Below are 144,179 nucleotides of genomic sequence, written 5' to 3' on the forward strand. Positions count from 1 at the left end.
GATTACAGGTGTGAGCCACGGCGCTTAGCTGTTCTTTCCTAAAGGACGGGTACCATATCCTTTTAATCTGTTTGATAAGGTACCCATGCCTATCCAAATAATGAAATGGTTCGGTTGTTATTAAAGCATGCCCAGTATTTGGGCAAAACCAGATTCTAATAAATTAAACTGTCACCTAATACCCATGGCTTGATGGGAAGCCATGAGGAACAAGGGTAAAGTGATAAAACTGGCAAGTGGATCAAGGAATAAAAGCCAAGAGAATTCTGAGACCAGAGGGCAAGAAACATCTAGTCAGGATTCAAGGACAGAACTGAAGTTCAAATAGAAAAAGGATGTTGCCTCAAGGATCAGGAACTGAGCTGTCTATCAGAGCCCCTAGTATGTGGTGATCAAACAAGGGGCAGTTAGAGATTAAAGACTGGATTAAGGAAGAGAAACCAAGACCTAGAAAGATTCTAGGTGTTCACAATAATTAAATGAAAACAAGACAGACCATGTGGCTTTAAATTTCCTAGCATAGTATGTTCCAGGATTCCCAGTACAGAAAGAATCTCTGGAAATTAAGGCGAGAAGATAATGCGACTCTTAAGTTCCTGTACTATGTAGAATGTTTCCCAGAGAAATAATATCTGAGAAATCAGGCAGAGTTATCTGGCCAGGGGGTACATCAAGTTCTTCAGTTCCCTCAAAACAACTGAACCACATAAAATTTGTCTTAAAAGGAAGCATCCAAGCAGCTAAAACAAACTTTCAACAGAGATTCAGTTTAACAAACAGATCCTGTACTGTGGCTTTAGGAACTAGGCCATTGACTACCTAAAAACCCCAGCTTGCCCACTTGAAGTTAACCTCTAGAAACATTAGTGATCTGTGAAGCTTTCACCATTAAAACAATGCTTTATCATGCAAATCATACTTGTTCTTCTCTTTGCTCTCCAGTTATGAATTTTCTACCTTTTTGCATTTGATTATTTCCAAGGGTTTTTTTTTTTTTTTTTTTTTTTTTTTACATACTCTTCAGCAATGCAAATCTGTGCCCCCTACTCCCTTAAGTCCTTCTTGGTAAATAATGTTAACCTTCCAATAGGAAGAAGCAGAGTACATTATCAGTTAAGCACCAGTTATCCAGACTTCTTACAAAGAAAGCTATGGAGCTACCTTATACATTTGAAATTCCTTAAAGACCCTGGCTTTCTATTAAAATGTACTTTTATATATCCTATCTGTGAAGAATTCACTGAAGCATGAATCACCTTATAATGAGAAGCTAAAAATGTATCAAAATGCACATAAGTATAGGTAATCTATATCAAACATGCTACGTCTTCCAAATCTAGAGCATACACTGGTATAAACTGTATTACAACCCAGCTAAGTTTGAAATCTTGTTTCAAAACATTGCTCAGTATTAAGTCTCAGTAGACAAATAATAGGACCACATGAGAAATTGTTTGACAGGTGGCTGAGAAAACCTTAACTTCCAAAGGCTCAAAGTGGTCCTCCAGAGACTGTTACACTCCCTTAAGTATTTACTTTAGGGAAGGACACTATTAAGGGACACTTTTGAATATAAAGACAGGTGAACTCACAAAGTATAGGCAGATACATGCTTGATTTTATCTTCTAATCTATAAATAATGCATTAGAATAAAAATGTAATGAATTCATACACCTTTCAAAAAGAAAAACTGATGAAGAAGCAGCAATAAAGTTATAAATGATAATGATCACATGAAATAATTTAGATGAATCTTGTCTGTCTGAAAGAGACAGGGACTCAGCAAGTGGTCAAAAGGAAGCACAACGTGCTTTTAACTTTGTATGAAAAATAATGTTCAGTTCTATATTGCCAAACATCATTCTCTTTTTGCTATATAAATCTTCTAGTTCTAATTATTGACCAAATGCTTTACTGAAACTCCTCTTCTGGCCTTTGTTTTGGGATCTGTCACTTTTGTTGCTACCTCCTGGTTGCTGTCCTCTCGGGCCTCTATTGCCTTCCCGCTGTCCTCTGAATCTTCTGTTTCCGTCCCGCTGTTCCCTGAAGCCTCGACTGCCTTGCCTCTAACCCCTGAAGCCTCCATATCCTTCCCGTGGTCCTTCTAGCTCTAGTTGCTCTGTGGCCACAGAAAGCTGCCAGCGTGGTGAATCATGCCATTTTTCCTGTATTTCTGTTGCTGATGCGGTGGATACATCAAAGCAAACACCCAGCTTTCCTTTGAGAAAAACCATTCCCTTCACTTTGGAATCAATCTCCTCGACCAGCTGCTCTTTTAAGTTCTTTCCAAGCATAACTAATATTTAGCATTTCAATTGAGCACCACAAGATCATGGTCACAAAACCCACATTTGAGTTGATCAAGGAGCGCTGGTCTACGGACATGGCACCTGAAATATGGGCCAGTGTTGCTGCCAGAGCTTCCACAGCTCCCTTCTCCTCTATCAGCTTCTCAGCTGATTGCTTAAAGTGACTAATGGCAGTGGGAGGCATGGAATCCGAAAGCCTGATGGCATCTTTGCTGGAAACTTTTATTTCTGTTGCAGAAGGAACACCTATTCTTTTGAACTTAATTCCCACTTTTTGCTCCACTTATACTAATTGATATTCTTCCTTGTGCTGATAAAAGCAGATGCACACCCCCGTCCTTCCAGCTCTGCCCGTCCACCCAGATCGATGAATGTAGGACTCAACATCCTTTGGTGGAGAGCTTTGTATAACCAAATGAACCTCAGGGATGTCTAACCCACGTGCAACGACATCAGTTGCTACCAAAACTCCAAAACTACCATTTCTAACACCTTTCAGGGTGATTTCCCTTTGCTTCTGTGGAATGTCTCCATGCAATGACTGGGCATCCTGCTTTATAGCCGAATTCTGGGACAGCTCCTGGGCTTCTTTCTTGGTTTCACGAAAGATGATAGTGCGTCCTTGATGACCACTATATACTCGGATGACCCAATAATTGCTGCCCTCTGAGTCCAGTGGCACTTAATAGCCAGATGCTCTATAGTTTTTGCCATTTTCTGAGTCTTTTTACCGATCAGGTCCACCTGTTCATATGTAGATTTCATGTATTTCTTGGCAATATTAAATACCCAATGAAGGCAAGTTTCAGAAAAAAAGCAATGTTTGGGGATTGTCTTCAGAATCTTTCTTGTATGCCACACTTAAAATCTCTTCCACTTGATCAGCAAATCCCATATCCAACATCTGGTCAACTTCATCCAGGACAACATGCTTAAGTTTGGTGAGATCTAGTTTGACATTCTGTATGCGGTCTTTGATAGGACCTGGTGTCCCAACCAGGATATCAATCCCATTCCCCATGCATTCGAATTGACCTCCGTAGGGAGTTCCACCATAAAAACAAGCCACTTCAAAAAAAAAAAAAAAAAAAAAGGGCCGGGCGCGGTGGCTCAAGCCTGTAATCCCAGCACTTTGGGAGGCCGAGAGGGGCGGATCACAAGGTCAGGAGATCGAGACCATCCTGGCTAACACAGTGAAACCCCGTCTCTACTAAAAATACAAAAAAAACTTAGCCGGGCGAGGCGGCGGGCGCCTGTAGTCCCAGCTACTCGGGAGGCTGAGGCAGGAGAATGGCGTGAACCCGGGAGGCGGAGCTTGCAGTGAGCTGAGATCCGGCCACTGCACTCCAGCCTGGGTGACAGAGCGAGACTCCGTCTCAAAAAAAAAAAAAAAAAAACAAGCCACTGACAGCCTTTTTGTGATGTCACTGAAGTCTTTGCTTACTTGATTTGCCAACTCTCTTGTAGGTGCAAGAACCAGTACCCGAGGGGGACGGCCTCTCTTCCTGTCTTGCAGTTCCCCATGAAGTTTCTCAATCAAAGGGATGGCAAAGGACAATGTTTTCCCAGTTCCTCTCCATGCCTGTGCAATTAAGTCCTTCCTGCTGTAAACATGATGGAATGTCTTTGCCTGTATAGAAAATAGGAAGGTCAGTCCTCAGCCTTTGAGAAGCTTAATAGTTTCTTCAGATATGGGACAATTAGAGAAAGTGCCTTCTTTTTGTTTCACAGGTATTTCCTGCTCTGTCTCACTGTTACTTTCTTCATTGGCAGCTTTATTGGGGTCACAGTCAGGTTCAGAATGAAGAAATCCATTCTTCAGTTTGGGGCTTTTCTCTCCAGTTTCTCCATTTATTTCCTTTTCTTTCTTCATCTTCTTGGGCTTAGGAGCATCTGTTTCTTCCTCAGAAGGCTCCTCATTTTTTATCACTTTTTTGGTTTTAGAAGAAACTGCTTTCTTTTCAATAGGCTCCTTTTTCTTTCTCAAACTTTTGGTTTTAGGAGAAATGTCATCTTGAGATGGCTCCTCTTTCTTTTTTGCCTTTTTGGATTTAGGATAATTCATGTCAATTTCAGAAGGCTCTGTTTTCTTTTTAACTTGTTTAGCTTTGGGGGAAACAGTTTCTTCCTCTTCCGCTGTCTCTTCAGTCTTACTAGATTTTGACTTCTCTTTTTTCTTTCTTTTCAGTTTGCTTTCATAATGTCTCCACTTTTTTCATTGTGGTGTCTGATTCCAAACCAGCATTACTATGGAGTCTTCCCAGCATCTTCAGTGCAGGCTGCCCAGGCCGACCGGTCTTCTCCACGTTGATGTTTAAGAAGCACCGATCTAGGGAATTTGAACAGTTATCTTTAGGTTGTGGCTACTATGGAGTGAATCTGATGAACACTTGTCTGGTAGGGAGAGTTAAATTCATTTTTTGTCTTTGATGCTTCCAATTAGAAATGTAAATATATCTTCATTATGGAAAAATTGGAAAGTGCCGAAGAGTATAAAGAAACAGCAGAATCGTTATTGACAATAATCTCACCACCTAGAGATACCACTGCTAACATTCTGAAACATTTCCTCCTATTTTTATTGCTTCCTTACTTTTACCATAGATAAAGCCAAAATTCTTAATATGCTTAAACTTTATATACTGATACAATTTTATTAGTTAATTTGTATTACCTCACAGTTTTGTGTGGTTAAAACCCAGGAAAATATGTGTATTTATGAATTTTATAATTTTGCAATATTATTCCTTTGTAACAACTAAGATTATAGAATCAACTAACACCTTAATTTTAGGCCAGATGATCATGGCTGCAGTTTCAGTCTGATAAAAGCATATTTACTCTTCAGTATGCTTAATTTATAGCTTAATTTTCTTAGAAGTAGTGTATCTTGTCTTTACTCTGTTATCAGATTTTATATTTTTTAGTTTCTAAGAAAAGTTCAAACTTTAAAATTTCTTTTTTTTTGGTAGTCTGTATTAAACAAAAAGAATACTTTCTACCTATGCAACCAAGTTGACATTACTATTACATATCACAGGGAAAGTGATACAAATTGGGGTATTGTAAGACTGGTTACTGCTAAACTTGACCCCAAAGGTAATTATAGTTTCTTTTTAATTAGCTCCAATGATTTAAAAATTAATTTAAAATATAGCAATTCTCAGCTAGAATCTTCACTTTTGGTATATCTGTGTGATATAACTTTAGGCATACATTTTGAAAAATCAAACGGGCAGTTTTACTCCTTCTACCTATAGTAAGTATCCGGATACCATGCAATGTGAGGAAGAACTGATAGGTCTGGAAGAGAATAGACTTATTGAGGGTATCCTAACTCTCTTCATTTAGCTGCTGTCATATGACACAGGGGTTAGATTTAGATTTGTGTTTCTTCAGAGGACAGATCTAATATCAGTGGAATCTATTAGGAAGGTATCAGCTGAGTCTGCTAATGATTAGAGCCTTCTAGCAGTTGACAAGCAACCTCAAGAATTAGTGAGTACTTTATCCCTGGACGTACGTAGGAAGAGCCTGGATGAGCCAGCTCTTAGAGATAACACAATTAGGCATTCAGCATAGTACCTATTAAGCAAGGAATTGTAAAGGGCAATTCTGCATTGGGTATGAGATCGAGATCAGACAGGTGGCCTTTAACATTCCAATTCTAGGATTCTTTAAACTGTAAGATAAGATTATTACTCCTTTTTTTTTTTTTTTTTTTTTTTTTAACAGAGCCTCCCTATTTTGCCCAGACTGGAGTGCAGTGGCATGATCTTGGCTCACTGCAACCTCCGCCTCCCAGGTTCAAGTGATTCTCCTGCCTCAGCCTCCCGAGTAGCTGGGACTTTAGGCGCAAGCCACCACGCCCAGCTACTTTTTGTATTTTTAGTAGAGATGGGGTTTTACCACATTGGCCAGGCTGGTCTCGATCTCCTGATCTCAAATAATCTGCCTGCCTTGGCACCCAAAGTGCTGGGATTACAGGTGTGAGCCACCACGCCTGGCCCCATTCTTCAATTAAGAAAGGTAAAGAGGGGACTATATCACACAATGTATAAAATCATGATCCACTGTGGGCAAGGTATTACAAAACCTGAAATATTAGAATGGAGAAAATTATCCCTTGAAACTTAGGTGAAGTGGATTAATATATTAAATGAGGCAGGTATGTTTTCTTTTCTTTTTTTTGTTTTTTTTTGAGACAGAGTCTTGCACTGTTGCCCAGGCTGGAGTGCAGTGGCGTGATCTTGGCTCACTGCAACCTCCGCCTCCCAGGTTCAAGTGATTCTCCTGCCTCAGCCTCCCGAGTAGCTGGGACTACAGGCACGCACCACCACGCCCAGCTAATTTTTGTATTTTTAGTAGAGACGGGGTTTCACAATGTTGGCCAGGATGGTCTCGAGCTCTTGACTTCGTGATCCGTCCACCTTGGCCTCCCAAAGTGCTGGGATTACAGGCGTGAGCACTGGTGCCCGGCCAGGTGTTTTTTTTTTTTTTTTTTTTAACACAGAACAAGGACTTAGGAAGTCTGGAGTTTAGTCTCATCTCTGCCGGTTCCATTTTGGAAAGCAATCCTGAATTTATTTTATTTATTTATTAATTTTTTTGAGGCGGAGTCTTCACTCTGTCGCCCAGGCTGGAGTGCAGTGGCACCATCTCGGCTCACTGCAAGCTCCGCCTCCCGGGTTCGCGCCATTCTCCTGCCTCAGCCTCCCGAGTAGCTGGGACTACAGGCGCCCGCCACCGCGCCCGGCTAATTTTTTGTATTTTAGTAGAGACGGGGTTTCACCGTGTTAGCCAGGATGGTCTCGATCTCCTGACCTCGTGATCCGCCCGCCTCGGCCTCCCAAAGTGCAGGGATTACAGGCGTGAGCCACCGCGCCCGGCCGCAATCCTGAATTTATAAAAGTGAATTCACCTTCATTGTTTTTAGGCTATTTTACTTTAGCCAAAGTTGTTCCATATTATAACAGCTGATGGACAAAGGGAAAGAACAGTTAGAGAATGTATTGTGTGGATTTTTTTTTTTTTTTTTTTTTGAGATGGAGTCTTGCTCTGTTGCCCAGGCTGGTGTGTAGTGTCATGATCTTGGCTCACTGTAACCTCTGCCTCCCATGTTCAAGCGATTCTCCTGCCTCAGCCTCCCGAGTAGCTGGGATTACAGGCGCTTGCCAACAAGCCTGGCCAATTTTTGTATTTTTAGTAGTGACGGGGACGGGATTTTGCCATATTGGCCAGGCTGGTCTTGAACTCCTGAACTCAGATGACCCACCTGCCTCAGCCTCCCAAAGTGCTGGGTTTACAGGTGTGAGCCACTGTGCCCAGCCTGTGTGGATCTTTATAGACTTAATTTTCTCATCTGCAAAATGAGAAGACTGAATTAGGAGTTTTTAATGTGGAACCTGATGCATCAACTCCTGGGAATTTTTATTTGTGTAGTTTCCTGAGGAAAAGAGTCCATAAATTTCATTACATAAACAGTCCCATAATAGTTAAGAACACTGGTACTTTCCAACTCCTTTTTTATGTCATAGTTTTTTTTTCCTTTTTTTCTCAGTAAAACTTAAAAAAATTGTATACATTTAAGGTTTACAATTTGATGTTTTGATATACATACACATAGTGAAATTATTACTAGTCAAGCCAATTAACTTATCCATCTTCTCACATGGTTACCCTTTTTTTTTTTCTGTGATGAGAGCACCTAAAATCTATTCTCATAGCAAATTTTCAGTATAGAGTATAATATTATTAACTATAATCCTCATGCTGTATATTATATCTCTAGACTTATTCTCCCTACATAACTTCAAGTTGGTACCTTTTGACCTACATCTCCCCATTTCCTTTCCCTCCCCATCCCTGATAACCACTGTTTTACTCTGTTTCTATGTATTAATTTTGTAAAGATTCCATAGATTAGTGAGGTTATGCAGTATTTTCTTTCTGTGGCTGGCTTATTTCACTTAACAATGTCCTCTAGGGTTCAAGTGATTCTCCTGCCTTCATCTTTATTGTTGCTAATGACACTATCTCTTTCTTTTTTAAAACATTTAAAAGGCTAAATAGTATTTCATTTTCTGTGTGTACATGTGTGTATTTGTGTGTACCACAATTGCTTTATCCATTTATCCCTCAATGGACACTTAGGTTGTTTTCATATCTTAGTTATATTCATAATAGCTATTGGTTTCCAGATATATATCTGGAAGTGAGATTGCTGGATTATATGGTAGCTTGATTTTTTAACTTTTTGAAGAATTTACATGCTGTTTTCCATAATGGTTGTACTGACTTACATTTCCACCAACAGCGCACAAGGGATCCCTTTTCTCCACACCCTCGCCAACACTGGTTATCTCTTGGCTTTTTTTTTTTTTTTTGAGACAGAGTCTCACTCTTTCCCCCAGGCTGCAGTGCAGTGGCACAATCTTGGCTTACTGCAACCTCCGCCTCCTGGGTTCAAGCGATTCTCCTGCCTCAGCCTCCCGAGTAACTGGGATTACAGGCGCATGCCACCACACCTGGCTAATTTTTTTGTATTTTTGGTAAAAATGGGGTTTCACGATGTTGGCCAAGCTAGTCTTGAACTCCTGACTTGAAGTGATCCACCCGCCTCGGCCTCCCAAAATGCTGGGATTACAGGCATGAGCCACCGCACCCGGCCTACCTTTTGATTTTTAATAACAGCCATTCTAATAGGTGTGAGGTGATATCTCATTGTAGTTTTGATTTGCATTTCCCTGATGATTAGAGATATCCAATTCTGTCTGATTTTAGTAAAAGGATTTTCTTTCTTTTTTTTTTTTTTTGACGGAGTTTCGCTCTTTTTGCCCAGGCTGGAGTGTAATAGCGCGATCTCAGCTCACTGCAACCTCTACCTCCCGGGTTCAAGCAATTCTCCTGCCTCAGTCTCCCAAGTAGCTGGGATTACAGGCATGCGCCACCACGCCTGGCTGATTTTGTATTTTTTAGTAGAGACAGGGGTTTTCCATGTTGGCCAGGCTGGTTTTGAACTCCCGACCTCAGGTGATCTGCCTGCCTTGACCTCCCAAAGTTGCTGGGATTACAGGCGTGAGTGACCACGCTCGGCTGGAAATTCTTTTAAAATTAGTGGCTGTGTTAAAATTTTTGAAGCTTGGCTGGGTGCGGTGGCTAACGCCTGTAATCCCAGCACTTTGGGAGACTGAGGTGGGTGGATCACGAGGTTAAGAGATTGAGACCACCCCGGCCAGCATGGTGAAACCCCGTCTCTACTAAAAACACAAAAAGTAGCTGGGCATGGTGACGTGCACCTGTAGTCCCAGCTACTCGGGAGGCTGAGGCAGGAGAATCGCTTGAACATGGGAGGCGGAGGTTGCAGTGAACTGAGATCAAGTCACTGCACTCCAGCTTGGGCCACAGAGCGAGACTCCGTCTCAAAAAAACAAAAAAACAAAAAACAAAAAAAACAAAAACAATTGAAGCTTATTTTTATCTCCGCAAGGTGTTGCCAATGAGAAATAAAAGAGGAATTAAAAGGTTTAGAGTATATTTATAAATAACAGGAGTCAACATAGCTTCTAAGAGATGTCAAGAAATACCTTACCAATGTCAAGGACAATCATTCATGCTTTTTTGTTTATGTCACTTCCCATATTTGGAAACAGAATTTTAGGGTGATGAACTGTGAGGTCTGACTCAGGCTGCTTGCTCATATTTGAAGGGATTTGATTAAAAAGGTAGTAAACAAAGTGATCGTACAGGAAGCTAATCTCACCAGCTATGTGAAAATCAAACTTAATGCTTCGTAGTCACATCTCATACTCTCAGCCTCAGAGGAAAAAAGCCAAGAAAATAATCTTCTACAGTTGTATTTATTCTACACTGCCTACAGAAATAGTTTACGTGTACATACAATCAAACTTTTATATAATTGCTGTAAAGGTCATTTATGTAGGCCACCCGAGGGCAAGGACTGTGTTATAATTTATCTTTTTCAGAATTAAACAAGCTGCCCAAGGCCATGGAAGTGAGTTAGACTTAGCTGTTTGCTAGGTCTACAGTTTGTGTTTTATTTTAGGCACTGTGGCTGGCTAATAATTTCCCTGACTTTAACCATAGTTAATCATCTCTTTTTCTTCTCTTTCTTTCTTTCTTTTTTTGTTTTTTTTAAGAGACAGGGTCTCACTCTGTCACCCAGGATGGAGTGCAGTGGTGCCATCATAGCTCACTGTAGCCTTGAACTCCTGGGCTCAAGTGATCCTCCCCACCTCAGCCTCCTGAGTAGCAGGGACTACAGGCATGCACCTCCGTGTCTGGCTGTATTTTTATTTTTATTTGTAGAGATGGGGTCTCGCTACATTGCCCAGGCTGGTCTTGAACTCCTGGCCTCAGCTGATCTTTCCACCTCGGCCTCCCAAAGTGTGGGGATTACAAGTGTGAGCCACTACACCTGGACTCTTATTCTTAAAATACTTGCTTCATTTGAGTTTTAGGTTACCAAGCTTTCCTGGTTTCCTGTCTCACTGATCACTTCTTAATCTCCTCCTCATTTTTGTAAACTCCTAATGTGGGAGAGCCCTTAGACTCAGTCTTTGAACTTTTTATCTTCTTTAGTTATACTCATACTTTGGTAGTCTTACCTGTCTCATGGTGTTACCATGATGACTGTTAGATCTCTAGACTTGTATATTTAGCTGTCTATTTGACATGTCTACTTGTTTTTTTTTGTTTTTGTTTTTGTTGTTTTTTTTTTTTTTAGATGGAGTCTCGCTCTGTTGCCCAGGCTGGAGTGCAGTGGCGCGATCTCTGCTCATTGCAATCTCTGCCTCCCGGGCTCAAGTAATTCTCCTGCCTCAGTCTCAAGCGATTCTCCTGCCTCAACCTCCTGAGTAGCTTAGGATTATAGGCCATGCACCACCATACCCGACTAATTTTTGTATTCTTAGGAGAGACGGGGTTTCATCATGTTGGCTAGGCTGGTTCTGAACTCCTGACCTCAAATGATCTGCCAGCCTTGGCCTCTCAAAGTGTTGGGATTACAGGCCTGAGCCACCATGCCTGGCCAGGACATGACCACTTGGATGTGCTTCCCCTGGTGTTTTTCCCATCTCAGTAAGTGGCAACTCCATCTTTCCAGTTGCTCAAGCCCCAAATCATGGCATCACCCTTGATTCCTCTTTTTCATTCTTCACTCATACCCCCTATTCAGTCCAATCCTTTGACAGACCATGTGGCTCTCTCCCTTCGAAGTATTTCAGAATCCACCACTTCTCAACTCCTCTACCACTATCATCTGGTCCAAGATATCATTTTACCTCACTTGGATTATTGCAAAAACCTAGCTAGTCTCCCTGCTGCTACCCTTGTCTTCTAGGGGTCTGTTCTCAATACAGTATTCAGAGCATTCCTTTGGAAATGTCAGCTCATTTCAATCCTCTGCTCAGAACCTTCCATTGACTTCACATCTTACTTAGAGTAAAAGCCAAAGTTCTGAAACTGGCCTATAAAGCCTTATGCAGTCCATATATAAGACTAGAGGTTTATAGTAAAATAGTGCTTCTACTTTGGTGAGAGTTCTTAACACAATCTTTGCTGCATAATCTTTCTCATATCAAATGCAGATATTTTCTGTACTGGGTTCAAGGCCTGTACTTACACAGTAAACCATAATGTGGATTATCATGCAGTAATTTAATTGTTCTCTTTAGTCTTATATTTTGATCTGTAGCCTTAAGAATCATTATTTTTTTTTCATGGCTATAAAGCTAAAGAGAATTAAAAACAAACAATAAAAAACAAAAAAAAATCATAAGTTTAAAAATTTATAGTTGTTTTAAAATGTGTTCTGGGCCGGGCACTGTGGCTTACGCCCGTAATCCCAGCACTTTGGGAGGCCGAGGCGGGCGGATCACCTGAGGTCAGGAGTTCCAGACCAGCCTGGCCAACATGGTGAAACCCCATCTCTACTAAAAATACAAAAATTAGTCAGGCGTGGTGGCGGACGCCTGTAATCCCAGCTACTCGGGAGGCTGAGACACGGGAATTGCTTGAACCTGGGAGGCGGAGGTTGCAGTGAGCCGAGATCATGCCACTGCACTCCAGCCTGGGTGAAAGAGTGAGACTCCATCTCAAAATAAGAGACTCTGTCTTAAAATAAAATAAAACAATAAAAAAAATAAAGTTTTTTGGCTTTAAATATAATTTATTCATTCTAGAAACACTTATACGGGCATATTATGTACCAGGCACTCGGGTTACAAAAACGAATAGAAAGAGCTGCACATCAGTAATTTTCCCAACGGTGAGTGAATGGTTTTATTATGCATACACATGTATAGACAATTCCATAAGGATTGCCTATTATTCATTACACAGAAGCCAGGGCATAAATTGTATGCTGAGTAAGTAAATCAAAAGGGAAGCATCACTGTTTCTCCTTTTGATTTTTCTCCTATGTTTCCTTTATTCCTTTTTACATTTTGAGTAGTAAAAGAGTCTCCACATCCCTGACTGGCGTTTGCTAGCTGTATCACTCCTCTCTGATTTCAGACTTCTTTAGTTTGTTTCCATCTTCTGTTTTTAATAGTTTTTTTTTCAGACAAAAAGGTCATGTAGATGATATTTTCAGTATCTTTCATTTCTAAGCATGCTGCTTTATACACAGTAGGCCCTCAAATCTCTGGGTGCTTATAAATATGATTTTTGCTTCATCTAATTCTCTAGCCATGCAGTTAAGGTTACAGGATGTGTTACTTAGTATATTAAAAAAGAATGATATGAAATATGAAAAACAAAGCCATTTGCTGACAGAAGGTTTTTTTTTTTTTTTTTTTTCTCTTTCTACCTTTAGACACAGGGAAAGTTCCTAAGTTTTGAATTTGGGGTAGTATATTGAGTCTCATTTGAGTGTTGAGGACATTTGGATACAAAAGAATTTTAAATCATAAAGAGTTTTAAATGTAGAATATAATGGAAAGCCTATTTTTTTGGCCTATTACATGCCTGAATAGCCATGAATTGGAAATTTTACAATGTCAGTTTCATATAAAAATTCTCTTCCCTTCTCTTTTTTCTTTTATTAGCTATAAGCATTCAGATGAAAACCCTGTCACGTGTAATGGACCCCCTGTGGAAATTCCTGGAGAACATACGGATAAGTTGAATGTGACTTACACTTATTCTGTGAGATTGAAGTAAGTACTTCATGCCATCATCTTAATTTTTTTCCAAAGCAAGTATATAAATATCATGTACATAATATTAAATAGTACGTTTTTCTTAATTTAAAGTTGTATAACACAGCTAAGAACCCAAGAAAGCACGTAAATTCTTTCTGTTCCAACAATTTAATGGACAGTCATTACAGGAATTACTGTGTTAAATCTACTACATTTCAGATACTGTGCCAGCTACTTTACTTTCTCTTACTTCATATTAAAAGTTTGAAGTTTGAAAGAGGTACATGGGGAACAAGAGAACATCTTCTGGGTTTGGCACGCTGGCTGGCTGCTCAAGTGGGACCTTAAAGGAAGAATATCACATGGAAGAGACACAGTGTAGCATAAAGAATGCAGACAATGGCAGACTGACCTGTGATTCAAATTGCACCTTTGCCACTTACTAGCTGTGTGAGCTTAGGTAAGTCACATGATGTCTGAGTCTTGATTTCTTCTCATGTCATTTACTTCTCATTTTCAGAATATGTAAAGCCCTTAGCATGGTACCTGACACAGAGTAGGTTCCCAATACATGGCATTCACCATTGTTTGTATGTCTTGACTTTTTTCTTTCACAAATAATTTTTCTTTTTACAAAGATTGTGTGTAGTTTTGGTTAAAAAAAAAAGATATAGATAGATATACTATAAACATTAGAAATAGATATATATACTATAAACATTCTAGTGAATATTCTGTGATGGCTGTGTTTCACAATGGCTTTTTGTTAACCAGTTGTCTCCTGTTATATTTATTTTGCTTGGTATTTTATTTTTATTTCTTATTTTTGAGACAAAGTCTTGCTCTGTCACCCAGGCTGGAGTGCAGTGGTGAGATCTCAGCTCACTGCAACCTCCGCCTCCGTTCAAGCAATCCTGCCTCAGCCTCCCAAGTAGCTGGGATTACAGGTGTGCACCACCATGCCTGGCTAAGTTTTGTATTTTTGGTAGAGACAGGGTTTCACCAAGTTGGCCAGGCTGGTCTCGAACTCCTGACCTCAGGTGATCCACTCACTTCGGCCTCCCAAAGTGCTGGGATTACAGGCATGAGCCACTGCGCCTGGCCAGAAGTGACATATTAAAAGATGATATTCATGACACTCTAGTGCTTTACTTGCCCCCGGACCAGATGTTTGTGTTCGTGTGTCAGGCACTCTTAGCCCTGGACTGTATTAGTGGTGCTTCACCAAAGGACTGATTTTAGGCTGTTCTTTTAATAGGGAAAACCTTTTATGACTATGTAGATCTACGTATTTCCATTTTTAGTCTTTTTAAGACTGTGTATCGTGTATATATATGTATGCGTATATATATGTATGTGTGTATATGTGTGTGTGTGTGTGTGTGTGTGTGTGTATATATATATTTTTTTGAGACCAAGTCTCACTCTGTTGCCCAGGCTGGAGTGCAATGGCACAATCTCGGCTCACTGCAACCTTCCGGGTTCAATGATTCTCCTGCCTCAGCTTCCCAAGTAGCTGAGATTACATGCATCTGCCACCACACCCGGCTAATTTTTGTATTTCTTTTAGTAGAAATGGGGTTTCACCATGCTGGCCAGGCTGGTCTCGAACCCCTGACCTCAGGCGATCCGCACGCCTCGGCCTCCCAAAGTGCTGGGATTACAGGCGTGAGCCACTGTGCCCAGCTGTATATCATATTTTTGATTCAGCTTTTGTTATACTCAGTTTCATCTAAGGCTTATTTTTTATAGCTTCAGATATTCTTTCCTGAGACCAAATCCTAATCACCGTATTTGGGGCTAGGTCTCAAATCTCGAACATTTACAAATTATGCTTGGTTTGTGTCATTTCTGTAGATGGCCTGACAGCCATTATAAAATGATTCTTCCTAATCTCCTTCTGAAAGCAATTCCACATTAGGAATACCTCGCTTTTGTCCCTATGTATCACCTTTAGTGGTTATCTCCATTTTATAAATGAGGCTACTGAAGCCCAGCAAGCTAAAGTAATTTTCTCAGGATCACAGCTAGCAGGTGGTGCAAGTGATATTCAAACCTAGGTCTGTCTGGCCCCCAAACTCATAGTTTTTCTACTATACCATTCTGGCTTTCTATCTTGAGGGTCTATTATATTTTCTGCCTACAGAGTCACTGTAAAGAAAATGAGAACCATTTATGTTAGAAATGTGTGTGTGTGCCTTGAATCATTTAGCTAGAGGTCAGGATTACTTGATCCTACATCCTGCAGTTTACCCAAAGTACAATTGGTGAAAACAGGCAATTTACTAGTCCAATAAATATGGTCCAGTCTTCTAATCTTTGGATGAAATACCGAAGTGTAATCTGAGGAAAGAAATGAAATGCACTCTGAAAGGGCCAGGCATTGTGGCTCATATCTGTAATCCCAGCACTTTGGGAAGCAGAGGCGGGTGGATCACCTGAGGTCAGGGGTTCGAGACCAGCCTGACCAACATGGTGAAACCCCATCTCTACTTAAAATACAAAAATTAGCCGGGCATGGTAGCGCATGCCTGTAGTCCCAGCTACTCAGGAGGTTGAGGCAGGAGAATCACTTGAACCTGGGAGACAGAGGTTGCAGTGAGCCGAGATCATGCCATTGCACTCCAGCCTGGGTGACAGAGTGAGACTCTGTCTCAAAAAAAAAAAAAAAAAAAAAAAAAAAAAGCCATACCAAATGGGAGAATGTGGAAAATCCCCTTATTTCAGGTTAGGTCTCAACCCCTTGTTCCTCAACAGTAAGTCTAATCCTGGAAACAGTTCCAGAAGAGGAAATTTTCTTTTCCCATTGAAACTTATTTAGTGTACCTAGAAGGCCCTTGGCTTCCAGAGGTGTGACACTGGAAAGATCCAGACACAGTTGAATTAGAATCTTGGCTCTACCTTACTGCTGTATGAACTTGGTTAAGTTACTTTGAGCCTGTCTTTCCAAATTTGTAAAATGGAGCTAAAATATTCACCCCATGTGATTGCTGTCAGGGTGAAGTGAGCTAACACGAAATATTTAGCACAGTGCCTGGCAAGTAGTACACATATAATGTTTCCTGTTCCTCCTTCTCTCCAATATAGGTTCTCCCAGACGTAGGGGGCAGTTGATTTATAAATGTCTCATACAACAATAGCTCATGCATGCAGAGAGATGATGATGCAGTGAGAACATACCAAGCCATGATATTCTTTATCTGAGTGCCAAAACATGGCTGTTATAGTTGGGGGGAGGGTGCAAGGGAGAGTAATGACATGTATCTCTGATAGCGCTCTTTCTTTATTTTCTTGTCTTGGTTTGAAAAATGCTTTATTTTTGTTTTTGATTCCCAAGTTTTATTCAGGAAGTCATACAAGTGAATTTTTTTTTTTTTTTTTTTTTGGTGACGGAGCCTTGCTCTGTCACCCAGGCTGGAGTGCAGTGGCCGGATCTCAGCTCACTGCAAGCTCCGCCTCCCGGGTTCACGCCATTCTCCTGCCTCAGCCTCCCGAGTAGCTGGGACTATAGGCGCCCGCCACCTCGCCCGGCTAGTTTTGTGTATTTTTTAGTAGAGACGGGGTTTCACCGTGTTAGCCAGGATGGTCTCGATCTTCTGACCTCGTGATCTGCCTGTCTCGGCCTCCCAAAGTGCTGGGATTACAGGCGTGAGCCACTGCGCCCGGCCCAGATAAGTGAATTTTAATCCTCATCTTCCTCCTCTTCTGCATCCTGGTTAATTTGGGAGTAATGTAACTCCTAACTCTCTGCTGTTAGCAACTATCTGCAACTAATCAAGCAGGTGATTCTTCTTCAGATATTTTTGGTGAGATATTTCAAATATCTTTTGGTAAAAAGCACCTCAGAAGTCACAGTAATCTTGCTCTTGCTCATTTTGATGGTCATACCCCCTCCACCGAGACTCTCAGCTTTTCTGCTCACTTTGATCCTTTCCTGCAAAAATTGCACAAAATTGGCAGCATCACGATTCCATCTTCTACAGAGTGGGTGCAATCAAGAGTGAACTTCAGAACCTGCTTCTTCTTCTTTTTTTTTTTTATCCTCCTTCGCCACAAGCTTCTTTATGGGCATCATGGCGGCAGTAGAGGCAGAAAGGGAGGTGGGTGAACTACGCAGGCCGGAAAAATGCTTTTTTTTTTTTTAAAAAAAAATTATAATGGTGCACATCAACATTTCCCAAACTGCATTATGTAGAACACTAAGCTAGTCAAATAAGTTTGGAAAATGCTACTTTCTACTGCCTCCTTTCTCAGCTTTACGAAATATATTAGTAAAGTGTTTAAAAGTCTCCTAATCTCATTCATAATAAAGAAATGTCTTGATGAGCCTAACTCAGCATTTTACAAACGTATTTGACTCTGGAGTTCCCTCCCTCCCTCCCTCCCTTCCTTCCTTCCTTCCTTCCTTCCTTCCTTCCTTCCTTCCTTTCCTTTTTTTTTTTTTTTTTTTTGACAGAGTATTGCTCTGTTGTCCAGGCTGGAGCGCAGTGGTGCGATCTCGCCTGGTTGCAACCTCTGCCTCCTGGGTTCCAGCGATTCTCCTGCCTCAGCCTCCCGAGTAGCTGGCTGGGATTACAGGTGTGATCAAACATGCCTGGCTAATTTTTGTATTTTTAGTAGAGACAGGGTTTCACTATGTTGGCCAGGCTGGTCTCAAACTCCTGAGCTCAGGTGATCCACCCACCTCAGCCTCCCAAGTAGTTGGTATTACAGGCATGAGCCACCATGCCTGGCTTTTTTTTCCCCCTGTATTTTTAGTAGAGATGGGCTTTTGCCATTTTGGCTAGGCTGGTCTTAAACTCCTGGTCTTAAGTGATCCACCTACCCCGCTTTCCCAAAGTGCTGGGATTACAGGCATGAGCCACTGTGCCTGGCCTGGAGTACTCTCTTAGGGTAGCATTTAGATCCCATTGTGGATGCCATTTTGGCTACCCCAGGTACCCACAGTGGTTGTGTCTTAGAGTAGCTCACAAAATCCTACAGAACCTGCAACATACCTCAAACGTTCAGTGTACAAATGAGAAGCAAAACTTCGTATCTTGGTAACTATCAGTATAAAATAACTTAACCTGCATTATGGGCTATGAAGGATTTTGTCAACTAGCTGGGTACCTAGTCATCACTTACTGAATTATTTCAGTGGGAATGATAGAATTTGAAAATCACTAGTTTTTCAACCTCCAATTAAATATTGATTCAGGTCAATATGATCAATGAATATTAAAATTGTAGGTGAATGAGTGTTGGGGAAACTGGTTATTCTTACAGTGGCAAGGTATCACCCTATAGACTGTACACCCTACAGCCTGTAGTATCACCCTACAGACTACTTGCTAACTGCTAATGGAAAAATATAAAAGCGAATAAGTAAATAAACATGAGTTCATACGGTATCTCAGACCCTCATCCAGCACCACAGCATTCCTTCTAGCCTTCTCCCCTGGTTTAGTTGTAATTTCTTTCCCTGAAAGTGAGAAACCTGGCTCTCATCATCTATGATGCATTGACTTATTTATTCAACCCTAGGATACATGTAGTTTCAGAACTGCTAACACATATCCTTGTGAGAAACATATTCATTCACTAGAGTACAGTGTTTATATAGCACTTTTGGGGCACAGAAATATCTTATCTGGTGCGTATTTTACACTTATAGCTCATCCCCTTAGGACCAGACACGTTTCAAGTGCTGAAGAGCCACATATGACCAGTGGCTGCCATATTGGCATGGATCTAAATTACCTCATGTGTAGCATCTGTTCCCTTTCCTCTGTGCTTCTGCATGTTCCCCCCACCCCGCCCCCGGCTTTTGCTGCTTCTCATTTCCAATACAGAAAATTTCACCAGATTCTGTTTGATTCTAGGCCCTTGACTGGGAGGAATACACTGTCTTAGATGTGCTTCTGGTGCACAAAGACATCTTCTTTTTATTTTATTTTATTTTTTGAGATAGAGTCTCATTCTGTCACCTAGGCTGGAGTGCAGTGATGTGATCTTGGCTCACTGCAGCCTCCGCATCCCGGGTTCAAGTGATTCTGGTGCCTTAGCCTCCCAAGTAGCTGGGATTACAGGCGTGCACCACCATGCCCGGCTATGGCACACAAAGACATTCATGTGGCCAGTGGAGAGGGGAGACGCAATCCTGACACAGGGTTGGGGTTGGGGAACGTGGACAGGAAGCTGAACTCTATGCGCATGATGAACCACTTACAGAAGTCAGAGCCATGCGACAGTTGTGGCTCCTCAGTCACCTGGATCACGATCTCCATTCTCCTGTACCTGTCTTACCACTTTGCTGCAGCCACCTGCAAACTGCTGTTTGGACCCAGAGCCTATAATCATCAGCTGAGCTTGTGGGTCTGAGCCCCTGATCAAGCCTAGACACAGAGAAGTTCAGAGGCAATATAATAATTTTTAGTTTGGATTTTTTTTTTTTTTTTTTCCTGAGATGGTGTCTCACTCTGTCACCCAGACTGGAGTGCAGTGGCATGATCTCAGCTCACTGCAACCTCCACCTCCCAGGTTCAAGTGATTCTTGTGCCTCAGCCACCCGAGTACCTGGGACTATAGGCACAGGCCACCATGCCTGGCTAATTTTTGTATTTTTAGTAGAGATGGTGTTTCACCATGTTGGCCAGGATGGTCTCGAACTCCTGACCTCAAGTGATCCACCTGCCTCAGCCTCCCAAAGTGCTGAGATTATAGGTGTGAGCCACTACACCTGGCCTGTTTTTTTTTTTCTTTGAGATGGAGTCTCCCTCTGTTGCCCCGGCTGGAGTGCAGTGGTGTGATCTCAGCTCACTGCAACCTCTGCCTCCCAGGTTCAAGCAATTCTCCTGCCTCAGCCTCCTGAGTAGCCAGGATTACGGGTGCCCTTTGCTACACCCAGCTAATTTTTATATTTTTAGTAGAGACGGGGTTTCACTATGTTGGCCAGGCTGGTTTCCAACTCCTGACCTCAGGTGATCCGCCCGCCTCGGACTCCCAAAGTGCTGGGATTATAGGCGTGAGTGACCACGCCCGGCCCTATTTTGTTTTTTCATTAACTGTCTTGAAAGTGCACTTTAATGTTTTCAGAAAATAATACAGGTTCCCAAATGGGTGTAAAATTTGGAATTTATAATACATTTGTTCAGGAGGGATGAGTCATAAAGATTAACGTTTGAGTGAAGACCTTTTGTTTATCAATTTATATAATAAATGTTTCTTGAGTGCCTATTATGAACTGAGTGCCTATTATGAATTTATTGAATGCCTATTATGAATTATGAACACTGAATGTCTATTATGAATTATTGAATGCCATGATATGGCGTTTCTATTCATAATACTTTTGCTTTAAAAATGTACTGTCTTTTTTTTTTTTTTTTTTGAGACAGAGTTTCACTCTTGTTGCCCAGGCTGGAGTGCAATGGCATGATCTCTGCTCACTGCATCCTCTGCCTCCTGGGTTCAAGCGATTCTCCTGCCTCAGCCTCCCGAATAGCTGGGACTACAGGCGTGTGCCACCATGCCCGGCTAATTTTGTATTTGTAGTAAAGGTGGGGTTTCACCATGTTGGCCAGGCTGGTTTTGAACTCCTGACCTTAGGTGATCCACCTACCTGAGCCTCCCAAAATGCTGGGATTATAGGTGTGAGCCACTGCGCCCAGCCAAAAATGTACTGTTTTTATATTACCAAACAAAGCCTTTTTGGTTTCGTTGTAATCACATTAATGTTAGCCATATAGTTGAGTTACATAAGCTCCATTTGTTGGCTAGCCTGGGACTCTAGCTAAATTTAAAGCATTGTGGCCAGGTGCGGTCACCTGAGGTCAGGAGTTCAAGACCAGCCTGCACAACATGGTGAAACCCCACCTCTACTAAAAATACAAAAATTAGCCCAGCGTGGTGGTGGGGTCCTGTAATCTCAGCTACTCGGGAGGCTGAGGTTGGAGAATCTCTTGAACCCAGGAGGTGGAGGTTGCAGTGAGCCAAGATTGCACTACTGCACTCCAGCCCAGGTGACAGAGTGGGACTCTGTCTCAAAAAAAAAAAAAAAAAAAAAAAAAAAAAGGCATTGCTTTTTCCAATAAAATGCCTTCCAATAAAGGCATTGCTTTTATTGGAAAATGCATTTCTGATTTTCAGGCAGCATGGACCATTAACTGAATTGAGAATTCCAAAATTTCCCCTCTGGATCTCAGTTTCACCATAATAAATTGAGGGAGTTGAACTCGATTGGTAATTCTCAACCCAATCACAGTGATGTCCTTTTTTTTTTTTTTTTTTTTTTTTTTTTTTTTTTTTGAGATAGAGTCTCGCACTGTCACCTGGATTGGAGTGCAGTGGTGTGATCTCTGCTCACTGAACCCTCCGCCTCCCAGGTTCAAGCGATTCTTCTTGCCTCAGCCTCCCAAGTAGCTGGGATTACAGGTGTCCACCACCACACCCGGCAATTTTTTTTTGTATTTTTAGTAGAGACGGGGTTTACTATATTGGCCAGGCTGGTCTCAAACTCCTGACCTCATGATCCACCCTCCTCGGCCTCCAAAGTGCTGGGATTACAGGCATAAGCCACCGCGCTCGGCCAATGTCCTCGTTTAATAACAAATAGTTTATAACTCTCCTTTTACTATTCTAAAATGATGCTAATAGGTAAGAGATAATGAAACTTGTCTATAATTATCTTGTTTCAATAAACATCAATATAACATCTTAACTACAATATAAAGGAGAAACAAAAGGGAGGTAACTTTTAATAAAATATGTAATAGGTATATATTTCAGTCGTTGTCAGATGCTTGCACCCATGGGTATAATTATTGTAAATGTGGCAACACATGCATATAAAAATAGTATGCACGGCCGGGCGCGGTGGCTCACGCCTGTAATCCCAGCACTTTGGGAGGCCAAGGTGGGCGGATCACAAGGTCAGGAGATCGAGACCACCCTGGCTAACAGGGTGAAACCCCGTCTCTACTGAAAGCAGAAAAAATTAGCCAGGCAGGGTGGCGGGTGCCTGTATTCCCAGCTACTTGGGAGGCTGAGGCAGGAGAATGGTGTGAACTCGGGAGGTGGAGTTTGCAGTGAGCTGGGATCCGGCCACTGCACTCCAGCCTGGGCGACAGAGCAGACTTCATCTCCAAAAAAAAAAAAAAAAAAAAAAAAAAAAAAAATAGTATGCACTGGTGGCTTAAATACCACATAACTCTAAATGATGCCTGATTTTCTGAAATGATTAATTTTGGCAAAATTCCAAGCCAGACATAGTACCATTTTCCTTCAATTGACATGGTAGTTGTGTTCTTGGGAAAAAATATCAGCGAATATTGAAACTATGTAAAAATACTTTATCTGTAAAAGGGAGTTAGGGCTGGGTGCAGTGACTCATGCCTATAATCCCAGGACTTTGGGAGGCTAAGGTGAGAGGATTACTTGAGCCCAGGAGTTCAAGACCAGCCTGGGTAACAGAGTGACACCTTCTCTGTAAAAAAAGGAGAAAGAAAGAAGTGGCTCAAGCCTGTAATCCCAGCACTTTGGGAGGCCGAGACGGGCGGATCACGAGGTCAGGAGATCGAGACCATCCTGGCGAACACGGTGAAACCCCATCTCTACTAAAAAAATACAAAAAACTAGCCGGGCGAGGTGGCGGGCGCCTGTAGTCCCAGCTACTCGGGAGGCTGAGGCAGGAGAATGGTCTAAACCTGGGAGGCGGAGCTTGCAGTGAGCTGAGATCCGGCCACTGCACCCCAGCCTGGGCAACAGAGCAAGACTCTGTCTCAAAAAAAAAAAAAAAAAAAAAGGAAGGAAGGAAGGAAGGAAAGAAAGAAAGAAAGAAAGAAAGAAAGAAAAAGAAAGAAAGAAAGAAAAATTAGCCGGGCGTGGTGGCACACCTGTGGTCCCAGCTACTTAGAAGGCTGAGGTTTGAGGATCGTTTTAGCTTGGAGGGTCGAGGCTGCAGTGAGCAGTGATTGCACCACTGCACTCCAGCCTGGGCAACAGACAGAGGCCTTGTATTAAAATAAAATAAAATAAAGTAAAATAAAGGTATGGCTGAGTTAGAATCTAGGCTCAGGTAATCATACGCAGTTTTGCATCCACATGAAAGTTGAGTGGGGCATTTGAAAGAGTTGTAAGACACTGTACAGTTCTCAGTTCTCCATTGTGTGGGTCTCCCTGTGCCTTGCAGGACATCTCCGTTACTCAATACCAGCAGCGTCGCCGCACATTCTCATTCTGCCCCCTAGAGGGTGCTGCTCCTCTTGTTGAGAACAACTGGACTAGAAGATAGAATTGCCAGCCGGCTTCTGTTTTGAGTCCTTGCATGAATTTTTTTTTTTTTTAATTTAAAATTTTATTTTACTTTTTAGACAGGGTCTCACTCTGTCGCCCAGGCTGGAGTGCAGTGGCGCGATCTCGGCTCACTGTAACTTCGACCTCCCAGGTTCACGCCATCCTCCCACTCTCAGCCCCCCAAGTAGCTGGGAGCACAGGCGCGCGCCACCATGCCCCGCTAATTTTTGTATTTTTTGTAGAAACGGGGTTTCGCCATGTTTCCCAGGCTGGTCTCAAACCCCTGAACTCGAGCGATCCACCCACCTCAGCCTCCAAAAGTGCTGGGACTGCAGGCGTGAGCTACCGCGTCCGGCCCCTTCATGAATTTTTATTGAATGAGACCTATCATAGGGTACTGTGTCATGGATCAAGAAGTCTTGTATGTTTCTACATTTGCTTCTTGTGCCTCCATTATTACCAACGTTAGAGACCTGTTTACCTCATATGATTTTATGAGAATTGCTGTCTTATAAAAGATTTTGAAACTCTAGAATGTAAAGGTGCAGCATAATTCATACATTTTAAATGGGTTAAAATAGTTTCTACCACTTAGTTATCTTTTCGTATTTGTCATTTCGTTCTCAAATATGCCTTATGATTTTTAAATAATTTTTTACTTTCCTAGGGAAGAGTAATATGTGTTGTGGTCTGTTATTTCCAGTAGATGGCAATGTTTGGTGCAAAAAAATGACTATATAGCAATTGCAGATTGCCCTGTCTCTCTTTGTACTTAAAATTCAAACTTCATACTGCATATTTGAAAGTACTGCTCTTTTTTTTTAATGACTTGATATGAATTAACTCAGTTAAACCAATGGATAGGCTGGTAAAGAGGTGCATGTAATTCAAATTGTCACAAAATAACTCACATTTTACTGTTGCAAAAATACTTTTTTAAAGAAGGAGTTCCTAGAAAAATGCAACAATATTTTAATAGATGGCTAAGTTCATTCGTGAAGTATTTACCTTTTGATTTATCAGTTCTATAAATTATTATTTTCTTATAGGTTTTTAAAAAATAATTGATTTTGAAACAGTTTCAGACTTACAGAAGAATTGCCAGAACAGTACAAAGAATTCCAGTAGTCCCTTTAGCCAGATATCCCGACTGTTAACATTGTACCTCATTTGCTTCATTGTTCATTCTTCTGTGTGGGTGTGTATTATCATTAGTCTTTCTCTGAATCTTTTGAGAGCTAGAGGTTGTCTAATCACCCCTAAACACTCCAGAGGGTACTTCCTCAAAACGAGGTCTCTCTCCTACCAGCATACAACCCTCCAAATCAGGAATCAATACTGTCCAATCCACATCCATCCATGCGGATTTTGCCAGCTGGTCAACAGTGTTACTCTTTCCCTTTCTGGTTCACAGTCCTATCCAGGATTATGGTTTTGGTCTCCTGCAATCCAGACTAAGTTCGTTAGTCTTTCATACCCTTGAAATTTTTAAAGGGTACAGACATTACATTCTGTATGATGACTATCATCTTGAGTCTTAAGGATGTTTCCTCATGACCAGATGCCTGCATTCTTGGTAGGAATACATGAGGAGGCACATGATGCTAACCTGTCCCGTCACTGGTAGTGTTAACGATGGTCATGTGCTCATCAGGATTTACCTCAAATCTATTGTAGGATTAAAGCCCAATTTAAAAAAGCTTTTTTCATGTTTTTATTTGTTTATTTATTTATTTTTGTTTAGGCTGGGTGCGGTGGCTCCCGCCTGTAATCCCAGCACTTTGGGAAGCTGAAGTGGGAGGATGGCTTGAGCCGGGAGTTCAAGACCAGCGCTGGCAACATGAAAATTATCTAAGAGTAGTGGTGGTGCATGGCTGTAGTCCCAGCTACTTGGGAGGCTGAGGTGGGAGGATCACTTGAGCCCGGGAAGTTGAGCCACTGCACTCCAGCCTGGGTGACAGAGCCAAGACCCTGTCACAAAAAAGAAAAATAAAAAGATAAAAAAAATTCGTAATAATTTTTTTCCAAATTTTTGTTTCTTTAATCTTTTTTTTTTGGATTATTTTTCCTTCCTATAAAACTCATTTTAATTAAAATCTTTCATTTGGGTTTTTAGTTTTTTAAAAAAACAACATATAGTGACTTTCTTCATGTGCCCCAAACTTCATTTAAAAAAAAAAATCCAAAGATATTTCAAGCATAGCTTGGTCAATCTGTGCCTGTGTTTTTCTTTTGCTAAGATCATGCCATGGACTTGAGGGGTAATAACACTGCAATAATGGCTTAAGTATTTATTGGGGGTTATAATTTTTTTTTTTTTTTTTCTGAGACGGAGTTTCGCTCTTGTTGCCCAGGCTGGAGTGCAATGGCGCGATCTTGGCTCACCGCAACCTCTGCCTCCTGTGTTCAAGCTATTCTCCTGCCTCAGTCTCCTGAGTAGCTGGGATTGCAGGCATGCGCCACCATGCCTGGCTAATTTTGTACTTTTAGTAGAGACAGGGTTTCTCCATGTTGGTCAGGCTGGTCTTGAACTCCTGACCTCAGGTGATCCACCTGCCTTGGCCTCCCAAAGTGCTGGGATTACAGGCGTGAGCCACCGTGCGTGGCCGGGGATTATCATTTAAGATAATAATATTCCCTTCCTGTGTCCAAGTGATCTAATTGTTCAATTCCCACCTATGAGAGAGAACAGTACCCTAGAACATAAAGTATAATTTAAAAAAAGATAATAATATATTGGCAATATCTTAAAGCTCTTGACAAGTTGAATTTGATCACACATCAGCAGAAACAACTTCATTCATAATTGTGTTTTCTTATGTTTTTTTCAGTACTGAAAACTACAACATAAAAGAAAATCTTTTTTTTTCTTAAAACAGGGTCTCACTCTGCCCAGGCTGGAGTGCAGTGGCACAGTCACAGCTCACTGCAGCCACAAACTCCCTGGCTCAGGTGATTCTCCCGACTCAGCTTCATGGCTGGCTAGGACAATAGGCACTCACCACCAAAATACTTAACATACAAAAAATGTAAAATATAAGAAATGGGCAGGGCGTGGTAACTTGTGCCTGTAATCCCAGCACTTTGGGAGCCTGAGGTAGACAAATTGCTTGCGCCCAGGAATTTAAGACCAGCCATGGCAACATAGCGAGATCTCATCTCCACAAAAAAACTAAAAAATTAGCTGGACATTGTGGCACATACCTGTGGTCCCAGGTACTTGAGAGGCTGAGGTGGGAGAATCACTTGAGCCGCGAAGTTGAGGCTGCAGCGAGCCGTGATTGTGCCACTGCACTCCAGCCTGGGCGACAGAGCAAGACTCTATCTCAAAACAACAACAACAACAACAACAACAAACCAAACAACAACAACAACAAAAAACAAATGATGGGTTAAGTAGTTGAACAAGGTTTTATAATCAAACAAAATACCCTAATAACAAACCTATTTGCAGAGGGTGGAGTTGGTGGGTTGCAGTGAAGCAAGTTGTCTTTTAGTTGAATTTAAATAATAGTATCAATAACATTTGTATATTTGTATATGGTGAAGACTTCAAACCAAATAGAAAAGATATAAGTAAATTTCTCCCTTCCTTTACCCTCCAATTCCTACTCTCTCCATCTAACAGTATAAGCATTATTTTTTCTTATTTATCCTTCCAGAAAAATATTTGTACCTACGAGATATGTATATCATATCCTTGGGAAAAAGTGGAATCTTGCCACACATACTTTTCACCTTTCTTTTTTCACTTAATGCTATTTCATAGACATATTGTCACTTATAGATGTACATCGTTCTTTTTAATGGTTGCATATTATTTGCACGGATTACCATAGTTTATTCTCATTGTGGTGGGCATATTTGGTTGTTTCTAGGTTTTTAAATTTACAAACAAAGCTACAGTGACTCTCATTATATATACCTTTGTGTACCTTTGTAGATGGAAATATGATCAGGACAAAAGGGACAAAATGAAATGAAGTATGGGGTGGATTTAGGGTTACAGAAAAGTAGTAGCAAAGAGATGCTATTATTGGTGAAGAGTAGCAAGCTAAAATTATTTCCTCCTAGTCTCTTTTAAATTAGGTAGAATTTAAAAGAATATTAGGAATATTAGGAATATTAGGAAATGAATATTAGGACATGAAAATAAGAAGGCCAGGCACGGTGGCTCACACCTGTAATTCCAGCACTTAGGGAGGCTGAGGCAGGTGGATCACCTGAGGTCAGGAGTTCGAGACCAACCTGCCCAACATGGCTAGACCTCATTTCTACTAAAAATACAAAAATTAGCTGGGTGTGGCTCACATCTGTAATCCCAGCTACTCAGAAGGCTGAAGCAGGAGAATCACTTGAACCCAGGAGGCGGAGGCTGCAGTGAGCTGAGATGGTGTCACTGCACTCCATCTCAAAAAACAAAACAAAACAAAACAAAAACAAAAAACAAAAAAGAAAATTAAAAAATGTCAAAGTAGATCACATCATTCCATGAAGTTAGAAGTAAAGAAATGGAGAAAGTACATGCAGAATCGTTTTTCCATTGGTTTTAGGATTATAACCAGCAAAAACTCAACTAATGTTTGGTTATATGATTTTATATTCCCATTTTAGGAAAACAAAACTGTCAAGTGGGCTTCTAGGTGGGATTAGATTTTGGAGTCTGTGTCTCATACTAATATTCAGTGGTTTAGGTAAGTACTTAATGTAGCAAAAAGTAAGTAATTTTGAGGTAGAAATGTAAATACATATATTTAAATTAACATATTTTGTTATCACAGATGATCTTGGGTTACATCTTTTTCCTTCTCTGTGACTGTAGTTTCCTCTCTCCTCTTCTCCCTTCCACTCCCCACATACACAGTGAAAAAAAAGATAAATGTGTTTTAAGTATGTTAATGTTTATGCTGAAGGGAAAGAGCAACCTGAAATGTCATGGAGATACTACGTCTGCATGGAATGAATATTGGGGTGGGGAGTCAGTGAGATATGACTGTGGAAGTTGACACTGTGCAAGAGATGAAAAATAAAACGGAATGGAAGCTTTTGTTTGTGGGTTCAAAAAGTTCAGGCACAGTAGAGAGTTAGGAAAAATAGTAACCAGCTGGAGTAGAGGAAGGTAGGGATGTCATAAAAATCTGGGAAGGGGTGAGAAAAGGGTGAAAGGATTTCTTATGACAAACCCACAATTCAAGTGGCTGTGTAATCAAGGCAGATCATAGAGAGGAGAGGATGGTATGGAAATGATGTCTGCTAGTGAAGGACCATTTACTCTTTTTAGTCCCTATTGTGATGCTGTGGTAGGCTCTGAGCTCAACAGTGAATAAGGCAGAGAAGGCTTCTGCTTGCCTGAAGGTACATTCTAGTGGACCCAGAGTGAAAGGACTTGATTCCTCAGGAATCTTCAACAGGATGAAACTACAGAGTTAGAAGTCCGTGACTATGGAAAGAGTCGTTTCACATGGGATGGACTCACTGAGGGATGGACCAACTGATAACATAATTAATGATTTGGGCTGTGATAAAGTGCTGAGAGTGGGAGTAGGATGTGAAGTTAGTAACTTAAGAGACTGAAAGAGAAGCTGATCAAAAAGAAATTAATTTGTCTGTATAGTATTTTATTCCTTGTTGTCTTTATATCCTGTAATAAAGCAATTATGGGTCAAAGGAGATTACAAAAGTAAAAATGAAAGTAAGGGCCCAGTGTGGTGGCTCGCACCTGTAATCCCAGGGCGTTGGGAGGCCGAGGTGGGAGAATCACTTAAGGTCAGTAGTTCAAGACTAGCCTGCGTGACATGGAGAGACCCTGTCTCTAAAAATAAAATAAAAATTAAAAATTAAAAAAGTGAAAGTAAGGAAAGTTGTGATACTATGAGCATGGTCTTCTGGAATGATGATTCTCCTTATACTCCCACTGACTTTAAAATGAAAATACCCTTCCTCTCCTTTCCTTATTCCTATTATTCCTCCTTCTCCTCCTCCTCCTCCTCTTTATCCTCTTGCTTCTTCCTATGGTAGCTTTTCCAGAGAGGCTTCCGTTTGGGCAACAGTTCCAATCCCATTTTGTCACCACCCAGAAATCTCCTCAGATACAATTTATTTAAATGGTTTCTCCAAAGGGGTTGTGAAAGTGAAGGGCCTCTAGATGGATTATGAGGGCTAATTTCTAGTAGTAGTAATGTAACAACAAATGTACTATATTTTAGTTTCTGTCATGACTTAATTTACTTACAACATTTAACAGACATTTAGACGTCAGTCTTCTTATTGGCATCTCACTAAAACAGTGCTGGACTTTGCATAGATTCTGGTGAAACGTTTTTGGGTGTGTATGGGTTTGGCTGGGGAGATGGAATGGCAGAAGGCATTGACTTTGCTTTGGGGATAGTTTTTAAGTTTGAGTTTTAGAAACAGTAAGAGCTGGTAGATATAGATAAGTGGTCCTTGGGATCTTTGCCCTGACGCTCATAGAGTAATAGAGTTAAAGACTATGGCCTTGATCCATTGGCTAAGAAGCCAGTCAGCCATTAGTTCAACCTGTGTCTCCTGAACTTAGGTTGTCAGTTCCATGCTCCCAAACTAAGTTTGTGTTACAGATCTTATTTACTTCTTCTTATTTCTCTTTGAGAAGGTACTCTTAAAGTTTTCTAAAAATAACCTTAAGAATAGTGTTGCTTTAAGTTCACTTAATATATTGATGCATTCAGTCACTGATCGAAATTTAACGTTAGAAAACTGATTGACATAATGATAATTTGAATGTCTTTCTTTTATATGTACATGCATTTTTTCTCAGTGCTCAATTAGGAAATTTTGAGATTTAACTTCTCTTTTTTTCTTTCTTAAATTTTCTACTATGGTAAATTCCTTTGTTGTTATTCTTTTCTTATCTGGAACGGTGGCTAACATCATATTAAGGATTTTCCATAAAGATATTATCAGATATAATAAGATGAATTCTCCCATAAGTAAAAATGCATATATTTGATTCAACAAATACTTAAGTGCCTATTCTGCCCGGTTTTCATCAATGTTATATTTCTACTTAGAGTATTGCACCTTGAATACAGCACATTTTTTATGCCTAGTGATTTTGTATGTTATACCAAATCAGAAAGTACAGAGTTGAGTAAATTTTTTTAAAAGAACAGGGAGATTTATTAGAGAGTTGTTTATTATCAACTTTTTGGTTATATCCTTTTTTATGTGTTTCTGAACTCTCAAAATATCATTATTAAAGATTTTCATTGATTAGAAGTATGAGATAACAATATCAAACATTGCAAAATACTATACTTTAGGTTATACTGTTTATACTGTTTTGACTCTTGTGACCACTTGTGTATTGGTCAATTTTTAATTGCTATTACATTGGTCAAGTTCCTTATGTAGGTTAAATCATTTTGCTTTCTTCATGAAAAGCAAATCAGTTGTGTGTTTTATGTAATTAACACACTCCCTCGGATGCAAAACTTCGAGTAAGGCAGTGATTCATTTGTGTGGCAGGATCATGTACCTTCCAGAGACCTGCTAAATTCATAATGAGCCACTGATTTCTGGTTAGTCTGCCTTTAAAGGAAAATTCCGTTTCAACTAACTTGTAACTTTCTGTCATAGTAACTTGTATGATTATTAGAGACTTTCTTATGTGTAGGAGGGTGCTCAGTAGGGGCTTGGCTGGAAGATGATTCATGCAGTTGTTTTCAGGCCCCCAAAGAACACAATGTTGCTGTCAGCCTTCCTGGGTCAAGGAACACAAGTTTTGTTTATGACCTTTATTACTTTAAATGAGTACAATCAGATATGTCAAACATGCATAGTAAGCTGCCGGCATATGTTAAACTTTGATTCCTTTGTACAAAGGGACTTGGAAAATTATACCCCAAAGTTTATGGAAATCTGCATTTTATAGTATTCACATTTCTGTCTTCTCAAATTAAGAATATGAGTCTAAGTATCTTCCTATATCAAGCACCTTCCATAGCTTCTTTAGTTTTGAATAGTTTATTGTAAACTCCAATACGTATATTTCTTGCTTTGCAAAATAAATGCATTCTTAAAATCAGTATGTGAGTAGAATCATATTTTAAGTGGGCTAAGGGAGTTCATGATTCAAAAGCTAGCATTTTGAAATGCTACAGCAAGCCTAAGTGCTGGTCTTTAAGTGTATAAATGGAATGGCATCTGTAGTGGGCTCACAATGGCTGATGAACCCTAGGGCCTTCATTTATAAACTAAAAATGGAGCTTGTCAGTTTTTGATAGCCAGAGTAGTGATTTTCGTAAACAAAGCTGCTGTAAAAAATGGCTCATTAGGTGTTTCAGATGTCAATGATAATTTCAAAAATCAGCTTTTAGGGTTATATTTTCCTGAGACCAAGTCTCACTTTGATTTTTTTCATTCCTCACCTTGAATAAAAGGAAGCAGAAGGAAATTTCTTTGGGAAAAAAAAAGACTTGCTGTTTTTGGAGTGACTACTGAAGTGGGAAAGGGGGAGATATTTTGTGTAATTTTGATTTAGGCAGTGAAATTAAGGCTAATTCAACTTATGAAAACTTACTTCCACTTACCTTGAATGGAAAATCAGACCTTTTCATTAAGAGAAAGTGTCAAGTATTTAGCCAAGCAAATAACATTTGCTTGTAGCATCCCTTGCTTGTAGTACTCCCATTAGATAATTTCCCTGTGTGCTGTTTCATATAATGTCTTAATAAGGTTGTGCTTAATTTCTTATAAAGTCCTATGTACTTTTGAGACTATTATTGTTGCTGGTTTTCTATTTCATTTTTGTGCCTTTAGGTCTGTCCTGCCTTGGTTTTCCTTCTCCTGCCAATGGAGGAGCTTTAATGGCCTGTGCCACTGTGTTATGGGTCCTTCTGGGAACCCCTGCTAGATATGTGTCTGCTATAATGTATAAGAGTAAGCATTTCAACTGTTATTATTCCAGGAAGTTGCTGTGTTAAATGTAGAAATTAAAAGGCTGTAAAGTAAAAAAAAAAAAAAAAAAAATGCGTGGGGGAATTTTAGCCGACCTATGAAAATGTAATTGTGCCTTAATTACTCTAAAGTATTTGTAAAGTGGACTAAATCAAGTTGCTAAAGTAACTGTTCTGTTTTTTACTTCCTCAGCATTTAAAGGTGTTAAGTGGAAGACAAATGCCTTGCTGACAGCACTATTATGTCCGGGGTTAGTATCTCACATTCTCTTTTCCCTATGCAATTATATGCTTCCTTATACTTCATCTTGGAAAAAAAAAATCATTGTATACTATAACAAAGAGTAGGAGGGACATGAATGACCACTGTGCTTTGTGTAGTCGCAGCATTCACTTTCTGTTGTATCTGCATTCTTTCTTTCTTTTTTTTTTTTTGGACATCTTAAGCTTTAGTACAAAGAGATGGTGATGGTGGTGCAGTATTCAATTTTTTTTTTTGAGACAGGGTGTCACTCTGTCACCCAGGCTGGAGTGCAGTGGCACAATCTCGGTTCACTGCAACCTCTGCCTCCCAGTCTCAAGTGATCCTCCCACCTCAGCCTCCCTAGTAGCTGGGACTACAGGTGGGCACCATCATGCCCAACTAACTTTTGTATTTTTAGTAGAGATGCGGTTTCGCCATGTTGGCCAGGCTGATCTTGAACTCTTGACCTCAGGTGATTCACTTGCTTTGGCCTCCCAAAGTGCTGGGATTACAGGCATGAGACACCACTCCCGGCCAGTATTCAATTTTGATCTTTGTTTTTGAAGCAGAGTTCATAAATGTTTATCTCAGTTATACATTTTGCATTCTGTCATGCTAGAGTTGCAATTTATGCACGACATTTTGTTATTCTCCTTGTTGCTGCCTTCAGTGATTATTTCTTCCTGTCTCACCTAGTCACTGCAGCATCGTTAGTGACTGCAGTTTCAAGGTACAGTCATAGTCAAAGTGAGGGTGGGAGTGATGCTGTGCAGTGGCTGTCAGAGTAGCTTATCCAGTCCTGTAATTATATAGATGCAGAATCTGTAGCCAAACTACAAAGTAAAGACCAAGTTGTTCTGGGTCTCACATGAAGTCAGTAAAAGGGCCAGGCTGTATATACCTCAGTGTCCCCTCTCCTGCATCCTATCTATTTCTCTTCCTGCAGTACTTCACTGATAAAGTGCTGAATTGCTTAGGGTTTTGTCTCCAAATTCCTTGATATGTTTTTGTCGTAGTCAGCTTGGACTGCCATAACAAAACACCATAGACGGAGTGGCTTAAAAACAGGTGCTAGCGTAGTTGGCTTCTGGTCAGAGCTCTCTTCTTGGCTTGCAGATGGTTGCCTTTATCCCTGTGTCCTCACATGGCAGGGCAGGGGAGAGAGAGAGAGAGAGATTGATAGACAGAGAGAGAGACTGATACACACACAGAGAGAGAGAGAGAGAGAGAGAGAGAGAGAGAGAGAGTGCTGTCTCTACTTTTATTTTTTTTTTTGAGACGGAGTCTCGCTCTGTTGCCCAGGCTGGAGTGCAGTGGTGTAATCTCGGCTCACTGCAAGCTCCGCCTCCTGGGTTCACACCATTCTCCTCCCTCAGCCTCCTGAGTAGCTGGGTCTACAGGCACCCGCCACCATGCCTGGCTAATTTTTTGTATTTTTAGTAGAGACGGGGTTTCACCGTGTTAGCCAAGATGGTCTCGATCTCCTGACCTCATGATCCGCCCACCTTGGCCTCCCAAAGTGCTGGGATTACAGGCGTGAGCCACCGCGCCCGGCCACTGTCTCTACTTATAAGGGTACTATCCCATCATAGGGACCTACTTAGGTCTGAAAAGCCCTGTCTCCAAATATCATCACATTGGAGGTTAGGGCTTCAACATATGAATTTGGGGGGTGGGATATGCACAACTCATTCCCATATCATGTTTCATTCATTCATAGAAAGAAAAAAATTCTCTCCTTGGCATGTTCTGAAGGACAGTCTTTTTGTTTTGTTTTTAAGGAAGTACTAATGAATTATATCTTAATTGTTATGTGGTACTTAACTTACTATTTGTAACAAAATTTCCACGTTCTTAACACTGGAAGTGTATCATCATAGGAAAACAGATCCTACACTAAAAGTTTTACAGAGTAAATTCAGTTACATGTGTGTGATATACTGATTGAGTATATCATGTCCAAAATGGGTATATCAGTGACAAAATGAGAGTAGATGAATTCATAATGCTCTGTAACTGAGTATAATGCCATCGATGATGCAATTCAGTGATATATTCAGTAGACTGATAATATTTTATCTACATATGGCTTATTATCCCTAAACTCCATGGAAATAAATAAGGTCATTGAAAGATGAGTAAGCTTATGTACAGAAAGAAAAAACAGGTCATTGATATAATTGAACATTACAAACTTGCACATTAAATACATGTACCTCAGAATTTTTTTTTTTTTTTCTTTGAGACAGAGTCTCACTGTCACCCAGGCTGAAGGGCAGTGGCCCAACCATGGCTCACTGCAGCCTCGACCTGCTGGGCTCAAGCGATCCTCCCATTTCAACCTTCCAAGTAGCTGAGACTACAGGTATGCACCACCATGCCTGGCTAATTTTTTAAGTTTTTGTAGAGAAAATGTCTTGCAGTGTTGCCCAGGCTGGTCTTAAACTCCTGGCCTCAAGCGCTCCTCCTGCCTTGGCCTTCCAAAATATTGGGATTACAGGCATGAGACCACCATGCCTGGCCAGAATTTTTTTTTTAATTATACTTTTGACTTACTTAAAATGAGCCTAATGCACCCCCCACCCCCAATCTTGTAGAGCCATCTGCTTTTTCTATAACTTTTCAAGGGAATTAGGATGGGTGGTCTTTCCTGAGGTGATTTTTTTTTTTTTTTTTTTTTTTTTTTTGAGACGGAATCTTGCTGTGTCGCTCAGGCTGGAGTGCAATGGCGCAATCTCGACTCACTGCAACCTTTGCCTCCCAGGTTCAAGTGATTCTTCTGCCTCAACCTCCCGCCCGAGTAGCTGAGATTACAGGCATGTGCCACCACGCCAGGCTAATTTTTGTATTTTTAGTAGAGGCGGGGTTTTGCCATGTTGGCCAGGCTGGTCTTGAACTCCTGACCTCAGGTGATCCACTCGCCTCAGCCTCCCAAAGTGCTGGGATTACAGGCGTGAGCCACTGCACCTGGCCAAGGTGAACTTTTTAATATATTTTTGTAAGTAACTGATGTCCTTGACATTTTTTTGAACATTTATTGCTTCAAATTCAAGACTCAGATGAATCCATAACTGAATACGTTTGATAACAAAAGTGTCATTGTGCAAAAGTCATTATACTGGATTGTAATACAAGGAATATCACATGTAAGAATCAATCAGTAAACCATCTACTACTCTCTGCATTATTTACTCAACATCCTTATTGTGGGTTTTGCAGTTTTGTTTTTACTTATTTAAAGCACAATGCAAGGCACTGTGGAGGAAAGAAGTATAAATTGCTCCTGAAACTTTGCTTTCAAATAATTTATAATCTAGTGGGTTGTTGGGGCAGGAACAGGAGATAAGACATGTAAAGTATTAATAATTCTATCTCATAGTAATTAGGAAGAGTTATCAGACAGTATGTTTAAAATGATGTGGAGTTTCAGAGGAGGAAAAGGTAATTTCCACTTTGGGGCTCCTGGGAAGGCTTTGTAGAGGTAATGATGCTTAATTTATGATTTGAAAGATACTTAGAACTGGGCCGCTTCTGTGCTTGATTCTGTTCCCTTCCATTTCTTTCTTTCACAGCTTTGTTCAATTCATTACTGCTCCTTTCTTGCATATCTACTTTATCTCTCCACTGAGGCCCCTTTTTTCTGCTTATAAATATATTCTGCTCTTCCCTTTCTACCCCTTGGGCCCACCACTAACGCTTTTTAGAATTTTTTTGTAAATTTAAAAATAATTATATATTTTATTCCTGAGATAATGTTGCAGTTATCACATAATGCAAAGAACCACATGCAGGCATGCTATTTAAATATATATTTGTTTCAAAAATTCATTCTTTTTGGTGTACAATGCTTTGAGTTTTGACAAATGCATAGAGTTGTGGAAGCACTACCACAATGTGAATGCAGAAAGATTCCATCAGTCTAATACTTCCCTCATGCTATCCCTTTGTAGTCAACCCCTTCCCTGACCTGAAACCCTGGTAGCCATGGATCTGTTCTCGACCCCTGGAGTTTTGCCTTTTTCAGTATGTCATATAAATAAGCCATAGAGTGAGTCAAATAGAGCCCTTTGGATCTGGTTTATTTCACTTCTTACTTTTTATTATTGAGTAGTATTCCATTGTATGGGATGTGCCATAGTTTATATATTCAGCAGATGAAGAACATTTAGGTTATTTCCAGTTTTTGGTGGTTATGAATAAATGTTGCCATAACTGCTGTAAAACATTCATAAAATAGGTTGTTACGTGAACATAAGTTTTCATTTCTCTTGGGTAAATACTTAGGAGTGGAATTGCTAGGTCATATGAAAAGTATGTTTAACTTTATAAGAAACTGCCTAGGCCAAATGTGGTGGCTCACGCCTGTAATCCTAGCACTTTGGGAGGCCGAGGCAGGTGAATCACCTGAGGTCAGGAGTTCGAGACCAGCCTGGCCAACATGGTGAAACCCCATCTCTACTAAAAATACAAAAACTAGCTGGGTGTGGTGGCTCATGCCTGTAATCCCAGCTACGTGGGAGGCCGTGGCAGGAGAATCGCTTGAATCCAAGAGGTGGAGGTTGCAGTGAACTGAGATTGTGTCACGGAACTCCAGCCTGGGTGACAAGAGTGAAACTCCATCTAAAAAAAAGAAAAGAAAGAAAGAAAGAAAAAGGGAAGGAAGGAAGGAAGGAAGGAAGGAAGGAAGGAAGGAAAGAAACTGTCCAATTATTTTTCAAAGTGGTTGTTACCATTTTACATTTCTACCAGCAATGTATGAGAATGCTAGTTTGTTCACATCATTGTCAGCACTTGGTATTGTCAGTTTTCTTTATCTTTTACTCATTTGAATAGGTGTGTACTGGTATTTCATTGTGGTTTGAATTTGTATTTCTATAATGACTAATGATGTTTAACATCTTTGCATGTTTTTATTTGTCTGTTCAGATCTTTTGCTTGGTTTTTAATTGGGTAGTTTGTTTTCTTATTGTTGAGTTTTGAGAGTTCTTTATATATTCTGGACACAAGTCCTTTGTGAGATATGTGATTTGCAAATATTTTCTCAGTGCTTATCTTCTTAATATCTTAACAGGGTCTTTTGCAGAATGAAAGGATTTAATTTGGATGAGTCCTATTTACCATTTTTTTTTCATTTATGGATATGCTTTTTGTATTGTGTTTAAGAACTCTGCCTAATCCAAGATCACAAAATTTTCTTCTACGTTTTCTGGTAAAAGATGCATAGTTTTATGTTTTATCTCTAGGCCTGTGATCCATTTTGACTTAATTTTTGGGTATATGTGAGTTGTGGCTCAAAGTTTTTTTTTTTCTATTTTGTTTATGGGTGCCCTGTGGTTTCAGTACTAATGGTAGAAAAGACTGCTCTTTTTCCATTAAATTACCTTGGCACCATTGTCAAAATCAATTGCCCATATATGTTTGGCCAGTTTCTGGACTCTGTTCTTTTGCATTGATCTATGTGTCTATCAGCTCACAAATATACGGTCTTGATTGCTGTATTTTTTTTTTTTTTTTTTTTTTTTGAGACAGAGTCTCACTCTGTCAGCCAGGCTGGAGTGCAGTGCCGTGATCTCAGCTTACTGCAACCTCCACCTCCCGGATTCAAGCGATTCTCCTGCCTCAGCCTCCCGAGTAGCTGGGATTACAGGCACCCACTACTACACCTGGCTAATTTTTGTATTTTTAGTAGAGACGAGGTTTCACCATGTTGTCCAGGCTGGTCTCAAACTCCTGACCTCAAGTGATCCGCCTGCCTTGGCCTCCCAAAGTGCTGGGATTACAGGCATGAGCCACTGCGCACAGACTGATTACTAAATTTTTGTAACAAAATTTGAAATTAGGTGATGTGAGTCCTCTAACTTTGTTGTTCTTTCTTTAAGATTGTTTTGGCTATTCTTGTTTATTTTCCTTTCCATATAAATTCTAGCATCAGCTTGCTGATATGTACAAAAAGTCCTGCTGGGATTTTGATTATGATTGCATTGAATCTATAGATCAATTTGTGGACTATTGATAGCTTCATAATATGAAACCTTCCAGTCAATGAGTACAGTATTTCTCTCCATTTATTTAGGTCCTCTTTAGTGTCTTTCATCAGCGTTTTGTAGCTCCAGCACATATTTTGTTAGATTTATACCTACATATTTTTTTCTTCCTTTTCATTCTTTTCTTTTTTTTGGTGCTATAAGTGATATTTTACAAACCCAGTTCCAGTTATTCGTTGCAGGCGTATAGAAATATAACTGATTTCAACATATTGCCCTTGTATCTTCTCACCTTGCTAAACTCACTGATTTGTTATAGGAGCTTTGTTATAGAGTCTTTGTGATTTTCTGTGTATGTAATTATGTCAGCTGTGAATGGAGACTATTGTATTTCATCCTTTCCAATCTGGATGCTTGTGTTGATGTTGCTGTATAGCACTGGCTAGACCTCTAATATGATGTTGAAAAGTGGTAAGAATGGATATCTTTGCCTCGTTCCTGATCTCAGAGGGAAAGCATCTAGTCTTTTACAACTAAGTATGTTAGCTGAGGGTTTTTCATATATGAAGTCTGTCAGGTTGAGGATTTTTCTTTCTATTCTTCCTTTGCTGAGAACTTTTTTATCAGTAATAGATTTTGGATTTTGTCAGATGCTTTTTCTGCATTTATTGAGATGATCATATGGTTTTCTTTTTTTTTAGTTTATTAATATGGTGAATTACATTGATTTGATTTCTATTTTTGACCAGTTGTGCATTCCCAGGATTAATTTCAATACTTGTTATCATTAAATTTTCAAGAAAACTCTAAAGTTAATATTACAAGAAGTGGTACTTGAAGGTATGTAATATAATATAAATACAAGTAAAATGCTCTGAGTAGCCTTATCATGACTTTTATTCTTTTTATATATGGCTGGATTTGGTTTGCTAATACACATAGTCCCTGACTTATGATGGTTTGACTTATGGTTTTTTGATATTATGATGATGTGAAAGCAATATGCTTACAGTAGAAATCGTACTTTGAGTTTTGAATTTTGATCTTTTCCTGGGCTAGCAATAAGCTGTATGATACTCTCTTGTAATGCTGGGCAATAGCAGCGAGCTGTAGCTTCCAGTCAGCCACACAACATGAGGGCAAGCAACAGACACTCTACAGTGTACTGTGTTGCTAGCATTTTTGGATGTTGTGTTTTGTGTTTTTGCATTCCATCATGTCTACAAAATGCCCATGCTAGTCTAAGCTATGATATTTGGTAGGTTAGGTGTATTAGATGCATTTTCAACTTACAATATTTTCGACTGACAGTGGGTTTACTGGGATGTAACACAGTTGTAAATCAAGGAGCATCTGTATTTGTTGAGGACTCCTGGACTGTCTCTAAATTTCTCATTTTTTTCTCTTGTAATTTTTATCTCTGTATTTTTGCTCTACTTTCTAGATTTTGAATTTTTATATTGATTTTTGTCATTATTGCTGTTAGATTTTAGCTCCCTAGAGCTCTTTTTTTTTAACCAACCTTCCTTCCTTCCTTCCTTCCTTCCTTCCTTCCTTCCTTCCTTCTCTCTCTCTCTCTCTCTCTCTTTCTTTCTTTCTTTCTTTCTTTCTTTCTTTCTTTCTTTCTTTCTTTCTTTCTTTCTTTCTTTCTTTTTTTTTTTTTTTTCCAGAGTCTGGCCCCATCACCCAGGCTGGAGTGCAGTGGTGCGATTTCTGCTCACTGAAACCTCCACCTCCCAGGTTCAAAATATTCTTGTGCCTCAGCCTCCGGAGTAGCTGGGATTACAGGCTTACCACCATGTCTGGCTAACTTTTTTGTATTTTTAATAGAGACGGGGTCTCACTATGTTGCCCAGGCTGATCTCGAACTCTTGGCCTCCAGTGATCTGCCCACCTCGGCCTCCCAAAGTGCTGGGATTACAGGTATGAGCCACTGCGCCTGGCCTTGTTTTCTTAATGTTCCTTTGAAAAAGCATCTTGTCAGTGTTCCATGAGTGCAGTATCATATTATACCTCTCTTGGGTTACTAATGATAAGTATTTTTTCTCAATGAATCATTTTCTTCAGGCTGACTTTCCCTTTTTGTTTTCATTTCTATCTTTCATGCTACAGGATTTCCTCAAAGGTCTGGCAATGGCTGGTTGTATGTATGCGTATGATTAAAAGTGTGAGAATAAAATACTAAATGAATGTTATGAGTGTGTAGGGAAGCTTATAGACTTGGAACTTCACTGTTTGCTGATCTAGGTGCACTGTTTTTAGTGGACCCTCTTCTGTCAATATCTTTAGGGTTTAAGCCTTGGGATAGTAACTTTTCTCAAAGAAAACCTGGAAATTCTAATCTCCTGGCTGAAGGGTTAATGTCTGGCTGCCAGCATTCTGGGAGGTGTCTAGGGGAAAGGAGCCAGGTGTCTTGACATGTGCCATGTAGCCGCATATAGTACCCAAGCCCTTAATCATGTCTGATGTTCTCCAACCTGGAGAATAAACCTCTAGATATATGCTATAGTTAGAGTGAGGGAGATGATAGATGTATCTGCTTCTCAAAAAGCTTTCACAAAATTCTCTTCCATTAGTCACCCCACCACACTTTACTCACAGATTACCTGTTGCTGCTGGTTTCTGAGCTTTTTGTGGATTCTGTAGTGTAAATTGGGTTGCCTCTCAGCTTTCTCCACTATCTGCAATAGTTTCTGGGTTCCTTTTATTTTTTTCTGCTATCTGCTCTCCTGTTCTCCCTGTCTGTGAAGATTTTTTTTTAAAATACTTTTTTATAATTTTCCTGTGGTTTCAGAAGAAAGATTAAAGATATATATATATATATATATATATATATATATATATATATATATTCAGTCAGCCATTTTAGCCTAGAATTCTCTATTTTCATGTTTATTTTTTTCCACCTATAATAAATTATTGTGATAGAACATTTAGAGATACAGAAAAGCATAAGGATTAAAATAATAATCCCCTACAGTCCCATCTTTTTGAGTGAACTCGTGTTGGCCTGTTATGTTTCTAGTCTTTTTCTGTGCATGTAAATTATGATCACATAATGTATATAATTTTTTCCAGCTTTATTCACTTAACAATGTGTTGTTAAATGTTAAGTCTCAATATTTTGGTTAATCATTGGAAATTCTCTGATATCATTTTTAACAACCACAGGTATTCTATTGTATTGATAATAATTCACCCTTATATAGTACTTAACTATATGTCAGATATTGTTCTAAATTCTTTGCAAATACTAACTCATTTAATCTTCCCATCAACACTATGAGGTAGATATTATTGTTATTATCCCATTTTGCAGATGAGGAAATAAGGCACAGAATAGTGCCCATGGTCACTCAGCTAGTAAGTGGTAGAGTCAGAATTCAAATTCGGCCAGGCGTGGTGGCTGACACCTGTAATCCCAGCAGTTTGGTAGACCGAGGTGGGTGGATCAGGGATTGAGCCCAGAAGTTTGAAACCAGCCTGGGAAACCTGGCAAAACCCTGTCTTTACAAAAAATACAAAAAAATTAGCCAAGTGTGGTGGCATGCGCCTACAGTCCCAGCTACTTGAGAGGCTGAGGCAAGACAGTCACTTGAGCACAGGAGGGGGAGGTTGCAGTGAGCTGAGACTGTGCCACTGCACTCCAGCCTGGGCGAAAGAGCGAGACCTTGTCTTAAATAAATAAATATGAATTCAAATTTAAGCAGTCTGGCTTGAGAGTCTGTTCTCTTAATCATGATACCAGACAATGCTTCTATATTTGTGCAATCATTTATTTTTTACATATCGTTAGATAATTTAGGTTGTTTGTATTTTATGTTAATTATAAATTATGCTTGTACAAATGTCTTTTTGTGTCGGGTTTTGTGCACTTCAGTTTATTTGCTATTGTCCTTCTACATCCTTTCATGTTCCTGTCCCATTTCTCTTCCTTTCCCAATCATCTCTCTTTATATTTATGACCCATTCTTCTTAATACTGGCAGTTTGGATCTCTCTTTTGAAAAGCATTCCTGAAAGTTGACAGATGACCTTTCTTCTTGTCAAATTCATTGCATTCGTTCCTAGTCTCCTTGATCAGTCTGTAACATTTGACAGACTATTAGCTACACTCATTTTTTTTTTTTTCTTTTGACATGGAGTTTTGCTCTTGTTGCCCAGGCTGAAGTGCAATGGTGGGATCTCGGTTCACTGCAACCTCTGCCTCTCAGGTTCAAGAGATTCTCCTGCCTCAGTCTCCTGAGTAGCTGGGATTACAGCCATGCATCACCACGCCCGGCTAATTTTGTATTTTTAGTAGAGACGAGGTTTCACCATGTTTGTCAGGCTGATCTTGAATCCTGACCTCAGGTGATCTGCCTGCCTCGGCCTCCCAAAGTGCTGGGATTACAGGCGTGAGCCACCGTGCCTGGTTAGCTACACTCATCTTTATGAAAAGTTCTTCCCTTTCACTATTCTTGTCATTGTACTCTTCTAGTTCTTCCACCTCTTTTTCCCTTCTCTTAACTCCCTTCTGTCATCCTTCTGACTATCAAATGTGGACTTTCTTCCTAGTTATATCCTCGCCTCTTGGTTTTTCTCTTTCCTCTCTCTCCCTTTCTTTCTCCTTCTCTTCCTCCCCATTCTTCCTCTCTCCTCTTCCTCTTTTTCTTGATTTTTGCATGCTCTCTCCTTGAGTGATGGCATCCATTTTCACGGTCAGTTTCAAGTACTATGTCTTTAGAACTGAATTTATTTATTTCTATTTATCCAACAAATTGTCCCACATGAAGTTCTTATTTTTGTTTATATTATCACCACTGTTTTGGTCACATAGGCTAAAAACTGTATTCATTCTTAGTTTTACCATTACCCTTTATTCTTTCTTCTAAAACATTTATGTACAATTCACATATCATAAAATTCACCCTTTTAAAGCCTACAATTCAGTGGTTTTTAGTATAGTCACAAAGTTATAAAACTGTCACCACTATCCTAATTCCAGAACATTTCATGACCCTCAAAAGAAACCCTCTTCATGAGAACACATGGACACAGGGAAAGGAATAACACACACTGGGGCCTGTTGGGAGGTGGGTTGTGGGGACAGAGAGCATTAGGAAAAATAGCTAATGCATGCTGGGTTTAATACCTAGGTGATGGGTTGATAGGTGCATCAAACCACCATGGCACATGTTTACCATGTAACAAACCTGCACATGTACCCTGGAACTTGAAATAAAAATAAAAAAAGAAGTCCTGTTCTTATTAGCAGACACTCTCCGTTCTCCCATCCCCTTGGCTGTGAATTTACTAATCTATTTTCTATCTCTATGGACTTGCCTATTCTGGGCACTTAATATAAATGAATCATGAAGCATGTGACATTTTGTGTCTGACTTCTTTCACTTAGGATAATGTTTTCAAAGTCCATTCATATTGTATCATGTATCAGTACTTCATTCCTTTTTCTGATTGAATAATACTCCTTTGTATGGATGTACCGCCTTTCGTTTGATAGACATCTGGACTATTTTTACCTTTTGGATATTTTGAATTACACTGCTATAAACATTTTTTTTTTTTTTTTTTTTTTTTTGAGACGGAGTCTTGCTCTGTTGCCTAGGCTGGAGTGCAGTGGTGCAATCTCGGCTCACCACAACCTCTGCTTCCTGGGTCCAAGTGATTCTCCTGCCTCAGTTTCCTGAATAGCTGGGACTATAGGCACATGCCACCATGTCTGGCTAATTTTTGTATTTTTAGTAGGGACAGGGTTTCACTATGTTGGCCAGGCTGGTCTTGAACTCCTGACCTCGTGATCTGCCCACCTTGTCCTCCCAAAGTGCTGGGATTACAGGAGTGAGCCACCGTGCCTAGCCTATAAACATATTTGTACAATGTTTTGAGTGAACATCTGCTTTCAATTCTACTGCATGTATACCTATAAGTGAAATCACTGGGTCATATGGTAACTTTATGTTTATTATTTTGAGAAACTGTCAGACTGTTTTCAAACCTGGCTGCACCATTTACATCCCTATCAGTAATGTATTAGGGTTCCAGTTTCTTCGTACCCTCACCAACACTTGTTACTATCCTTTCTTTTCTTTCTTTCTTTTTTTTATTATAGCCACCTAGTGGGTATGAAGTGTTATTTTAGTTTTTTTTTTAATTTAGAAATTTAGGCCGGGCGCGGTGGCTCAAGCCTGTAATCCCAGCACTTTGGGAGGCCGAGGCGGGCGGATCACAAGGTCAGGAGATCGAGACCACAGTGAAACCCCGTCTCTACTAAAAATACAAAAAATTAGCCGGGCGCGGTGGCGGGCACCTGTAGTCCCAGCTACTCAGGAGGCTGAGGCAGGAGAATGGCGGGAACCCGGGAGGCGGAGCTTGCAGTGAGCCGAGATCGCGCCACTGCACTCCAGCCTGGGCAACAGCGTGAGACTCCGTCTCAAAAAAAAAAAAAAAAAAGAAATTTATTCTGTTTAATCCACAAGCTTTACATAGCTTTAATTAAAAAAAAAAAAAAAACTGAAAAAAAAATCAAAACAAAAACAGTGAAACTAAGACACTGTTCCAAAGTCTGGGCCCTTCCAGCCTTCCAAATACAAGAGCTCAGAAAATTTTATATACTGATTGGAAGAACAAGAGAAAAATATGAACAGAGCCATGACATTTCATTAAACAAAATTGTATGTAACTAAAAGATCCTTCCTGGGACTGGCTCATTGCCTTTACAAAAGAAAAAACAAAACAAAAACACAAAACCAGAAGAACAGAATGAGGGTCCAGTGTTCCAGATCAACTTGTTACACATCAATATAAATCCACAGTGTCCTGGCAAACAGCATGCTTTCATTTTCTGTCTCATCTTAGAGCTTGAATCCTGATTCATTTCAGCAGAAACTCCACAGGCAACAGGAAAGATTATGGCATTAAGATATTCATTTATACTTTTGTGGTAGTTCAAAACAGTGGTCTTATTTCTGGGCAAGCTTACAGAACATACAACGTCAGAAGCATAAGTTAAATGGGTGCTAAGACTCAAATGAAAAAAATGTAAAGAAAAAGAAAAACAAAAAGAAAACCACAAACCAACCAACCAACCAAACAAACAAACAAAAAAACGCTCTGGGAATAGCCAGGGCATTTAAAGGAACCATGAAAATGCTAATAGTATTTAAACCCCCCTTTTTAAAAAGGGGATTTTTTTTTTTGGCTTAAAATATTTCACTCTAAATGAATTATGTCAGCTGTCAGTGAAAGAATGTCACTAATACAGTATGGACAACTTTTGCAATGTAAATCCATGCCCCTTGTTTTACATGGTGAACTTCAACCTAGCAATTATTACAACAAATGTTATAGTCTAAAACTCAAACACATTTTAGCAATTTTGAAATTGAACTGCATACAAACCAAATAAAATTTACATCATAACAAACATTTCCGCCTGAGACTGTGGGGACATTTTGGGCCTTCCTCATTGATCTCAGGGCCTTTTCACACAGGTGCTTTTCTTTTTTCTTTTGATTTTTCCGAGATGGAGTCTCACTCTGTCCCCCAGGCTGGAGGCCAGTGGCGCGATCTTGGCTTACTGCAACATCTGCCTCCCGGGTTCACGCCATTCTCCTGCCTCAGCCTCCCGAGTAGCTGGGACTACAGGTGCCCCCCGCCACGCTTGGCTAATTTTATTTGTATTTTTAGTAGAAACGGGGTTTCACCGTGTTAGCTAGGATGGTGTCGCTCTCCTGACCTTGTGATCCGCCCCCCTCGGCCTCCCAAAGTGCTGGGATTACAGGCGTGAGCCACCGTGCTTGGCCAACGCAGGTGCTTTTCTAAGTCATCAAGGTTATCTTCAGCTTCACTTTCAGTCTCCTTCTTCGGCTCTGGCGCTGCCACTGGTTCTTCCTGTGCTAATGTGGTTGTGGCAGCTGCAATGACTGCAGGGGTCACAGCAGCTGCAGCATTTGCAGCCACAGCCTTTTCCTTCTTGTGTTTTTTGTGCTTCTTGTGCTTCTTATCCTTTTTGTGTTTCTTGTCCTTCTTTTTCTTCCCACCTCCTTCTTGACTGGAATTTCTTGGTGGTGATGCTCTTGGTGTTGGGCTTTTGGCCTTTTTGACCGGTACAGCTGGTGTCCAGTTTGTAGATGGTGCCTGAGACCAGACGGGGGATGGAGGTGCTGGGGGCTTTTAAGCTGCTGGCTCAGGAGACCCGGAGACAGATCAGGAGGATGTGACCCTCCTTATAGACTGTGGGCTTGGTGAAGCAGACTTTTTTATCTTTTTAGGTTCCAGAGTCCTGGAGAGTCTCCTAAAGGGCCTAGTATTTGGAGACAGGGACTGCCTTCTTTGGGGTGATGGCGACCCTCCTCTTCAAATGGGTGGAAGACTTGAGGAGGTCTGAGGAGCTCGAGGCTGTGGTGAGGGCGAATGCCATTTGTTTGATTGTGGTGATCGGGCCTGGTGGGTAGAGCGGCTTGGGGAAGACCCCTTCCTGTGCTTGGATGATAATGAAGGTGAACATCTCTTGGTGACTGAGGAGCTTCTTTGTTTGGGAGGTGGAGAATGGGAGACCCAATGCTTTAGTGGTGAAGATGGTGATGCTCTTTGTTCAGGAAGGGGAGGAGGAGAAGCCATTCTTCTCTTTGGAGTTGGAGAAGGAGAGTATCTCCTCTCTGTTGGAGGAGAGTATCTTCTAGGAGAAGGCTGAGCACCGATGTGGGGGAGAAGGAGTTCTTTTTCGTGGTGGTGGTGTTGGAGAACTGCGCCATCGAGGAAGAGAGGCGGGAGAAGGAGACCATCGCCTTCTGGTGGGTGGTGGGGATGGAGTTCTTCTCCATCTACCACGAGGGGAAGTCTCTTTTTGGCGCTTTCGTGGTGATGGAGAGGCACTCCGGGAAGGGGAATGTCTCCGCCGCCTGCCAACCTCACCATTCTTCACATGGGATCTCTTGGGTCTTTCATCTTCTTTGGAGGAGGAGGAGCCAGAGTCAGATGAAGACTGCTGGTTTTGTCGTCTGTATGGGCGTCTCTGCTGCACAGAATCTACTGCAGCCATTTTACCACCTTTATCTTCTTCTGATTCAGATAACCCTACCTTTCTAGGCTTCGGCGCTGGTGAAGGGGATTCCCTTTTCTCAGTACCTTTATGTTTTGTCACTACCTGAAGTTCTCCCTGGAGATACGGAAACACGACTTTTTCTTGTACAGTTTGACTGCTGGGGTGTTGGGGAATGCCGAGTTTTGGGTGGTGGAGTTCCAGGAGGAGATGGCCTGTGCCTTCGCCTTGGAGGACTTGCTGAAGGAGATAACCTACAAATTTTTCAAGGGGGGCTGGCTGTCCTCTTGGGAGGCTTCTTTGGTGGTGACCGGGAATGAGATGAAGAGGATGATGAGCTACTCCCAGACAAGGATGCTGACGAACGTCTTCTTCATCTTACTGGAGATCTACTCCTTCTATGCCTTGGTGGAGGAGGCATTCTTCTTGGTGGAGCTCTTCTTCGAGGAGATGGCTGCCTTCTTGGGCTTGGCCGCCTTCTAGGTGAATACAATCTTGATCAGGATCTATGGCGCCGTCTAGGTGGAGTGTGAGAAGGAGAGTGGGACCGCATCTGGGATCTTGATTTGGAGCGTGTCCGAGATCGTGGTCAGGTCTTTTCCTTCTGCGTTTCTTTTTTGGAATTTTTTTTTTTTTTTTTTTTTTTTTTTTTTTTTTTTTCCCGGAGAAGGTTCTTTAGGCTCTGGTACAGGTTCAGGTTTGGGAACTTTCAGAATGTCACTAGTAGAAGTGGCCTGTTCTACTGAAGGTTCTTTTACCTTCACTGAAGGTTCTAGGAGCTCTGGAGGTTTTTCCTTCTTTTCTGGAGCAGAAGGACTCTGGCTCTTGGTTCTGTGACGGGGAGATCAAGGATGACTGCGCTTTGTCTCTTCTAACAGGGGAAGATCGTCTTCTAGGGGAAGGAGATTTGCATCTTCTTGGGCTACGAGACCTCTCTGTTTTTTCTCTGCTGCTTTCTTTTTCTTCCCTATGCCTTTTATCTTTGTCTTTGTCTTGCTTTTTCATAGATGCGAATTTTTCTTGTTCAGTCTGTCTTTGTTTTATTTCTTCTTTCTTCAGTTCTAGGAAAGCAGAAGGAATTCCCACGATGTTTCCTTGTGCACTTAGCAGCAGGGGCCACAGTTCTCCCACAAATTCTCGAGCATTTTTTCCATTCGAAAATCCAGTCAGGTTGATTTGCATCATTTTGGAGTCTGGGTTCTTCACTTACAACTGGTTGAATATAAACTCAATCACAACATCATCTTCATCCCAAGGATTTCCATTACTCTTTTTGTTATCCAAGGCTTTATAACTTCCAAATTTACTTTGCTCGTGTCCCCCTTTTTTTCTAGGCATTCTGCAAATTTCAGCTGCTTCAGTAGTTTCTTCTGTCTGTTGCAGAACTGATTATTCTGTTCTCCACTTGATCGGGGAAGAATCCCACATGCATCTTGCCTTCTCGCTCAGAGATCGCTCCCTATGCCAGGGTGCACCGCCTATTTTATAGTTTTAATTTGCATTTCCCTGATGACTAATGATATTGAGCATCTTTTCATGAGCTTATTGACCATTTGCATATCTTCTTTGGAAGTATGTCTATTAAAATGCCCATTTTAACATTGGATTATTTTTCTTTTTATTGTTGAGTTTTAAGAGTTTTTAAAATATATTCTGGATTCTAAATCCTTATCAGTTATGTGACTTGCAAATGTTTTTATCCATCCCATGGACTGTCTTCTCAGTTTCTTTCTTTCTTTCTTTTTTTATTTTTTTTTTGAGACTGAGTCTCGCAATCTCGCCCAGGCTGGAGTGCAGTGGCGCCATCTCCGCTAACTGCAAGCTCCACCTCTTGGGTTCACGCCATTCTCCTGCCTCAGCCTCCCGAGTAGCTGGGACTACAGGCACCTGCCACCACGCCCGGCTATTTTTTTTTTTTTTTTTTTTGTATTTTTAGTAGAGACGGGGTTTCACCGTGTTAGCCCGGATAGTCTCGATCTCCTGACCTTGTGATCCACCCTCCTTGGCCTCCCAAAATGCTGGGATTACAGATGTGAGCCACTGCGCCTGGCCTGTTTCTTGATTGAGTTCTTTGAAGCACAAAATTTAAGTTTTGATAAAGTCTGTCTTTGGTTGCTTGTGGTTTTCGTGTCACATTTAAGAAACCATTGCCTAATCTAAGGTCACTAAAATTTATTTCTATGTTTTACAGTTTATATTTTTACGTCTTAAATTTAAGTCTTTGATACATTTCAATTTAACTTTTGTATATGGCACAAGATAGGAGTCTAATTTCATTCTTTGCATGTGGATATCCAGTTTGTCTTGCCACCATTCGTTGAAAAAACTATTCTTCCCCTATTTAATTGTCTGGAGTTCCTTGGTGAAAATCAAATGGTCATAAATCTATGGATTTCTTTCTGGACTCTCAATCCTATTTTATTGGTCTATACTTATATGTTAATCCTTATGCCAGTACCAAAACATCTTGATTACTGTGGCTTTGTATTACATTTTCAAATTAGGAAGTGTGAGTTCTCCAACATTCTTCTTTTTCAAGATTGTTTTGGCTAGATGTTTGCATTTTCATATATATTTTAGGAAGAACTTTTCAATTTCTTCAGAAAGTCAACTGTAAGCTGGGTGCAGTGGTACGTGCCTGTAGTCCCAGCTACATAGAAGGCTGAGGCAGGAGAATCCCTTGAGCCCAGGAAGTTCAAGGCAAGCCTGGGCAAAACAACAAGACCCCATCTCAAAAAATAAAATCCAAACAGAATAAAACAAAAAAGCCAGCTGTGATTTTGATAGGTATCGCATGGAATCTGTGGATTAATTTGGGAAATATTGCCGTCTTAGCAATATTAAGTCTTCTAGTTCATGCACACAGGATCTCTTTCCATTTGTTTGGCCTTGTTTAATTTATTTCAATGACATTATACTTTGTATGATTTCAGTTCTTTTCAATTTATTGGGACTTTTTTGTGGCCAAACATGTGGTCTACCCTGGAGAATGTTCCATATATACTTGAGCAGAATGTATATTCTGCTCTTGTTTGGTGGAGTGTTCTGTAGATGTCTGTTAGATCTAGTAGGTTCGTAGTGCTGTTTAAGTCTTTCATTCTCTTGTTGATCTTCTATCTAGTTGTTGTATCCATTATTGAAAGTGGGGTACTGAAGTTGCCAACTATTATTGTTGTCTATTTCTTCCTTCAATTCTGTCAGGTTTTGCTTCTTATAATTTGGGGGCTCTGTGGTTAGGTACATATATGTTTATAATTGCTACTTTTTTTTTTTTTTTCTGAGACGGAGTCTCGCTCAGTTGCCCAGGCTGGAGTGCAGTGGCACGATCTTGGCTCACTGCAAGCTCCACCTCCCGGGTTCCCACCATTCTCCTGCCTCAGCCTCCCAAGTAGCTGGGACTACAGGCACCTGCCACCACATCTGGCTAATTTTTTTTGTATTTTTAGTAGAGACAGGGTTTCACCATGTTAGCCAGGATGGTCTCGATCTCCTGACCTTGTGATCCACCTGCCTTGGCCTCCCAAAGTGCTGGGATTACAGGCGTGAGCAACCGCACCCGGCTGCTATTTATTCTTGATGTATTGACTTTTACATTGTCACAGAATGTCCTTTATCTCTCATAACACTTTTTGTCTTTAAGTCTATTTTACCTGATAAAAGTGTAGTTACTCCAGCTCTCTTTTGGTTACTGTTTGCTACACACACACACACACACACACACACACACACACACACACAAACACATTGTATACTTTTACTTTCAACTTAATTTGTGCCTTTGAATCAAAATTATACCTCTTGTAGACATCATATATTTGGATAATTTTTTGAACACTTTTTCCAATCTCTTTTTAATTTTTATCAATTTACATTTAATGTAGTTATTTCATCAATTTACATTTAATGTAGTTATCAATAAAGTAGAATTTACATCTGTCATTTTGTTATTTTTTCTATATATTTTATGTCTTTTCTGTTCCTTTATTCCTTCATTACTGCCTTTTTTTGTGTTAAGTAGGTATTTTCTAGTGTACCATTTTTATTCCCTTGTCATTTCTTTTACTATTTTTCTTTTTAGTTATTTTCTTAGTGGTTGTTTTATGGATTGCTAATATCTTAATTTATAACAATGTAGCTCATATTAATACCAACTTGATTTCAATATTATACAAAAGCTTTGCTCCTCTACAGCTCCTTTCCCTCCCCCTCCTTTGTGCTGTTATTGTCATACAAATGATACCTTTATACTTCACATGTCCATCAATATGGATGTATAATTATTGCATTATGCAGTTGTCTTTGAAATTAGATATGCAACAAAGGAGTTTCAAACAAATAATGTTTGCTAATCATGGAACTTTGGGCAAGTTCTTTAACTTCTCTAAACTTAGATGTCCTCATCTGCAGTATGGATATAATGATATTATTTACCTTGTATGGTTGCTTCAAGGATTAAGTGGGATAATGTATGTAAAGCATTTAGAACAGTGCCTAACACAGAATAAGTACTCCATAAATGGTAGCTGTGGTTATTAGTTACTATTTTATTTTACCATCGTGCTTTGCTCATGATGTTCCATCTATTTGTAATTTCGTTGTTTTTTTGTTTGTTTTGTTTTCTTTTCTTTTTGACAGAGTCCCACTCTGTTGCCCAGGCTGGAGTGCAGTGGCGTGATCTCAGTTCACTGCAACCTCCGGCTCCTGGGTTCAAGCGATTCTCATGCCTCGGTATTCTGAGTAGCTGGGATTACAGGCGTTCGCCACCATGCCCTGCTAATTTTTGTATTTTTAGTAGAGACAAGGTTTCACCATGTTGGCCAGGCTGGTCTCAAACTCCTGACCTCAAGTGATCTACTCGCCTCGGCCTCCCAAAGTGCTGGGATTACAGGTGTGAGCCATGGCGCCTGGCCTATTTGTAATTTCTTCTTTCCAATTTCCCTATGACAATTTTTTTTTCATTCTCAAATACCACCACTTCCATGCTCTTAACTTGTACAGTGTCTATTATCACTATTACAACACTTATCACAGTCTTCCTTAGATTGTAGTTATTTGTAATATGTCTTATCTCTCATTCTATATTTTAAAACTCACGAGGGTGAATAATATGTCTTCTTCATCTCAGTATTTTTCACAGTGTGTAACTCAGTGCCTTATAATGGAGTAAGTGCTCAGTAAATGTTTACTGTATCACTGAATAACGTGAATAATTTAAAAATGCAAAACAGATTGAATTTCCTAGTTCTGTTAGTAGATCTGAATGCCATTTTAAAGCAATAAACCAAGCATGATACACTTCCCTTAAGTAGTTTATGGACTTTCTCAGGTGAATAGGAGAGAGAGTCAGAAGATACTGGGATTCTTATTTCTCAAAATGTGGTAGACTGAAAGAGAATTTCAGTGCCTCACAGCATACAAATGGATTTGGATTTATTAGGTTGGTGCAAAAGTAATTGTGGTTTTTGCAATTCCTTTCAACTACAAAATCACAATTACTTTTGCACCAACTTATAGATGGAGAAACGATTAATGAACATATATATTCCCTAAAAGAATGTGGAGACAGTAAAGTTTATTAAACAATGTACTTTTCCTCCATGTAACCCCCTAAGTGGTAGGTAGGGAAGGGAAGGGGCAGCAGAGTTTGATGGGTATGCACTGAAACTTTAAAATAGAAAGAAGAAAGTTTGAATTTCAGCACTCAATATTAGGTGAGTGACTTTGGGAATGTCCTATAACATTTCTGATTGTCCATTTCCTTGCCTGTAATGCCTATGTCACAGAGGCGTTTAGAGAAGTAAATGAACTAATGGATTGTGAAATTGTTTTGTGAGTTACAAAGCATTTTTGGTCACTCTTTTTTTCTGGGTTCTTACTGCTCTGTGTTCATCATTCTGCTATAGCACTTCCCAGATTGTATTGTAATTTATTTGTTTATATCTGTCTCCCACTAGATTGAGTTTTTTTCAGAGCTAAGATTTTTGTTTTATTTATCTTTGGACACCAGGACCTAACACACTGGTACTCAATAAATGTTTGATGAATGTGTGAATAAATGTTTCAGGTTGGAGATGAACTCAGGTGACCTATTAAGTTTCCTTCTAGTTTTGCTGTTTAAGATTCCATGAAAAGGTCTAGAAATAATTAGAGATTGACATAGGAAGAAATATTTAGAATGTGAAAACATGAACTTGGAGGACAGTTACAGATTTGTTAAACACATATTAACATTCTAGAGTGTACTTTCAAAAGGGAAATTGTTGAGACGGGTTAATTGAGTTTATATATAAAAAGGGAGGTTATGATTTGTCAAGTGAGAAGTAATTTTTCTGGCCAAGGAATGATAACAGCTGAAATGAATCTCTCAAAAGCTAGGAAATTTGGCAGAGGAATATTGTGGCTAAACAAATTCATTAGAGCAGAAAGGTATTAAAAACATTTTGAGAAGTGGAGTTAAATCATGGAAAACCAGGCTTCCTTATTAAGATGCCAGAAACTGATGGGACATACGGTGGAGGTTTTGTTTTGTTTGAAAGAGCTTGAAGCTACATCTCCAACAGGAGCAAAGTATGAGCCTTTGGAGAGCAGAATAGCTATACCTACTGAAAAAGTTGTTAGTAGACAGAAGAAATTGTAAACACAAGGGGGAAAAGTGAAGTAGAAATAGTAAAATGAAAGAACAGATGACTGAAGTTGATTGAGTGAAGGCCAAATCACTTGTAATGAGAGATGAAAAAGCATCCAAAGCAATGATCCTAAATAAGAAATTGAGAAGAGATGACAAGTATGATGGCATAATTAAAATGATAGACTTGGAATGGACCTTGGGAGAACGTACAACTAAAGAGCTAACCAGAGATTCCTTGAACAGTAGACCTCAAAGCCTAAACTAGTAATATCATCGAGTGGCTATTAACACATTCCCTCTCTCTGGTCTCTGACAAAATGTCCAGGAGGGGAGAAGACAGATGTAATTGGTAGAGTGGGTTCAGGGATAATTTTCTCATCATAGAGGCTTATTATTATTATTATTATTATTTTTGAGACAGAGTCTCTCTCTGTTGCCCAAGCTGGAGTGCAGTGGCACGATCTCTACTCACTCCAAACTCCGTCTCCTGGGTTCAAGTGATTCACTAGCCTCAGCCTCCCGAGTAGCTGGGATTACAGGTACGCGCCACCACTCCTGGCTAATTTTTGTATTTTTAGTAGAGATTGGGTTTGCCATCTTGGCCAGTCTGGTCTTGAACTCCTGACTTCATGTGATCTGCCCACTTTGGCTTCCCAAAATGCCGGTATTATAGGCATGAGCTACTGCACCCAGGAAGAAATATTTAGAATGTAAAAACATGAAGTTGGAGGACAGTTACAGATTTGTTGCACATGTATTAACATTCTAGAGTTATCATCATAGAGGCCTCATCATAGAGGCTTTATTATAGCATAGTGAAATGAGAAAAAGCTTGCACTTAACAAATCAGACACACCTGACTTAGAATCCCAGCTCTACCTCTTTTAGTGGTTTGACCTTGAGCAAAGTACTTAATATCCCTAAAAGACATTAATAAGGAACTCTGTCCCCTTCCATAACTCCTGTTTTTCGGATGTCTGGCTTGTTCATCTAATTTTCCTATAATTTTTTGCCTGTTTTCAATTTTTTTAAATGCTGCTTTCTAAGACATTTTATCATCTCTATCTTCCAACCCTTTTATTGAGGTTTTAATTCCTCTTGTCATATTTTTAATTCCCAAGAGCTCTTTTGTTTTCTCAATAGTCTTTAAAATTTATTTTTCTTGTTTTATGGTCGCAATATCTCCTCTAATCTCTCCAAGGATGTCAATGATAGGTTTTCTTTTTAAAAGTTTCCTTCTGAGCTTCAGGGATCTTCCCCAAGAGAACAGACCTCCGTATTCTGCTGGTGTTGGGGAAGGGAAATTATTTGGCCCTGCAGAATAGGGCAAGGAATCTGCAAGTCAGCTACCTAGGCTGACTTTCAAGCAGTCCTCCTGGTTATTACCTCTCTTTCATGCCTACTTACAGGGATACCTGGTACTACAAGTTCCTGAGCCCTTTTGGAATTCTGTGGTATAAATGGATTTGCGTTTCAGCTTTCCCTACTGATGACTTGGGATGCAGGTTTCTCAGTTCTGGTAATTCAGTTACTATTTGTTCAGCTGCTATCTAGTTTCCAAAATTTGTTGCTTATATCTTTTCTCCTCTATTCTCCTACCTTGTGTGTTTATGCCCTTTTAGAATTCCTTTACTGTAATTTTATCATGGTTTTGAGGAAGGAGCAGAGCAAAATGTGTGAGTTAAATCTGCCATCTTTAACCAAAAGTCTCTTAATTCTTTTTTTGTTTTTTTAAATTATTTTATTTTACATTCAGGGGTACACGTGCACATTTGTTTCATGGGTATTCTTAACTCTTCATGTCTTTTATATCCATCTCTTTTCATTTTAACTATCACCACATTATACAGCTTCTTACCACTTCCGATCTGGGCTCCTTTCTTCTATCATCTTGTCCCTTAGGTCTGTTTTCCACAATGTTGTGGATTCATCTTCCCAAACAACTGCACTGTGTATCAGAGTTTTGATTGTAAAAACTCTTCTGTTGCTTCCTAATGCCAAAAGGAGAAAATCAGTCTTCCACAGTCTAGCCTCTGTCTACTGTTTCAACCTTATTTTTTAGGCTTTCTGAAACACTCATATCCATATCCATACCCATCCCCACTTGTAGCTTTGGTCAAACCTGTCTGGTGTACCAAATAAGTAGGGACACAGCAGCTAGGCTTGCCTGGTGATGTATCCAGTAGACTTAGAAGTTGGCCTGTTGATTTTGAGCAATCAGTTTAAAACTCCTTAAGTGAATACCTGTCTAACTTAAAGGCATCTTATGGCCCCTTTCAGCCTAGGATTTGAAAATCTGTTTTCCATGTATGCTATTTCTTGATTGTGTTCACTATATAGCATATTGAGTTTTTTTTCCATGGTCTGTTGCTTCACACCTTATTTACCTTCTACTAGAGTTTGAAGGTACAAGGATGAGTAGGCTGTGGAAATTATATCCTATAAGAAACTTCCATCTTCTTTCTTATATGGTATCAAGTTTAAGCCATAGCTCAATGACTGGGTTTACACATTGTGATTTAATATTCTTCTAGGATTTAACATTGTAATTTATGATATCCTTCTTACTAAAAGAATGTCTGGATATTCATAGGTATGGTGGCTCTTGCCCACCACTCCAGTGGTTTGGGAGACTGAAATGGGAGGATTACTTGAGCCCAGGAATTTGAGAACAATTTGGGCAAGGTAGTGAGACTTCCTCTCTACAAAAAATGTTAGCCAGTCCTGGCGGCACACACCCATAGTCCTAGCTGCTCAGGAGACTTTGGTGGGATGGTTGCTTGAGTCCAGGAGGTTGAAGCTACATGTAAGCTATGATTGTGCTGCTGCATTCCAACCTGGGTGACAGAGCAAGATATTGTCTCAAAAAAAAAGTTATGTTTATAACATTTCCTGAAAGTATATTGTTTTCTTTTGTTGTACACTACACATTTTTAAATTAAAAATTTAAAAATTTAATGGACATATAATATTTGTACATATTCTTGGGGCACATAGTGATGTTTCAATGCGTATAATGTATGTGATCAAATCAGGATAATTAGCATACCCATCATCTCAAAGTTTATTATTTGTGTTGGGAACATTTAATATCCTCCTTCTAGCTAGCTACTTGAGACTATATAGCATATTATTGTTATTATTATTATTATTATTTTGAGACGGAGTCTCGCTCTGTCGCCCAGGCTGGAGTGCAGTGGCGTGATCTCGGCTCACTGCAAGCTCCGCCTCCCGGGTTCATGCCATTCTCCTGCCTCAGCCTCCTGAGTAGCTGGGACTACAGGCGCCTGCCACCTCACCCTGCTAGTTTTTTGTATTTTTTAGGAGAGACGGAGTTTCATCATGTTAGCCAGGATGGTCTCGATCTCCTGACCTCGTGATCCGCCCGTCTCGGCCTCCCAAAGTGCTGGGATTACAGGCTTGAGCCACCGCGCCCAGCCCATATTATTATTTATTGTTGTCATCCTACAGCGTTATAGAATGCTAGAACTTATTTTTCTTATCTAGCTGTAATTTTGTGGCCTTTAACAAATCTCTCCCTACCCCTTGTTTTCTAATGACTTTTTTCTCCATTGAGAATTGTCTTTGCTGATCTCTTTATTATGACTAAAATTCTCTGGATGGAAGGGTCATCAGCTACCATCTCCTTTGCTACTCTGCTAGATATCCTTACAATTTGGTTTGGAATTTCAGTACCACTAACATTTTTTGGTGCATATCTTGGAAATAAGGAAAAGGTAAATTTTTAAAATACTGCTTTTGGCCACTGAGCGATAGCTGAAATAATACCTCAGTATATATATTACACATGAAATACAAAAAGTCCCACTGGAGAAAATTACAGAGAATAATCATTTTGGAATAAAAGATATTTTAAAAAATTAAGTAAAGGACAGTAACACTTTCAAAGATATTAATGCATTTCCTACATTATCAATTGTTATATTTCCTTTTACCTCTGATGAACCAAATTAAAAGGACATATTGTAGAAAGGCCAACATCAGCCAACTCAGAAAACTAATAGGGTTATACAGTGGGAGAAGACAGTCAAGATGTAGTCCAAGAAATGGGGCTATTCAGTTTACAGATTTGAAGTTAGCCTATTCCACATATCAGAAAAAGGTATAGGATACCAAAAAGTCTCAATGAGGCCACACAACCAAAAAACTATTCAAGGATATAGTATGAGATTGCAGAAGAAACGTTGGAAAAGACAAAATGGGAGGTGGAGTTCCACAGAGAGCAGCAAAAAGAAAATTTTCTGAAAACTGTTGACACATTCTCAGACAAATTCTAAGAGAGAACTTTTGGACATTCTAGATTATTTTGCACTAGAATAGTCACTGGTAAATCTTTCCAGTCTCTCCCTTGGAAATTATAAAAAAGGATAAATATCCTTATTGATTGTTTAGCTGTGTATCATTTAGTATGGTGCCACTGGCTGCATGTGGCTGTTGAGCACCTGAAATGTGGCTGTCTGAATTGAGATGGGCTCTATGTGGAAAATACATACCAGATTTTGAACACTTAGATCAATGACAAAGATAATATGAAATATTTGCTCAATAATTTTATATTAACACAAGTATAAATCATAATATTTGGACATGTTAGACTAAATAAAATACAATGTTGAAATTAATTCCATCTGTTTATTTTTAATTTTTTAAGGGGGCTAATAAAAAATTTAAAACTACACATGTAGCTTGCATTATACTTCCATTGCACAGCCCTGGCCTGGCCCCTGCCCACACAACTGCTTTTTGTTGTTTTCTTAAACAATTGTTGTTTTCTTAAAGCTGCCTTTGAGAAAAATGCTCCTGTAAATATTCCATGCCCTCTTCAGATTCAAGATTCTGTTTTGTGATAATATCTGTATAGATGTTTTTCAGTTTCATTTCATTCTGATTCTCACTTCATTTATTTCCGAGCAGATTGCTTGTCCAGTTCACACAAACCAGATCCCCTGTCAGATTCCTCCATAGAATTTCTTTACAAAACCACTTCTTGGCATCATAATTGGTGGCATTTTACCCTTCAGTTGTATTTTTATTCAACTCTTTTTCATTCTGAACAGTATTTGGTGAGTATTACATCTTCATAATCTTAAAAGTGTTAGTTTTTAGTAAATTAACATTCCTTTATTTTAAGGAGGTTAAATTCTGGTATGATAATACTTCATTTACCTCCACTTTATCCAGTAAATAACAATCTGACCTAGAAGAATTTCCTAGAGAACTGAGGCTGAATTCATGACTTAAAAAAATTTATTTTTAATTTTTGTGGGTACACAGTAGGTGTGTATATTTATGGGGTACATGAGATGTTTCGATACAGGCATGCAGTGCATAGTAATCACATCTATGGAGAATGAGGTATCTATCCCCTCAAGCATTTATCCTTTGTGTTTCAAACAATACAATTATACTCTTTTAGTTATTTAAAAATGTACAATTAAATTATTATTGACTATAGTCACCCTGTTGAATTCACAACTTTTAAAGGGTACTTTTTGATGGAAATATTTATAAAGATTTACTTTTTTGGCTGGGCATGGTGGCTCACACCTGTAATTCCAGCACTTTGGGAGGCCGAAGCAGGTGGATCACTTGAGGTCGGGCGTTCGAGACCAGCCTGGCCAACATGGTGAAACCCCATCTCTACTAAAAATACAAAAATTAGCCGGGCGTGGTGGTGACTGCCTGTAATCCCAGCTACTCGGGAGGCTGAGGCATGAGAATCACTTGAATCCGGGAGGTAGGGGTTGCAGTGAGCTGAGATCATGCCACTGCATTCCAGCTTGGGTGACAGAGTGAGACTCCATCTAAAAAAAAAAAAAAAAAGCAAGCTGCAAAATAGGTTATAGTAACCATATTTTCCAGATGTTCTTGATGGGAAAGTAGTTTTACAATGAAAACTAAAAGGTTTTTCAGACAATTAATTTTCATTTCAATGAAAAACAATGTGCTTGTTTTTTATTTTATTTTTGTTTTTTGTTTTTTTGAGACAGGATCTCACTTTGTCACCCAGGCTGGAGTGCAGTGGTGTGATGTCGGTTCACTGCAACCTCTACCTGCCTCCTGGGTTCAAGCAATTCTCGTGTCTCAGCCTCTTGAGTAGCTGGGACTACAGGCGTGTACCACTATGCCCAGCTGATTTTTGTATTTCTAGTAGAGACAGGGTTTCAACATATTGGCCAAGCTGGTCTTGAAGCAATGTGTTTGTTGCATACAACTTTGTATATATTTGTATATATTTATTATCTAGAGAGATGCTTCTCCTCAACCCTCATCCCTCACTCTCATAGTCAGGTATATATTTTACATGAGATTTTTAGGTGGGGTATTGATTGGTTCATCAATTTCTTTTTATTTCTAGAAGGCTTTTAAAAATGGATGTTGTGGTTGGGTGTGGTGGCTCACGCCTTTAATCCCAGCATTTTGGGAGGCTGGGGAATCACTTGAGGCCAGGAGTTCAAGGCCAGCCTTGGGCAACATAGCAAGATCCTGTCTCTACAAATGAAATAAAATAAAATAAAAAATTAGCCGCATGGTGGCACGTGCTTGGCTAAAAAATTAGCCAAGCATGGTGGCCTGTAAGTTCCACCTACTTGAGAGGCTGAGGCAGGAGGATCACTTGAACTCAGGAGGTTGAGACTGCAGTGAGCTGTGATCGCACCACTGCACTCTAGCCTGGGTGACACAGTAAGACCCTGTCTCTAAAGTATTAATTAATTAATTGGAATGGGCATTGATCATCCCAACTTAGCTCAGGTCTATAATAACCAAGAGAATTAACTTCATTCTTTCAAAGTTTCACCTAGATGTAATCTACACACAGATTTTTTTAAAAATGCATGTTTGAAAGTATATTTAGTAGAATTATGTGTGCTGTGCTATAAAGACATATTTGGAAAAGCTGAATGTCAACAGGCCTTCTAAGGCAAAAGTGGTATTTGAATCTGTGGTTTTCTGTTTTATGATGTAGTTGTTGGTATTTATGGCACTTGCAGCCTTCCATTTCTAAAGAGAATGTTTTAAAATATGTATGGAGAAAATTATGGTGATATTGATGAGTCTCAAGTGAGAACTAACTTATATGAACAGAGAAACATGAGTAAGTAGCAGCACTGGTTCTGACTAGAGAAGATATGGCCAAACTCTGAAACTGCATAGGTAAGGAACTATTTTTTGGTACTTGATGGATAGGTGAAGGTTTGGAATACAGATTTGAATGTTTAGGGGGAAAAAAAAAGAAAAAAAAAAGTTTAGAGAAATGTGTGACTGTCTATTTTATAGGTTTGGATTTATCTTTCTGTGTGCACTGTTGAGTTAAAGTTTATTTAAACCTCTTTTTATTTTCAGGTCTCATTAGCTGTACTACATGTTTGGCTTCCTTTTCTTAGTCTTTATAAGTCTTGTGATTACTTGCTCAGAAGTTACAGTTTTACTGTATTATTTTCATTTATGTGCTGACGTAAAGCCACAAGAAACTAATGCATCTTACATTTTCTATACTTGCATTATTGGAATTGGAAGTCTGTGTTTAGAAAAGAATTGAAATAAATGATAACTGCATGTTTCTACAACTTGGGATTAGTATTACATTGTGTTTTCCTATTAACACATTTTGACTTTAATGTGGCTATCAAGTTAAGGCTGCTTTGATGGAAAATTTAAATAGAAAGTGATTTCTCTTTGGCTGGTTATTGTAATTGCTGCATGATATTCAGTTAACAGAAAAATATAAGGGACTAATTTAATATTTATGAAGTTCAATGATATTTTCTTTTTTTTTTCCCCCTTTTCTTTTCTTTCTTTTTTTTTTTTTTTTGAGACAGGGTTTCACTCTGTTGCCCAGGCTGGAGTGCAGTGGCGCAATCTCGGCTCATTGCAATGTCTGCCTCCAGGGTTCAAGCGATTCTCCTGCTTCAGCCTCTCTAGCAGCTGGGATTACAGGTGACTGCCACCACACCCAGCTAATTTTTGTGTTTTTAGTAGAGATGGGGTTTTGCCATGTTGCCTAGGCTGGTCTCGAACTCCTGGGCTCAAGTGATCCACTCGCCTTGGCTTCCCAAAGAGCTGAGATTACAGGCATGAACGACTATGCCCGGCTGATGTTTTCTTTTTAACAATTAAATTTTTTCTTTGCAGCTTAAGCCAGGATTCTGGTTTGTTGGTTTGAGATTGTGGCTAAAGGTCCTTTCTCTTCTTTCAGTTTATTGCCTTTTGGTTACCACAGACATAAATAGTTCTTTTTACCCCAGTCCCATTTTTCCCCGCTATCATTCTGGATGACTGAGCTGTTAGTGTCCATTGTTCTCTTAAATCCCCTAAATCCATTTCATTTTGGTAGTTAAATATGACTCTTCAAGGATGACAGACAATGGAGGGTTCAGGGAATGATTCTTATATACATGTTGTCTTAGACATTTTCTTCTTGTGCTATTGGTATAGAGGTACAAAATATAACTGTATATATACTTAAATATGTTTATGCAGCATACTTATACTTAGCCGGTGTATTAGTTCATTTTCACACTGCTGATAAAGACATACCCAAAACTGGGAACAAAAAGAGGTTTAATTGGACTTACAGTTCCACATGGCTGGGGAGGCCTCACAATCATGGCGGGAGACGAAAGGCATTTCTTACATGGCAGCAAGAGAAGAATGAGGAGGAAGCAAAAGTGGAAAGCCCTGATAAACCCATCAGATTTCATGAGACTTATTCACTATCACGAGAATAGCATGGGAAAGACAGGCCGCCATGATTCAATTACCTCCCCCTGGGTCCCTCCCATAACACGCGGGAATTCTGGGAGATACAATTCAAGTTGAGATTTCAGTGGGGACACAGCCAAACCATGTCAGCTGGTCATTAATTCTATGTACATTTTGCCTTAGAGAATCTGCAGCAATCATTAATGAGGCATACAATAATAAGCATATAATGGATATGTTTTTATTCCTAAGAAAATGTTTTGGGGGGTCCTGAAGACTACCCACATGTTTGGTGACTCACTTGAAGGACTCGTGGGACTAGGCATACAGATGCATACATGGGTAGGCTACAGAAAGGATGCCCAGAGGATCAGTGAGGGAAAAAGACAGGTGGAGCCTGGAGAAATCCAGGCACAGCCTTCCTATGTTGTCTCCCTCCCCTTAGAGAGCACACTGAGTTTGCTTCTTTCTCCAGCAGTGAGAAATGCAGTAATAAATGTGCAATGTTCTGCCCAGGGAAGCCCATTAGAGATTCAGCATCCAAGGTTTTTATTGGGAGTAGTCACATAGGCACCCTCTGCCTAGCAACTACAAAATTCCAGACTCCCCAAAGGAAAGCAAGTATTCACCATAAATCACATTGTCTGTATAGTCTAGGCATAGCAAACCAGTCTACATCAGTCAGGGAATGACTAAATGCCAAATTACCAGATGCAAGCCAAGGGCCAACCTTACAAGCAGACTTTCTAAAGATAGTAGCCTCAGATCTGCTGTTAATTCTTTTCTCCACTGTCTTTCCCCATGGTCCTTGGCCACAGTGTCTTTGCAATAATATTATCATCAGTAGGAGTCCATGGAACAGGGTGAGACCAACCTGCAGCATTGACCTCAGTTATGCCATCCGTGGGTCCTGAATTGAGCCAGTTAAAGCAAATCTTATTAACCCCAAGGTCTAGCCTAAATTTCTATATTATCCCCCTTTTAAAAAAATGCCTGGCCTGAGGCATCAATAGGCATAGCACAACTCTGGCCAGTATGTAGAAGCTGAACTGAATGCCTTCCAGGGCTGAGGCAATGTTATGATAGTCAGCCTGCACAAATTAAAAGTCCAATCCCAGAGGGCACATGTGGTATCCCTGGAAACAAAGAGTTGACAATTGTTAGGACACCCCAAGCAGGACATACATTACATATTTTATTAAATTTCTTATACAAATTTCTCTTTTATTCCTTTTAATCCATTATCTTATGAAGTTTATCTTTTGTTCTTGTTATAACTGCTAACCCATTTATGGTTAAAATTTCATCTGAAAAGTCATTTTTTTCTACTTCTTTTTACAGGATCATCATTGGTGGTGGTGATCTTTTTTAACCAGAAGCTTTATAGCTGTTTATCTTTTTACGTATGCAGTTCATTACTTCTCTGTCAAACTTCAAATCACAGAAATTGTGAGCTCTATTTTGTACTTTGGGTACACGATGATCATTGTGTTGATTTTCTTCCTTTTCATAGGTAACTACAGAATTACTCAGTATATTTCAGACTCTCTTAAGAGTCTTGGAGATAGCCATAATGTAATAAACATCAATTAACAATTAGTGGAAGGAAAAGGGAACAAAGTCATCATGTTCATTTTTATGCGTTGGAGATAAAAGATTGCAAAGCCGAGGAACCTGGAGGGACCTTATGTACTTAGCTACAAGACTGTCCCTTGTGAATGTTTTAAAACAGGGATATGTTCCAAAGCACAGAAAGGGTTATGTGTAATCACCTTTGAACAGCCTCCAAGCATAAAAAATAACCTACTTGAATAACTTTTAAATTAATAAAATTAGATTAATTAAATATGTCATCATATAAGCAATTATATGTGAAGGACAAGATGTATACTTCTCAGAATTACTCATTTGGGGTTGTTATTTGGATTCATATGTGATGGGAAGTTTTGTCTAGATTAATGCTTGAAGCAGGTGGAAAAAAATGGAATGTTTTATAAAATGCTCCACTTGGAGAAATAATGAAGTTGGAGAGCTCTGGGACCTTCTGAATGCAAGCAAAGTAGCATTTCTGCCTGCATCATGTCAAGTTCTGGCTTTAACTCAAGTCATATCACTTGTATAGGTCAGATTGGAAAAGTTCAAGGATTTTCTCTGATTTTAACCCTCAGGTTCAACAAATATATAAAAATAAACAATGGAAATTTGTTAAAAATCAAGACATTCAGACAAATGTAAACATGATCTGAGAAACCGGCATCTTGGTGGTGGTTCCTTTTTCTACGTAATATCTAACATATATATTAGCTCTCATGTACTACTGGTCTTAACTACTCAGTCAAGAAGAGACCATGTAGTCCTACTCTAATCTCTCAGCCACCAGCAGTTCTATTTAAAACTGAAGGTCTGAGAGCTTCTCACCATTCTAGTCCAAGTAGACTCCTTTTGCTTATTTTTTTTTTAAACTTTTAATTGAAACATGTGGACGGAAAAGCACATGCATTATAAGTGTACAGCTTGATGAGTTATCACAAAGTGAACACACCTTTATAACTAGCACCTCCACCAATAACCAGTACATGATTAGCAGCCCTGAAGCCACTGTTGGGCCTACTTCCACTTCCTTTCCACAGGGCACCCACTATCTTGACTTAGCTCTAAAAGGGAGAGTGTAGGAAGGAAAGATTGATATGCTGATAAAAACTAGAGTTAAGTGACAGGAAGAGGAGGGAAAACAAGAAAAAGCACAGAGTGGTACAAGGAGAATCATCCAAATGATGTTGAAATGATTTCACAGAATAGGTGTTGAGTGGTGTTAAACAAAGATGCCAAAGAGGGTGAAGACTAGGGAAAGGCCATTCAATTTTGCAAGAATCACCCTTTGAGAGGCAGTATTCAATGTGGCGTGAACTGCTGCTGCTTGTTTTTTGAGGTCTTTCTGCACAAAGTGATTCCTGGTCACCTTAGCCCATAACAGTATAGATTAATTTGGCCCATCTTTGAATTGTATGTGAATAGATTTACAAACACTACATAATAACACTCTTTTCTGTCTGATTTCTTTTGTGGCTGGTTTCTTGCCCTTCATATTGCTTGTGAGAGTCCTCCACATCACTGTGTGTAGATGCAGTCTGTGTCCCTCATGTCTTTTGTTTTAGATCCTCCTTCTACCCTGCCCAGTGAGTTACTAGCTTTTATATTTGTGTAATATGCAGGTTGGATGTATGCAGCACAATAATTTCAGACTTCTGTTTTCCTCATTATCTAACACTTTGACTCAGGTTGCCTTTTTCTGGGAGTCTTATATTACAACAGCTTCTTTTAAAACAGATGTACTCTTGAATGGTCACATTGCCCACAAAAATCTTTTTCTGTTCCTTGGCTCCAGCACCTGTATTCTAGATTCTGTCACCACACCACATTGAACACTGCCTCTCAAAGGGTGATCTCTTGCCAAATTAAATGACTTTTCCTAGTCTTTGTCTTCTTTGGTTTCTTTATTTAACACCACTCAACATCTATTTTGTGAAGTCATTTCAACATCATTTGAATGATTCTCCTTGTACCACTCTGTGCCTTTTCTTGTTTTCCCTCCTCTTTCTGTCACTTAACTCTAGCTTTTATCAGTATTTCAATTCTTCCTTTCTACACTCTCTCTTTTAGAGCTCATTCAGTCCCATGGCTTCACTTATCTCCTCAATGCTGACTGCTCCCCAACCTCTATTTCTAACCATAGTCTCTATCTGGCTGAATTCTGAACATTTCCATGTCCCACTGGTACTTCAAACTCACCATGCCCCCGAAATGAAGTTAGCACCTCCTTCTCTACAAACTGACTTATCTTAATTTCTTTCCCTCTTTGACCATCGTCACTAATCTCTGATCTCCTTGATCTATTTTGAATAAATTCTTAACATAGCCCTGCTGTATTAGCCCATTCTCATGTTGCTGATAAAGACATATCAGAGACTGGGTAATTTATAAGGGAAAGAGGTTTAATTGACTCACAGTTCTGCATAGCTAGGGAGGCCCCAGGAAACATACAATCATGGTGGAAAGGGAAGCAAACACGTTCTTCCCTTGGCAGCAGCAAGGAGAAATGCAAAGTGAAGTGGGAGAAAAGCCCCTTTTAAAACCATCAGATCTCGTGAGAACTCACTATCAGGAGAACAACATGGAGGTAACCACCTCCATGATTCAATTACCTCCCACCGAGTCCCTCCCATGACACATGGAGCACATGGAGATTATGGGAACTACAATTCAAGATGAGATTTGGGTGGGACACAACCAAACCATATCACCTTCCATGATTTGTAGCTAATCAATCATAGCTTCCCTATTTATTCTTCTTAGAAACCTCTTGTTGCCATCTATTCCTTTTTTTCAGCATATACTCCTACAGTCTTAATCCAGGCCTTTATTTCTTTGTCCTTGGATAATTGCAATAGCCTCTTATTTGATTTGCTGGACTCTAGTCTGTCTTTTTCTAACACACTTTTCATGCTACCTGCTTTCAGGTGAACTTATTTTTTTCTTATTATAATAGTGCAATTTGAGTTCCTGGGCAAGATGGTCGAATAGGAACAGCTCCAGTCTGCAGCAACCAGCAAGATCAATGCAGAAGGCGGGTGATTTCTGCATTTCCAACTGAGGTACTTGGCTCATCTCACTGGGACTGGTTAGACAGTGGGTGCAACCCACGGAGGGCAAGCAGAAGCAGGGTGGGGCATCATCTCACCCAGGAAGCACAAGGGGTTGGGGAACTCCCTCCCATAGCCAAGGGAAGCTGTGAGGGACCTTGCCCTGAGGAATGGTGCTTTCTGGCCTAGATACTATGCTTTTCCCATGGTTTTCCCAACCCACAGACCAGGAGATTCCCTTGGGTGCCTACACCACAAGGGCCCTGGGTTTCAAGCACAAAACTTGGTGGCCATTTGGGCAGACACCAAGCTAGCTGCAGGAGTTTTTTGTTTTTTGTTTTTTTCATACTCCAGTGGCTCCTGGAACAATAGCAAGACAGAAATGTTCACTGCCCTGGAAAGGGGACTGAAGCCAGGGAGCCAAGTGGTCTTGCTCAGCGGATGTCACCCCCATGGAGCCCAGCAAGCTAAGATTCACTGGCTTGAAATTCTTGCTGCCAGCACAGCAATCTGAAGTCGACCTGGGAAGCTCAGGCTTGCTGGGGGGAGCAGTGTCCACCATTACCGAGGCTTGAGTAGTCGGTTTTCCCCTCACAGTGTAAACAAAGCTGCTGGGAAGTTCAGACTGGGTGGAGTCCACCGCAGTGCCGCAAAGCCACAGTAGCCAGACTTTCTCTAGATTCCTCCTCTCTGGGCAGGGAATCACTGAAAGAAAGGCAGCAGCCCCTGTTAGGGGCTTCTGGATAAAACTCCCATCTCAATCCCAGCACTTTGGGAGGCTGAGACGGGCGGATCACGAGGTCAGGAGATCAAGACCATCCTGGCTAACATGGTGAAACCCCGTCTCTACTAAAAAATACAAAAAAGTAGCCAGGCGAGGTGGCGGGCGCCTGTAGTCCCAGCTACTCGAGAGAATGGCGTAAATCCGGGAGGCGGAGCTTGCAGTGAGCTGAGATCCGGCCACTGTACTCCAGCCTGGGCGACAGAGCGAGACTCCGTCTCAAAAAACCCCAAAAAAACAAAACAAAAAAAACCTCCCATCTGCCTGGGACAGAGCACCTGGGGAAAGGGGTGGCTATGGGCGCAGCTTCAGCAGACTTAAACGTTCCTGCCTGTTGGCTCTGAAGAGAGCAGCGGATCTCCTAGCACAGTGCTGGAGCTCTGCTAAGGGACAGACTGCCTCAAGTGGGTCCCTGACCTCCTAGCCTCCTGACAGGGAGACACTGCCCAGCAGGGGTCGACAGACACCTTGTACTGGAGAGCTCCTGTTGGCATCTGGCGAGTGCCTTTCTGGGATGAAGCTTCCAGAGGAAGGAGCAGGCCAGCAGTCTTTGCTGTTCTGCAGCCTCCACTGGTGATACCCAGGCAAACGGTCTGGAGTGGACCCCCAGCAAACGCCAGCAGATCTGAAGAAGAAGGGCCTGACTGTTAGAAGGAAAACTAACAAACAGAAAACAATAGCATCAACATCAAGTAAAAGGACATTCACAAAAAAAACCTATCCGAAGGTCACCAACATCAAAGACTGAAGGTAAATAAATCCACGAAGATGAGGAAAACCCAGCACAAAAAGGCTGAAAATTCCAAAAACCAGAATGCCTCTTCTCCTCCAAAGGATCACAACTCCTCGCCAGCAAGGGAACAAAACTGGATGGAGAATGAGTTTGATGAATTGACAGAAGTAGGCTTCAGAAGGTGGGTAATAACAAACTCCTCCGAGCTAAAGGAGCATGTTCTAACCCAATTCAAAGAAGCTAAGAACCTCGATAAAAGGTTAGAGAAATTTCTAACTAAAATAACCAATTTAGAGAAGAACATAAATGACCTGATGGAGCTGAAAAACACAGCACAAGAACTTCGTGAAGCATACACAAGTATCAATAGCCGAATCAATCAAGCAGAAGAAAGGATATCAGAGATTGAAGATCAACTTAATGAAATAAAGCGTGAAGACAAGATTAGAGAAAAAAAGAATGAAAAGGAACAAACAGAGCCTCCAAGAAATATGGGACTATGTGAAAAGACCAAACCCATGTTTGATTGGTGTACCTGAAAGTGATGGGGAGAATGGAACCAAGTTGGAAAACACACTTCAAGATATTATTCAGGAGAACTCCCCCAACCCAACAAGACAGGCCAACATTCAAATTCAGGAAATACAGAGAACACCACAAAGATACTTGTCAAGAAGAGCAACCCCAAGACACATAATCGTCAGATTCACCAAGGTTGAAATGAAGGAAAAAAATGTTAAGGGCGGCCAGAGAGAAAGGTCGAGTTACCCACAAAGGGAAGCCCATCAGACTAACAGTGGATCTCTCTGCAGAAACCCTACAAGCCAGAAGAGAGTGGGCCAATATTCAACGTTCTTAAAGAAAAGATTTCTCAACCCAGAATGTCATATCCAGCCAAACTAAGCTTCATAAGTGAAGGAGAAATAAAATCCTTTACAGACAAGCAAATGCTGAGGGATTTTGTCACCACCAGGACTGCCTTACAAGAGGTCCTGAAGGAAGCACTAAATATGGAAAGGAAAAACTGCTACCAGCCACTGCAAAAACATATCAAAATGTAAAGACCATCGACACTATGAAGAAACCGCATCAACTAATGGGCAAAATAACCAGCTAGCATAATAATGACAGGATCAAATTCACACATAACAATATTAACCTTAAAGGTAAACAGGCTAAATGCCCCAATTAAAAGGCCCAGACTGGCAAATTGGATAGAGTCAGGACTCATTGATGTGCTATATTTAGGAGAACCATCTCATGTGTAAAGACACAGATAGTCTCAAAATAAAGGGATAGAAGATTTACTAAGCAAATGGAAAGCAAAACAAAACAAAACAAAAAAAGCAGGGGTTGCAATACTAGTCTTTGATAAAACAGACTTTAAACCAACAAAGATCAATAAAGAGAAAGAAGGGCATTACATAATGGTAAAGGGATCAATGCAACAAGAAGAGCTAACTATCCTAAATACATATGCGCTCAATGCAGGAGCACCCAGATTCATAAAGCAAGTTCTTAGAGACCTACAAAGAGACTTAGACTCCCACACTGTAATAGTGGGAGACTTTAACCCCACACTGTCAATATTAGACAGATCAATGAGACAGAAAATTAACAAGGATATTCAGGACTTGAATTCAGCTCTGGACCCAGCAGACCTGATAGATATCTACAGAACTCTCCACCCCAAATCAACAGAATATACATTCTTCTCAGCACCACATCACACTTATTCTAAAATCGACCACATAATTGGAAGTAAAACACTCCTCAGCAAATGCAAAAGATTGACAATCATAACAAACAGTCTCTCAGACCACAGTGCAATCAAATTAGAACTCAGGATTAAGAAACTCACTCAAAACCGCACCACTACTTGGAAACTGAACAACCTGCTCCTGAATGACTTCTGGGTAAATAACGAAATTAAGGCAGAAATAAATAAGTTATTTGAAACCAATAAGAACAAAGACATAATGTACCAGAATCTCTGGGACACAGCTAAAGCAGTATTTAGAGGGAAATTTATAGCACTAAATGCCCACAAGAGAAAGCGGGAAAGATCATCGACACCCTAACATCACAATTAAAAGAACTAGAGAAGCAAAAACAAACACATTCAAAAGCTAGCAGAAGACAAGAAATAACTAAGATCAGAGCAGAACTGAAGGAGATAGAGACACAAAAAACCCTTCCAAAAAAGTCAGTGAATCCAGGAGCTGGTTTTTTGAAAAGATTAACAAAATAGATACACCACTAGCCAGAATAATAAAGAAGAAAAGGGAGAAGAATCAAATAGACACAATAAAAAATGTTAAATGGGAGATCACCACTGATCCCACAGAAATACAAACTACCATCAGAGACTACTATAAACACCTTTATGCAAATAAAGTAGAAAACCTAGAAGAAACGGATGAATTCCTGGACACACACACCCTCCCAAGACTAAACCAGGAAGAAGTTGAATCCCTGAATAAACCAATAACAAGTTCTGAAATTGAGGCAGTAATTAATAGCCTACCAACCAAAAAAAGCCCAGGAACAGACGGATTCACAGCCGAATTCTACCAGAGGTACAAAGAGGAACTGGTACCATTCCTTCTGAAACTATTCCAAACAATAGAGAAAGAGGGACTCCTCCCAAACTCATTTTATGAGGCCAGCATCATCCTGATATCAAAACCTGGCAGAAACACAACAAAAAAGAGAATTTCAGGCCAATATCCCTGATGAACATCGATGCACAAATCTTCAATAAAATACTGGCAAACCGAATCCAGCAGCACATTAAAAAGCTTATCCACCATGATCAAGTTGGCTTCACCCCAGGAATGCAAGGCTGGTTCAACATATGCAAATCAATAAATGCAATCCATCACATAAACAAAACCAATGACAAAAACCACATGATTATTTCAATAGATGCAGAAAAGGTCTTCGATAAAATTCAGCACCACTTCATGCTAAAAACACTCAATAAACTAGGTATTGATGGAATGTATCTCAAAATATTAAGAACTATTTATGACAAACCCACAGCCAATATCATACTGAATGGGCAAAAGCTGGAAGCATTCCCTTTGAAAACCAGGACAAGGCAAGGATGCCCTCTCTCACCACTCCTATTCAACATAGTATTGGAAGTTCTGGCCAGGGAAATCAGGCAAGAGAAAGAAATAAAGCATATTCAAATAGGAAGAGAGGAAGTCAAATTGTTTCTCTTTGCAGATGACATGATTGTATATTTAGAAAACCCCCTCGTCTCAGCCCAAAAACTCCTTAAGCTGTTAAGCAACTTCAGCAAAGTCTCAGGATACAAAATCAATGTGCGAAAATCACAAGCATTCATATACACCACTAATAGACAAACAGAGAGCCAAATCATGAGTGAACTCCCATTCACAACTGCTACAAAGAGAATAAAATACCTAGGAATACAACCTACAAGGGATGTGAAGGACCTTTTCAAGGAGAACTAGAAACCACTGCTCAAGGAAATAAGAGAAGACACCAACAAATGGAAAAACATTCCATGCTCATAGATAGGAAGAATCAATATTGTGAAAATGGCCATACAGCCCAAAGTAGTTTATAGATTCAGTGCTATTCCTATCATCAAGCTACCGTTGACTTTCTTCACAGAATTAGAAAAAATTACTTTAAATTTCATATGGAACCAAAAATGAGCCCGTATAACCAAGACAATCCTAAGCAAAAAGAACAAAGCTGGAGGCATCACACTACCTGACTTCAAACTATACTACAAGGCTACAGTAACCAAAACAGCATGGTACTGGTACTAAACCAGACATATAGACCAATGAAACAGAACAGAGGCCTCAGAAATAACACCACACATCTACAACCATCTGATCTTTGACAAACCTGACAAAAACAAGCAATGGGGAAAGGATTCCCTATTTAATAAATGGTGTTGGGAAAACTGGCTAGCCATATGTAGAAAACTGAAACTGGACCCCCTCTTTACACCCTATACAAAAATTAACTCAAGATGGTATAAGATTTAAATGTAAGACCTAAAACCATAAAAACCTTAGAAGAAAACCTAGGCAATACCATTCAGGACATAGGCATGAGCAAAGACTTCATGACTAAAACACCAAATGCAATGACAACAAAAGCCAAAATTGACAAATGGGATCTAATTAAACTAAAGAGCTTCTGCACAGCAAAAGAAACTGTCATCAGAATGAACAGGCAACCTACAGAATGGGAGAAAATTTTTGCAATCAATCCATCTGACAAAGGTCTAATATCCAGAATCTACAAGAAACTTAAACAAATTTACAAGAAGAAAACAACCCCATCAAAAAGTAGGTGAAGTATATGAACAGACACTTTTCAAGAGAAGACATTTATGCAGCCAACAAACATATGAAAAAAGCTCATCATCACTAGTTATTGGAGAAATGCAAATCAAAACCACAATGAGGTACAATCTCACACCAGTTAGTATGGTGATCATTAAAAAGTCAGGAAACAACAGATACTGGAGAGGATGTGGAGAAATAGGAATGCTTTTACACCATTAGTGGAGTGTAAATTAGTTCAACCATTGTGGAAGACAATGTGGCAATTCCTCAAAGATCTAGAACCAGAAATACCATTTGACCCAGCAATCCCATTACTGGGTATATAGCCAAAGGATTATAAATCATTCTACTATAAAGACACATGCACACATATGTTTTTATTTATTTATTTATTTATTTATTTATTTATTATTATTATACTTTAAGTTGTAGGGTACATGTGCATAACGTGCAGGTTTGTTACATATGTATACTTGTGCCATGTTGCTGTGCTGCACCCATCAACTCGTCATTTACATCAGATATAACTCCCAGTGCAATCCCCCCCCCCCCCCCCCTCCCCATGATAGGCCCCGGTGTGTGATGTTCCCCTTCCTGAGTCCGAGTGATCTCATTGTTCAGTTCCCACCTATGAGTGAGAACATGCGGTGTTTGGTTTTCTGTTCTTGTGATAGTTTGCTAAGAATGATGGATTCCAGCTGCATCCAAGTCCCTACAAAGGACTCAAACTCATCCTTTTTTATGGCTGCATAGTATTCCATGGTGTATATGTGCCACATTTTCTTAATCCAATCTGTCACTGATGGACATTTGGGTTGATTCCAAGTCTTTGCTATTGTGAATAGTGCTGCAATAAACATACGGCACACATATGTTAATTGCAGCACTATTCTCAGTAGCAAAGACTTGGAACCAATCCAAATGCCAATCAATGTTAGACTGGATAAAGAGGATGGGGCACATATATACCACGGAATACTATGCAACCATAAAAGAGGATGAATTAATATCCTTTGCAGGTACATGGATGAAGCTGGGAGCCATTATTCTCAGCAAACTAACACAGGAACAGAAAATCAAACACCGCATGTTCTCACTCATAAGTGGGAGTTGAACAATGAGAACGTATGGGCACAGGGAGGGGAACATCACACACTGGGGCCTGTTGTGGGGTGGGGGGCAAGGGGAGGGATAGCATTAGGAGAAATACCTAATGTAGATGATGGGTTGATGGGTGCAGCAAACCACCATGGCACATGTATACCTATGTAGCAAACCTGCACATGTATCCCAGAACTTAAAGGATAATTAAAAAAAAAAAAAAAAAAAAAAGAAAGAAATAGTGCAATTCAGTCCAAGGTTACTTTTTTTTTTTTTTTTTTTTTTTTTTTTTTTTGAGACGGAATCTTGCTCTGTCATCCAGGCTGGAGTGCAGTGGCGTGATCTCGGCTCACTGCAACCTCCACCTCCTGGGTTCAAGCGATTCTCCTGCGTCAGCCTCCTCGGTAGCTGGGACTACAGGCGCACACCACCACACCCAACTAATTTTTGTATTTTTAGTAGAGATGGGGTTTCACCATGTTGGCCAGGATAGTCTCGATTCCCTGACCTCGTGATCCACCCACCTCAGCCTCCCAAAGTGCTGGGATTACAGGTGTGAGCCACCGCGTCTGGCCCCAAGATTACTTTTAACAGGTCAACTCATATTTACAGAATGCTTGCACTGTGCTGGACACTGTGCTAAGTGCTGGGAACACAGTGGTAAAGAAGACAGATAAGCTTCCCTGTTTTTATGGACCCTTCTATTCTAGTGGAAGGGAGACATATTAAAGAAAAATTACGGGTTTGGTGAGCTTTGTGAAATAAGTGATGTTGAGCAAGAGGTGGATGGTCAAGTGTTCCAAGCAGAGGTGGCAGCATGTTTGAAAGTCCTGAGTGGGAAGTAGTTTGACATCTTCAAAGAAAGTCCAGCATGGCAAGGGAGGGAGGGTGGTGCTAGGTGGCAATAGTGAAGTTAGAAAGGTATGGAATAGGACGGATGCAGTGGCTTATGCCTATAATCCCAGCAGTTTGGGAGGCCAAGGTGAGGATCCCTTGCACCCAGGAGTTTGAGACCAGTCTGGGCAACATGGTGAGACCCCATCTCTACAGAAAATTAGCTGGGTGTAGTGGCACATGCCTGTAATCCAGCTGCTTGGGACACTGAGTTTGGGAGGATCACCTGAGACCAGGGAGGTTGGGGCAGCAGTGAGCCATGATCATTGAACCACTGCACTCCAGCCTGGGTGACAGAGTGAGACCCCGTCTCAAAGAAGAAGAGAAGAGAAGAAAAGAGAGGAGAAGAGAAGAGGAAAGAAAGAGGGAGGGAAGGAGGGTGGGAGGGAAGCAGGCAGGCAGGAAGGAAAGGAAAGGAACAGTCAGATCTTATGAGGATCTTGTAAATGATTTAAGGACTTTGTTTTATTGTGGGAGTGGTGGGAAGTTGAAGGGTTTAAACAGTGTAATAGGCCGGGCACGGTGGCTCATGTCTATAGCCCCAGCACTTTGGGAGGCCAAGGCAGGCAGATCACTTAAGCCCAGGAGTTCGAAACCAGCTTGGGCAACATGATGAAATCTTGTCTCTACAAAAAATATTTTAAAAGACATAACCAGGAATGGTGGTGTGTGCCTGTGGTCCCAGCTACTCAGGAAGCGGTTGGATCACTTGAGCCCAGGAGATCAAGGGTGTAGTGAGCCAAGATAGTGCCACTGCAACTCCAGCCTGGGTGACAGAGCAAGACCCTGCCTCAAAAATAAAATGAAAATAAAATAAAACAAAATAAACAGGGCGATAATGCCATTTTCCCTATTCAAAAATTGTAATAGCATCATACTTCCTCCTCCGTCAAGGTCTAAGCTCACCTTGGTGTTGGGAGCTTCCATAATGTGGTCTTGCTCGTTATTCAGTGTGTTTTCTAAGTCTCTGAAAGCTAAACTACTCACTAAGTTCAAGCTTGTCTCCTGACTTTTTTAGCAGTCTCCCCAACTAGATTGGCATCTCCTTGAGAGCAGGGACTACACTGTATGCCTGTTTTGTGTCCTTCAGAGAGCTAAGCCCATATTCTTCTTGACTTCATAGCGTATGGAAGAGAGGAGATACCATCATGGGATCATGTTTGCATATCAGTTTTAAAATTAAATCGTGGGTGTGAGAAACCTCCAAAGTAAATTCTGGGTACTGTTCGTATCACACACACAAAATAAAGAACTGTGATTTTGACATCTGTTCTCTAGAACTGTCCTTTAAGAAGCTGTCTTCTTACAGACTCTTAAATGGCATTTCTTTATATTTTATCATTATATGTTGAGGTTCATAGCAGGAAGCAAGGCTTATTACCTATTTTCATGTTGTTTCACTTGTGAGGAAGAAGTCCTTAATTAAATACCTAGCCTTGAGAATATAGATGTACACAAAAGTACAATTATTAATTTGTGATTACCCTTTCTTCCTGTGGACAAACATTTCTGAAAATGATTTTTTAATAAAATGACAATTTAAAAATTAGCAATACTTACTCATTTAAAACATGCTGAGGAGCTTCACACTTATTCATGCTTATTGATTCAAACTTATTTAGAATAATTGTGCATTCATTCGAAGCTCTTCCTTGTGGTTACCACATTCCCCTTTGGTGCTTGAATTCATCCATAGCATCACAGCAGAAGTACAGGACTTTATAGCTGTCACTTTTCTTTCTTTCTTTCTTTCTTTTTTTTTTGAGACAGAATCTCGCTCTGTCGCCCAGGCTGGAGTGCAGTGGTGTGATCTTGGCTCACTGAACCTCTGCCTCCCGGGTTCAAGTGTGTCTCCTGCCTCAGCCTCCCAAGTAGCCGGGATTACAGGCACCTGCCACCACGCCCAGCTAATTTTCATATGTTTAGTAGAGACAGGGTTTCACCATTTTGGTCAGCCTGGTCTTGAACTCCTGACGTCAGGTGATCTGCCCGCCTCGGCCTCCCAAAGTGCTGGGATTACAGGCGTGAGCCACTGCACTGTACTGTTGATATCTGTCACCTTTCAATATTGAGTATTGTTACTGTAGGAAGACACTTTGTTTATATACTAAGTACTTTTCCATGTTGCAATATACCCTTCATATTTATCATATTTATGACTACTTAATCGATTGGGCAGATTACTTTGCTGAACTATTTCTTTACTATTGAACTTGTTTTTTCCCCCATTTTGGATTATTTCCTCAAGATAGTTTGTGAAGTGGGATGACAGGGTCAAGAAAACATGAATATTTTTATGGTTTTTAAAATGCCTTTCTGCTGTGGCCTTGCCTGGCATTGGGTATTATTTTTAAAAAGAAACAAAGAAAAAGCAGTTTTCTTTTTTGTTCATGCAGTGTGTCTAAAATGGCACCCCATTGTTTTCTTCCTCTCAGTTTTGGAGCAAAAGGAAGTGATATGTATTCTGGCTGGTGTTACTCTACCCAATTTTTATTTAGTAGCACACTTACAGATGTGTAAAGAAAAGTCGAAATATGACTCAAGGGACAGGAATAGGGAGGATAAACCACAACATACCAAGAAAGAGTACCAGGAATAACATTTTATATTTTTATAGATAAATGCAAATGAATTTCAATTAAGGTTGGATGACTTGCCCCAAATCCTAATTAGTTTCCTTCCTTCCTTCCTTCCTTCCTTCCTTCCTTCCTTCCTTCCTTCCTTCCTTCCTTCCTTCCTTCCTTCCTTCCTTCCTTCTTTCCTTCCTTCCTGTCTTTCTGTCTTTCCTTCTTCCTTTCTTTCCTTTCTTTCTTTTGACAGAGTCTCACTCTGTCACCCAGGATGGAGTGCAGTGGTACAATCTCGGCTCACTGCAACCTCTGCCTCCCAGGTTCAAGTGATTCTCCTGCCTTGGCCTCCAGAGTAGCTGGAATTACAGGCGCCCACCACCATGCGTGGCTATTTTTTGTATTTTTAGAAGAGGTGGGATTTCACCATGTTGGCCAGGCTGGTCTTGAACTCCTGACCTCAGGTGATCTGCCCTTCTCAGCCTCCCAAAGTGCTTGGATTGGAGGATAGTTAGTGATTTTTTATTTGATTCAGGATTTTGTTTTAGATATCAACAAATGAGTTAAAATCTTAAGAAAGTGAATTAAAATAATGTATTTCTATTTTGATGTAATGGACTTAAGATCAAAATAATAAAATAAGATCTAACACTTGGGTTTCCTCGTCTTAAAGCCTAAAAGCTGTCTAGTGTTATAATAATGGAATTTGTAGTTAATTATCAACTTTGGGCTGGGTGTGGTGGCTCATGCCTGTAATCCCAGCACTTTGAGAGGCCAAGGTGTTCAAGACTTGAGGCCAGGAGTTCAAGACTAGCCTGGCCAGCATGGCAAAACCCTGTCTCTACTAAAAATATAAAAATTAGCTGGATGTGGTGGCACACACCTGTAGTTCCAGCTACTTGGGAGGCTGAGACAGAGAATCACTTGAACCTGGGAGACAGAGGTTGCAGTGAGCTGAGACTGTGCCACTGCACTGCAGCCTGGGTGACAGAGCGAGACTCTGTCTCAAAAAAAAAAAAAAAAAAAAAAAAAAAAAAAAAAAAATTTGGCTGCCATTGCCATTTGGGTAGTAAATTAAATATTTTATACAATTATCTATATTTTACGGAAGTAGTTAAAAATGTTTGTATTTAGCTACAGTCTCTTATTCTAGAGCAGTGGTTCCCAACCGGGGCAATTTGCCCACTCCCCCAGGAAACATTTAGCAGTGTATAGAGACATTTTTGATTGTCATGACTGGGAGGATACTAATGACATCTAGTGAATAGACGTCAGGGACACCACCAAATATGCCACAGTGTGCCGGACAGCTTCCACAACAAAGAATTATCTGGCCTAAAACGTCAATAGTGCTGCTGTCAAGAAATCCTGGTCTAGAGTGAACTATTTTTGAACCTTACATTTACTTGGGAGTTAATGCTATTTTCAGAATACATTTTTGATCATTTTGAGAGATTATGTTTAGAGTCTGAGACTCTGCACCACCAATCACTGGGTGGTGATTGAAGCCAGTGTGTTACAAAGAGCTTTTAAGACCCAGAAGAAGTATTAGCCAAATGAAGAGTGCTTTTCTGTTGGCTTTCTCACTGTCTGTGCTTTGAATATATTTTTATTCATTAAAAGAAGCTAATGGAGTTCAGTATATTTTGAGACAGTCTACTGTATAATATTTTATCACTAAATTAAAGTGAAGATTTCATGTTTTCACACAGAGCAAGATGAAATATAGTATACTGAAGGAAATGTCCAATTATCTTAACACACAAATGTTAGCTATAATGGCCATTTTGTGTTTTATTATACCAAGTTGTTGCTAGCTCTACTTTATTAAAATCTTCAGTTTTAAAGGCTGAAAGATCAAAAAGAGATAAAAATATATTAATGCTGATTGTTAACCAACAAGTAAGTATTTATTACGTGTCTTCTTTGGGCTTGGTAACATATTAATTGAGAATATGGAAACATTAAGATATAATACTATTTTTTTTTTTTTTTTTTTTTTTTTTTTGAGACCGAGTCTTGCTCAGTCACCCAGGCTGGAGTGCGGTGGCGCGATCTCGGCTCACTGCAAGCTCCGCCTCCCGGGTTCTCGCCATTCTCCTGCCTCAGCCTCCCGAGTAGCTGGGACTACAGGCGCCCGCCACTACGCCCGGCTAGTTTTTTGTATTTTTAGTAGAGACGGGGTTTCACCGTGTTAGACAGGATGGTCTCGATCTCCCGACCTCGTGATCCGCCCGTCTCAGCCTCCCAAAGTGCTGGGATTACAGGCTTGAGCCACCGCGCCCGGCCGATATAATACTATTTTTATTGAGTTGATTATGTGCCAACTATTTGCACACATTTATCTCACTTAATTTTCACAATTGCCATGAGCTGTAGGTCACCTTATTCCCACTGCATGGATAAGGCAACTGAAGCCCAGAGAGATGGACTTGTTCACGGCCACTCAGCCAGTAAGTGGTAGAGCCATGATTCATTCAAACCCAGGTTGGTCTGACCTCAAAGCTCATTCTTTCAAAGTACAACTCTCTATGTCCTCCTCAAGAAAGACGCACTTTCTCGAGCTAGAGCCAAACCAACAACTAACGGGTGCCTTCAAAATCTGCTCTGTAGTCCTCTATTTGACCAAGTGGACTGCTCTTAACTGGGGGAACTAAGACTCGTGCATGTAAAGCAATACAATATCACCCTCAGGAATATAGGATGACAATAGAATATCTCTGGTCTTTCCTATGACCCTTCAGACCTTTAAAAAACGCATCCTTTCTGTTTTACTACATGATTCTGGGATACAGGGAGTCAAGGCTAGTGTAACCTCTGGAATAATGCCATTACATCCTCAATTCCAGCTTATTTTGATCTCAGTTTACACTTATGGACCAAAGAAAGCGGTAGGTTCTGTAGGAGAACAGGACACAGTCGTCCCTATTCTCAAGGATACAGAAAACCTCTGGGTCCTATTCTTTTACTCAGTGCAAGTAGCTATAGACTAACTATGGGCCTTGTGGTGGTCAGTATTCTTCGAATTTTGAGTATCATACTAAAAAGTTTCAACAGAAAGTCTCCTCTTAAAGAGGCGTTCTATTCCCCCAGAGGTAATCAGAAGCTGCATTCTCTGGCATTCTTGTGTTATGCATTTTACATCCTCTGGCATCTCATGCCTGGGTTGGTCTCTCTACCTTTTCCTGTCTAATTGCTGCTTGTTTTTTGAGGTCTTTCTGCACAAAGTGGTTTCTGGTCACCTCATCCCATATTGATATCTTTCCTAGAACAGTCAAGGGCAGAATAGGCTTTGACTCCTATCTGTGCTATTTATTGACTGTGTATTGTAAGGCAAGTCACTTCACCTCTTTGAGCCTCCATTTCCTTGTGGAATGGGGAAAATAATAGTACTTGCCTCAGAAAAGCACAACTGAATGTCATCACACATGTGAAGCCTGTAACTCAGAGACGGGCATATAATAATTTAGTAAAAGCTAATTATTATTATCATCTTCATCATCTTCATGAAATACAAATTTGATTGTCTTATTCTATGGCTTATGTATCTTCACTGGCTCCCAGTTGCCCACATGGTCAAATCCAAACTTCTTAACTTGGCATGCAATATCTGGCCCCTTATCTACTCTTGCAGTCTTTTCTTCTATTAAAAAAAAATTAAGCTGGGCACGGTGGCTCATGCCTGTAATCCCAGCACTTTGGGAGGCCGAGGCAGATCACCTGAGGTCAGGAGTTCGAGACCATCCTGGCCAACATGGTGAAACCCTGTCTCTACTAAAAAATACAAAAATCAGCCGGGTGTGGTGGCAGGAGCCTTAATCCCAGCTACTTGGGAGGCAGAGGCAGGAGAATCGTTTGAACCCAGGAGGCGGAGGTTGCAGTGAGTCGAGATCAAGCCATTGCACTCAAACCTGGGGGACAAGAGCGAGATTTCTCTCAAAAAAAAAAAAAAAAATTAGAGACAGGATCTCACTCTGTCACTCAGGCTGGAATGCAGTGGTGCTATCATAGCTCACTGCAGCCTCGAACTCCTGGGTTCAGATAATCCTCCCACTGCAGCCTCCCAAGTGCCTAGGAGTAGAGGCATATATGCCCTCTTTAATGCTCCCTTAATTCTCTATCTTACACTTTTAATGCTCCAATCTCTCTGTCATGGTTCTTACTGTTCCTTAAAACTGCCAGGGCTTTGAGTGTTTTTTAAAGCCTTTATGGGAACTTTATTCCTCTCTGGAAGAGCTGTCTCCCATCCTCAAATGTGTTTGAACCCAGCTTTATAGGACTTTTCCCTATGATGCCTTCTCCAAAATCCCACCATTCATTCATTTAGTAAATACATATTGAATGTCAACTGTGTGCCAGGCTCTGCTGTAGGGGCTGGGATTTTAGTGGTGAGCAAAACTATAAAGGGATAAAAATCCTGATCCTCATGGAGCTTACATTGCTAAGCAGTTAATTTAAGTAGGTCAGTTTAACAAATATGCGTTGTCCACCTACAATGTGCCCAACACTATGCTAAGCACTGGGGGCATAAGATTAAGACTTAATCCCTAGCCTCAAGGCTATAGTCTTAAGAGAGAAGACCCCTAAATGGATCATCTCCATGCATGGCGGCACAGAGCCTGATACAGTGAAGCCCAGGGTTTTGTGAAAGCACAGAGGAGAGCACTTAGCTCACTTGGGGAGAGGGAAAGAGGGAAAGAAAGACTTTTCCATATAAAATGATAGAGATGTGTCTTATGTTTTGAGGGAAGACTGAATCTTAAAAGTAGAAAGTAAAGTTGACAACTGAGCAAAGCATGGCATACAGATGTCTCTAGATAACTTGGGGTTGCTGGAGTTTAAAATTTAAGGTGTAAACTGGCAGGAACAAGGCCTGAAGGAGTAGGTCATGACCTGACTCTGGGGGACCTTGTGTGCCAACACTAAGGAGTTGTAATTATTTATTTTATTTTTTAGAGACAGGGTCTCACTCTGTCACCCAGGCTTGAGTGCAGGGGTGCCATCAGAGCTCACTGTAACCTTGAACTCCTGAGCTCAAGTGATCCTCCCATCTCAGCCTCCAGAGTAGCTAGTACTACAGGCATGTACCACCATGCCCAGCTAATTAATTAATTAATTAATTTTTTTTTTTTTTTTTGGTAGAGACAGGATCTTGCTATGTTGCTTAGGCTGGTCTCAAACTTCTGGCCTCAATTAATCCTCTCACCTCAGCTTCATAAAGCACTGGGATTATAGGCAGGAGTCATGACACCTGGCCAGGAGTTGGAATTTTTGCCAGATAAAGCTTGGATGTGCATCAAATTCACTTGCAGCAATTATTTAACATTAACTAAAACCAACAAATCTGATGTCCAGGGACCATCCAAGAGCCTCTGGGTCAGAATCCCTGTTGATCTGTATTTCTAATGGCTTAATCAGTTCCTAATACACTCCAGAGCTTAAGTACTTTTGCTATGGGGAAGTATTTTTTTTTTTGAGACAGAGTCTGGCTCTGTCATCCAGGCTGGAGTGCAGTGGCATGATCTCGGCTCACTGCAACCTCCGCCTCCCGGGCTCAAGTGATTCTCCTGCCTCAGTCTCCCAAGTAGCTGGGATTATAGGCGCCCCCCCACCATGCCCAGCTTTTTTTTTTTTTTTTTTGTATTTTTAGTAGAGACAAGGTTTCACCATATTGGCCAGACTGGTCTCGAACTCCTGACCTCATGATTCGCCCGCCTTGGCCTCCCCAAGTGCTAGGATTACAGGCTTGCGCCACCATGCCTGGCCAGGTTTTTAAGGGCATGACAATCAAATTTTGTGGCTTGGAAATATCACAATCACACTGACAGAGTAGAGAATGGATTTGAGAGGAAGACTGGAGGTAGGGAGAGAAGTCAACAAACAGTTGATTAAGTGAGAGATGAAGAGGGAATGGCTTAATATCCCATGGCTGTGGAGATAGACAGAGGGGTATGGAGGAGAGGGATTCAAAGGCTATTAAGGAGTTGCAATTTGCAGGACTTGGTAACTGACAATATGTGGGTGCAAAAGAGGGAGGAGTTAAGGGTGATTTCCAGGTCTCCGACTTTGACCTCTACATCAATAGTGATGTGTAGCACAGCCACCAACTGAGATTATTTTCTACAAGAACCCCTTTTCTATCCCTCACACTACCTGGCAAGTGCCAGGCCCAGAGAAAGTGCTTAGTGAACACAAAATCAAATGTGGCTAATGGGAGTTAAGGCCCCCAGGACCCTTATCCCCAAGTAAGCTTTCCCTTTATTATTTTGCACAATGGCTGAAATTCCAGCTTTATGGACAATCTTTTTCCTGCACGTCTTATTCACTGCTGCAAGTTCTTGGAATTTAGTCTCCACAGTGGCTGTGGAAAGACTCTTTAGAGAATTTTTTTTGAGATGAGATCTCACTACATTGCCCGGGCTGGCTTCAGCCTCCCTAGTAGCTAGGACTACAGGTCTGCACCACCACATCCCCACCAAAAGATTTGTTTATGTTGAATAGAAAGTAGTAGACTTTCAAAATGTTTTATTTAACTAGTTTCTTTTTCTTTTTTAAGTGTAGTTATATGATCACATTGGGAAACCCTTAGAAGAAACATACATTGGATACCTATCCCAGGATCAGACAGAATCCTTTTCATTATAGAATTGCAATTAGGGAAGGGAAAGGGGAAAAATGGGTTTCTCTGCTTTTCTTGGACTGTCTCATTCAAGATCCTGTGGTTGGATTGTCTTTTGGTTATGTATCATTATAAAAGGTTCTGAAGCTTAGAAAGAAGCTAGGGTGGCTGGGCGCGGTGGCTCACGCCTGTAATCCCAGCACTTTGGGAGGTCAAGGCAGGTGGATCATGAGGTTGGGAGATCGAGACCATCCTGGCCAACATGGTGAAACCCCGTCTCTACTAAAAATACAAAAATTAGCCAGGTGTGGTGGCACGCGTCTGTAGTCCCAGCTACTCAGGAGGCTGAGGTAGGAGAATTACTTGAACCCAGGAGGCGGAGGTTGCAGTGAGCTGAGATCATGCCACTGTACTCCAGCCTGGCGAAAGGGGGAGATTCTGTCTAGAAAGAAAGAAAAGAAAGAAAGAAAGAGAAAGAAAAGAAAAGAAAGAAAGAAAGAAAGAAAGAAAGAAAGAAAGAAAGAAAGAAAGAAAGAAAGAAAGAAAGAAAGAAAGAAAGGAGGGAGGGAGGGAGGGAGGGAGGGAAGGAAGAAGAAAGAAAAGAAAGAAAGAAGCTAGGACATTTTTAATATTGGTTTAGTGCTTTCTCTGACCTGAAACAAAAGTAAGCAAAGATATCAGGATGATAATTCTCCCCATTTTTGTTTCATCTCCTGTTTTCTACTCTTAAATTGTGATACAAGCAATTCAGCTGTAGAAAAAAAATTAATTTCTCCAGATCCTTTAAGTTGCTTTTAACTTGTGAGGTTCAGTGGCCCTTTGGTTCAGTGGAAGATGGAAGGAAGGAAGGAAGGAAGGGAGGGAGGGAGGGGCAGACTAGCTGAGAGGGGAGCTTTTTGAAATCTTGACTCTCAGGCTGCATCCCAGATCAATTAAATCAGAATCTCTGGGGGTGTCACCCAGGTGGTAGTATTTAAATCTCCCCAGGTAATTTCAACGTGCGGCCAATGTTGAGAATGATCACACTAATCAGATAAACTCCATGTGATCATAAATTTCAAGCCCCAAATCAGAACATCAATAATAGCTATCATTTCTTGAGTGCCTACTCTGACAGGCACTCTAATATACCTTGTCCTTTTTCTCTCAGGAAAAGCCTTAGTTGCGTGAGGGTGTAATTCCTTTTCACATTTGAGAAACAGAGGAGGTAGGTAGCTTATTCTACATCACATAGCTAATGTCTGCTTGACTCCAAAGTCCAGATTCTGTAGCTCAGCTGACTACCAAAATAGTGTGAGGGTTGATAGATTTTTGTGTTTTAGATAGGAGACAATTGTGTATTTTATGTCAAGCATCAAAAAGTTGAGAATTCATAAACATATCAATGGTTTATGGGGAAAATAGGCAGCAAATCAAAATCAGAGATGTTTTAGATTCTGAGACATGTGTTAGCTATACACCTGCCATCTCCTGAACCTTTGATGTTGGATTCAGAGAAGGAAGCTTAGAGTAAGAATAGGTATTATCATCCCCATTTTCCAGCTGAGAAAACTGAGGCTTGGCAAGATTGTTACTTGCCCAAGATCAGACATCTAGTAAACCAACAGAGTAGATCTGTGTTGCTCTATGCCCATGGTCTTAATCACTATACCATACTGATTCCTGATGAGCATTGAAGAGTAGAAGGAAGTGGTATGATGATATATTGGATGGAAAGTTATCCTAAGTTTGGAATCTGGCAAGGAAAAAGGTACCAACCGCTGCCTAAAACTTTCTGCAATCTTGTTATTGAGTAAGATGTTTTCCTAGATGAATTGTCCTGGGGTGCACCATTAGACTGGAGAATCTGGAGTTTTCTTTCAGTCGTTGAACCATAATATCATCTGAAAATTGTTTTTAATGATATAAACATCAATGAAATCATGTATTAAAGAAAAATTTGCTCATAATTATATCATCCTGAAATATAAAGGTGCCTTCTTTTATCTATGCTCTGCTCTATCTGGTCCACATATTTATGCTTATATTATGTTCACACTGGTATGATACCCGGGAATCATTTAAGGCCTTTTATCACCTGACACCATGTTATAAAGATTGCCTCATGCTGCTATATAGTCTTTACATTGGTCATTTTTGTATTATTTCATTGAGCACTTGGGACATAATTTAGCTAATTGCCTATTTGGGGGGGCATTTGGTTTGTTTTTAATTTTCAATATTATAAATCATAGTATTATGATCACCATTTTGCATGTAATTTTTTTTGAATATGGGGCCATTTCTTTAGGATAAATCCTTCCAAATGAGATGTTTTTTCTCATTTATTTCTTTATTCATTTGTTTATTGAGACGGGGCTCGCTGTGTTGCCCAGGCTGCATTTGAATTCGTGGGCTCAAGTTATCTCCTGTCACAGCCTCCTCAGCTGGGACCACAGGCACGTGCCAGTACACCTGACTCCAAGATGGTTTTAGAGTTTAAATAAAGCTTAAGGCCAGGCACAGTGGCTTATGCCTGTAATCCCAGCACTTGAGGAGGCCGAGGCAGGCAGATCACTTGAGGTCAGGAGTTTGAGACCAGTCTGACCAACATGGCAAAACCCCATCTCTACAAAAAATACAAAAATTAGCTGGGCATGGTGGCAGCCTCTTGTAATCTCAGCTACTCAGGAGGCTGAGGCAGGAGAATCGCTTGAACCCTGGAGGTGGAGGTTTCAGTGAGCTGAGATTACACCACTGCACTCCAGCCTGGGCGACAGATTAAGACTGTCTCCAAAAAAAAGTTTAATAAAGTTTTTAAAGTTTAATGATACAAAACTTTGATTTATAAAACTAATGTATGCTCTGGATATGCAAATATGTAAGATTATTACCCCCTTTGTCTATCTGTAGTGATAATGGTTATTTACGTTTTCTAAATTGAAGCAAGTTATAAGAAGTTTTTTGTATCAGAAATAGGCTTGGACCTCTTTTATTCTTTTTGAAATGGAGAAGTTAAGCTACTAATTTTGTTTTCTTGCTTTGGTTAGAGACCTGCAGAATTCAATCAGATGGATTCTCACACCTGTTTGCAGGTGACTGCCTCTGGCCCTGTTGCTCATCCTGTTTGCTCAGCAAGAGAGCCTGTTGGTTTTTACTTGATAAATGTACGAATCTTGAGAGTTGGAGAATCAGTAGCCCACCTCAACACTGACATGCTTTGTGTTTTTGAGAAAGCTACCTTCATTTGCTATTATGTCTGGCTAACAAAGATCTTTTTCATTTTGTTTCAGGGACAGTTGGATTTTTTTCCTGTTTCTGGTTAATTGCTAAAATCTACAGTGTGCTGAAGGTGGAGTAAAGTATTTCCCCAAAGGGTTCCAAGCACATCTCCCTTGCCCTTGAATATCTGTATATCTATATGAACATCAATTGAGATATATATGTGTGTGCTTCTAATTACATACTTTTAAGCATATATATGTAAATGTAAAATCTCATTGTTTGGCCTCAGTTTGTATGACACAAAATACTGATTGTATGGAAGAAAACAGGTTGGGAAACAGATTTATTCTACATCATATTTTCCTGAAAAGCTACAATAAAAAGATTTAAATTAAAGCAATTAGAGCAAGGGAGGCACATTTCTTTAAAAAAATTAAAGTTGAGTACCACACTGGTTTTTCAGATGAAGTTTTCTTTCTTTTCCTTTTTCTCCTTCATATTGTTCAGAGCATCTAATTCCATCAGAACTATTGTCAAATAAATTTTAGGTAAAATGCATATTTTTCTGATGGGAGTTGATTATACAAACTGTATTACACCTTCGTATGTGAGTGATCATTTAAAAATGCATATTGGTTTAGCACATAGAGTTTATGAAATGCCAGATAATGCTCTTATTCCTCAGTGAAATCTGCACATTTCTAGTTGTTAGTTGTCTATTTCTATTTGCCATTCCTTGGGGGGCTGAGAATGTTCAAATTTGACTTAGTTGTGTTTAAATAATAAATCTTTGGAGTCAATTTTCTTGGGTTTATTTGCTTTGCCTAAACAATAGTCAGGTATCACATCTCCTAAAATGCTGGGAATTTATATTGCAAATATTCTTCTAGCTTGTAGTTTTGGGGGAGCAGCCATGAAAATCACACATTTTCTACATCAAATTGTATTGATAAATATAGGTCTCATTTAGGAAAATGTTTGAAAAATGTCTACATATACCCTTCAATTAAAGGCTATTCTCAAAGCCATCCTTAAGCTGAGGAGTACTTGTTTGTCTGTGCAGGGATCGAAGAGTTTATGTTGCCCCTGGATGGGAGATTGGAATGAGGAGGGACAGGGTCAGAGAGTTGCATTCTGAAAGAGAGTGAAAGGAGGAGAAGGAGTTTACTAGTTACCTCATGGAAGAAGAAAATAATTCACTAGCCAGTAATGTGTCTGTATTGGAAGGGTCAGGGCTATGACTGGTGGCAAATGGGCCTGGGGCCTAGAGCAGCCTGATGGGGCAGGGAATGGCTACAGAAGGCTACAGAAGGTTTCTCGACAGTGGAATTTTCACCCTCTCTAAACCCTCTCCTATTCAGTCTCATAACCTACGGCTGAGCCCTTAGCCCTGCTTGACGAGAGAAACTGCTGTTATGAGGCCCATTGGAGCCAATTCTATTCTCCTCTAAATACTCTGAACTAAGTAGTGGTATACTGAGCTTCAGGGACCTCTTTTCCCAACAGCTTGCCTGCTTAATTGTTTTATCTGAGCTCCCAAGCCCACTTATTTGCATTGATGGTAGTAGTTTGCTAGAAAGGCACATTTATTTCTGCAGCAGGAAAATGTCATTGCCTAGATGGCGTTCACAGATTAAAGTGAAGGCAGTCACCTGCAGGTCTCATGGCAGCCATCTTTGAACATCTTGAAATAGTAAGTCAGCATTTAGCTTGATTTTGGAGTGAAAAATGGAGAAGAACACTTTACTTTGATTGCAATGGGGCTGAATAGCTCCCTGAGCCTCCCAGTGTGGGCCCACCAATACCACTTTGGAGGCAGGAGGCATGCAGTTCCTTGCTCTGCTACCAATGAGAGTATCAGAAGAGGAGCTACTAGTAGGTCAAGCACTTCAACTCGATAGGAACTGGGGGCTCTTAGGTTTTAGACATATTTGCCTATCTCATCTGTGTACAGTAGTTTCACGTGTAATGGTTGCAACAGAGGTATAACCATTTTCTGAAAGGAGAGCTTGAGGGAACGTGCTTTTGCCTTCCTGTTCCATAAACCTTGGTGAGTTGGGGCTGAACCAAGGTGTATGTGGGAACTAGGCCAGGCTGGACTGAGTTGTGTGGAGGGAAGTGGCCTGGGCCAGAGTGGTAGGACAGCAGGGGCTGGAGCCCAGTGGCGGTGACCTGGGTGCTGGGCAGTACTGTTTCCTAAAGACAAAGGTTACTCACTGTCCTCCTCCGATCCATCGCCCCTAGACTTCATTGTCTTCAGAATAAAGTTGGGCATTTGAGAGTCCCACAAACCATCGAGCCCCCAGATTTTCTCTCTGCCCACCCCCTCCCTCCTTTTGAAATCCTTTCCATTCATAGAAGACCAGGCTTATGCTCTTCCAGCAAGCCCTTCCTGCTGGACCCCCTCCATCCCTTGCATATTCCTTATATTAGAATACTGGAATATGAAATATTAGAGCCCATATATTTCATTCTACTTTGTAATGCAGTTAGTTGTTCATCCCCTGTCTCCTCCATTCAAGCAAAAGAGAAGGGATGGAGACCAAGGTATGTGTCTCCCTCACTGTTTCCTCAAGGATCTTGGCATAAAAACCAGATACACACATAAAATTTGACTTTATTTAGAATATTTAAGAGGAATATACCAAGGATAGAATAACAGCACCTATTTAAGAAACACAAACATCACTTAATAATACTTAGTTAAATCACAAACATCAATTTCTCCACATTTCCCAAGCAGGAGTCCGTTATTCTTTTCCAGCAAAAGAAAAAAAAAAAAAGGCATTGTAACCATTTTAGAAAGGATCCAATTAAAGCCAACCAATATGTGAAACCTTGGCCTTGGGCAGAGTCTCTGGGACTACTGGCCCATGTAACAGTGTTGATTTATGAATTTGATTGGGATGTGAGTGGGGTTCTCTTCTTGCTGAGGGGAGGAGGATAAAGCCTACCTCTTTTGTGCACCTGAAGATAAGTCGTGCCAATGGGAACTTGGCCCCAGGACTGTAGTTTGACAATCCTTTGAAAAGGCACTTTTCAATTACAAATTCTTTTTTTTTTAAAGAAAAATGAAACTTTTAAATTCAAACGTTAAAATATTAAAGAGAACTGTTTATTGATTAAATACATTTTTCCGTTTTCAGTTTCAAAGCAGTCCACAAAATTTGGTATTAAAGGCAGTTTTAGAAACAATTTAATGAGGGTATATATAGTTTTTTTGTTGTAATATTTATTCTGAAAATATAGCAAAATCATCTTATAGTTTTCCTTTCTTGTCTGGCACAAATTCCATTCATATAGTACTGTAACTATCAAACACCGTAGCTGTGACCCCATAGAGGAGTCCCACTACCTTTCTATCTAGCCATCCATGCTGTCTCTATCTTGTCTCTCAGACAATCAACCAAAGGGGGGAAAACAGAGCAGCCTTTTTCTGGGTTTTGTTACTGCTTTAGGAGGGCACGGATGGTCACATTATGGATCTGCCAAGCACAAAACCTGTCAGTTCACGGTCAGGTGTTGGTTGGGTCTTCAGAGTGCAGTATTCTTTCCGTCCTGCTGACTGGACTCTACTTGCTTATCCTGGAGTCCTTCCTTTTTAATGGAGAAGGATGGTCTTCTTTGAGTTTGCATTCTATATATTCAGTGAATAGAAAACAGGCATACCAGTGCCAAGCGTGTGGTGAAAAACTGTCAGCAAGGACTTCAGCCAAGATGATTAGTTCACACTAATGACCAATTGTACCAGAATAAGTTCTCACCTGTCATATATCATATTAGGGATTTAAGGAATGAAAGGCACCACTTCCTGCCACCCCACCTTGGCGCCATTTTACATATCCTGTAGTATACACTTTAAATTTAAAAAACAAGTGTACTATGTTCTACATCAGAAACTGACCAAAGTGTAGGTCGCACATAGAATTTGGCATGCATTTTATTAACTAACTTTACATGTACATACTACCTTTGAGGACGACACTATCTACAAACACATACGATCTAATATCTAGCACCGTATCTCCAAGAACACTTACATTTTATATACAGTTATAGTTTACATTTAGGAGGATTACTACAAAAAATACCACGTCACTAAAACAAGACGAAAATACCAAACTTTTAACATCAAAGTTGTAGCACAGATGAAGAGGGGGGAAATCCACTTACGTTTGAAACATCAAACTAAAACCAATCTTGTTTTTCTCTACATTTTAGAACAAGACAGATAGAGTAATTATTCCTCAGACACAGTAAACCTCCTGCTGAGTGTCTAAGTCACTGTGGTTTTCCCTTGGTGTGTGTACTCTGAGATATGGAGGCTTTGGGAGGCAATGATGGAAACACTTGACACCTATTAGCAACCTTCATTTACCTTGAGGATTCTTATTCTGTTTACCAAAGAGCAGTGAACTTGTCAGTGACCTGGCAATCTGTGGCCAGGTTCAGTGGATTTTAGCTTTCCTGTTTCTTCCTCTTTCAGTGGATTTTAGCTTCCCTGTTTCTTCCTCTAGCCAGTTTTGTTGCTTATGGCAAAAGACAGCTATAAGCAAGCTGGGCATTTGCCGTAGAGGAAGAGATCATTGCTAAGTAATTGGAAAGAATTTATGACAAGGATTTCTCTTCTTTTTGGATTTTAGACTATCACATTTGCTGTTTCCAGCTTATTGCTTCTGTCTCCTCATACCTTAGCTTAGAGGGGCTTTGAGGGCCGAGATCACTAGTCAAGCCCACGGAAAGTAAGAGAAAGAGATAAGGAGGGAGAGGGTTAAAAGCCATTGGCTGGCCAGATTTTCTCTCCTTATTTTGGCCACTGGCTAACAGCCAACTGTTCCTGTAATCTTTTGTCTGCTCTAGAAGCAGAAGAAACCTCTTCTAGAAGCAGAAGAAATCTCTTGCTTAGAGAAACCTCTCCTGACAGCATGAGGTCTGCCTCAAAGAGGAATACAACAGAAGAGACATTATGAGGGGAAAACACGTTATTGTTTTTTTCTTCTCAAAATATTGGGCAGGGTGGTTATGAGAGAAAAATACAGTCCAGTAGTTTAAATTGTTACTCATTTTTTTATCCCAACAACTCATGAGAGTTTTATCTTGAGAGTTCAATTACCAGATGATGTGTATTATTATTATTATTTTTTCTTCCAAATGATGTATTTCAGACACTTTTAAAAGCTTTTGGCAAAGTCTAAGTAAGCCTAGTTTAATCATGTAAATTATCCTTCAGGTAGTATGAAAAAATCTTTTGAAGTAACTTTACCTAGCTTAATTGACTAATTATGTATAAAATAAGGCAATGTTAGGCATCTTATAATTTTGTAGGTAAAAGATTTTTTAGTGTTTTATTTTTGCTGAAATAATTGGACAGTATCTACAGGATTGACTATTCCCCCACTGATGTGTAATATCGGGTGCTTTTTTGGTAAAAAATGAGGCGCCTACCTTCTACTAAATAATAACTGGCACTTTTCCTTACCTGTTGAATTTGAAGTAGGTATCCCGTCATCTCTAAATTGGTGTGGAGTTGGGTAGGAGACAGAAAAATACCTTTCATTGCTGGTCACTCCTATGGCTCACTTCTCTCCTTCCCTGCTTCCATAGGCCCCCAGGTCCCTGTGAATCTGTCAGCTCTGGGTTGGGAAGGGATGGATGGGGAGTAGGTGAACACGCAGAGCTTCAAGCATGGACTATTCCTGAAGGGCCAGTGCAGCAGAGGGAGAGGGAGTGAGGCAGGTGAAGGCAGTGGGCTGATGGCAAGAAGTAGGCAGGGAGCTGGAAGTGCAGAGGCCTTCCAAGCAGCTGGTACTTGTGGTGTCTCAGAGAAGAGGGACCCTAGAATCATAGAAATCATGGAAGCCCAGGGCTTGCTCCTTATTACTGCCTTCCCAAGCTTGTGGAAATTGGTGTGTTAGTCAAAGCACCTGCGACTTCTTGGCAAACTAGATGCTCTATTCTTCGTAAATAAGGAAAATCATTAAATTTAAAATCACATCATTTCATAGTCTGGTTTGTCTGGGCCCTGTACTTTAATGGGATTTTTTTTTACTGCACATATGAAGTGGCCTTGGCAAAAGAATACCTCCTTTAAAAACATTCAGGGAAAGCTATTGCACATGAGGATCTGTGAGGCTAATGATGACTTTTTGTGTGTGCTTTCAGATTTTCAAATGACAAAACAGTATGTGCAGTAAAACCTCATTAACTTGATAGTGCTTTATTCAAAATAGCAAAAAATTTCAAGTACTTGCTATCTCCAAGCTAACCATAGGCCTTATTGTTCATTTAGAAGAAAATGTCATCAAAGCAGAATACTCTTAATGAAAAGGTCCTCTTTTCCAGGTTCGTGTTTTCAAAAGGTCTTCACTTTTGAGGATCCAGTTTACCAAAATAATGGACAACGACTAAAATACGGAAAAGAGGAACTTCAAAAAGGAAAGCAGGGAATCTCGGTGCCCTTGAGAATGTTGTGTGTGCTGTTAAATGGACTTACCATACTGGTACAGGTTGTGGTTCCATTTTGATTTGGGATTTTGGCAAACACTTTTCTCTGATACACTTTGAAGGGGGTGAACTTTAAAAATAAAACAAGAAGTTCAGTTTTAACACAATGTTTGGAGACACTTATGTTTGAAATCCTGTTTCCTACCCAAGTAAGCATTTCTACTCAAAGGATAAGCTAGAGCTACCTTGAATTCCTTTGACCATTTGAACAGACCTCAAGGCACTACCCCTCCCCCATAGGAAGATTGATCACATAGGCCATTTCTTCACCCAGATATCCTTTAAGGACAGGTCAGTACAAGAGTTTGGTGATAAATTGGTAGAACAAATTTATGACTGTCAATTCACTTTATGCATTTTGGTAGAAAAATAAATGATAGTGTAAGGGTAAACTTCAGCCCCCATGCCTTGTCTGAATAACTACAAGTTCCAAATTAATGGAGTTGGAATTAATAAGGTTATCATGGTATTTTTATTTGAAGGGTCAGCTCTATATTATTTGTTTCTATTCCCTCTCCTTTCCTAAATTCTGAACATGGCAATCCCAAATTCCCATGCGGAGTTATTCAGTCCAAATACATTGCTGTTTACCTCTCCCCCTTGAGAAGTTCATGTTGAAATCTGTGAGGAGGAAGAGATAAAAAATATAAATGAGCTGGGCATTTATTTAAATGAAATGAGTTCTAATAAAGGCATGACAATCACACAAGAATGAGGTTAAACTCTGAAGATGCTCATCTTACATCATACAACTACCTGATTAACCACTTTCAACCAAACACTCCCTCCACCCATATTGACAGTGGATTTCTGCATGAACAGTTGGTTGACTTTAGAGTTGCTTTAACTCATTCTATAGGAGGATCAAAAACACTAGCTTGACTGTTTTTTTTGGTTCCGTGTTACTTGGTCACATACATACGGCCCATGCCCTCAGAAATATATATGTATATCCCTGTCCAAAGTTATTTTGCAGTTTGGGATTTGAGAAATATTCCTGTGAATTGACCCTAGGGATAGTTTAAATATTGTTAAAGTTTTCCCAAAGTGATTTATTTCAACAGCATTGATTAGGATATGTCTGACCTGAATGCTTTGATTTTAGGACGGTTTGGAATAGATTAGATGTTTTCCAGGTATTGTGAAACCATCCTCTTTGTCATTTCTGACTCTCTGATATTTCTCTCTCACTTCTACAGAGAGCTTAAAAGCTTTAAAGAGAGCTACAGGTGGAAAAGACACATGGGTGTGCCTGAAGGAAGAAAAATGTTCATTCTGCCTTCCTTGCTCCCCATGTGGAGATCACAATTATTGTCTATGATCTCATGGACACAAAATATATTTCTGATGAACAAATCGTTCCTCAGTGACATTATGAATTTTGTAGGATTTAGGCCACTTTTAGTTGAATTTCTTTTTTTCTATAAATACTGTTTGAATATAAAAGGCTTATTTGACAAAAACACACCAAAAGAAAACACAAGGTTGGCAGAGATCTGAAGAATTCCTACCAGCATCTCAATTCAGTCACATAAGGGAAGTTGTAAAATAGTTGCATGATTTTTGCCCCACTATTATTCAAACAGGAGACAGAAAATATTTGTGTCAATTGGCAATTTACACTTAATGACCTTAGTCCCAGCCCATGCATAAACCCAAGATTTTATAAAAAAAAAATAAGTCAACTGTTTAGCCCCCCGAATGTGTGTTATTTCTCGATCTTTTCCCTTGAACTAGCTTCCCATTTCATACATGTCCTTCTACCTTTCTGGATCCCTTTACGGGATCTAGAAACCTTCTTGAGATTCTAACTGCAGGAGGCCCTTTGTTTTAGTTCGCATAACAGTCTTTGCACCCGGCTGTGGGGCTGTTCAGTTCAGAATTTGGCTCATATGTTGATCAGTCCATTAGGTTCTGTTTCTTGGGCTCCATGAATGATTTGGTCCATTGCCTTTCTTTCAGTTGAACATAAGCTGTAGCTCTGGCCCATGAGCTCCCAACCCAAGGGCCGAAAAGTCCTTAAGTTCACAAGCATCATCTTCCCTTTCCTTCAGAGCTAAAGTTGGCATGTTGTAGCTCTGGAAAGACAGAATACCAAGTACAGGTCCAAAACGGATAGCCCTTGTCGCTTTAAGAAATTTAGAGCCTAATAATCTTTGGGGGGAAAATTTCAGTCAGAATCCTCAAGTCCACCCTTTTAAGGAAAGACCCCAGTTCCTGCCTCTTCTATATATTTATCTACCTCGTGGTGAAGAGCATGTGTGTGCAACACCTTTGCCTGAAATGGTATGGTTTGGCATTAATGGATTGTGGGTCCATTGAAAAGAAATCTGCTCTTGTTTCTCATGTTACGGACAGTTCAAGGTTTGCCTTAGAACTAACTTCAAGGAAAAGCAGCAGAATCGTAGGAAGGGACAATCTTGCCCTCAGTACCACCCAGTGTGCCAGCTTCGGTTCCGGGCAGGTCTGGGTGGCTATCTTCTTTCGGGGGCTTTTCCTTGCAGAAGAACTTCTTCAGCATATCCTGGATTTCCTTCTTAATGGTCTTGTGCATGTAACCATAGATGTAGGGGTGGATGCAGCACTGCAGGAAGAAAAGCCAGATGATTATGGTGATCACCCACTGGGGTACGTTGGTTTCGACATCCACCCACACAGCCAAGACTGCCAAAAAGCAGTAGGGCCCCAGGGATAGCACATAGGAGAAAATGATGATGAAGATCACTTTAGCAGCTTTGCACTGGTAGCACCTGGGCAGAGGAGGGTCGCTGTTGCTGTTACGACGACTGGGTGGGAGGCTCTCCGGGATGTTCACTGCCTCGACATCACCCTCACTGAAATTGATGTCGTCTTCACCAAACTCCATGTCGTCTTCACCCAAGTCAATGCTGCACTGGTTGACCTCTGTGCCACCCTTGTCTGCCTTCATGCTGTTCTCAACTTTGGTGCCACCTTCCTTACCCTGCACGCTGCCGTCGCTGGCCACCATGCTGCTCTCTCTGACCTCCTCGCTGTCCCTGGCCTCTGCACTACCCTCACTGGTCCCCTTGCTTCCTTCCTTGGCCTTCAGGCTGCCGTCCTTGACTTCCATTCTGCCTTCTTTGGCCTTGACCTCACCTTCATGCTGGCGGCGAAACTCACTCTCATCCTGGAACTCCTCCTTCTCTGCTCCCTCTTCATCCTCATTCTCTACACAGTCCTTGACTCGCACTTCCAAGCTGTGTCTCTTGACATTGTACAGCAGAGCATGCTGCCTCCGGGCTGCACCGAACACCACGGAGTAGCAGGCAATCATGACAATCAGTGGAATGACGATGAAGGACACCACGCTGAGAATAGTGTAGCTGGGGCTGGCCCCCCAGATCATGGAGCAGAGGGCATTGCGCTCATCAAAGGCAGCCTGGCCCCAGCCGTAGAGTGGAGGAGTGCTCTGCAGGATGGCCACAATCCAGGTGCCATAGAGGAGCAAGTAACCACGGCGCTGGGTCATCTTGGACGGGTAGGAGAGAGGGTGGATGATGGACAAGTAGCGATCCACTGACACCACGACAATGGTGTTGACACTGGCGAAGGCGAACAGGTGGGTGAGGCTAACCAGGGCCGTGCAGAAGTGGCTGTTGAGGGGCCAGAAGAGAGGCACAGAGGTGGCCACCACCCAGGGTGCCACGAGCGAAACCTGCAGCAGGTCGGTGACGAGGAGGTTAAAGATAAAACGGTTGGTCACCTGCAGCAGCTGCGGTTTGCGCTGCAACACTAGCGCCAGCACTATGTTGCCGACGAAAGCGGCAGCGAGGAAGATAACCAGCACGGTTGAGCGGATGATGCCGTGAGCCAGGCTGATGGGCATTTTGGAGAGGGGCATGCACGTGTGGCTGCTGTTACTCTCGCGCGTGCTGTTGGTGCAGGTGGACGTCATGGCAACAGCCAGAGGGCGTGAGACAGGGTGCAGGCTCAGCGCCGGCACTGGTGGGTGGCAAAGGGGTGCACAGACCGCACTCAGTGCCTATGCTGGTGACAAAAGAAACACGCAGGAAGAGTTAGTCACCCGTCAAGGGGAGAAGCCTCCGCGCCCAGCAAGGGCGCTGCAGGACCCCCTACCCCGGGTTCCCGCACAGCCCCATCCCCAGTATAGGCAGCTTCTATGGCTCCTTTCCGCACTCTTCAGATCTGTCTGCCTGTCTCTCTCCAGGGCTCTGATTTCCTCTGATCTGTTTCTCCTGCTGGCGCGTGCGTGCGCGCGCTTTCTCTGCTTGTCTCTCACGCTGTCTCTGGCTCCCGGGAGTTTTGGTCGCAGCGCTAGCGCTAGCGCATGCGCGTGCGCTCTCTGTTTCTGTCTGTTTACGATAGTCAGTTTCTGTCTCTCTCCAGTGTCTCTCGCTAGCGCACTTTTTTTCCGTATCTCTCCGGGTGTGTGTCTGTATGTGTCTCACCGTTTCCTGATTCTTTCTCATCTTTGTCTCTCACTCATGTCTGTCTCTGTTTCTCCGTCTCTCGATAGCACGTGCATGCTGTCTCTTTCCTTTCTGTTACTCTCATTTCTCTCTTCCTCTCTGTTTGTCTCTCAGTCTGTCTGTGTGTGTCTCTTTTGCTAGCGCACTTTCTCTGCAGGGCTCGCGCTCTCGCTCCCTATCTTTCTCACAGTCTTGCCCTTGTCTCTCCCTCAGTCTCTTTCTGATCCGTTCTGTCTCTCTGTGTCTCTGCTTGTTACTGTGTCGCTGGCTGGTTGGTGTGTGTCTCCGTCTTTCCCTAATACTCTCTTGTCTCTCCATTTCTCTCTATTTCCCTAGCAGTTCATCTTTGTGGGTCCCTAGCGCACCTGTTCAATGTCGCTCTCTGTGTCTCTGCCCTCTCCGTGTCTCTCCAACTCTCTTGTTTCCGCGTCTCCCTCTGATTCTCTAGGTGTCTCCTTCTGTCTCTCCCTGGCACGTGTGTGCTTGCTCTGTCTTTCCCGGACCCTCTTGTCTCTGTATCGCTCCATGTGGTTTCTGTCTCTCCCTGCCTAAGTTCTCTCTGCATTGCTCTGCCTCTCTCTCCATTGATCTCTAACACTCTACTGCTTGTCTCACCTGTCTCTCAAGCTATCTCTTTAGTGCGTGCACTCTCTACTTGGTTTCTCTGTCCTTCACTTTCCTGTCACCCCAGGACTCTGGCTAAACACTTGCTTTATATCTTTGAGTGTGTGCGCATCTCTATTTCTCTACATCTTTTTCTCACGGCCCCTCACCTCGGTTTTTCTCTGGCCGAATCTCTGTCTCTTTGGATCTCTGTCTCCCTGTAGACTTTATTTTGCCGTGGAAACCACCTGCCGCCCTAGCCACCGTGGACTTTGGCTTATAAAACCCTTAGTTTCTCAGCAGTGCAATGGCGACTAGAAAATGCAGGGAGGATGCCTATTGAGCTCCCCTACCCTCACCCTCCACATCCCCATCCCCATCCCCATCCCCAATTCGGCATCCTCTTTGCTTTCTCCGGTCTGCTTGGTGTTGGTGGCAGCCGAAGGGAGTGGGGGAAGAGCTGGGGAGAAAGGGAAAAGAGGCAGGGGTGCAGGGTGGTGGGGAGAGTCAGAAAGGCTGGGAGAGAGAGATTAAGAGGCAGAGAGACGAAAAGAAAATGAGAGACAGCGAAAGAATGAGATACATACAGAGAGACAGAGAGAAAGTGAGCAACAGAGAGGGAGAGAGACAGAAAGAAAAAAGAAGAAATGGGAGCGTGAGAGTGAGAGAGAGAATGAGAGAGCAAGACAGACTGGGAGAGACGCAGACAGAAAAAGCAAAAAAGAGAATAAGAAAAGAGAACACGCTGAGGAAGAGGGAAAGGATGAGGAAAAAACGAGAGAATGGGGAGGGATGGGGGGAAGAACGCACGAGAAAAAGTGCGAGGGAAAACGCGAGGGCGGGAGGATGGCTAGGGAAAGGGGACAAGGGGCCGCACCGCGGGCCACCACGCCTGGTTACTCAGCAGCCCTCGGGCCGCTGCAGAGGGGCGTCGTGGGATTCCAGGCTAGGGGCCCGTCCAGGTGCTGGGGGCCACGGAGCCCGGAGTAGGGCCGGGCCGCTTACCTGTTGCTGCTGCGGACGTGGCGTCGCTGGCGCCGCGTGCGGGTCCTTCGGGGCTCCCCGCGCTTGTCCCGGCCGCCTCTCGGGGCACGGGCGGCTGCGATCTGGCACCGGGCAGCGGGCTCTGCGGGCGCGGCAGGAGCGGGGCACAGCGTCTGTGCCCGCACGTCCGGCCAGCGCGCCGCGCTGCAAGCTCTGAAGAGGCAGCGGGGGCGCGCGGCGTCTTAAGGCAGCGCGGTGCCCTCACCTTGCGGTGCCGCCCTCCCCTCGGTCCCCGCCCGCGCCGGTGACGCACGAGGCCGCGGCGGCCCAGGGGAGCGGGGCTGGCAGGTGGGGGGCCCTGCACCAGACCCCACTCAGATTTTCTCACTCCGGATTCCCACCCCTGGGGCCCCGAGCCCACCGAGACCTCACAGACTGGGGATTGTCACCGGGGCTGATTTTCGTGCAAACCCCGTGCCCTCCTAGCCCCCGGATTTCTGGCCAACTCCCAGGCACAGACCCTGCACTATCCTTCCAAATAGTAGATTCTTCCAAATAGGAGGGTCCAGGACTCCCCTCGAATTCTGAAAAGCCTCCAAAGTATGAATAGCCCCTGAGCCCGAGAAAGGAATCGTGACTTTAATGTCAACGATTTTCCACGAATTTCTCTAGCTCCCAGGAAGAGCTAAGTGGCAATGCTTTCCCTGTAGGATTTGGAAGCATTTCATTTAAGACAAGCTGCATAATTATCCACTATATTCTTTGATTGAAGTATGTCTGTCTGTAAGTCAGTCAGCATCTCTCCCTCTCTCTCTCCCTCTTTCTTCCCTTCTCTCTGCCGGGTACTGTGTTAAACTGTTTACACAGAGAATACCGCTGAATCGTTACCCCAGCCTTGTGAGGTAAGTACTGCTATTATCTTCATTTTATAGAGACAGAAGCAGAAGCCAAGAAAGATTACCCTACTTGCCTAAGTTCAAGTAAATATTGCACACATTCTATTAACCAAGACATTCTGGTCTCTCTTAAACACCTATTGGGTATTTGTTGTATATCAGACCTGAGGAGGCACCCTCTTCCCTGCCCCCAGAGGGTAGGGAAGGTGACCCAGACCAGGGATCATTTGCATTAGATTTCCAAGGGATTAGGAGGTGTTTTCTAGGCAGGGCACAAGGGGAAATGTGTTCTGTAAGAAGAAGATGCATGGGGTAAAACTAGGGCTGCAAGAGAGAGTTGGGTTCCAAAGGTTGGGAAAACAGAGAAGCTGCAGCCTGGTGAGTGCCAGGAGGTTAACTGGTTAAATCGGGTAGAGGCAGATCCTGAGGGGTCTTGAATGTCAGTCTGCGGACTTCGGACTTTACCCTGAGATCCCTGGAGGCCGTTGGAGAGTCGTTTTATTATGAAAGATTTCAAGCATACACAAACATAATGAGAATAATAAAATAATCCTCCATGTTCCCATTACCCAGACTTCACAAGGGTAAATAGTTAGCCATTCTTGTTCATTGGTGGGTTTTAGGTAGGGCAATGCTCTAGAATCAGGGCTGGTGTTGGATGGAGAACGCTGAAGGGAGGTTGTAGCAGGAGACAAGGAGGGTCTTCACAGGTCCCACAGAGTGGGGCAAGCAGAGACCTACAGAGAGGCAAAATTGACAGGGAATAAGGGCAAGGAGGTGTTGGGGAGGGTCTAGAATGAGTGCAGGGTTTGGAGTTGGTTGATGGGCTGGATGGAGACACCCCCTCCCCTCTGAAACAGGGAGATGAGACAGGTGTATAATCAGGCCTCAGAATGCTCTTTGGATCTGGAGTCCTGCATTTGCTCTTAGATCATTTGTCTTTTTTCTGCTAGGCCTGATTTTATCTCTCCAAGGGTGAATGGTAAAAACCTGGTCATTTTTCCTAGAGACAGTTTCCGTGATAATCACTCACAGTTATTAATTCCTAGCTTTGTGCTGGCCATGATACAGAATCCTGGGTGGCATATACTGTCAAGCGGCAGTTTGTTCAGACTCAATGATTTTACAATCACTTGGGAGGCCCAATGACAACCACACGTTGCAACACTGGTCAGTAGTGTGCCGGCCTCAGGCTTGTTCACCTTGTCAGACCAATTGCCCTAATTGCTGTACCAATAGCTAGATGAGGGAAGTTGGGAAACCCAAGACTCAGCCAGGTATTAGTTCTAGTCATTCATTCTAGTAATAATGGGTGCAAGAGTACTTGAGTGCCTACATCATGCTAGTATTGAAACTGCTAGAAGTGTCCAGAGACAAAGGCAAGTCTTTCTTGACCTTTCCTATTTTTACTGTGGTTGTGAGCATGCCCGAGACTGCTAGGTTCCAACAGGGGACCCTCTAGACACATGTTAAAGATGGGTGCCTCAGAGGGATGGGCTCATGGAGTCTGCAGCTGCACTTTTGGGCACGAAGGGGGATGATAGGGAGTGGAAGAGGTTGGGTGGGATGAGGCCTCTGCAACTGAGATGAGCCTGCCAGCCGGAGATAGGAAAAAAGCCAGAGAAGTGCTAGAAAATAAATACCAGCTATTTTTCTGTACAGAGAGATGTTTGAGGGTGGTTAATCTTCAGGTGTCTTCTCTTTCCTTCCAGATGTGAGCAGAGTAGGTATCCTCGGATTTCAAAGACATCCAAATATCAGCTCCCCAACTGGAAGTATGTGGTAGAGCTTTGGGGAATGTGGATTTGGCTTCTAGCCCTTCAGGCTCTGATTCTGATAGCCTTGAAGGAGCCCTTCAACTGACAAACCTCATTACATTCTGGGAAGGTTCTTTGGGATGAAAGAGGGAGAGTTTGGGATGATGGCTTAAGAAGTCACCTAGTCCATTTCCCTACCTTCATAATTCAGTAGCAGCAGAGGTACGATCAAGCTGGATATTAATGGGCCAGGGCTAGAGGGCAAGAAGCTACCAACAAGAAAGGGCCAAGTTAGGAAGCTGGGCAAGTTAGGAATCAACACTGTATTTTCTGAAAGCCTGACACCGTATATACTACTAGAAAACGGAAAAAATGCTGAAAATTTAACCATCATGCCATGGCTAACAAGATACATCTTGATTTCAAAGATGCTAGAATATGGGGAAAAAAAAGTGCTTTAGAATCAATGTAAGACAGTACCATCCCTGTCTTTACAGAGAGGTTAAGTAACTTATCCAAGGCCACACAGCAAATACGTTTTGGAGCTGAGAGTTAAAGGCTGCTCTGACTCCAAAGCAGGGGCATTTCTTAGGCTACATCAAGGAAGAGTGCAGAGACAAGACAGAAGGGCTCCCAGACCCAAACCAGATAAAATTTTTGAATCTAGGTGAAAGGGGACTAGGAATTGCTAGAACTGTGAAAAGACAAGTGCATTTGCAATGGTAATGGTTTCTTTTTGTTGGACAGATACATGGTTCCCATAGGTGGTAAAACGACTAAATCAGTCAATCTAAATTCTAAGTCACACTCCTTTTTGCTTAGCGAGTTCATAATAAGTCGACAGGGAAAAATATATGGTTTTGTTCTGTAGTGCCTACCCATGGGGGTGTTTTAAATTTTTCAGTGTTATGTGTTACTCTGGAATTCACTTCAGGCCAACTCCTAGAAGTTGTGTTTGCAAAACTCAAACAAAATCAAGTACCATCTGGGTGTGAGCTAATATTGCACATTCTGTGGGCTTGGGCAGTACAGAAGTTCTGGATTTCAAAGCTATGTCTATCCAAATAAATTGATTTGGACGAGAAAATCAGCAGAAAATAACTCGATGGATTAAAACTAGAGAGCAGAAGACTTGAATTCTAGCCCTAATTCTGTGGCTAACTTGCATGTAACTTTGGGAAGATCCCCTTCCTCTCTCTGATCTCACTTCTGTAATCCACCAAATGAATGTGTGTATGTTGTGGGGCTAGGGATTGGATGTTAGGTAGTCTCTAAGGATCCTGTCAGTTTATGAGCTTTGATGTCATCTACTTTCTATCTGAGTGTTATTTAAGAACCCCCAAACTAATCTGGCCCAAATATTAAAAAACTGAAAGCTGGACTCTCCTTCTGGCCATGAAAGGGTAAGAGACAGGATTTACCCTTTTATCATAAACAACTAAAAAAGTGGACAACATACATAAAATAATAGTTGTTAGACATTGGAAAATAGACAGTACAGCACAGTGATCTTCAAGAGAAGAGAAATAAATGAGGTGAGCCCTACTATTGCCTCCTTTTACTACCTAGAGAGAATTTCCAGACCTCTGTGCAGGAAGAAGGAACCCAGGCTGAGCCTGGAAGTCCGCCTAAATTTAGGAGACAGAGTTCAGAATTCAAGGAGGTGAGGGTGGGCAGAATTTGCAGAGCAAGGTACCAGAGGGGCACGGCACAGAAAGAGTACTCCGGAACTCTGTAAAAGATTTCCCTCAAGGCTGAATACTGATAAATGCATGCATGTAAGGTATGCAAGGTTGGGATAGAACCACTCAAAAGGAGTAGGTGGAGTGATTTGTAGAGCTCACACAAGACTGGGAATAGCTCAGTTTCCCAGTAGTCAGAGAGAAGAGACTTCATAATATACAGTGCATCAGACTAAGTGCTCAGAGGAGGATTGCCTCAGTAGTGGAGCCAAACTAGCCTTAGTGTCAAGTATGCTCTGGTCCCACATATGAAAGCTTAAAAACAAGTTTTGAATATATCGAACTGTTTCCAAGTGGCTTTAGTGCACCAAGAGCAAGATTCAACAATACGTAAAGGAATACAACAATATTTAAAGGAGCACCCAATAAGCTAAAATTTGCAAAATGTGAAATCAAATAAAAGATTATAAGGCATGCAAGGTAAGAAAATATACTCATAATGAGAAGATAAATTTTTAAATAGAAACAGACACAGATGATAGAATTAGTAAACACAAATATTAAAATGGATTTTAAATTATAATTCATATGTTCAAGAATGTAGAGGAAAGTATGGGCATGTAAAACCGAGACATGGAAAATATAAAAACATAAAACAGACTCAAATCTTACTTCTAGAGGTAAAAAATACGTTTGGTATAGAAAATACACTGGATGACGACATTATTAGCATGCTAGACACTGCAGAAGAGAAGATTAGTGAAGTTGAACACACAGTAGTAGAAATTGTGCAAAATGAAACAGAAAGAACAAAGATAGAAGTAAATAAGAAGAGCAACAGTGAGTTGTGGGATAACTTCAAGTATCCTAATATACGTTAATTGGAGTCCCAGAAGTAAGTAGGGAGGCAGAAACATTATTTGAAGAAATAATGACTGAAACATTTCCAAATGTAATAAGAATATAAACCCACAGATCCGAAAACCTCAACAAAACTCAAGCACAAGAAATATGAAGAAAACCATACCAGGCCACATCATAATGCTTGTAGTTTCTCTGTAAATCCTCACTACATTTTTGGCAAGGATTTGGAGAAACTGTAACTCTCATACACTGATTTTGAAATGGAAAATAGTATAACTAACCACACTAAAAAAGTTTGGCCAGTTTTAAAAAGTGGTAATCATCTACCTACCATATGACTCTGTCCATGTGAAGATGTACATGAATGTTTATAACAGTTTCATTTGTAACAAATAAAAACTAGAAATCACCCTAATGTCCATCAACAAGTGAATGGAATATCCACATGTTGGGATAATATTCGGCCAAAAAATAAAATAAGTTATTAGTGTACACACCAAGGATGAATCTCAAAATAATTATGCACAATGAGAGAAACCAGACAAAAAAGAGTACATACTGTATGATTCTATTTATGTAAAATTACAGAAATTCAAACTAATCTAATGTGACATAAGGCAAATCAGTAGTTGCCTTGAGATGAGGGAAGAGAGAGAGGGAGGAAGATAAATTACAGGGGGTCATAAAGAATCTTCTTGGGGTGATAAAAGCGTTCATTATCTTGATTGCGATGATGGCTGTGTTGGTGTATACCTATTTCAAAACTCATCAAACTGCACTCTTTAGATGTGTTCAGTTTAATCTACTTGTATTAAACCCAAATAAAACTGTAAGAAAAAAATCACTGGGGGAAAAAAATCCTGAAGCCAATGATTCGCATGTCCAGGATCCTATTCCTGGTATTAGAACACTGGCTTTTCCCTGAGAGGACCATAGGCCACCGATTACATCTGTCTTGGCTCTCATCAGTCTACTCTGTGTTCTAGTATAGTACTGCTGTGTTGTAGTAATCAGCATCCTTTTTCCATTTTCATTCTGTGATGGGAACGCAATGTGAGCTCATCCTGAATGCTTGCAAAATTTTGGTCATCCCCTCATGGCAGATAATAGCTCCCAGTTACTCAGTATTTATCCTGCACCTAGTACCTGACCTCTCCCAGCTCATTTAATGACTGCTGTGAGATAGATGCTGTCATCATTAGCCTTGTTTTATGAATGGGGGACCAAGGATCAGAATGGTGTAATGGTTTACATAGGGTCACTCAGGGACACATAGGCTAGATTTTGAAGTTAGGACTGACATTGACTTTAAATCCTGGATTCTTAGCTGCTACTCTATGTTGCTTTCCTATCCTAGGGATTTTTGTTTGTTTGTTTGTTTGTTTATTTATTTATTTATTTTTGAGACAGAGTTTTGCTCTTGTTGCCCAAGCTGGAATGCAATGGCACAATCTCGGCTCACTACAACCTCCACCTCCTAGGAGGTTGGTAAATGTTTAACATCTGGCTCTCAGATGACAAAAAGTCCTGATTTGTAGTGTTGGATGCTTTTCATGGTGAAAATATTACCATGGCCAACGTCAAGCAACCAATGTGCCATTGGTGAATGTGGAGCTGGGAAGAAATGTATAGAAGCTCACCGTTGTAGATTATTTGCACCACAAGATCACAGATAATAATAAAAGGTGATAAAAATATTAATTAAGAAGTGATATGTTTTGAGTATTTATTACCTTTGTTTTAATGTAATTTATTTAACTGCAATTTTATATAATTCACATTTTAACAATCGCTTGCAAAATTCCTGAAAATGTAACAATCAGCTCTCACCAACTGTTATGGACTGTCTCCAGGCACAATGCTGCTGTGACCAGAGACCAGTCTTTCTGAAGAATTTCACATGAGCATCTTCTAGAAAAGTGCCACCCTTTGCATTCCTCTGAGTGAAAACTTAAAACTTATGTGGCCATTCTAGTTTGGCTTAGACAGATTCTCCTGCCTCAGCCTCCTGAGTAACTGGGATTACAGGTGTCCGCCACCACGCCCAGCTAATTTTTTGTATTTTTAGCAGAGACAGGGTTTCCCCATGTTGACAAGACTGGTCTCGAACTCCTGACCTCAGGTGATCCGCCCGCCTCAGCCTTCCAAAGTGCTGGGATTACTGGCATGAGCCACCGCGCCCAGCCAAATTTGTTGTATTTTTAAATGTATCCGTGGAAGGGAATTTTATACTCCTTGTCTCATCTAATTCTCCAACAATTTTGTGAGGCAATTAACGTTAATATTCCTTATTTTATAGATGAGAAAACTTTGGTTAGATAAGCTAAATGATTTGCTCAAAGCCACCCCAGTAGTGTGTGGTTAACTTCAGAGCCCACTCTTTGTAGCTGCTTTGCTTACTGTCACCTCCAGGTCCATGGCAAGAAAGTCTTAAACGCGCTCATCTCAGAACCATGCTTGATCATCTCCCGTCTACTTGCCCAGAGGCTCAAGAATTTCACAACATAACTTTGGTGTGGTATCAGGTGCTGGGAGCATTGGAATGGCCTACCTTGTTCTACAACATGTATTTCTTGAATGAGGGACTGGATGGTTAGAACTGACATATTGCTAATCAATATTAAATATTCAAAGTATCAAGCACTGCAAACCTCCCATGGCTCTGTGTTAAATATCAGGGACTGCAGGGCTTTAGAAGGCTCATTTATATATTGTTTGTCATTGAATTAGGATGTTCAGAAGTTTCACTTCATAAAACAGTACAAGAACTGAGATTGATGGCAGTTACGAATCAGGAGAGTGCCCTGGAGCGAGTGAGTTAACCAGGGAAAGGTGATCCATCAAGTGTGCTCGGGTGCTTTGCTTGAATTGTTGGTGTTGTTTGTTGGCTGTAGAGATCTTGCCAAAATGCCTCAAAATGGAGACTACAGAAAATAGGATTATGTTTCCATATTTAGGCAAATATTTCTGCCATGCTCAGATATTAGCATTAGAGGTGGAAAAATCAATCTGTCTAAGCCAAACTAGAATGGCCACATAAGTTTTAAGTTTTCACTCAGAGGAATGCAAAGAGTGGCACTTTTCTAGAAGATGCTCATGTGAAATTCTTCAGAAAGACTGGTCTGTGGTCACAGCAGCATTGTGCCTGGAGACAGTCCATACCAATTGGTGAGAGCTGATTGTTACATTTTCAGGAATTTTGCAAGCGATTGTTAAAATGTGAATTATATAAAATTGCAGTTAAATAAATTACATTAAAACAAAGGTAATAAATACTCAAAACATATCACTTCTTAATTAATATTTTTATCACCTTTTATTATTATCTGTGATCTTGTGGTGCAAATAATCTACAACGGTGAGCTTCTATACATTTCTTCCCAGCTCCACATTCACCAATGGCACATTGGTTGCTTGACGTTGGCCATGGTAATATTTTCACCATGAAAAGCATCCAACACTACAAATCAGGACTTTTTGTCATCTGAGAGCCAGATGTTAAACATTTACCAACACATCACTCCCTGTAGAGTGCTTCATTTTTGTTTATATACAGTATTGAGACATCATCCACATGCCATACAATTCATCCATTTAAACTGTACTATTCAACTGACTTTAGTATAATCACAGATAGGTGGAATCATCACTAAAGTCAATTTTAGAACATTTTCACAATCTCAAAAAGAAACCCTGTACCCTTCAGCTAATGGCCCCCTATCATCCCACACCCATCAGCCCCCAGCAATCACTAATCCTTTCTGTCTCCATGGATTTTCTTTTTCTGGCCATTTTATAGAAATGGAACCCACAGCATGTGGTCCCTTATTCCTTACTTTACTTTATTATTTTATTCTTTTTTTTTTTTTTTTTTTTTTTTTTTGAGACAGGATCTCACTGTCGCCCAGGCTGGAGTGCAATGGTGCAGTCTCAGCTCACCACAACCACCATCTCCTGGGTTCAAAAGATGCTCCTACCTCAGCTTCCTGAGTAGCTGGGATTACAGGTGTGTGCCACCATGCCTGGCTAATTTTTTTTTTTTTTGTAGAGATGGGATTTCACCATGTTTCCCAGGCCAGTCTTGAACTTCTGAGCTCAAAGCGATCTGCCTGCCTTGGCCTCCCAAAATGCTAGGATTATAGACCTGAGCCACCACACCCTGCCTCATTGTACTGATATGCCTCCTTTTTCTTATGTATTCATCAATTGATGAACATTTGGGATGTTTCTACCTTTTGGCTATTGTGAATAGTGCTGCTTTGAACATTCATATATAAGTTTTTGCTTGAACACCTGCTTCCAATTCTTCTGAGTATATGTCTAAGAGTGGAATTGCTTGCTCGTACGGTGATTCTGTTTAACTTATTGAGGATCTGCCAAATTGTTTCCCACATTTTATATGCCCACCTGCAATGTATGGGGGTTCCAGCTTCTCCACAGCCTCACCAACACTTGTTGGTTTCCACTTTTTAATATTATAGCTATCCTAAAGGATGTGTAATGGAGTCACATTGTGGTTTTGATTTTCATTTCCCTACTGACCAGTGATGTCAAGCATTTTTTCATATGCATGTTGCCATTTGTGTATCTTCTCTGGAGAAATATCTATTCAGATCCTTTGGTAGAGCACTTTAAAAATATCTCTCATCTTCATAGCAACCTTGCAAAGTGCGTGTCATGATTCCCATCTTACAGTTGAGGCAACTGAGACACAGAGATGAAGACACTTGCTTAACTCGTACATAGCTAGAAAAGGGGCTGGGATTTGAATATATCTGACATGGCAACCCATGATCCCTCCATTACATCCACTGTTTCCAAGACCCTTAATCTGTCTGCTGATGCTTAAAGGCTGATAATCTCATCCAGGGACTGTGGTCTTGAACAAAGCGTTCTGGCCTGGGTTCAAATCCTGGCTCTTGCTCTAGGTCTTCATATCCTCATCTCTCTGGGGAGGAGTCTGAGCTGGATGACCTCTGTATTACTCAATTTGTCTAATAGAAAAATTGGCCCTTTCATTTTTGATGCAGATGTCCTGAGGATTTGTACAAAGGAGGCTTGATTGCTTGGTGTGTTATTTTGAGTGGTTAATGGGATTCTTTTTCTCAGTGCGTTATGTTACACTTGCCTACACTGATGCTCACCTGCTACTTTCCAGCCCACTCACACAGCCTCTCAGCATCTTCCTGCAGTTTAATCTAAAGAGCTTAACATGTTACTACCCAGAAAGGTTGGGTGTTGCCTGGAAACCTGGAGTTTTTACTAGGCTGATTATCTTCCACATAATTTTTGGGTAAGTCAAATAAGACATATCTCTCCACCAGTCTTTGATGGGAGGCCATAGTGTCTACACTTCTCTCCCTAGAGAAGATCAGGTTTATTCCTCTGTTCCTTGTCCCTATGCCCGTTGCTTATTCATGATAAAACCACACCTCAACCCCATAATGATTTGGCACTATGTTTTCATGTTCCCTTTTTTATCTATGTGTGTTTTCACCATTTAAAACTTTCAATAGATAGGTCAGGCATGACTACCACTTGTGTAAAATGTTGTCCAAGTGGTCATTGAGCCCATCTTTTGTTACAAAAATCACGTGTTTGCCGGATTGTACCCTGGAATCTCTTTAGAAATCTATCTTATGAATGGAACTCGTATTGGCAAGGTTCCAGTCTTTGTCATGTGGGCCCTCGGTAAGGACAAGCTGTACCTATTGACCTAGTTTCATGAGAACATTTTAGCCCTCAGTCCTAGTGAAGGGTGCGTATTTAGGCTATTCTTTAGGCCTTGGACATCCACAGCATTTGCTCCTATCTGGTTCAGTGCATGGACAGTTTCAATGAGCTGTGAGAAATGGACATCCCAGTGATATCCAGTTTGGTATCCGTCACTTCCTGGCCTGCCAAGCATAGCCGCTTTCCCAGCTGTTGATTTTTCCCACTGATGGATTGCCTTGCTGTCATTCTCCCTAGACTACCTCAATGGGCTCTAGGCTTTGGCTTTCAGGTACCTTGCCTTGTTCTTCTCCAGTTCCACTGGTGTTCCCTGATTTTTAGTTTGCCTTTGACTTTCTACTTGTGGGGAGTGTCTACGTTCCCTCTGCTTGAGCCACATTTCCATATGAGCTTTTTCACAATGCTCATCTGTCTCACTTGGCTATTTAGTTGCTCAAAGATGGTTGTTTCCAGGTTTCTGGGATTTTGGACTCTTGGCATATCCTGGATTGTCAATAAGATGCTTTTTTAGAAACTGTCTACAGACCTCTTGTGGTTATTGACTCGTTTGTTTAACTCCAAATTCTTTCCTAATGTTTACATTTGGTCAAGGCTCTATTTGCTAGAATGAAGTAAATAAGCATATGGTGGATTTCTTTGACTTTCCCTTTCCCACTGGGTTGCTGGCCCTGGTTGTGCTGGGATCAGCATTTTTGAGGACTTTATTCTCAATTAAACTGATGAGTACCAATTACTGATCATAGGCCTCCATATTTCATAGGAGCTCAGGAAGAGGATGGATAAAGCCAGTGGGTGCTTTGAGATCATCTATGGTGTTCGAGAATCTGGCTTTTAGCCTGTCTCAGTCACTGTCTTAGTCAGTTTAGGCTGTTGTTAAAAAGCGCCATAGACTGGGAGACTTATAAACAATAGAAATCCATTTCTCACAGTTCTGGAGGCTAGAAGTCTGAGATCCCAGTGCCAGCATGACAGAGCTCTGGGGAGGATTCTCTTCTGGGTTGCAGACTGCTGTCTTCTTTTTGTATCCTTACATGGTGGAAAGAGAGATAGAGAGCTTTCTGGGTTTTCTTTTATAAGAACACTAAACCTATTCATGAGGGCCTAACCCTCGTGACCTAATGACCTCCAAATGACCTCCTAATGACCTTCTCATATCGTCACATTGGGGATTAGGATTTCAACACGTGAACTTCGGGGAAACACAAACATTCAGTCTGTACGATAGAAGGTGGGTCCTTTTCCTTCTCTGGATTCAGTTTCCTCATTTTAATGAGGGGTCGGGCTTACAGGAGGGACGGGGGTGTAGAAATGTGGTCTCAGTGCTTCAGTTTGCATCACCGCCTTGTTAACGTTCATTAGTGCCCATAACTAAGGAGTTAGGTTCAGACTGACTCAGCCCTGGGCAAAATTTTTGGACCCCTCCAGTATCTGAAACCTGAGCTCTGGGTTCGTATCTGGGTTGGTGGATGGGACTATCTGGCTCTGGAGAAAAGGGTCCTAAAATTCCCAGTTCCACCAGGCCAGCCCTGTACTCTGGCTCTCTAACCTTTTCCACAGTGTGCTGGGAAGCACTGCTGACCAAGCTTAGAGTTTCTTGAGAATAGTGATTTTTGCCTTTTTAGTTTATGTTTGGATTAGGGACTTTTTTGGAAAGATGATAAAAGCTAGGAACTCTAGCTATAGAAAAGTGGGCATAGCATACGTGCATGCGGACACACACACACACACACACTCAATTGCAAGGGGTTCATGGACCTATGAAGGCAATCCATAGAATCTGGAGTCCAGGGACCCTGGCTAGAAACCCTTGCTCTAGAATATGGCTCCTAGCCTGTACTGATCTCAGTGGCCTCCCCTGCAGCTTGGTTATACTCTGACTTCATGGACTAGAACAAGTGTGGTTGATCAACAAACCACCAGAATTGATCCAGAGCCTTGAAAGGAGTCATTGGCTCTTGGACTATAATTCTATAGCTGAAAAGTTATGCTAAGCCATGCCAACAATTAAAAAGGAGAGGGAATGAGGTCCAAATGAGTAGATTCTCACAGCCTCTCAGGTCAAGGAGCTTTCTCGGGTGGAAGCATTCCTGGTAGACATGGAATGGCTGGCAAGTGCTTCTGTCATTGGCAAATTGGAAGGAGATTCCACTGCTTTCCATTATAACCCCCAAATCTATTAAAAAACAGCCAAGTGAACAGTGAGATAAATGCTCATTTGAGGGGGAAGTATGTTGAAATGCAAAGTGGCAGTCTGAATGAGGGTGAAATGAATAGACTTAGAAAGCCAGTGGCCTACAAAAGAAGCGAGCCTAAGAAAAAGTAAACAATAGAGGAGAGGGAATGTTCTTAGGGGGAACCTCTCTCACCCTGGTGTCTTATTTCTTGATGGAGATGTCATGATTTTCTGTGGGTGTCATGGAGCTGTGGGAGAAATGTGAGAGGGATGTTGGGATCCAGAGAGTGGAAATTGGAAGGAGCTGGGCAAAAAGCACTGAGGTGTTGTGTGGTGTAGGCAGATCATCTTTAATATAACTGGGCTTGGTCCGTTTTGCAACAGAATGTCCTTTCTAAAGGCTGAGCTGAGTTGACTGCTGGATGGACACACCACTGTGGTGAACAATTATGGAGAGTGACGATCTAAGACAAGGAGTTTGTGAAAGAGCTTTGGCTAGTCTGGTACCATTATAGAAAAGCTCCTTTGGAGACAGTAGGCAGAGGAAAAGGGGGTCAGCTAATTGAAATTAATTGTGTCAGCCTTGGGCATCCGCTTGGCATCATGAATTTACTCTTGGTATTGGCCCATCCCAAGAGCAGGAGTGACAGCTGTAGTGTAATTGTGACAGGAGTAGTGCTGCTTTTCCAGTCGTGTATTCAGGTGGGACACACCAATGGGGCTTGGAGGCTGAATAGCTTTCCCTGCTCAAAAGTAGCTCTTTCTTTGCCTAGGGCAACATGCTGCTTCTGTGGGTGGCTGTGGATGCGCTCATGGGGAAATAACCCCGGGAACGGTTTAAAATCAATCACTTTGGAGGTGGCGGGGGTGAACTGCTGCTAATGATCCACTCACTATCACTTACTTGCCACTCCACAAGTAGGCAGAGACAGGCCTGCTCCTTTCGAAGTTTTCGTTTTTTAAAAAATTAAATGTCTTTTTTCTTTTTTTCTTTTTATGGGATGGGATCTCGCTATGTTGGTCAGGTTGGTCTTGAACTCCTGGACTCAAGCAATTCTCCTGCCTTGGCCTCTCAAAGTGCTAGGATTGCAGGTGTGAGCCACCATGCCCAGCCTAGAAGTTTTTTTTTTTTTTTTCCTTTCTTTCTTTTTAGACCTCTCTTCGCATCTTTGCTATCCAATACTGGCTGGGGACACTTTCCATCACTTTTGTTCGCTCTTGTTTTGCAGGTGATGCTCTCAGTCTCAGATTCAACTGCTGGAGCCATGTCCAGCAGAGGCATTTCTAGAAATGATATCGCTCATTTTATGATCCATGGATGCTAGGGATGCTAGGAATAGGGGCTATATGGGGCATACTAGTGTCTTCTGTGCTTAACTTTTGATTTTAGATGAAATAGCCTATTCCATAGCCACCTACTCAGGAAACTGGGGTCACATCATTGTGTTTGTGAGTTTTGTTTTTGATTTTGGTGTGGGTTGCTTGGATCAGAAATGGCCATCTGGTTCCTACCTAGGCTGGCACCAAGGGTTTTGCTTAACAGTGGCCTTGCCATTTGGGCTAGAGAATGCCAAGAGGCTTGGTCAGTTGGTTGTGGGAAGGCAATAGGCAGGAGATGTAGAGATACCGAGAGAGGCATATGAGGCAGAGAAACAGAGAAGCAGTCCTCCAGAGAAGACTTAGTTCCTGATGACTTTCAACTTCCAAGCCCCTCATCTCAGTTTTTAATTTTTATTTTTTATTGTGGAAATTTTCAAGCATATGCAAAATTAAAGACAATAGCTTAATAAACCCCATGTTCTCATCGCCCAGCTTAAGTGATTACTGACTCATGGGCAATCTTGTTTCATTTAATTCCCACCCACTCCTCCTATCCTCTGGAGCACTAAAATCAAAACAGCTTTATTGAGACATAATTTACATACTATAAAATTCACCCCTTCTAAGTGTCTTTTAGTAACTTTACAGAGTTGCACAAATATCACCACAATTCAGTTTTGGAATATTTTTATCGTGTTGAAAAGATTCCCTGTGTCCATTTTCCTTCACTCCCCTTCCCATCCTGAGCCCCTGGCAACCACTTACCTGCTCTCTGTCTCTACAGATTTGCCTTTTCTGGGCATTTTATATGAAATGGAATAATACAACATGTAATCTTGTGCACCTAGTTTCTTACACTTAGCATAATGTTTTCGAGGTACAGCCACATTATAGAATGTATCAACCCTTCATTCCTTTTTGTGGCTGAATAATTCATTGTATGGATATACCACATTTTGTCTATCCATTCACCAGTTGATGAACATTTATGTTGTTTCTACTTTTTGGCTATTATGAACAATGTTATTATAAATATTCACTTCTAGAGCAGTTTGAAGCAAACCCCTGATATCATATCATTTCATCTGTGAATACTGCGGTGTGTACCTTTACATTAAACACAGCAGTCTTTTAAAAAGACAAACACAACACCATTATCACATGTGAAATAATTAACAATAAATCTTTAATGTCATAAATGATCCAATGAATGTTAAAATTTCCAATTATCTCTTAAATGGCGTAGGATTTAAGATTGTTTTACAGTTGGTTAGAATCAGGATCGAAATAAGCTGTACATATTGTGATTGGTTGATACGTATTTTAAGCATTTTTTTAAATCTATACGTTCCCCTTCCTCCGTCTCTCTCTCTCTATCCAATCTATTTGTTGAAGAAATGAGACCATTTGTTCTGTAGAGTTTCCCATAGTCTGGATCTTGCTAATTGCATCTCTGTAATGTCTCTTACTGTGTTCCTCTGTCCGTTGTATTTTCTGTAAATTGGTAGTTGGGTTAAGGCTTGATGAGATTCACATTTGCCTTCTGGCAAGATTCCTTCAGAAACGGAGTTATGTGCAACAGTGTCATCAGGAGATGCATGATATCTGGTCGTCTCTCTTTTTGTGATGTTAGCAGCTACCGGGCATCATTGACTAGATTCTTTCATTCATGAGGTGGACCCTTTCTAAATGCAGCCTGAATGAGACTCGCTGTCCCTTTCAATCCAAAGGACCTAACTAGCCTGAGGAACTCATGTTTAAGCCGAGGTAGCAGCTCAGCATTGGCTGGGGGTGTTGGTGAGGGGTGCAGAGGGAAGGATCTGGAAACTCTGGACAGGTGGGAGGATCTGGAAACTCCATCATCATGACATTTCTGCATATGTGTGTGTTTTGGATGGAGCTACTTGGGTGGTAAGCATGGTCTAGCAAGAAGTCCCGCCCCTCCAGGCCTTCCCAGAGGCCCACTTCTTGGGTTATGTAATATGCATACTGAATTTCTTCTTTTTTTTTTTTTTTAGATGGAGTTTTGCTCTGTCACCCAGGCTGCAGTGCAGTGGCACAATCTCAGCTCACTGCAACCTCCGCCTCCTGGGTTCAAGTGATTCTCCTGCCTCAGCCTCCAGAGTAACTGGGACTACAGGCAAGCACTACAATGTCCCAGCATTTTTTTTTTTGGTAGAGATGGGAATTCACCATTTTCGCCACGCTGGTTTCAAACTCCTAACCTCAAGTGATCCACCAGCCTCAGCCTACCAAAGTACTAGGATTACAGGCATGAGCCACCACACCCAGCTCCATACTCAACTTCTTATATCCATACTATTATAACTTTCCTCAGTCTCCTCAGTTATTGGATCCTGTAAAATCCATACTCCTTGTTGCTTTCTGACTTTCCAATGTCTCCTCTCCACACCATCCCCTCCACACTCTGTCTTTTATCTTCTTGTTTCCTCATTAATCCTCCCTCACTCCCCCTCATTCATTACCTGTCTTTCCATTTCTTACCAGTAACAGCCAGTTTGGGTACTGCATTATGCGGGAGTCGGGGGATATCTAGCCCAGCAGGTCTGATTTTACGGAACAGTCTAAGTACATTCTAGCAACTGGTGGAGAAGATGGGAATCTGCTGGATGGCAGTGTTTCCTTTTCACATTACTTTGTATTGGCCGGGTGTGGTGGCTCATGCCTATAATCGCAGCACTTTGGGAGGCGGAGGAGGGAGGATCATGAAGTCAGTTCAAGAACAGCCTGGCCAAGATGGTGAAACCCCATCTGTACTAAAAATACAAAAATTAGCCAGTCGCTGTGGCAGGCACCTGTAATCTCAGCTACTCAAGAGGCTGAGGCAGGAGAATCGCTTGAACCCAGGTGGCAGAGGTTGCGATGACCTGAGATCACACCACTGCACTCCAGCCTGGGCGATAGAGTGAGACTCCATCTCATAAAAACAAACAAACAAACAAACAAACAAGAAAAAAGCAAACAAACAAAAAAACCCCAATACTTTGTATTTGGCTTCCTATAGCATAGGTGAGTACGTGTTATCAAAACACGGGTGCAAAAGAGAGATGAAACAGGGATGCAAATGAGAAGAGAGGATGAAGTGCACATTGCACTGTGCGAAGGAAATGATTCACATTTTCACAAATTCAGTGGTCTTTTTATAAACTATACCTGTCAGCAGGCCTCACTGTTTGAAGTAAACAAGCTTAAAAACCAAAAAAAAAGCAAACAAGTCTATCTTTTTTACTTAGTGGAAAGTGGTAGATGTTGTAGAGACGCAGCATAATTCAATTTCACAACTCTCTGAGAGCTGCTATGTGCCCAATGCTGACATGGTTTCTGCTCTTGTGGTTCTCATCAGCCCACTGGGGAGACAGACACACAGGAGAGAATCAGAGAACAGGAGATGGAAACAAGCAAGTTGCTATAAAGTGGTTCATACATCAAATGCTGGGGGAAGGTCAGAGATAGAAGAAGATGATGTGGGCTGAGGGCTTCTGGGAGGAGCTAAGACCCTAGCATCAGCAGTTCATACCAGTGTGCTTGGTGACACCTCGGGGCCAACTGGACATTTTTCGTTCCTCTGTGCACAGAAAGCAGATCTTGCAAATCCTGGCGAAAGCCCATGCCCGAGTCCCAAAGAAAAGGCTTTGGGTGTCGGGGGCCGCTGCAGCTCCTGGTGTGTGCAATCAATTCCTAACTCAAGTGCAAAAGGCTTCCCTCAACCAGCCTGAGATACAGCATTCAAAGCACACCAGAGAAACGTTGGGGGGCGGGGGGACGTTTCCAAGGTGAACACGGATTAGAGCCAGCTTTATTTTCATGAACTCATATGCATACTTTTAGCTCCCATATTTCCTGCTGGTTTGAAGAAGTGTGTAAGCAACCATGTGGACAGCTGTGCTTCCCATCAGTGAGGCAGTGCTGGGAAGTAAAAAGAACATGGGTTCCGTGTGAACTTGAGAGGTTCTAGAACCCCTCTGAGCCTTAATTTCTCTTCTGTAAGTGGGGAAAGTGGGGCTAACTAGAGTAACTCATGGGAACTATCTAGTGGGGCTAACTAGAGTACCTCATTGTTTTAAGGATCAAATGATTGGTGTGAAAGTGCTCACAGCAGCGGAGGGCAAGTAGTAGGTACTATTGCTATGATGATGGTGCAGTTCAGTGGCGTCCCACACAGGAAGCCCCCTGCGGTGTGTGGGACCTCCCCATCTTCCAGGCGGGCATACCTCCGGACATCGCCAGCTCTGGGTGATTGTGAGGTGCCGCAGGATGGGGTCTGACGGCAATTGCTCATCCTTAGCAGTTTAAAAATGACATTTGGTTGAGTTGCCGTAGGTGTTATGGATGCTTCCCCCTCCTTCATTTGCGTTTTGCTGAGTTGTCGTCAGATATTATCTGGTCGGATGTTCCCGACAAGTGCAGGTCCCTCCCCGTGGGCCGCCCAGGGGTGCCCTGCGGGCGGTGCGGGCGACTAGCGGAGGTTGGAGTGGGCTTGTAGAGACTCGCTCCTGCTCCCACCCTCTGGGAGGCCCCTGACCCCGCCCTCTCCCGGCTCGCGGCGAAAGCAAACTGCGCGCACGGCGCCCTCTGGTGCCCAAGAGCTGTCACTGCGCTGGTGCCCGCTGCCCCAGCTCTCCCGGCCCCACCAAGGGTGTTTGTGAAGATCCCTTGGCACCGCCGCACACCCTAACCTTCATTCCTGGGTGTCCTGACCACCCCCCACAGACCCATAAGACGCAGATCCGAGATCTCTTCTTGTTTGTTTGTTTGTTTATTTATTTATTTATTTATTTTTATTTCTTTAGCCAAGAGGTTACTAAAACGGGGGACTCTGTCGGTTCTTCACTTTGCAGCACCTGTCCCCGAGGGCGCCGTCTCCTCTAGAGAGCAGCGCCTGCGATAGGATTCAGCAAGGGTCACCAACACCCCTAACTCAACTCGAGGTGCGAGCCCCCATCTCGTAGCGCCCTCCCGGCTGTCATCTGCTGCCCTCGCGATCATTTTTGTTAGGAGAAGCACTGAGAGGAGAAAGGGGCAGTCTACCCATCACTAAACGTAACCCGGTGGCCCCAGGTGCAGCTCCATCTCCTCGGATGCCAGGAAGATGCCCGCGTGCCGCTCGCGCGCGGGCGCTGCAGTTTTAGAAAACCCGGTGTTTGGTCAGACATAGACATCGATTTCTACCCCCTACGCAGCTTCTGTCTATTGCTTGGCAAACTGTTAGAGTAAACTGGATTTAACCAAGGGAAAATAAATTTGCCAGGGCCTGCTGTGCCAAAATGTGGGTTGCTATCGGCAGGGACGCTTAATGAGGACTGAATTATCATTAATACGTGGATGAAATTTATAGTGCATCATTAATACTTCTGAAAGACAACATTCCAGGCGTTGTCTACCTCTTCCCTCTGCAAATGTGGATGGGATTCAAAACGTGTGTCTGGATCGAGAGAGCACTTTGAAAGGCAATTTAATTGTCATTCATTTCTGAATTTGGCCATGGGGCTTGTAACACTGGCCTTCATTTCCCCCCTTCTCTGTGTTCTTAATGACACCAAGATTTCTCTCTGTTGCCACCTAATGAGTTTTACTATTGAATAGCAGAGGCTGCGAGAACATGTATTCATCCCTTCAAATGTTAAAATGTTTTAAACTACAAAGTAAGAAGAATTATTATTGTTTGAATTATGGCATTATCTTCTCTTATTTGAGTTTTTTTTTTCCTTCTCCCCTCTCCTTTTATGTAAACTCGGTAGGACAGGTTTATCACAAGTAGAATATTCCAATTCAGTACCCATTACTAAATGTGTTTTCTGTGAAAGGCAGATTTGTAAGAGGTTGGAGAGAGAAAATGATAAGAGAAATACAATTGCAAAAAACATTGCATGCCACCTTTGAACAATCCAAAGCTTACAGCAGCACTCATATTGTGTGGGTCTTCTTAAACGTGTGTTTTTCTTCTTCTTCTTCTTCTTCTTCTTCTTCTTCTTCTTCTTCTTCTTCTTCTTCTTCTTCTTCTTCTTCTTCTTCTTCTTCTTCTCCTTTTACATCCTCTACATTTTACAAGGCCAGTGCTCTAACCCCTGAGCTGTGGAGCCAACTGCACATACTCTCTACATCTTAAATTCTATTGTCCCACATGTGCAAAATCCAAGGTTTAAACTTGATTTCTTCTGTCAGTTTTCAAATGCTTGCTCCTCTCTGCAACCGTGCAACTTCCTTGCAAGTAGAAGAATTGGGAGGGAAGAGTAGGCCACATATCAAAGAAGATTCCCCCTGCTCATGACTTAGCAGAGACCCATGTATCTTTGACTTAGAGGGAAGTAGGCAAGACCCCTGAGAGAAGTAGGCAGAGGGCCTGAGGGGCGGACCTCTGCATGGTTAGTTTGTTTGTTTTCTGTGCTAGGCCTTCTTCAGTTGGGTTGGTAGGCTGGACTCCCAGAAAGGGCTACCGGGTATTCTCATTCGTGTCACCAGCACTTTTCAAGGTGGGAGGGAAGGAGTGATCTGGATCTCCAGGCTGGATGGTGGGTGGGGAGTTGGGCTAGCCTGAGGCCCCTGGGGCACATTTGGCAACTAGGAGTTAAAGTTTGGACTCTTCCTTCTCCCAAGTACTAGTACTTTGAGTGGTTTCCCTAGGACTCAGAGCCTCAGTTTCCTCATGTGGAAATGGACAACCACTACCTATAGGGCTGAGTGAGGATCAGAGAGGTTCATCAAGTGGGAAGCTCATAAGAAGAGTTTAAGTTGTTGTTCTTTCTGCTTTTGGTGAGATTGTGGATCCTGAGAACCTGTTGATTTGAGGTGGGGGTGGGGGTGCAGTAGAAGGAGAAAACACCTGTCCACTAGAATTCCTTTTCCATGAGAATAGTGAAGTGCAGCAACTCCTAGGAAAGAGAGAGAGGAGCATTCAGGTTCAAGGGGACTAGTGCTAGGGTGAGCACGGTGATTGAATAGGAATGCTTCTGAGTTTGCTAACCTATGGACCAGGCTGGATTAAAGAGCTGAGGACTTATCCCAAAGTTGACAGGATGTTGAACCATCATCAAATCTACCAACTGGGTGTAAGGAAAACAATCTCCAAAAGAATGAGAAGCACTGACAGAAGAAGCAAGAAGAACGGAAGTTAGACTCAGTAAGAACTCTGAGTGAGGGCTGTGATCAGTGTTTAGCAAAGGGAGAAAATGAAATCCCATTCTGTGGAAACACAGTATTTCTAAAGAGCCTTGCCTGGGAGCACAACCCCGCTGATGGGCAGGCAGTTAAGTGGATGCTTCTGGAGGCATCTTTCTGCTTCACATTCTCGCATAAATACAGATTTCTTCTTACTGTTTTCAGTGAAAGCCGAAATTGGTATCTTCTGTGCAGGATTAGACTGAGAAAAAGAGATTTTTAGAATCACAGTTTCCCCTTTCCTGAACAGTGTTAGCAATGATGGAATGGATTTTTATTCCAAGGGAGCCTTTTTATTCATGTACTCATTTATGGGCACACACCGAATGCCTGACTATCAGGAAGATTTTAATTTTCATAAGGCAACAAGCAGTTTTGGTTGCTATGGTGTTTGTCAATATCATTTTCACTACACATCTTACAGAGCCTCCGTTCTATAAAACCTACGTAGAACGTCAATCTTACTGCTGCTGCTTTTTTTTTGTTGTTGTTGGTCAAATGTGTGACAGTTATAGTATTAACAAAGCTTGCTTGGACGATGTAGACTCCCCTTTTCAAGGATTAACAATCTGAGGGGAGCTGTGACATTGCAGTTCTTTAAACTCTTTATCAGGATTTCTGTACAGATGACGGCTTTGAATCTTGTATTCTTTTCTGCCTGACTGGAAAAGTCAGCTTTTGCGAATACATTTAAGGGGAAATTAATCTGTAGCTAAGTGGGAGTGGGGGAGCTATGTGACGTGTTATGTAAGCTTCTAAAATGTCTTCTTCCTTCACAAATACAATTGAGAAAATCCCCTTTGTAACTAAAAGTCAATTTCTGCTGGAGGTGGGGTTAGCTTTCATTAGAAACATGATGGTATGCTTTATAATGCTTGTTAATTAGAATGTCTGTCTAGTGGTTGCCTTAAGGAGGGTGGGATCAACCCTTTACCCCTAATTGGTTTGGGAGTTGAGGCTGATGATGTCACACATGCACCAAGAAATATGAAAAGGCATACTTGCATCATGAGGCTTTCTTGGGAGAGCAGGGCAGGCCCCCAAACAGGTCCAAGAGCAGACACCCAATGGGGTTGAGTAAAGGAAGGGGCTAGTGGCTTTGATTTTTATTGTAGTTAAGGCATGGGGTTGGGGTGGAAGTTCACATGCTTGGGCTGAGGTTTGCATGGTTTGAACTTCCCCATGGGCTCCAAGGGAAATATTGCCTAGACTTTCATATGGGCTTGCTCAAATATGGGGAAAAAGGGAAAGGGGATAGTTGGGATTGAAAGCTGTTAGCAGTGAAACATCAAAATCGAAGTGAGACTCTGTTGCAATTCCCCTCTGATGTTTCACTGATGACTGAATTGTGTCATGTTTTATTTACTTGAATTTGAACTTGTTTAAGTAAGCCATTATGGTACTCTATGAGGCCTGCAGCCTGAGACCAGTAAAGGAGGTGAATGTTTCTTTGAATATCTTGTTTAAGATACCAGCATTGTGTATTCTGAGAAGTGAAATGAGTGCCTTGGTCACTGTCAGTGATGTCTGGAACTCTGAAGAGGATAATGAGTTCCTTGGTGAGGCCTTGTATTATGGTGTTAAATATGTGCTTGATTTGTATTTTGGATATTTGTGAGGGAATAAATTTCCAGAATTCTTTGTCTTAAAGGGGGAAACTTTGGATAAGGGATCTTAGGTGCCATTGTTTAGACCAGATGGCCAGATTGTTGGCAATGTCCTTGATCAGGGACATCCAGGGTAGGAGATAGACAGCAGCAGCTTTCCAGCAACACTGCCATGTGTAAGGTGTACAGACTCCCTTTTCTGAGCATCTAGTTGATCCCAAGGGGCTCCCCATGTGATCATTGCATCTGAAACATGGGTAATCTCCTTTGCATCTCTTAAGGGACTGGGGACAGGAGAGGCCACCCCATCCTTTCAGTGGAATATGCCAGAGGACCCAGGTGTGGCTCCGTCATGTAAGTATCATTTTCATTTCAATAAGGAGGGGTGCTGCCCCCACAATCAAAAGCATAATGGGCAGCTGGGTGCACAGAGCCTCCTGTCAGAGTCTCCATCTCCAAAACGGCATAGTATGCAGCCAGCAGTTGTTGCTCTAATGGTATGTAGTGTGGGGCTGAGGAGAGTAGGTATTTTTTTTTCTCATTAGCAGCCCACAGACAACTTATGGTCATCATAGGTGGTCCAGAGACTCCACAAGACAGAAGAGGTTGCTAAAACCTCTACAGTGAAGAACTCTTTGGAGGGCACTAATGGAACTGCCATTGCAGTTTAGACAGATTCTGGAGCTTTTTGTAGCAGGAGGTCCCATACAAGATGGGCTGATTTGCAAGTAACAGTATAAGTGAACTTAAGCAAAAATTGCAAACACAGAATATGTTACCTCCAGAATCAAAAATGTCTGAAAGATATTGGGCTTCATTTAATGATGTGGGTGCTGAGGGGGTCCAGCTATGTAGGGCAATGAGCACTATGACCATGGGGAATTTAGTTAAGGCAGTAGTTCTTGATGGTTAAGGTGAAACATACCTGTTTGTTTTCTATTTTTATATCTGGTAACTTCCTTAAGTGAATATAAGATCCCACATCTAAATTTAGAGGACCTCCAGGTATAACTATGATTTGAGCCCTAGTATCAATTGAGGCCATGAAAGTTTGCCAATTGGTGCATTTCAGCAGATGTTAAAGTTAATTTAGAACCTATGTGTTAGAGGTGCAAAAGCCAATCAGCACTCTTTCATTTTTCTGTTGCATAAATTATTTTAGTAAATTTTGGATATACAATTTGGTCAAACTGCAAACCTCTGCGTCAGCTACTCTTTCCTCACTTTATATTACTTTTTTGTTTTGTTGTTGTTTTTGTTTTGGTGGTAACCAGATATACCTTATGGGGGGAAAGGGGTTGTCTCTGATCATGTTCATAAATTTCTTCCTCCAGAGAGTCCCAAATCAGTATCATCAGGGTTAGGGGCCTTTAATATGACAATTATTATTTCATTGGGTCAAGGTACACTAAACTTAAGTCAAGTTTGAATTAACTACTTGGCATGTTGATCAGCTGTGGCTCTCAATAGCACCTAGAGTCTTCATTGGTCCATTTTACAATTGTCCAATAGGGGGATGGTGTCCTCTGGCTCTTTAGGAGGAGTAGGAGAAAAACATTTAGAGTGCTTTTCATAAGGGTTTCTGTCATGGGTGTTTCACCTCATAATTCTGAGGATCAGGATCTTTGTTGCACTAGAAGCACTTGAGGTCCCAATGAGCCATCTTCTTTTAAGAATGTGACCTCAGCACTCGACATAGTGACTAACTATTTTCTTCCTCAAACCAGCAATCACCCATGACCGCCTGATGGGCCTGTATATTGCACATGGTATCCATCTTTTTCTTGAACATTCTATGGAATGGGAACAATGCCTGGCTGAAACACACAACCAATAGACACAGCGTAAGAGTCATCTCCTTGAGTCTAGCATCAGGCACAGTTTGTGCTGAAATTGAGACACATGATTCAATCTGAAACAGATAGGCTCGGGCTGAGATACCAAAACTGGGGCCACTTTAGGGAGGGCTGCAATCCTGTACTCTTGTCCCTAAATGCAAAACTTCTGACTTAGGGCAACAACTCTAACACAAACTTACTAGCGGGCAGGAGCACAGCTCAAAGAGCACACTCAGGCAGCACCTCTGAGTGCATGCTTGCCGGTAGGCTGCAGAGCCAGTTAGTAAACTGAAAGCAAGAGAAGAAAGCCCTCCAGGAGGGAATAGTCATCTCTTAGACCATCCAGCTCTCAGCACCAACGGTCTTGAGGTTTATTATCAGAGAGGAAGGCCAAGTCCCTTACCCCTACCCAAGAGTTTGGATCTTGAGACTGATGATGCCACACATGTACCACGAGGGTATGAAATGGTTTATTATTCACATCATGAGGTTTTCTGGAGAGATTAGGGAAAGCACTCAAGTCTGTCCATTGGGCTGAAGTAAAAGAGGGATGAATGGCTCTGGTTTTTCGTGTGGTTAGGAGTGGAGTCGGAGGGAAGTTCTGTGCATGTGGGCCAGAGTTGTTTTTTTGTTTTTGGTTTGAGCTTCCTTACTGGCACAAAGGGAGGGAGTGTTTGGGCTTTCTTATTGACTTACCTAGATGTGGGGCAAAACGGGAAAAGGGGAGTGGGGAGCTCAAAAGCTGTCAGCTGTTAAATACAAAAGATGGAGTTGGACTTCCTGTTACAATCTCCCTGTCACTTTGGGTGATATATTACATGCACTAGTACAGTTAAAGGGTAATGTAAGATGAATAAAATGATGAAACTGCCAAATTACTTCAAGGGAAAAATATCACATATTGAGTCCAGAGGAAATCAGTTGGGATACAAAAATGATCACATACCACAGAAACAAAAACAGAGCTCTAGGATGAGATAATTTTGGCCAAAGAAAATAGAGCAATCCCACCAACAGTGTAAAAGTGTTCCTATTTCTCCACATCGTCTCCAGCACCTGTTGTTTCCTGACTTTTTAATGATTGCCATTCTAACTGGTGTGAGATGGTATCTCATTGTGGTTTTGATTTGCATTTCTCTGATGGCCAGTGATGATGAACATTTTTTCATGTGTCTTTGGCTGTATAAATGTCTTCTTTTGAGAAATGTCTGATCATATCCTTTGCCCACTTTCTGATGGGGTTGTTTGTTTTTTTCTTGTAAATTTGTTTGAGTTCTTTGTAGGTTCTGGATATCAACCATTATGGAAAACAGTATGGCGATTCCTCAAGGATCTAGAACTAGAAGTACCATATGACCCAGCCATCCCATTACTGGGTATATACCCAAAGGATTATAAATCATGCTGCTATAAAGACACATGCACACGTATGTTTATTGCAGCACTATTCACAATAGCAAAGACTTGGAATCAACCCAAATGTCCATCAGTGACAGACTGGATTAAGAAAATGTGGCACATATACACCATGGAATACTATGCAGCCATCAAAAAGGATGAGTTTTTGTCCTTTGTAGGGACATGGATGCAGCTGGAAACCATAATTCTCAGCAAACTATCGCAAGAACAGAAAACCAAACACCGCATGTTCTCACTCATAGGTGGGAACTGAACAATGAGATCACTTGGACTCGGGAAGGGGAGCATCACACAGTGGGGCCTATCATGGGGAGGGGGGAGGGGGGAGGGATTGCACTGGGAGTTATACCTGATGTAAATGACAAGTTGATGGGTGCTGACGAGTTGATGGGTGCAGCACACCAACATGGCACAAGTATACATATGTAACAAACCTGCACGTTATGCACATGTACCCTAGAACTTAAAGTATAATAATAATAATAAAAAAAATAAAAAGATAAAAAAAAAAGGAAAATAGAGAATTCTTTGCCTGTGCCATGGTCACTTCCTGAGAGCTCCCAAAGAGATGAGAGAAAGTAAACTCCTAGCACCATCTCATTTAATACGTTTTCAAGGAAGGTTAAGGCTTTAAAAAAGTTCTTTGTCTACATTTAAACCTAAGCTCCCTATATCTCTGTCTCCTTTCTCTTCTCATGGTAATGACCACTTTTGGGGTAACCAAATTGCTCTTTCTCAAGCTACATCATTGTCCAATCTGGTGACTGCTAGCCATGGATGGTGTTGAGCACTTATAATGTGGTTAGGATGAATTAAGTTGTGTTGAAAGTGTAAAATACACAGACTTAGATTTTGTATTAATTTGTTGGAGTTGCCATAACAAAGTACCACACACTGAGTGACTTAAAATAGGAGAAATGTATTGTCTCACAGTCCTTTAGGCTTAGAAGTCCAAGGTCAAAGAGCTGACAAGATTGGTTCTATCTGAGGGGTGTGAGGGAGAATCTGTTTAATGCTTCTCCTGTAGCTTCTGGTGGTTTGCTGGTAATCTGTGGCTTTCTTTGGCTTGTAGAAACATTACGCTGATCTCTGCTTTCATTTTCACATGGTGTTCTCCCCATGTGCATGTCTGTATCTGTGTCCAAATTTCCCCTTTTCATAAGGACACATGTCATTTTAGATCAGGGCCCAACCTAATGATCTCATCTTGATCATCTGCAAAGATCCTATTTCCAAATAAGATCCATTCACACGTACTAGAGGTAAAGACTTCAATATCTACTGAGGGGACACAATTCAATTCATAACAGATTGTGAAGACCTAGTGTGATTAAAAAAAATGTAAAACATCTTATCAATAATTTTTGGTTCATTACACATTGAAATGATAACATTTTGGATATACAGTTAACCCTTGAACAATACTGATTTGAACTGCACAGGTCTACTTATACATAGATTTTCTTCCATCTCTGCCACCTATGAGACAAAACCAACCCCTCTTCTTTCTCCTCCTCCTCAGCCTACTCAATGTGAAGACAGTAAGGATGAATACCTTTTTGATGATCCCTTTCCACTTAGGAAATAGTAAGTATACTTTCTTTTTCTTAATGATCTTATTAATAATTTTTCCTTGCTCTAGCTTACTTTATTATAAGAAAATAGCATATAATACATATAACATACAAAATATGTGTTAATCGACTGTCAGCGTTATTGGTAATCCTTCCAATCAAGAGTAGGCTATTAGTAATGTTCTGGGAGAGTCAAAAGTTATATGTGGTTAGGGTCAGTTCCCCTAAGCACTGCATTCATTGTTCAAGGGTCAACTATATTGGTTTAAATATAATATATTGTTAAATCTAATTTCACCTCTTTCTTTTGACTACTTTATTTATTTATTTATTTATTTATTTACTTTTTGAGACAGAGTCTCACTTTGTCACCCAGGCTGGAGTGCAGTGGCATGATCTTGGCTCACTGCAACTTCCACCTCCCGGGTTCAAGCAATTCTCCTGCCTCAGCCTCTCGAGTGGTTGGGAATACAGGCACCTGCCACCGCACCTGGCTAATTTTTGTATTTTTAGTACAGAAGGGATTTCACCATGTTGGTGAGGCTGGTTTCGAGCTCCTGATCCCAGGTGATCCATCCGCCTCGGCCTCCCAAAATGTTGGGATTCCAGGCATGAGCCACTGTACCCGGCCCCTTTTGACTTTTTAAAGTGTGGCTACTAGAAAAGTTTATAATTAATTATGTGGCTTGCATTTGTGGCACAAATTCTGTTTCTATTAGACAGGATTGCTAAAACAAAGGTTGGCAAACTACAGCTTGCATGCCTGCCCACTGTCTGTGTTGGATATGAAGTTTTACTGGATCACAGCCATGTTCACTGGTGTATGTGTTGCTGTTTTCACATTACAATGGCACATTTGATTGCTTTTGACAGAGATCAGCTGGTTTACAAAGCCTAAAATCTTACTATCTGGCCTTTAACAGAAAATGCTTGCTGACATCTGCTCTAAAACATGGCTTTAATCCTGTCAATGCCCTGCTCCAGAACCTACAGTATCTCTCGATTGTTTATTGGAGACCCTCCAGTCAGCCCACTCTGGTCTTTATCATGCCTTATCCTTCTCACCGATCATTAGAGAATAAGCTGAGTCCTTGACTCCTCTTGTAGGTCCTACACTGCCTTGCCACTGTCTGGCACACTAGGGCTGTAAGGAGAGAGTCATATACTTCGTTGCAAATGTCACAGGCACTTGATTGGCAGGCGGGGTGTGAAGAGAGGTGACTCCTAACAGAGCTGACCTTTACAGGGCTTCCATTGCCTCTCATCAGATGTGTGAAGGAAAACTCATATCAAGGCAGTTCCAGGTTCCACCTGCAGGCACTGGAGAGTTCCATATGTTTGAACATTCTACTGCTGCTTTTGATACCTGCAGCTATCATTTATTGAGAGCTTACTGTGCACCAGGCCTTTTGCTAAAAGCATTATCCAAGGCATTATTTCATGTAATTTTCTCTAGCCGGGAAGGTTGGTACAGTTAGTTCTGCTATAACTCTTGTTTTGAAAAATGTGAATTTGCTTTATGTGATTGACAACATTAGGGAACAATTTGAGCATAACATGAACTTTTTGTTTGCTTATGGGCAATTTCTTCCACAAGAAACAGTAAGTGAACACAAGAAACTGTTACCCAGCTGAATTGAACCAGGTAGGAAAACACAAAGCATGGGCATTTCCTGCGTACACACACACACACACACACATACACACACACACATACAACATTTACCAGCTACCTCAGTTCACCAAGATGTGTGGGATGAGCCACACTGGGCCACATCTGCTGTTACAACTTCTCTTTGATTTCAGATCACCATCCTTTCACTACTTCACAAGAACTAACAAACTGTGACTCTTCCAAGAGTCACTTCCACAAGCAAACTTCAGATCTTTTTAAAGTTCCACATTTATTGTGGCATTTATCTGCAAAACTGTGATGCTGTTTTCATTAGGTTCTTATCTTTTGAAATGCTTTGATGATGAAGTTTTTGAGTGTTGTACCTCTAAAGCCATTTTTTCCCCACAAACCCTCTGACTTTTAATGCACAATTCTACACAGTGTGGAAATTTTTAGGACTACATATGTCACAGTTTAGCAGAACTAGCTTACTATAATTCCTCCCATTTTGCATGTGGCAAAACTGAGAGCTTAAGAGGAAAAGTGACTTGGCTACGGGGCTATAGAGCTGGATTTTGAATCCAGATCTCTCTGACTCCATAGCTTAAACTCTTGACTATCCTACTCTGTTAATTTACAACCTATAACATAAACTGTACTTTTGGCTACCCGACTTTTTAAAACAAAGGTTGGAGAGATCTGCTGGAAAGTAGGCCAGCCCAGAGCCTTTAGTTTACTTATGACACTTTTGTTTTGCTTTGTTTTCGTGTGGCTGGGGGTTTGACAAATGGACTCAGGGTTTTGTTGCTTTCCATACTTCTCCAATTGCAGTACTGAGGCTGGAGGGAAGATTGGGAGTGGCTAGTGAACAGGAACCTCTTACAGAGGACTGGGGAGGAAATCAATTCTCTCTTTGCCTAGAGATGCAAGCATAATGGAAGATCTGGGCGTCATAGGAGGCCATAGAGTGAGTCAGCAAATCAATGCTGGTTGCTTTTTGAAAGCTAATGCAATGCTGTGATGTGTAATAATAACAGAAATACAACCTACAGGAATCATAAAATAACCCTTAGCATTGATCAGGGCCTTATTAGAGTAGTGTGATTAGCTTGGGGTCTGTAATTGAATGGAGATGTGAAGAAGTCAGAGGAAAGAGAAGGCTGTTGTGGCTTGTCCCTGAATCCTGTGTGCTGCAAGGACTCTGTACACAGGCTCCCTTCTCATCCCCTAACTGTCGCACTGGGTATTGCTATGACATCATCCTGAGCCTGTAGGCTCTGAGAGAATGAAAGATGAAGATAGAGCATGAGGAATATGATTTGCCAGGAGGCAGAGTGCCTAGGTGGCAAAGGCAGAACAGGGTACTTAGAGCAGAGATTAGCAAGGAAAGCTGCAAAGGGACACAGTTAACTCAAACGTCAGCCAAAAGTGCTGTTTACACTGGCAGCTTGCAGTCAAGGCAGGTTTGCTGAGGGAGAAGCAGAGCATATCGTCAGGTTAGGACTGCAGAGGGGGTGAATCTGTTCGAAGTGGCGAACTCCAAGGACTGGGGATGATTACTGAGAACTCCAAAATCTTTGGTTGGTTAAAAGCAAAATTATTTTATAAATCTGAACACAAAAGCAACACATAATTATTGTAAAGGATTTGGAAAATAAAGAAGAGCAAAAGAAGAAAATACCAATTCCCTCATATCCTACCACTTAGAGATAAGGTACTGGTGTTTTTCTTCCCAGTCTTTGCTCGTTACATGTTCAAAACTGTGCATAAAGTAATACTATGTTGTTAAAGAGCTCGGCCTCTGGAATCATGCTGCCTGGGTTTGAATCCTGGTTCTGGCGTTTAGTAACTATGTGCCCTTAAGCAAAATCAGTTATCCTTTCAGATTTTCAGTTTCCTCATCTGGAAAAATTGGGGGTGGCTGGTCATGGTGGCTTGTGTCTGTAATCCCAGCTACACAGAAGGTTGACGTGGGAGGATCACTTGAGCTCAGGAATTCGAGGCTGCAGTGAGCTATGGCCATACCACTGCACTCTAGCCTGAGTGACAGAACGAGTCTCCATCTCTATAAAAAGAAAAAATTGGGATGATGTCAGTAACTGTCTCACAAGGATTGTGAGATTAAATGTTATGTTACACCATATATAGCTTTAGCATAAAGCTTGACACATTGTGAGCACTCCGTCATTTCAGTTATTCAATGACTATATTATAAATGCTAAATTATATATACATATATAAATATATGATATATATCATATATAAATATATCATATATTTAGTGATTATTTATTGAGCCAGGCATTATTATTTGCCAGGGACTGTTCTAGGCACTGTGTATACAGCAATAAAGAACAAAAAAATATGCATACTGCATATGACTTCTGAGTTTTGCTTTATCAACTTAAATTAAATGAGCATTTCCCCATGTCATTAAGTGTCTTAAAAATAACCACTTTCATTGACTGTATAGTATTCCCTTATATTACTTGTCCAGGCCCTAATTGTTGGACATTTCAGCTGTCCATTTTTTATAAATGAAAATTATGGTACACATTTTTTTTTCTGGATTCCCCCAGCTCCTACCAGATTGAATTCTAAAAGAGGCATTGGTAGGTCAAAAGCTTATGATGCAGAGAGCTAAATTGCTTTTCAGAAAGTTTTCTATCATCTTCGTTAGGCCATTCCCTCTTCCTACTGCTTAATCTTCATAAAGAAATCATTTTAAAGTCTTAAATGACTTTATTTTAATGTTCTCTGGTGCTCATGAATAAAAATTACCTGGTTGGATAAGCTCATGAACTTTGAAGAAGACAGACTTCTGGAAGGCTGGACTGCTCCTCAGGAGATCCTGAGCCACCAGTAAGATGGTACTATGTTCACTTGAGAGTCACTGCTAAGGCAAGTGGAAGGCTTTGTTGGGCAGTGCCATGATCTCCTTAGTGATTCAGAATGGGAACTGTGGTGGTTTTAAAATATGACTGCAAATTCTTTGACACACTTCCCATTGAGAGGTGGGATCTATGTCCCCTTCTGCTGAATCTGTGTTTTGTGACTGCTTTGACCAGTAAAGTATGAGGGAAGTGATGCTATGTGATTTCTAAGACTACACTAGAAGGCCATTCAGTTTCCACTATGTTCACTTAAATATTCATTATTGGACACTGACTAGCATGTAAGAAGTCTGGTTACCCTGAGGATACCAAGCTGCAAGGAAGCCCAAGCCACATGGAGAGGCCACATGTAGGCACTCTGGCAGACAGTCCCAGCTGAACCAAGTTTTTAAGTCATCTCAGGCCAGGAGCCAGACACACGAGTTAAGAAGCCTCCAGATAATTTGAGTCCTTAGCTATTCATCTCTTTTCAGCTAAGGCCCAGACATCGAGGAGCAGAGAAGAGCCTTCCCTGCCGTGCTTTTTCCGAACTCCTGACCCCTGGACTCTCGGGGCACAAAATATGGTGGTTGTTTTACACTGCTAAGTGTTTTGGGATGCTTTGTTAGGCAGTAGTAGATAAATGGAAAAATCATTCTTGCTTCTCAATGGAGAATAGCTTGGAAGGAGCAAAGGTGGAATTGGAGAGAGTAGTTAAGAGTTGCTGCTGTAGGCTGGACATGATGGTTCATGCTTGTAGTCCCAGCACTTTGGGAGGCTGAGATGGGTGGATCACTTGAGGTCAGGAGTTCGAAACCAGCCTGGTCAACATGGTGAAACCCGGTCTCTACTGAAAATACAAAAATTAACTGGCCATGGTGGTGGGCACCTGTAATCCCAGCTACTCGGGAGGCTGAGGCAGGAGAATTGCTTGAATACGGGAGGCCGAGCTTGCAGTGAGCTGAGATCATGCCACTGCACTGCAGCCTGGGTGAGAGAATGAGACTCCATCTCAGAAAAAATAAAAGAAAAAAGAAATAAATATATGTGTTGCTGCTGTAGTCAGGGTGGCCTGGGCTAAGGTTGTGGAAGAGGAGATGAAGAAATGCCCATGCATTTGAGAGATAGGTAGGAGGTATAATCCAAAGGACTTAGTGATGAGCTGAACATAGGGAGTGAGGGAGAGAGAAGCCCAGGATGATTTCTAGGTTTTATCTTGAGTGACCAGTTATATGGCAGTGCTTTTAAAGAGGTGGGGAAGAGTGAGGGAGGGACAGGTAGGGACAGGGGTGGAGAGTTGGAAATTGTGAGTTCTATTTTGGATCTCTAAGGATCTCTCACAGTGGCCCTGACAAAAGATGATGGTGGCTTGGAGTTGGTCATTTGCAAAAGGGAAAGAGAGGAGAAGAGGGGCTAGATTTGAGACCAGTTAAGGAGTTGAGCTTAAAAATGGATTGGATCCTTAGGACACAGAAGACAAAGATTATAAAAGAAAAAAATGATAAGCTGGATTTTATCAAAATTTGTAATTTCTTCTCACCAAGTGACACCATTCAGAAAATGGATAGGTAAGCCACAGACTGAGAGAAAATATTTACAACACATATAAAACAAAAGATTTATATCTATAATGTATAGAGAATGCTTACAACTCAATAATAAGAAGATAAATAATCCAATTTAAAATGGGAAAGCGATTTGAATAGATACTTCCCGAGAGATATAATAAATGGCCAATAAACACATGAAAAAGTGCTCAACATTATTAGTTATTAGGAAAATACAAATCAAAACCTCTAGATACTACTACACAACCACTGAAATGGCAAAAATAAAAAGACTGACGATACCAGGTGTTGGCAAAGGTGTGGCACAATTGGAATATTTGTACAGTGTTGGTGGGAGTGTAAAATGGTACAACCACTTTGAAAAAAACTAGCAGTGTTATATTTAACTATGCATACTTTACCCTCTATTCCAGCAATGCTGCTTTTGGGAATTTACCCAACAGAAAAGAAATGAAAGCATACATTCACACAAACACTTGTAAGAGCATGCTCATAGCAGCTCTATTTGTCATAACCTTCAAATGGGAACAACCCAAATGTCTGTCAACTGGTGAAGGGATAAACAAACTGTGGTACAGTCATGTATTGGCATTCTACTCGGCAATACAAAGGAATGAACAACTGAATAGATAAATCTCTATATGTGGCCTCTCCATGTGACTTGGGCTTCCTCACAGCTTGGTATCCTCAAGGTAATCAGACTTCTTACATGCTGGTCAGTGTCCAATAATGAATATTTAAATGAACATAGTGGAAACTGAATGGCCTTCTGTGTGTAGTCTTAGAAATCACATAGTATCACTTCCCTTGTACCTTACTGGTCAAAACAGTAATGACACACAGATTCAGCAGGAAGGGACATAGACTCCACCTTTCAATGGGAAGTGTGTCAAAGAATTTGCAGCCATATTTTAAAACCACCACAGTTCCCATTCTGAATCACTAAGGAGATCATGGCACTGCCTGACAAAGGCTTCTAATTGCCTTAGCAGTTGAAATAGACTACGTTGCAAACAATCAGACCAGTGGTTGCCTCTGAGTATGTCTGTACTCACCATAATGGGGCATGAGGGAACTTTCTGGGGTGATTGAAATGTTCTACATCTTGATAGGAGTTCGGGCTATCCCAGTGTATGCGTTTGTCAAAACTTACTGAATGTTACACTTAAGATTTGTGCATTTCTGTATAAATTTTACTTGTAACAATTGTAAAGGAGTAAACGAGGGATGGGATGTAGGTACCAGGATGAGACCCGCCATGAGCAATTGCAATGAGTTGGGCATGGTAGTGTCTTGGTAAGCCCTTGCCTGAGAGCAGCAGCTTGGATTCATTGGTTGCAGCTGACCTCTGGGATTCCTCGTGGGGGAACTGCCACCAAAGTGAGTGGCCTCTCTCTGGCAAGAAAGTCACCTTTATCTACCTGACCAAAGAGCTACCTATTCCAGCTCAGGGAGAGCCTAAGAGTCAATTGGGGTACACAAGAGCTGTTATTGCTTTGCGCTTAACATACAAGAAGAACCATTAGGAAATTGATTCTATTTCTGATGTGAGAAATTTCTGAGTGAACCTAAATCACTCCAGTTCTTGGCTCTGCCCCTATGCTCTCCTCCTCCCAGTTTACTGTTTTCTCCCACTTGGAACAAAGCAGTTGTCAGGCTTCAAATTTGCCTGAGGATGGTCTATTATGATCAGCCCAGACACAATGAGGGAGAAAGCTCTTACTGTTGCATAATTATTTTCGGTAATTAGTAGAGCTGGGGAGTATGAAAATGACTTCCAATGTTCGTGGCTTAATAGCATGACTCTGTTTTCTTTGCAACTTTTCTCCAGTGCAAAATTTCGCAGTCCCACAGGCATGCTCATTATATGAGTCCCCCCTTATCCACAGTGGATCTGTTTCAAGACCGCCAGTGGATGCCTGAAACCACAGATAGCATCAAACAATGTATATATTATATTTTTCCCTATACAGACATATCTATTGATAAATTTAAACTTATAAATTAGGCAGAGTAAGAGACTAACAACAACAATAATACAATGGAACAATTATAACAATATACTGTGATAAAAGTTACGCAAATGTGTTTGAACTCCCTTTCTCTCTCAAAATACCTTATTATATATAATATTTTCAGACCATGGTTGCGAGTAACTGAAACTGTGGAAAGGAAAATCACAGATAAGGGGGGACTACTGTTTGTAAAAACAACAAAAATAGCTTTTTTTATTTTCTTTTTTTTTCGTAGGCTCAGCAGCGATCCGGTCCAGGGGAAAGTGAAGAAAATGCAACCTGTTTAAGGACAGCCCTGTTTTTCTTTGAGATTTTTTTCCTGCCATGACTGCTAATGAATGACCCAAGATGCTCTTGTCGCAGTGTGATTTTTCTCCTGCTTGTTCCTAAAGAGATGCCAAGAAGCTGAGGAATTAATGATGTCACAGTAAAATTGTAGGGGTTACACAACGTGATTCTGGAAGTTAGGCTGCTGAATTTCAGATAGGAGTCAGCAGAAGCTGGGTTTCTGGGGAGAAAAAGATGCTGCGTTAAAGCCAACATTTTTTGATGAATGCAAAGAAATGTGCCGGTTAACATAGAGTGCTTCTTTCTTAAAGCAGGTAGTCAGGGTTTGCATTGAAAAAATCAAAGAGTTTGCCTTGGAAGTGCTGCATGTTGATGAGCCAACAAAGATGGTAGTTGTGATATGGCTGTTCTGATAGCTCCTCTCTGTTTCTCATCACTTACATCCAACTTATTTTCTTATTAAGCCATATCATAAATGTTTACAAATCAGCATCTAGAGAAAGCACTGGGAGTCAGGAAGCCTGGGTTTGAGGCTTGGGCCTCTCATTAACCAGCTGCATTACTTGAAGCAAGTCATGTAACATCCTATGTCTTAATCTCATCATTTAGAAAGTGTGGAGGGTAGCACCTATCTATGCCTAGCCCTCTCCCCAGGATTACTGTCAGGAGAAACATAGAATAATGTGAGGCAAAGTGCTTCACGAGAATATAATACAAATGCACCCGGTATCATATCTGTGAAATGCTTGTCTCATACACAGTACTTATGTGACCAACCAATGACAATGGGTTATTAGTTGGTTATTCATGCTGGAATTATGCATAAATGTTTTTGTGGAGGATAGCTGGAGTGAAATTGTGTAGCCATGGATTGAGCTAATTGCTGTCCGGTATATATCTGTAAGCCCCAGGAGGGGTAAATGCAATCTCATTGCCAAATGGTCTCTAGGATTTGAGTGGCCAACAGCCAAGTAGCTGCCAGTTGGTTGTTTGCATGTAGTAAAGGGGTCACACCACACATACATTTCACTCCATCTCTCTTGTGCATGTTGGTAAAGATGCAATTTCCTCCTGGGAAGCCAGAGCTACTTGCAGAAGCCTGCATGTTAAAACAGGAGGTGTCTGATGCCTGGGAAGGGTAAGAGAGGCACCAAGATGAGGGAATGCACCCAGCTCTGCGTCAAAAAGAGTTAGTTGACTCTTCTACCCAGACTGATTGGGAGGTGGGGTTTCTGGTTAACCAACTGTTTTGCTTAATAGATATTGTGCCACATGAATGGATGGCACATGCATAAAGGCACGAGAACACAGCAAACATCTTATGGCAAAATTATATTCCATGCAATCGAATGTACCTTTGTTGATTCAAAAACCACTTTGGGATCTTGCAGCTTCTCTCAGCAGCCACATGAACCAAGGTTACCACTACATTGTAGATAATGTCACTTTACATTTATAGGCTGCTTTAGTGTCTGCATGCAGCATAGAGCACTTTACAGTGTCCTATCCTCTCATCATGATTTTGAGTGTCACAACAGCCCTGTGCAGTAGGTACTGTGATTTTCTACATTCTTCTGATAGAAAACAGTTCAGAGAGGTAAAATGACTTTCCTCAGGATTGTACAGCTAGAAAGGAGAAGAACTGGACTTAAACCCATGTGACGTGGCAATGACAGGAGTCCTGGGGTCTAGTGTGCAGAGCAAGCCAATTTCAGCTATATTGCAGACTGTGGAAAACCTATCTCAGTACTTAAAATAATACATATTTTCCTAAAGAACAGAGGAAATAATTAATTTTTCTTGGTTTTGACATGTGGGCCAATACTAGGAGTTGAGTAAGCACTATTACCATTATTCCAAGGGGTTTCACTAAGCTCTCCATTTTTACACATCACTACAGCGTAGTGATAATGTAAGTCACTCCATTCCTCTTCTCCTTCTCACTGCCTGCCTCCCTGCTCAGCCCCATCTTCTCTAAGAGTAGATGCAGATATTATTACAGAAAAATGATTATAGTTGTAGACAGCTGCTAATGCTGATCCATGTGGCATTTGACATGGTCCCAAAAATGGGAGAAGAAAAAAAAGCCAAATTGAGTGCTTCCTTTGACCAGTGACTTTCATCATCAATAAGTAGTTGGATGCCTTCTGTGCAAGTAAAGGGAGAAATGTTTGCCGAGTACATTTCTAAACTGACAATGAATAATAGTATTAGGAATGTCATCAGGCTGAGAAATCTCTTAGCAGCAACTATAAAAGCGAGACTATATTCACTTTATATTGACTTTACTGAAGATGTACTCACATCTTCTCAATGGTTCCAGGCTGGGAATAGATTTCTGGTTTGTCTCATAATCATAAAAACTTCGTCAAGTCAAAGTGTGTACTCAGCAACCCTCCCAGGGCTATACCCATAACCGTTACTCACAAAGTCTTTCATCAATGCATACTTTAAATGGTTACCAATTGATATTTATAAATTTCTTACTCCTCCTAAAGAATGGCCCAGGGAGAATTTGCAGCAATATCCAGGCAGGGTATTGAACTGGTGAAGCATTTTACCTAAATGGGGATTAGGTCTCTGCTGTAGTACAAAGGAAAGGAATTCTCTAAACAAGTCTACAAGGGCTCTGCGAGTGGCTCTTATGACTTGACATTGGGGCCGCTGACAGGTTATGGGAATGCCATTAGAAGCTGTTTCACTACTTGAATTTCTAAACTAATACGAGACATTTTGAAGAGAGGTGCAGGGAAAAAAAATCTGGTCTCAGTACCAGGGAACTTTATGTAGAATTACTCTTTGCCAAATGTGGTGTTTCCACAAACTTCCATTGCAACAAATGCAGCTGTTGAGAGGAATTGTACTCATGATTTGTGATTCACTAGTGGTAGACCACATGCTGGCCTGAAAAATGGCAAACTGGGAATGCTCTCTCTCTGGCTGACAGTCTCCTGGGAGCTACGGAAAATGCAAATTCCTCATTATCAATTTGAGTTTTCATGTGGCTCACCAAGAAGCGAATTTCCCAAGAACCAACAGTCTCTATGGGAAGAAAATGATATGGCAGAAAAAGAAGGACCTGCTTCCACAGCCAGGCATTCAGCCTTATAACCTATGTCTTCCTGCTTCTATTTGTAAACAAAGAAAACTAAATGCATTCAGGGTTATAATGCCACATTAATATTGCTAAAACTTTTCTTTCATTCTTTTTTGTTTGTTTTTGAGACAGGGTCTCATTCTGTCACCCAGGCTAGAGTGCAGCAGTGCAATCATGGCTTATTGCAGCCTTGACCTTGCAGACTCAAGTGATCCTCCCACCTCAGGCTCCTGAATAGCTGGGGCCACAGGCACACACCACCATGCTCAACTAATTTTTTTTTTTTTTTTAGAGGCAAGGTCTTACTATGTTGCCCAGGCTGGTCTTGAACTCCTGGGCTCAAATGATCCTTCTGATTTGGCCTCCTAAAGCACTGGGATTACAAGCCTGAGCCACTGCACCCATTCTAAAACTTTTCTTGATGCAGATGGATCATGGAAATAGAGCAAATGTGCAGCAAGCATAGGTGACGTTTATGGACCTTGCTAACTTTCTAACAGTGCTTATTACAACGTTTCACTGGCATATAAAATGATTTGGACATTGTCATGTTCTCAGGTTACATGTGAAACAAATTTCTCTCTCTTGAGGAATATTAAAAGCCAGACTGAGGAAGAGAATGACTAAAGAGCTCTTAGAGGCTTGCATACTCACACGCAGAAGTAAGAGATATTTTACTGTGCTTTAACTCTGCTGAAGGCAGCCTAGCAAGAGGGAAAACCCTTGGGAAGAAATTGAGCATTTCCAGTTCATATAGGGATGTGAATTTTACTCACCAACGAGAATATTATAGACACATTTAGTTGATAATGTGCTTTTCCCACCAGATCCTCAGTTGGGTAGCTCAGCTGGGTTTCACTTGAATTTGTTACCTTACAAAGTTAAACACAGGTTTAAGACAGTCACAAAAGACTGCATATCAACACAGAGTAGCATCTTAGACCAACTTCTTGAGGTCTATAAGAATTAATTCAGTTGGCTATCAGAGATAGAAACATGGGAGGTTGGCAATGAAAAGTGAGAAGAGAAAGGTGGTGGAAAAGTTCAAGAGTTCAGTGAGCCCCTCAATAAATTGCCAAAAATATTGTTCCCTGGATTATTCAGAGTGAGATTTTCAATAGAATCTACAGGCAAATGCTAGACATCACTAGTGCCTCTGACAAATGGTTCAATCCACTGTTTGCTTTACTGGAAAGAAAGATCATGAAATCCTTTTTCTCTATTGCTTGTTGATTACAGTGCTTCCAGAATTTCAAAGGCAGTATATAATCCAAGGGATATGACATGACGTTTAATTGTAGCATCAGTCCCATTCCGAATGGCTTTTGGTTTTCTTCCATACTTGCTCAGGGGCTAGCCATAGGTTGGCCATTGCTTGCTCAGGCTATTTTGAAGTCCCTCCCTGTCCTTTTCTTTTCTTTTCTTTTCTTTTTTGCAACTCCCACATCCAGAAAGTCTCATTGTTTGGCCCAGGGATGTTAGGTTGGCATAATATGCCCAGCACCAAAAAACAATTCTTCTTTGTGTCCTTTGTCTCACTCAAATGCAAAAAGCTTGACACTTAATGAGAGTGTTAAATTAAAGTGATGTGCTATTTGCATGAAGGTAATTGATCCATGAAACATATATCTTACTTAGCAATGTGGTTTGGTACATGAAGCTTATGTTGAGATGACTACTTCCTGGGCAATAAATACGCTAGAATATTTTATCAGTAGGGGCAGGAGAGACAGCTTGAAAGATGTATTTCAAGGTGGTGGCAATGACGGCCAATTGGCAATCGGTTTGCCAGTGCCCATTTGTCTCCAAGAGGCCACCTAGCAAAGGGGCTTGTTCTCTCCTCTCATAGACATACATCAGACAGATTATGAATAGAGTTTTATACCATAAATTAACTTGTTACTGGAGTAAAAAGTGAAGGAAAGTTGCAGTGAGAAGTAGTTTTTTCCTGTTTCACTGTGAGTAACCCCCAGGAAGCCAGTTGGATTCTGGTCACTCCAAATCAAAGGCCAAATAGCAACTGGTTTCCACTTATAGCCCTTCCAGGGTCTATGAACGTCTCTTGGAGAATGCACACTTTCTGGAACTTATCATTACACTTTGAGGAATTTTTCAGGGAAAAGTTCTTCAATTCAGAAAGAAACCTGATTTCTCATTGTCTGTTCACCACAAAATTTTGAAAAGGCAGACCAAATGCTAAATGTTGAAAAGGAGGAAGAAACCCAATTGTCAAATTGCCTTCAGAGCCTGTCGCACATTCCTTTGAATCTCCTCAGTGGTGACAAATCTTTGTCCTCAGAATAGGCTATATTTGAACAAACAGCTATAAGTCATCAGAGCCCACACTGGTGGATAAGGTGGGTAATCATGCTTAGTGATGAATGTTTTGGATTTAGAAATGAACGGTGTCTCTCTGGGAAGGACTTTCCTGCGTGGTTTAAAGTGAGTTTTGGAGGAAGTTGTGACAAAAAGTGCAGCAGAGAGTTTGGAGCACTGTTTATGTCCTTGAAATCAGTGTATCCTCCCATGGGTACAACTCAGAGTGGCATCATTCACTTGGTTTTGGTGGTTGGTTGAAAAACAGAAACCATATTTTGACTTTGTATTCATATGTTATATGAATGTGGGATATAACACCTGGAGCTCTTTATAATATTTGCCCAATTCTGAAAACACAATTCTTGTTTTTTTTTTTTTTTTCTTTGAGAGAGGGTCTCTCTTATGTCACCCAGGCTGGAATGCAGTGGCACGATCATGGTTCACTGCAGCCTCCATTTTCCAGGCTCAAGTGATCCTCCCACTCAGGTCTCCTTATTAGCTACCACAGGCTCTGCCACCACACCTGGCTAATTTTTAAATTTTTTGTAGGGACCATGTCTCACTACTTTGCTAAGGCTGGCCTCAAACTCTTGGTTTCAAGCAATCCTCCCACCTCGGCCTCCCAAAGTGTTGGAATTACAGGCATGAGCCACCACACCCAGCCTGAAAACACAATTCTTAGGGGTGGTGTGGGAAAGCAGAAAGGATCAGACAGACCTAGTTTCACTTACTAGTTCTGTTGAGTTTTGAGCTAATTTTCTTTATCTGTAGAGTGAGGTAACAGTAATACCTACTTCACCATATAGTACTTTTTATGAGTATTGAAGGAGACCATGTACATAAAAACATGTAGTGCCATGCCTGGCACATATTAAAGACTCAACTAATGGTAGCTATCATCATCATCGTTGTCATGATCATCATCATCATCATCACTGCTGCTGCTATTATTACTATTAAGCAAACATCCAATGGTCACGAAATGATTAGAAGACTATTTTGTAAGCATCCACTGATAGGATGGCACTGCTTCAGTCAGGGGATGTGGGAGTGGAGGAGGGAGAGGCAAGGTCGTGGGCAGACGAAACTCTGAGGACAGAGTGAGGGTGATTTGGGCTCGGCCATCTCCATCTGTTTGTGGTATTTCCATTTTTAGCAGGTAATGTTTGTTTTTTAGGGAAGTTGGTAATGAGAGATTTGTTTAGAGTTTATTATGCAAATGGTTAGGGGTCAAAAAACCATATTGATGCTCTCCTCAATTAGGCTGGAAATATTTAAAACATTTGGACAATTAACTGCCTTGTTTATATGAACACTATAATAAATTAAAACATACCAAACTGGTCAGAAATCACCACAAAAAAACAAATAAACAAACAAAACCCAGGATCAACAAGGTGAAATTTTAACTGGAGCTGAGGTTTTTTTTTTTCTCTCCAAGTCACTCTGTGCCCATCAGTTTTGTGCTGTTAGGTCACTTTTGCCTTGGAGTCCCTTTTTTTTTTTTTTTTTTTTTTTTTTTTTTTTTTTTTACTGATGAGTTTTACAGTAACGATATTTAAAAGTAGACTCTGGGGTTTTAAAGATGTATTATGAATATTTTTCATATGCAGAAAGTGACTTAGTTGATGCACAA

At 41.2% G+C, this 144,179-nt stretch overlaps 1 protein-coding gene, 1 long non-coding RNA gene and 3 pseudogenes across 2 annotated transcripts; 1 reads left to right on the forward strand and 4 right to left on the reverse strand.

Annotated features, from left to right (window-relative positions):
* Positions 1-1,896: 1,896 nt before the first annotated feature.
* LOC126946144 (nucleolar RNA helicase 2-like) lies at positions 1,897-4,592 on the reverse strand (annotated as a pseudogene).
* A 12,288-nt stretch (positions 4,593-16,880) lies between these two features.
* On the reverse strand, positions 16,881-17,550 carry LOC126946154 (60S ribosomal protein L22-like; annotated as a pseudogene).
* Positions 17,551-46,139: 28,589 nt separating this feature from the next.
* On the reverse strand, positions 46,140-49,178 carry LOC126945907 (serine/arginine repetitive matrix protein 1-like; annotated as a pseudogene).
* An 11,330-nt stretch (positions 49,179-60,508) lies between these two features.
* Positions 60,509-88,462, forward strand: LOC126946156 (uncharacterized). Its single transcript, XR_007722597.1, has 3 exons — positions 60,509-64,757; positions 67,855-67,960; positions 88,256-88,462. It is a non-coding gene; the product is annotated as an uncharacterized LOC126946156 (long non-coding RNA).
* A 7,879-nt stretch (positions 88,463-96,341) lies between these two features.
* GPR101 (G protein-coupled receptor 101) lies at positions 96,342-98,607 on the reverse strand. Its single transcript, XM_050776155.1, has one exon. The coding sequence runs from the start codon at positions 98,605-98,607 to the stop codon at positions 97,075-97,077; it is 1,533 nt and encodes a 510-aa protein (XP_050632112.1). The 3' UTR covers positions 96,342-97,074.
* Positions 98,608-144,179: the final 45,572 nt, after the last annotated feature.

This window comes from Macaca thibetana, chromosome X (genome assembly GCF_024542745.1).
Source record: "Macaca thibetana thibetana isolate TM-01 chromosome X, ASM2454274v1, whole genome shotgun sequence".
Classification (NCBI taxonomy): Eukaryota; Metazoa; Chordata; class Mammalia; order Primates; family Cercopithecidae; genus Macaca; species Macaca thibetana.

What these genes read in the sequence shown, in the direction of transcription:
- GPR101 (XM_050776155.1), bottom strand. Translation starts at nt 98,607, where the DNA reads ATGACGTCCACCTGCACCAACAGCACGCGCGAGAGTAACAGCAGCCAC.